Raw genomic sequence first — 117,540 nt, 5'->3', positions numbered from 1 at the left:
ACAAATAATGGGTTCACAATTGTTCTTCCTCAGATTCAACTAAGGGCTACAACATATATATCATCAAGAACAACTTATTCTCGGATTACAACAAGATTAAAGAAGAATTATTTGAGAAAACTCACAATACTGACAGCCCCGTTTTCTGTCAAAACGGCCAGCTTTCACACCACCAATCTTCGATCCAACCGTCCAGAATGAAGAGGAACGTGTCTAGAAGCTGCTGTCAAAATCTCAGCTCGATCCAACGGTGAACGAGCTGGAAATCGAAGAAAGAACGCAGGCTGCTCTGCTGCCTCTTCTTCTTTTCTTTCTCTCGGTTTTCTTCTCCTCTCTTCTCAAATTTTGCTACTGCCATCTACAGTAGCCGGACATTTAATTTTAAACCAAAGAGGCAGCCAGCTGCCTCCTTAATTAATGTGGTGGTCCCCCCATCACATGGTGCGGGACCACACAACAAATCTCCCCCTCACGCACCATGGGAGGAATTCGCCATACTGGCGATCAACATGTAAGCTTCAATTTAGGAAGCTCTGACAAGCCTGCCTCCCCTCTGCAAAACTCAAACTTCTCTCTCGGTAGAGGTTTGGTCATCATGTCTGACACGTTGTTATCGGTATGAATCTTCTCAACAACAAATGACTTCATCTCCATAGCATCTCGAATCCATTGATATCTAACCTCAATGTGCTTTGACCGAGAGTGAAAAGTAGGATGCTTACTGAGATGGATTGCACTTTGACTATCACAGTGCAACACAAAGTTCTCTTGAACTAGGCCAAGTTCATGTAGGAACTTCTTCATCCATAACAACTCTTTGCCCCCTTCAGTAAGAGCAATATATTCAGCCTCTGTAGTGGATAATGCAACACATTTTTGCAACCTTGATTGCCATGAGACAGCTCCCCCTGCAAACTTCATCAAGTATCCTGATGTGGACTTTCTAGAATCAACATCACCAGCCATATCTGCATCTGTGTATCCATCCAACACAGGTTTATTATTACCAAAACATAAGCTGAAACTAGAAGTACCTTTGAGATACCTGAGTATCCATTTCACTGCTGACCAGTGTTCTTTACCAGGATTTGAGAGGAACCGACTGACCACACCAACTGCATGAGCTATATCCGGCCTTGTGCAAACCATGGCATACATCAAGCTACCAACTGCGGATGCATAAGGAACCTTTTTCATCTCATCTCTTTCTTCATCACTTGAAGGACACTGCTTAGAACTTAGTTTAAAGTGGCTTGCAAGTGGAGAACAAACCGGTTTGGAGTTGCTCATGTTGAATCTCTCAAGTACCTTTTGGACATATCTCTCCTGAGATAGCCAAAGTTTCTCCTTCTTCCTGTCACGTGTGATCTTCATGCCAAGAATCTGTTTTGCCGGTCCTAAGTCTTTCATTGCAAAAGACTTGCTTAACTCTTCCTTCAAAATCTGAATCTTCTTAGCATCATGGCCAACAATCAACATATCATCCACATACAACAAGAGAATAATAAAGTTTCCATCTGGAAACCTTTTCATAAATACACAATGATCAGAAGTGGTCCTGTCATAACCATGATCCACCATGAAAGAATCAAACTTCTTATACCATTGTCTTGGAGCTTGCTTTAACCCATATAGACTCTTTTTCAACTTGCAAACTAACTGCTCTTTGCCTTTTGCTTCAAACCCTTCAGGTTGTTCCATGTATATTTCTTCATCTAAATCACCATGGAGAAAGGCAGTTTTCACATCAAGTTGCTCAACTTCAAGATTCAAACTAGCAGCTAAACCAAGCACAACTCGGATTGAAGACATCTTGACCACTGGTGAAAAGATTTCTTCAAAATCAATACCCTTCTTCTGACCGAAACCTTCACAACCAATCTTGCCTTGTACCTTGGTTGTGAGCAATGTTCATCAATTTTCAACCTGAACACCCATTTGTTCTTGAGTGCTCTCTTACCTTTAGGAAGCTTCACTAACTCAAAGGTATGGTTTTCATGCAAGGATTTTATCTCTTCTTGCATTGCTTGCAACCACTCACTTTTCTTCTCATGTGACATAGCTTCATCAAAGCATTCTGGCTCTCCCCCGTCAGTAACCAGCACATACTCATGAGGGGAGTATTTGGTGGAAGGTTGGCGAGGTCTGGTTGACCTCCTTAATTGTGGCTCATCTAGAGCTTCCTGCATAACCTGTTCAGGAATAACATCAATATCATCATTAGTTGATTCATGATCACCAACTAATGGCTCAACAAGAAAACCACCATTATCATCATTTTGCAAATCTCCCCCATGATTAGCAAGCATCAAAGGTAACTGTGGAGTAGGTCTTGGATTTGAATTAGATGGAATAAAAGTAGTAGACTCTGTTTTCTCCTTCAGTTCAAAGTCTTCAATGGTTTGATCTTCAAAGAAGATAACATCTCTGCTTCTCACAATTTTCTTCTCCTTTGGATCCCACAACCTATAGCCAAACTCATCATCTTCAGAGCCCAAGAAAATACACTGCTTTGTCTTGCTGTCAAGCTTAGACCTTTCATCCCTTGGAACATGTACAAATGCTCTGCATCCAAACACTCTCAAGTGTGCATAGGAAACATCCTTTCCTTTCCAAACTCTATCTGGAACATCAAACTCAAGAGGAACTGATGGAGAAAGGTTGATCATGGCAACTGCAGTTTTCATTGCCTCACCCCAAAAGGACTTAGGCAGCTTTGCATGAGAGAGCATACATCTAATTCTTTCAACAATGGTTCTGTTCATTCTCTCAGCCACTCCATTCTGCTGTGGAGTCTTAGGAACTGTCTTCTCCAACTTGATACCCTGTTCCCTGCAGTACTTCTCAAAAGGACCTCTGTATTCACCACCATTGTCTGCTCGAACACATTTCAGCTTTCTGCCAGTTTCTCTTTCAACTCTGGCATGGAAATCCTTGAAGACATCAAGCACCTGATCTTTGGATTTCAAACAAGTGGCCCAAATCTTCCTGGAGTGATCATCAATAAAACTAACAAAGTACAATGCACCTCCAAGAGACTTATCAATCATAGAGCAAACATCAGTATGAACTAAATCAAGAACATGTGACCTTCTATGTGAAGGTGATCTTTGAAATGCAACTCTATGTTGTTTACCAACTAAACAATGAGTACATGTGTTCAAGTTCATACCTTTCAATGGAAGGTAGTTCTTCTTGGCAAGGATGCCAAGGCCTTTCTCACTCAAATGTCCAAGCCGCTTATGCCATAGATCAGTAGAGCAATCTTCAATTGCATTCACCTCCCCTTTGATCACCTTGGCTTGTGACATGTAGAGACCCATCTTCTTCCCTTTAGCAACAATTAGGGAATTTCTGGAGAGCTTCCATTTACCATCTCCAAAGTAACTGTGATAGCCTTCTTCATCAAGAGTACCAGTAGAGATCAAATGTAGGCGCATATCAGGCACATGCCTAACATCTTTGAGTAGCAACTTGCACCCAGTATTGGTTTCCAACCAAATATCTCCAATGCCCACAACACTAGCCATCCCTTGATTTCCCATCCTAACTTGACCAAAGTCACCAGCTGTGTAGGATGTGTAAAAATCACGTCGGGGTGTAACATGGTAAGAAGCTGCTGAATCTGCAACCCAGGTGGTATCTTGACATGCAAGATTAACACAGCCATCATCACACACAATGGCAACATCACCATCAGATACAACTGCAGCTGTACCATTCTCTTCATTCTTGTCTTCATCTCTACCCTTTTTATCTCTTTTATACTTTCTGCAATCCTTTTGCATATGCCCAGGCTTGTCACAATAATAACACTTAAAACCCTTCCTTGACTGAGATCTTCCTCTTGGCTTCCATTTGCCTTTTCTATTGCTGGATTCTCCATCTTGCTTGCCGTGAGAGAACCTGCTTTGACTTCTCCCTCGACTTTCTGTAACAAGTGCATGAGACTCGGAAGTGCTTGTCCCTTTCCTCCTCTTCTCTTCATTGAGGATACAATCCTTCACTGTTTTCAAAGTGAGCTTTCCATTCGGAGTAGAATTGCTAAGTGACACCACTAAAGTCTCCCAACTATCCGGCAATGAACTCAATAGGATTAATGCTTGCATTTCATCGGCTAACTCAAGGTTCATCAATGACAGCTGATTCAAGAACCCTTGGAATACATTTATATGCACCGAAGCATCTTCACCATCTCTATACTTCAAATTCACAAGGTCTCTAATTACAAAAACCTTGTTTTGTGCACTCTCCTTGGCAAAGGTTTCTTCCAACATCTTCCAAACTGTATAGCAGTCATGTTCTTGAGAAATGTGATTAATGGACTTAGAAGATACCCATTTTCTAACATTAGCGGTAGCCTTTCTATTTAGTCCATTCCATTTTGCATCATCCATATCATCAGGCTTTATTCCTTTACATTCAATCGGCAAAGCCAAATCATTGCAATATAAGTGATCCTCCATCATTGTTTTCCATAGAAAATAATTTGAGGAAGTGAGCTTTATCATGCCCGAATTTTCCTTTTCCATTTTAACTGCACAAGAATTCAATCTACACAACCAAATGCTCTGATACCACTTTGTTGGGAAAACTAGGGACAACTAACCGGATCAATTCAGCGGAATACAATTCACAATTCACAAGTCCCAATCCTTTTTCCCTCTTTGTGCAGTAAAAACAGAATCAAACAATGAACAAATATAATGCAAATAATCACACAAATCAACACCAAGATTTTTACGTGGAAAACCCGATACGGGAAAAACCACGGGACCGGAGTCCACCTAAAAACTTCCACTATCACAAATAATGGGTTCACAATTGTTCTTCCTCAGATTCAACTAAGGGCTACAACATATATATCATCAAGAACAACTTATTCTCGGATTACAACAAGATTAAAGAAGAATTATTTGAGAAAACTCACAATACTGACAGCCCCGTTTTCTGTCAAAACGGCCAGCTTTCACACCACCAATCTTCGATCCAACCGTCCAGAATGAAGAGGAACGTGTCTAGAAGCTGCTGTCAAAATCTCAGCTCGATCCAACGGTGAACGAGCTGGAAATCGAAGAAAGAACGCAGGCTGCTCTGCTGCCTCTTCTTCTTTTCTTTCTCTCGGTTTTCTTCTCCTCTCTTCTCAAATTTTGCTACTGCCATCTACAGTAGCCGGACATTTAATTTTAAACCAAAGAGGCAGCCAGCTGCCTCCTTAATTAATGTGGTGGTCCCCCCATCACATGGTGCGGGACCACACAACAGAAACAAACTTGGAAAATCTTAGTTTTCTGAAGCTCATTAACCAGATGTCGTGGAAGCTGGTATGGATCATCATAACCATCTTTGACAACCAAGTAAATCTTCAAAAGAAAATTCAGCTGTCCTACAGATCATCAGAAACTCTTCTTGCTCGTTTTCATTGTCAACTATACAACTGATCTTGTACCTAAAAGAGCAAAATAGAAAAGCAATTTTACTTTCATCCTTTACATAAAATTGAATGCGCAAGAAGGTTCAAAGTGAATAGAAGGCAGGATTAAGAACAGCAAAGGAATTTAAATATTTTAGAGCAAAACAGCTAATCCCATATGTCAAAGTTGAGTCAGATTGTGGTCAGGAAGAGTTGCTCGCAAAAAGAAGTCTGGTTTCAGTATCTAGTATGCATAAGTCACTACATGGCAAGGTATAATTTATAAAAATGAAAGGCAGTCCATAGTATAAATAAGCTGGTAAGATATCGATGAAGGGACGTGAAATACAAAAAAGACATGGATGATGATGATGATGAATCAGGTAAATTTTCCCTGATTCTAAAACCTAGGAAGACAATTATGATTGGAAGGGGTGATGTTTCCAGAGCAGCTTGATCAAAACGCCTTGCGGCGTCGCCCCATAGAGTGATGCGGAGCTCCAGTTTGCTGTTCACATTAAGATGTGTAAATAATAGTAAGTGCTAGATATTGGAAAATATATTATGGCTATTAACTGGTAAATTCTTTATCGTATAAAAGATTCTTTTTTACCTTGCATTTTCGATGATGAACTCTCCTTTATCCTCTAACCTTCCATCTTGGAGCAATTTTTGTTCAGGAGGCAGAAAGAAAAGCTTTCAAAACTGCCACAAACATCTTTTCTAGAGAAAACAAAGATTGAAATACCAACAACTTTGAGACACCTTTTGGCAAGCTACTCAGCACATCTTTATACACTGTTTTTTCGCATATTCATTTCCAATCTGATCATTGTTATGTATAGCTGATCATGAACAACAGCAGGTTCAGGAAGATTCCTCAATAACACTATACGAGCTCCGACTTTCGAAGATAATTTGTGTTGGGGGGGTCCCATTAAGTTGAAGATTGCGGAGAAACTCAGGTGGATGCACAATATTAAGATTTTCAGCATCTCCTGATGGAGAGCAAATAGAATCAGAGCTGAAGTAAATGTGCTCTTTTGTTGGTAACAAATTGAGAACAAGCTCATTGACTTCAGCAACAGCATCATTTCCAGGACAGGTGACCCCATCCCATAAGCAGCAGTCTGTACCCTTTCTCCATACTCTGTCTAGGGATATTGACAACCCTCCAAAAAAGCATAACTATTAATGGAAAAGGATTGTTTGGATTGAAGCAGAGAAAGGCTTTGGTCATGAGCACACAAATGAGTAGAAGAGGAGTGATTTGAGGAGAATGATGATGAAATTGTTGTATGAAAATGCAAGAGAAACAAAATGGAACAGAGAAATTGAGTGAGGGATAATGAATATTACCTCATCTTCTCTTTTCAGGATTCAAAGTATATTTGGAATGTTGAACGAGATCTTTCGGTTGGGAGAGATGAGAAATCAAGATCATCACTAGTACTATTTATAGACAAACCAAACTTGATTGTGCTATTCAATTTCTGTAGTAAGCAAGAACCAATCTTGAGCACCAACGACTTAGTTGCCCTTTATCTTGACCCCAAAGTCTTTGCTTCTTGAATATAAAACAAATTGTGACAACTTAATTTTAGTGTTCAGACATGTTTTTCCGAAGAGTATTTAGCAATGAAATTTCTGCGAAGCTTGCTTTGCCCATCAACAAGGAAAACCAATCTTCATTTGGTCTGTCCTTTACCTTGACCTCCAAGTCTTCGAAACCTGGATATATTGTCCACCGAGCGGTGCTGAAAATGGAACTGAAGGTGGAATTATTCAATTGCAAATATTAGGGAGCGCGTAGCTTCTATTTTTTTGGTGTGTTTGACATGAAAAATCATTAAATTTAATGTTTTTTATGCTTTTTAAAAGTTTTAATGTAGTAATATCAAAAATAAAAAAATATATATATCATTTTAATATATTTTTAAATGAAAAATGTATTTGACAAGAATTATCACCAAAATTCTGAATCAGCCTAGTTAGTTGAGTGTTTCTTTTTTTTAATTTCACAAGTTGAACATTCATGAACAAACAAAAGTATTTTTAACCTGGAATGTGCAATCCCTCCACTAGATAACAAGAGAGACGCAATCTCAGAAGAAGAGGCAAGAACGAGCACCGTGAACTTTTAATACCTAATTCTCGCTATTATGGTATGCCACAGAGTTTTTTCATGTCCCACCATGGCCATACACCATAGTATTCAAATGTTAGTCTTAACCGAAAGAGAGGGAGAGTGGTCTCGAACAGGTTCTAAAATTACTACAACAAATCACAACTTCATGTTCAAGTGGCTTACTTTGAGATCTGGAGATCTTACACCTCACTCACCATAACTCCGATTCCGGTGATATTCTGCTCATTGGAGAGCTGGCATGTTATACTATACGTAGCATGGAAGTATTGACACTAAAAAAAAAAGAACATGAGAACTTAAGCCTCTAAAATGAGCCTATCGACCACTGTTCGAATTTTTCGTGTTCGTGTGGCCTACTTTGAGATCTGATATTTCACTCATCATATTCCCGGTTTTGATGATCCTGGGCTCTTTGAAAAGCTAACATGGTAGAATAAACATAGCAGCATAGGTGCGACACCAATTCAAAAGTACATGTATTAGATTGCAAACCCTAAAAATAAGTCAAACCACCATTGTTGCAGAAACCTCAAATGCGAAAATCTCAGGCTCTCAGCAGTGCAATTAATACCAATTTTTTCAGATTTATTCCATGTACCAAAGTTAATGTTAGGTGCAGATTTCATGTTTTTTGGTATTGTCTACGGAAGGTTGTAAATTATGAACATAAAACGAACTCAAACACAAATTATTATTTCTCAATACACACATTCTGTTCTAATCTGAAGTTGTGAACATAAGTTCCTCTATCATAGAGCATCAAATTAAAATTCCATGGCCTAATATGTCTTCTACAATGAGTTGCCATTAACGAGTTTATACCAAAAACTCATACAAACAACCATATAAACCAACCAAAAGCAATAACAAAAACCATTGTATGGAAATCAAAATCAATCAGGGAAAGCCCTAAGACTTTTATTATTACACGTGCTTATATAACCAGTGTAATCACACAAGAAAAACACACATTTTTAAGCAGAGAGGTTTCTATATTTTCTACAAAGAAGTTTTCCTATTTTCTTACAATTATTAGTTCTATGTCAATTTGTTTTATTACAAACTAACATTTTAATAATTTCTATGAATTCAAAATCCTGAAAAATTACATGAAACTTAAATTTTAAGTTTGTCCCATCAAGAGCAACCCAGTCTCAATCCGAGTTCAACAGATAGTTTGCACATTCATACACAATTCTATGCATTAAATTTAAATTCGTTACATCCTGTTAGATTTTTCCATTCGAAATTGTGAACATAAATCAACTCAGGAAAAGGTGACAAAAACAATTGGACACTTACATATACAACATGATATACATATACAGACCTCGTAACACCCAACCAACAACAGCAATCTACCACAACGTTGTCCCAACCTCTTGGTGTTTTTTTTTTTTTTCCTATTTTTTATCAGAAGCACAAAATCATGAAAAGTGGCCTACCTTTCCAATCATTCTTCAGAAGTAAAATCAGGCTCTGCTGGCTTCTGCAGCAGCATGGGTGGAACTCTATCTGGCACCCTTGCCTTGCGATTGCCACCGCGTCGTAGAGCACGCAAAATGTTAGCAGCAAATCTTGAGGCATATATTGTAGCACCTAAACTTGGTGAACTCTCGTTAGCTTTCGCTAATGCATCTTGCAATCTATTTTCCTCTTGCCGGAGAGACTCTTCGAGCTTCTTTTTACTATAGCGACGCCATGCAGCCTGTATAAAACAAGCAGCCCATGTTCTCCACTGCTGCGAGTAAAACCTGAAAGTGTGTCGGAGCTGCTTACTGTGAAGCCGCCGGAATTGAGAAGCAACAAATTTCAAGTCATCAGCCATTAGAGCGAAGGCTTCAACTTCTGTAATGGTTCTAACTGTTCTAGTTGAGATGGGCAGATTAGAAGAGGATTGGGGATCTAAAGCCCATGTGAGAAGTTCCTCTCCACAGAAGTCACCGGCCTTAAGGTACTCAGAGTTGAAGAAGCCAGTTCTTCCACCATTGGTGGTTATGGTTAATAGCTTGCCCCGCATAACAAAGAGCATTTCATCAACTGGGTCTCCCTCACGAACAATGTAGCTCTCCTCTGTGTATAGGACTGGCTTGAGACGGTCACACAATGCATCTAGTAATTGTTCGTCCATTTTTTCAAACATCGGCACCTGAGAAGCACGCACAGAAAATGAGAACAGAATAAACATCAAGTAATCACCCAACGATGCAAGGAAATTCAACTCAGTAATTTCTGGCAGCCTTTCTTCTTTGTGAGTCATGGGGTATGCATGCGTATGAAAATGACTAGTTAAGACATCCATTTTGAGGCATGAACTGAGTGGTCATTAAGAACTTGAACCACTTCATATAACACTTACGGGTTTTTTCCCCATTAGGAATCAACTAAAAAATAAACCTTTTTCCACGAAGGCAGGTTTAGCAGGATTGCCATGACACAACTACACAAGTCATCTCCAGTAACAGTACTAAACAGTCCTCAAGATTTACAATGAAAATGCAGGTTAACTAGCATCTCAAGAAAATGCTACTCAAAGATGTTAATTACAAAATGAACAAGTCAAGCTATCTATTATCCCTCCCCAGAAAAGAAGCAGTTTTTTGTTAATATAAAAAGTTCATTATATAGAGAAAAAGATTCCAGAGCGGCTAAAAGCAGTGTACTGCAACAGCTCAGTAAAAGCACAAAAGCTGGAAACAATATACATAATCTTCAAATGTAAGCATTTTTTTCTCTGAACAGAATACGTACTAACACGAGTGAATACACAGAAAGAGAAGGCACATGAAATAAATTGGAAAATTACACTATAGGCTACTGATCCAAAGAACATTTCCAATGAGAAGTGATTAAGCCAACATTTGCAGGTAGTAGAAAATAAGTAGGAAGGGAAAAATCGGTCTAATCAAGATCATATGCAACACCAATGGAAAACTACAAAAAAGAGGAAGAACTCACTCTCATGAGCAGAGCCAAGCAGAGGTGACGTTTAATGTCCCTTCTAAGGTCCTTGGGAAGATTATGAACAAGCATCTCTTCATCAACACCTCTAGTTTCTTGCCATCTGTATTGTTCATACCGTCTGATCCGTTCCCTTATACTATCAGGAAGCAAGCGATGGGACATCCACTGTTCTGCATCTCTTCTTTTGATTCTCATTTCCTCCAATCTTGTAGTTGTGGATTGCAAATAAGTCTGATTAAGAGTAGTTTCAGTTCATCAGCTCATAAAATATATAGAGGGCGTAAAATTAAAAGCTGTCTCAACCATTTCACTCACTAATATCACATGCTTGATTGGAAACTAAACTATTAATGAACTTTCAAGAACCCATGTTCCTTAAATAGTCCAAAAATCAAGATGGCACCCCTTTGATAATGAAAAAGCAAACCACCCAAGGAGCATGTCATTGGTGACAATGGTGCACAAGAATCCTACATACTATTCTTAAAGCAGCATGGCAGATACTTGTTCTTTTCTTCTTTTTTTTCAAAAGTAAGAATTAAAATTGAAAAAAAAAGGATGAGAAAGTAAAAAAAATAAATGCAACCACCTTCATATTATTAATGAGATTCCGCTTGCGATTAAGCTACCCTCCTAATAAACATCAAATTCAACCTATATCACAAGTCCTTTTAATTACTGATCAAAGAATGCTTGATCAGGTGTTTGTGGGCCTCGATTTTGAGATCATAGCATGTAAGCATACGATGTATGCTCCCAACAATTAAAAATTGAATGAAATCCTGCTTGATATTAGAAACCAGTTCAACTCTATCCTCTGCATATAATTGCATTACGAAGAGCTATCAAATAAAGAAAAGAACACCAACCTGCATATTTCCAATGAGAAATGAAAATAGTACCAAGCCGGAGATAGAAATGAAAACTGCAAAGCAGATTTCCCAAACGTAGGTACTTGTTTTAAGATTTTGACCAAGAGAACTGCAAAAGGCACACATGAGATATCAGAGAACCCTTTTAATACCATTAACAAAACAAAAAAAATCTGCTAAGTCATTGTGCATCAAGCATCAAGAAACAAATTACTATTTATTGTAATAGTGTAATTACAAATTTTCCCTTGGAAAAAAAAAACGTACTAAGCTTTAGGGGTAAAATTGTCTTTTTACCATGACACAATTGTCTTTAACATATTGTATGGGATTATATTTGTTATTTTCCTTTTTATGCACAGTAAAATTACTACTTTAGCCTTGGAATAAAAAAATTTAATGCTTTTGGCTCACGGGTGTTTGTCCTTTCATTTTTTTCGGGAATAGTACAATTACTTTGATGTCCTTGAAGACAAAAACAATACAACTCTCTCGAAAGAGTTTTTTGGTCATTTTACATTGATTTTGTTGTGGATTTGGAGGCCGTTCAGGGGTATTATTGTAATTGGCATATATTAAATATTATTTAAAAAAAACTTGTAGGTGCGTGTGAAGTTGTCTGGTCACCAAATGCCGCCTTCCGAAGCGGCATTTGGAAGATCTCGGTGCCCTCCACATGGTGGCTCGACGCATGTATCCGAAGCGCCGCTGGTTTAGCGCTGGAAACCTTTTCTTTTTTTTCCTTCTCTCCCTACCTCGAAATTTGCACCGCCCTTACAAAATTTTAGAGCAACCCCTTCAATTTCCTTTTCCTTTACATTTGGTTCATATCCTTTTTATTACAATTTTTTTATTTTATAATAAGCTATAAAATTACATTTTTTTTCAATTCCACCCCTACTATTTTTTAATCTGTGAATAATCTATCAAATTACAAAAGAATCTTAATGTCACCCACCTATTATTTTTTAATCTTTGAAATTTGATCTTCTTTCTTTTAATTGTTATTTATTTTGTTTGTGATCATTTTTTTTAATTGTGTTTTTCAAATTTCATCATCCTTGGGCTTTTTTCTATCAAATTTTATCTCCATTATTTTTGTTGCTTTTTTTTTCTTTTGTAAGTTTTTTTATTAATTTTTTTTCCAAGATGTCATCCTTTAAAATTAAATTTGTTGAGAGTTAAGCTTCATCAATAAAGCCAAGACCTATGCAGAACATAAACCACAATATTTCTATAAGAACATTCTAGGGTTTGCAACTACAAATTACCAGGTTAGTTATGATGTTTATTTTGATGATGATTATGATGTTAGTTATGGTAGCAACAATGAAAGTAATGATCCATAGGATGCCCTCATTGAAAAGCCCAAAGTAAAGTCAAGTTAGAAAAGAATATCATAGTAGCAATTCAACAAAAGGAATACATTGGTCTATGATATGGTGATCCCTTTTGACTGTGTGCTTGATAGAACCTCAAATCTAAGCTTTTGCAAAGATTATATGTTGGTTGTGTATGTTGACAATGAAAGGTTGTGCTGCCCAAGACAACAACGGGTGAGGAATAAATTACAAGGTCAAGTTTGTTGTGCTAGTGTTACCATATGTTAAAGGAAACAACTATTTAGTTTTGATATGTACTTGAAATGCCAAAGGAAAAAGGTTGGCAACTCTTGATTGGACACGAGATTGAGGCAATAATGATTTCAACTTGAGGACGAGTTTCTTCATGCCCGGATAGAATGATGCAAGAGCTTCATTCAGAATTTATTTTATTATATTTTTGACATTAGGATTACTTAATTAATCTAGGGTCATGCGATTAGAATGTGAGTTTTTAAAGTATTTCCTTTGTAGGCCATGTAGTTTTTCTCGGAGACTAAGACTAGGAATCATTTTCCTACAAGGATATGGAGCTTAAACAAATATAAATAAACTTCTAGGATTCTAAAACGTAGTTCTTTGTTATTCTATCAATCTATTCAGCTTCTAGAGGTTTCTTATGAACCCTAAATTCTATTATCTTGTTCCAACTTCAATTTTTATCCTAGTTTTAACCATTATTCTGCTGCAATTTCTGTTTTCTACTGCTTCCCTCTTCCCACACTACATCAAATGTGAGAACAAGTTAAATGACAACAGAAATGTCCCATGCCCCTGGCATAAATCCCACCATGTCCCCTCCACCAGGGATCACTTCAAGTGTAAGACAGCGACTAAGGGCACTGAATGATGTAGCACAAACACCACACACCCAATTGAATAAAGCAAGACATCTTCATGAAGAAAGCATATACATATACATACCTCAGGTTTTGCAGGCCCCACCAAAAACAGTAAAAGAACTTCTGTGGAAAATCCATGGACGACGAAACAACACCAGACTGAAGGGCATCAAGGAATATTCCAAAATTGAAGACTGTTTCATTTGGGGTTATTATCGGGCAATAATTATCCAGAAATGAGAGATTTCCAACACTACCAGCTGTGTCACAAAACAAAAGTTCACGGCTGCATCCAGCATGTTTCCCACAGGCTTGTCTCCAACAATTTGTTTCTCGTTCTATTGAAAACAAATACCAAAAGGCTCCAAGTACCTAAAATTTGAGCTAAACCAATTAGTACTCCAAAAATTATGCTCAGGCCAGAAGATTCACTTCCAATTACAACTAATTGTTCGGACTCAAAATAAATAAATTGGCATAATACAGCATGCGGAATTTAACCAAATTTTAGTAAGAAATCAATTCATGAAAGACAATGACGAAAGCTAAAAAACAATTATGAAATGTTACGACCACTTTCATTTTCGTCTTCTATTATCCATCAACCCAACTATCATTACTTGTTCAATAGAGTGAGTCAAGCACCAAATCCATGCCAATAAAAAGAGAAAAAAAAAGATGATATGAGCACAGGTCAAGATCATATAAAACATTAAAATGTATAAAACATGAATGCAGTTTGCATGTCAAATTAAAGGACAAGCTAATGAATTGTCCAAGTAAACAAATGGAAAAATTGCAGAGTTACTGAAATAATTGTATAATGAAAAGTGAATATCATTATATATAGCAGTACACATAGTTGATCATCCTTTTGATGCCACCTAAGTTTACAATGCATTCCCTTGAAACTTTTATTAGTATTGTAGTTGTTTGGTAATTAGAGTTTATTTAACAACTCATCTTCAGTTGATCTCAATAAAAACTACAGTATGGATAGTTTATGAAACAGAAAAAATACAAGTGGTGCATGCATGTAAATTTCTCTCATCTATTTTACAATAAAATGGATACCAGTTGAGTAAATCAAACTCACATGACTCGCAAGCATATACAGAAAAAGATTAAATGCAGCTCCAGCCCATGCAGTTTCTGTAAGGATGCCAGAAGTTGTAACTTCCTTATATAATGGATAAATTCGCATAAACCTTGGAACATACTGGAAGATGACAACAAATTTTAACAAGTTCTTTGTATTCAAGTTTCTTGAGCCGGCCATTTTTCGAATGATAATTAAAATCACCACCTGGACATTGAGCAGCAAGTTAGAAGCCCACAAATAACATCAAACTCTACAAATAGCAATGTCGACTAAGCCAACATTTTGACATGTAAAAGTTTCCCAAGTGCAATAATCTTGAAACTTTTGCTCTTCAAACAGCTTGCTTTCATAAAATGCCAAATTATGTGTTTAGTTTGGGGCAATAAAGCTATCCTCCTGGTTTCTGCCACATGGATAGTGCGCGTGTGTGTCTCACAGTACAACTAGCACGCGATTGATTAAAAGGATATACAAGAACTTCAATAATTGGATGTTGAATTTCCATAGATTTCCCCACAGATATATCATATAACAATCTCAAATAATCCCGATTCACAGTTCAGGGTCCAAAAATGATGTCATAAACAGGAAACAAGTTCTTCCAAAGTCACCTTAGGAAAAATGAGATTGAGGCCAAATGAAATATAGTCCTCTTTGTAAGTACCATCTGACAAGTATGCCACAAAGAGTGTATAGGCAGGGCAAAGAAGTTTATTTTACCTGCGGGAGTGGAAGAACTGCGAGAATGTCAATTAAGAAATATGATGACAGATATCTCTTAGCTATTGCCCAAGTATCCTCGACCAAAACACCTCTTCCAAATACCCGGGATGAGGGAGCAATGAATCCAGTGCGAAATTGAAAGATAATATGTAGTATATAAAAGATATCCGTGAAAGAACGCAAAACACTTGCTGTAATCTCCATCGTGCGGTCCAAAGAAAGACACTTCTTACCATCATCAATCACAGGGACATAGAAAAACAAAGGATCCAGTGAAACAGCAATCAAGCATGACAGTACGAATATCTTGTTCCACTTTTGAAGGAAATGCCCTTGTGGGTCAAGAATTTTCTTTCTCGAAGCAACCTCACTGTTGAATGAATATGATTTTAATGATTTTCTAATCTTGTTAAAGCTTGAAGAGCCAGATTCCAATCCTCTTTGAAACTTCTCAGAAACTGAGCTTATTGTGGTTCTAATTTTTCCTGGATACATAACATTACTTGCAGAATAATTCCCTTCAGTACTTTTCTCTGACTTCCAATCTTGAAACCTGAACAACACACCACCAACATAATGGGTTACCCTCACTCTAAACCATCTACTTAAATTGGAACATCCTATATGCAATCAGCAACCACAAGAAGCATAAATTGTGTCAATGAAATCATATAACATTTAAAGATCACACCTGGATGCAAACTATTAGATGTGAAATAACAATAGCGATGAAAGATGGTTGGGGAGAAAGGAAACAGGTAGTGACATGGGCAGTTAAAAGTTGCTAGTAACAAATTACAGAACAGTCCATTCCTATTATAAGATCTATGATAAGTGGCGATTTCAATGTTGGTGCCAATATAACAACAAAACTCGGTAAGCTAATATTAGGCCATAATTTCTACGAAGACATGTATGATGGAACAGTGATACAGAACTTCACTCTTAAAAGCAAGGAATTAGTACTCTTTCCAAGTAAACAAAATATTTCTCTTTTGCTTGCGTATGTAAGAAATGTACTTGTGAAATATTGCAATTGTTCCTTCAACTCCAGCATAAAAACGCTATAATACACTAAAGTTAACAAACATCTGTAGTGTAGAAAAGAACCAACCTCACAAACTTCTCTTGTGGATGATTCATGACTGTCTTATTTAAGTCGCAGTCCACAATGAAAAATTCAACCTTTGATCAATAAATTAAATCCAAGAAACTTCTTCACACACTGCACACTACAGTACTCAAATGCCAACCTCTGCAAGAAAGAACAATAGAGTAGTACAAAATTAAAAGAACTCGTATTAATGCAGTCCTGTTTCAACCCTGCTCCAGCAAATGCAACCCTACCTAGGTCATGAATATATTAACTAAAAAATGATAGAAACAATAACTCTAATGCCTAAACGAGTGTTAAGACACAAAATGGGTTATGTAACACTGGATAAAACAAATTCAGAAACATTATCCTCACAGATTTGCTGAATTTTTATAGACTCAAGGAAATGGTGTAGTTAATCAAAGACTTGAAAATTTAGAATTACATAAGGGTTACACCTTTAGAGATATTCCAAAAGACACACAAATGCAGATATGACACTGGCATCCTTCCAATAATAATATCTTGACAAGCAATAGACAGGTGCATACAATGAAGGTTTTTTTTTCTTTTGAGAAAGTTACGTTTCGGGAAAAAAGATTTTTCAGTATCAAACAGATACCTAACAGTGATCAGAATTTGTAGCAAAAAGAAAACATCAGCAGAAGGGGGGGGGGGAACTAAGATAAGCAGAACTAAAACACCCCAGAGGAAAATAAACTGAAACTCAACAAACAGAAGCAGATACATAGTACTTGTAAGAGAAAGACAGGATTTATAAAGAATAAAGGAAGGGGTCTTAAGAGAGAAAGGAAGAGACATACCAGTGAAGAGCATGAAATCAAAGTGATCGATGAAAAACAAAAACTGGGTTTTGTCAGCTATTATCAAAGGACGATAAAAAGACTTGCTTTTTCTGAAATCATTCATGTGATTGAGGAAAGGAGGAAGTTTCCTGGAAAATGTGTATAGGTCCCATCTTTGAAGCGTTTACTCTCTCTCTTATTGGTTTGGCTTATTATACTTTAGTTTAGATAGAGAAAAAAAAAAAAAAAAAAAGAGTCCAAAGCGAGTTGCTGTCAAAGGGGGTGGCTGTCTGAGGCAGGAGCCTAAGACAAGTGTATTTGGTACTGCGATGAAGGCTGTTTTTTTTTAAATAATTTTTATTAAAAATTTATTAAAAAAATTATTTATTTTATTTTTAGTATCAATATGATAAATATTTTTAAAAATAATAAAAAATATTAATTTAATATTTAATATATTTTTAAAACATATCTAATTACAAACGTAATTTCAAATAACTCTAAAATTCATTTAGACATTCTGCTAATCAATTCTAATGGTAACATGATTATATATAAAAATGATTTTATTAAAAAATATATTAAAAAATAAAAATATATAAATTTTTTATGGTTTTGATATGATGTTTTTTAATTTTTTTTTATTGTTTTAATATGTTAATATTAAAGAATTATTTTAAAGCATTATAAATAAAATGGCTTTTTGAACTTTTCTATTGTCTATATAATATTTGCTTATTATAATTTACATGAGCTATTAGCTTTTATTTTATTTCATTTATTCACAGGATTGGAATCGTTTCTTTATATAAACATTATTTTTTTAAAAGCCAGGTCAACCCTTCATAATAATGTGATAAAATTATTTTCTTAATTTAATAGGAGGTCTAACATTTTTCTCACGCACATAATATTAGTTTATTATATTCCTTCAGGCCATCAATTTTTCACTGGTCAACTTACTTGCCATCTTACCAGAAAATCCACACCATGATACTGCCAATTTTAAAGAGGTCGAAAAAATAAAAAATAAAATAGAAATTAAAAAATATCTCTTTACACAATTTTCAAGATACTCAACCTTCGTTATAATTTATTTTATTGGCTAAATGGTTTAAATTTCTTGTATATTTTATGAAAAAACATTATTTTTTTATAATTTTACATGCTAAACACAATTTACACTGATTACCACATGGTCAAGCTACCCTTTGTTTTTCTAATGTAAAGGTGTTTTTATTAAATAATTTTTTTATTTTATTTTTAAATTATTTTAATATGTTGATATTAAAAATAATTTTTTAAAAAAATATAAAATTATTTTAACATTTTTTAAATGAAAAATATTTTAAAAAATTAATAAACGGATGTGAATAGTATATTAATTTTGGACGGGATTTTTGAGACAATGTTGTCATCATCAACGCAGTACAGTGTTGAATGGAGTAAAAATCGATTTTCCACAATTAAAAGTGAATCCAACAATCCCATCAAAGTAAATTTTTAAAATCTATCCCAGCGAGTCATTGAAATGGTCAACTCAGGATCTAATGTAGCATCTGGAAAATGCAAGAGCATGGAACGGTCAAAGAAGAGGAACCGGAGGGATTTTGAATTCACGTGACCTGTGATGACCAGACCACAGCTGAGCTGGCACCATATTTGTTAGGAAAGAGCGCCTAATTGGACAGCGTACATTGTTATGTACGGTTTTGTTTTTTTTTTAACACAAGTCAAAACTACAGGCAGAGATTCGATTTCTTACAACCTTTTCCCTGAATGTCTGCCCGTCTAAAGGGCTGTTTGTATTTTATTTGGTTTGGTCATGTTTTTTTAAGGAATTTGAATTTTTTTTATTTTAAATTAATTATTTTTTTTATTTTTAAATTATTTTGATGAGTTAGTTTTAAAAATATTTTTTTAACTATAAGATATTTTTAAAAATATTAGCAAAAAAACATAATTTAAAAAAATAATAAAATAACATAATTTACACGTTTCTCGTTATTCAAAATTATGATATCTTAAAAAAGTTATTAGAAAGATACTTATGAGTCATACTCATATCGAAACTTTAATTATGGTATTAGTAATGACATAAAAAAATCTCGACGAGATAAATTTAACCACATCAAAAAATATCACTAATGATGAATCAAATGTGCAACACTTGTTACATAAAGAAAGCGGGAGGCTCACTTTCCTTTGACAATATATGTAGTCCACCCAGATCTTTATTGCTGAATATTTTTAATGTTATTAGATTTGTTTTGTTGGTATTTTTTCATGATAATGATGGTATCAAACTTAGAGCTTCAGTATGCTCTTGAAGTTTTTCTTTTCTTTTCTTGTTTTTTTTATTTTTATTTATAAATAAGAGAAATGAGATAAAAAAAACACATCAAAACTCCAATTAAAAAATAATAATATCAAGGATGTCATTATTCATAAATGATTTTATTTGCTGGGTTTTATGTGAATAATTTAATTATTCAATTAATATCTGGATGAATTTTTCGAATTCATATGGAAGGCGTAAATACGGATTTGTTGAAGAAACTCCAAGACTAAAATGATCTAACGCTCTGGAAAATATAACAACATAACAAAGGGTCAAAGGGACTCGCTTTCCCTTTGTGCCCTCCAGCCCGGCGCCTTGAAGTTGCCGGCTCAGCTGACTCTAGTGAGTCAGCTGAGTTCCCCCACCAGTTTCTCATCCATTTATGATTGGTCTTGAGGGCATCCTGAATTGAGGAGGGATGAGATGTGCTGCTTCATTTGTTGGATTTTTATGAGTAAAGAACTTCCAGGTCAGTGAAACGTTCTCGTTATTTAAATAAAAATTATGTAGGTTTATAGACCCAGTAATTTCACATTCTAATATTTTGTGTTTGATTTTGTGATTAGTGTTTAGAATATATATATATATATATATTGTATGAAAGAGATAGAAACCATCAATTGAAAAGAGAAAAGAAGAAATGTTTTGTTTCATTGATTTTTCAATTTAATTTGATTATTTTATTAAATTTAAAAAAATTTATTAACTCGGGATGTAAATTATATTTTTTAAAAACTTGATAAATAAGTGTAAATTCAACTAAAGGATGATATATCTATATATGTGGGTATTTTTTAAATAAAAAATAGTATTGTATATTATTATATATTTGCATTGTATAATATTTATGATTGATAAATGAAGGTTCATAGCTCATTAAATATTAGTAGTAGACTAGGAACGTCTATGATGAATGAAAATGTAAAATTTATATGACGAGAGAATCTCTGATCTTAGTCATGTAAATATAAAGTTGTAAAGTCGTGTGTCTTTTTATCAGTACACCGAAAACCTAAAATATTGGTCCACATCAGGCAACATTTTGTCCTTGATAATGTAAATTCTTACTATATAATTGTCCGGGTACTCAATTAATCATGTTAAAAGATATGTATTTCATTAACCTGTGCTGTGATTATATACATTGATATATTTAATTATTTATATATTCTAGTGCAATGATAGGCATAGCATATTAAGCAAATTTATTGAGAAAAGGGCAAATTTTGAAGAAAGAAAACCGAAGTGAAAAAAAAGAGCAGAAAATGGGTGACAATTTAAAAAATAAGGTGAAAAGTTTATTTGGGTGATCCTACTTTTTAAATTTTAATTTTTTGAACATTCAACTATGGAGTAAAATTTTATATTATTTATGTTTTTAGTTCCTGCAAAGAGAGTTGATGAATTTTATCTATATATATATAAAAAAGCTTGGTTCGTATCAATATTGGCTGTGAAAAAATGTTGATTTTGATATTGATAACGTCCAATCAATGATGAGAGTTTTAACCATGTTTTATTTGCCCTTTTCATCACACCAGATAGTAGATTTGAGATAGAAAATTATCTTTTTTTTAAGTTGATTTTGATTATTTTTTTTACCATCTTTTCGTTATTTGAGGCATAGATAAGCTTAGTAAGATGCATATGATGTTTTTCAAGTTTGTTTTACAAAAAAATATGTGGCCTAGCTTTTTGGTAGCCATTCAATTGCTTTGAACTTGGCCACTAGCGACTTATCACTTGCTTTTTTTTTTCTCAAAAAAAAACTAAAGGTGAGTGCTTGTGTATTTTTTAAGTTCATGCATGTTGGACCACCAAGAGAGTTAATGCATTTTTTTTATTATTATTGATGTGAGTGTTTGAGTTAGTTTGTATGTATCTAAACTAATTTTACGAGCCCTGAAGTTAATGACCATGTAAACTTCCAGTGACCATCATATTAGCAACCATAGGGTTCGAACTTGAGACCACAAGAAAAACAAACTCCTTGATATCAAGCTCTTACCCTTATGTCACTTACTAAATAGTTGAGTTAATGAATTTTTGCTACAACTAAAAAAAAAAACTTGGTTGACATTAATTTTAACCGTGAAAAAATATTGATTCGATATGAATAAGATCTTATGTTTTATTTGTCATTTTCATGGCACATGATAATAAATTAAGATTAAAAATTTTTATTTTCTTTAAAGTTAATTTGTTTTTTTTTCACGTTCTTTTTGTTATTTGAGGTATAGATGAGTTTAGTAAGATTTATACGATGTATTATATTAAAACAAGATGAAAATCAAGTTTGTCTTGCAAAAAATGTGCGGCCTGGGTTTTTGGCAACCCTTCAAAAGCTTGTAACTTGGCCAGCAGTGATAAGCATCACTTGCTAATTTTTTTCAAAAAAAAAAACCAAAGCCAACTGCTCGTGTTTGATTTAAATCTAGGTGTGTTAGGCCACCCAAGTCAAGCCCGTGCTCTTGATTTTTTATTTTTGTTTTTTTATATATTTTTTTAAATTTAGTCATTAATATTGTTTTTTATTAAAAACTTTTATTTGCTAATTTCTCTTCTTCGGTTTTAACTGTTTTAAGAAGTTTTTCAATATAATATGATTTTATTCTTGCTTACTTTACACGTAAGATGTCAACATTTTCTTTTTTGACTAGAGGAGGCATTCTCCTCTGTGGTCTTACTTAAGAAAAATTATCTGTCCGAGCTTTTTTTTCAAGTCTCGGCACGTTGGACCATCCAGGTCAAGACTGCGTCCTGTAGTTTTTTTTTTTTTTCTAGTCTCATTTTTTTAATATTATTTTCTTATTAAAAACTTTTAATGGCTATTTTTCTTCTTCAATTTTAACTATTTTTATGAAGTTTTTTAATGTAATAAGATTTGGTTCTTGCTTGGTTTATTAGTAAGATTTCAGCATTTTCTTTTTTGACATGAGGAGGCGTTCTTCTTCTTAAAAAACATTATTTGATTTTCTCTCACTTTTTTGGTATTCATATATATATTTTTTAACTATTATTTTATTAAATAAAACATTAATTTTAATAAATTAAGTTATCAAACAAAATCATGTACATAATTTATAATGTGAGATAAAATATCGTGATTTAAAATATTTTTTAATTTTTTCAGTTTAGTCTTTAATCATTGTTAAAAAAAATTATTTATTTATTAGTATAAATAATTTTTAATTTATTTAATTAAATACATGTATAAATCTTTTTATTTATAATTAATTATTTATATAAAAAACATGTTTCAAAAATCCGCGTTGAAAAAAAAATCTAATTCGCGAGAAACATGCATCAGATTGCTAGTTGTATCTATTGCATGTGATAGAGATCTTGCAAATTGGATTAAAAATCACAGAATTTCGCAAAAGTTAGGGGCATAATTAGAAAACTTTTTGAGTAGGCAATTAAAGTGTTCACGCCCTTCTTAAAAAGACAAAACACAGTGCTAACAACAAAAATATAATTAAAATAAAATTAAAGACACACCTGTGCAACTAACTTTTTATTTATTTATTAAGTTGAAAAGGATTGAAAAAAATGAAAAAAATTGCTACTAACCAAAAGAGAAAAAAAAATGTTTATTTGTCTTTATCACTGCACATACAGAGAAAAAATGTTTTTTTATATGATTACTGTTTAAAATATTTTTTATTTAGAAATATATTAAAATAATATATTTTTTATTTTTTAAAAATTATTTTTTATATCAATTCATTAAAATGATCTGAAAATATCAAAAAAATATTAATTTAAAGTAAAAAAAAATTAAAATTTTTTCAAAATAGTTTTGTTAAATTATAAAAAAAAATATTAATTTGGTTTGGCTTAAACGAGTTTTCAGTAATTTGGAGTTTACTTTTAAAGAATTTTTTCTATTTTTATTAAATTAATTGATTTAGATTGACACGATAATTTTCCAATGGATTCAACTTGACGGCAGTGCTTTACCTTACAGGAAACCATGGCGTGGAAATTTGTACGAGAGCACCAAGCGTTGACCATGGCATACGCATCAGACAAGGAATAGCAAAATGGAAGAGAAGGCTGTAGGAAAAAACATACACTACCTTCTAAGACCAAATTTGTATTTTAAGACAACAGCTAGGTGGTAATGATGGATACGGCTTGACTTTTTAAAGTATTTTTTTATTAATATTTTACTTGAAAATAGATGAATTTTTTAGTATATTTATAATTTTAATATGTTGGTATTAAAAATAAAAAATTTAAAAAATCATTTATTTTAATATATTTTAATAAAAAATACTTTTAAAAAATACAATGTACTACATTACTAAACAACTATGAAATTTATCAATCTAGAACAACATAAATCTAATGTAATCCACCCATTACACTAATTCTTTGATTATAATATTGTTTTCTATTAATATTTTAATTTAATTATTTGGTTGGTAGAGTCAAGTCTTCAATTTGATGAGTAAACTTTTAAATACGAGGTCAAATATATTTATTTTACATTAATGGTGTTATGAACACTTTAAAATCTTAAAATCCCACACGATTTTTTTTTCTCTTTTTTCTTTTCTACAAGGCAGCATATACCAGTAGCGATGCAATATACCATGTTTGTGTTTTAGGTTTTTAGATTTTAAAAAGAATTTATTAAAGTTTCATGAATTTACTAGGTTGATATATATATATATAGAGTGCATCTCTTATGATCATTTAAAAAAATATATCAATTAATATGTATAAATTAATTAAAAAATACCTTTTAGAATTGGATACAAAAAATGATTCTGACTCGTAAATACACTAAATATATTGTACAATACATTATTTCATCACATGATATGATTTATATTATTCTCTAACACACCCTCTCAAGTAAAAGTTCTTTGAGGTTGAAACTTGCACAAGTTCTCATTATCTTGTGCTTAATTTTTATCAAATAAATAGAGATAGTGAGATTCGAATTCGTGACCGCTTAGTCATTAAAGCTCTGATACCATGTTAAAAAATCATCTCAATTTAAAAATTTAAACTGTTAGGTGAGATATCAAAATAAAATTTATATTATTCTCTAACGTTACTAAACTCAAAAATTATTCAAAGCTAGCAATTACAGTGCTACAATGACCTAAATGCATGTAACTAAGAGATGAGATGTTATTTTTCCACATAAAATTGATATCCGATTATCCCTTTCTATTCCTTATCGAGAGAGGGGAAATCCCCTTTTTTGTAAGAAGTTTTACGCATCTTTTTTATTTTGAGATGGGCCATTTGTAACAAGTTACGTGGCAAGTAGAAGATTTGGTTAAAACTAAGCCCAGCAGATGAAATTAAATGGAAAAGGACCTGAATATTAGAATGAGCCCAATACAAGAAAACCATACCAAAGCCCAATTTTTAAATAAGTTCAGGTGATAGAACTATTTACCCTGAGATCCATGTCTGACCAAGTCTTAACAAAACTAGGGAGATGATTGGCCAGTATAAACCGGTAAAAATTTTAGGCCGACCTCCATCTGGTTAGCCTGCAAAAAACTTAGTCAAAGCACATTAATTTATTTTTAAATTAAGTTATTTTTAGTTAACCCACATGAACCACCATGACTTGAGAAGAGCTGTCCCGTGTAGATACCAGAGCTAGATTTTAAAACGAATGATCTTAAGGGGTGTTTGAAAAACAATTCACATTAATGATTATTTTTTAAAGTATTTTTTGTTTAAAAAAACATTAAAATAATAATGTTTTTTTTTAAAAAAATTATTTTTGACATCAGCATATTAAAATGACTTATAAACACTAAAAAAATTAATTTACAGTAAGAAAAGATAAAAACAATTAAAAAACACTTCTAAAACCTTAAAATAAACTGGTCTTAATTATTTCCAGTACAGAAATACACTAATCACAAGTCCATAAGATTGACAAAGAGAGTATAATGAATGAATGCTCCAGGGATGTGCACTACTTTATGATGGATTGCATTGAGTTGGTTTTGTATCAAGAAAACAAAATGAAATTCATCCATCACTCTTTTTAAATCGAATTAAATAAAATTGAAAAAAAGAAAAAGAAAAGAAGAGTGCATGAGACACCTTCATCATCATGGATTTTACCTGTACTGAGATTTATTTTCTTTGTGTTTTTCTTTGTTTGTTATTTTCTTTTTATTTTTTTAGTTGAAGATAGAATTTCTCTGTGTTATAATCGATGGTTAGACAATTAAAAGGGTAAAATTAGAAGAATAAGAGAGTCACATTTCGTAAATTATTATTAAAAAAAACCAGAGACACACTCTAATACTAATGTCTTCTTGTCATGAGATATTTTTCAAAATTCAAATATTAGATTTGGGTTATATTAGATAATTATTGGTTACTTGAATGAAGAAACTATTATATATATAATTTAAAAACATGGAGTGCAAACACTGCTCCTTTAATATTAGATTGATCTAGAATTGAGCTTTGTGATTTATTTTAGTTGGCCTGGTATAAGAGTTCTCATGGTATCGTAAAACAATTATATGCTCAGTTGATGCTTGATTTGACAAAATCAAATATAGTTTTGTTTGTTTTTTTCCGGATTGAATCCTTTTGACCATTTTAATGAGTTATTTGTGAAATTTGTGACAAAATAAAAAAAACAAAATTCAAAGAAAGAGGACAAAAAACAAATGCAAGAAAACCACATAACCAATCTAAAATTTATGCAAAAAGTCATTTTAGTTAAAATATTATTTTATTTATTTTTAGTCACTAGATTAAGAAAGAAGAGGGAATCTCATTGAAAAATAATGAAAGAAAGATAAAGTTATTGACTATCCCAACAACCAAAACAAACGATCTTGATGTTGATTATTTATATTTAATCTAATTTTTTTTTATCAAATTATGAGCCAATGACAAAAAGAATATTTTTTTTTTCAATTGAGTTTAAATTATTTATTTTCTAACAAAAAAAACAAGCTTATTTTTGTATAATTAAATAAAAAAGATTTAAAGAGCTTCCCATGACAAGATTAAATAGTTTATTATGAATCTTTATCTCTATTTCTCGCTCAATTTTTGGTTGAAATTAATAAATTTATTATTAATTATTGACATATATAACTCTTGATTTATTTTATTAAATGAATATATAAACTTTTTAGTTTGAAATTTCTCTTAATAGTAAAATATAACATTAATAACGCCTATATTTTTTTTTTTTTTGTTTTTCTCCACCCCCACGAGAAATCAAATTGGTGTTCGTGAGTATAAGCATTTTAAACTTTAACTTCAATATATATATATATATATATATATAGTTTCTATTATTCACTTGTTAACATCATTGAACAAGGATCAAACTATTTATTTATCAAGGGCTAGCTTCATAAATAATAAAAGTTATTATTATGCAACAAAATTATGAAAAACCAAAGATCATTTTTTGTTTGAAAATAATTTTGAATATAATAAAAATCAAACCGCACACCAAGCAAATTTTCATTCACATGCCAACATCTTTGAACTACGCCCGATAATGGTTTAGTTATTAAATTTATGGATTACAATATATGCACAAAATCAAATCATCATATATACATAATCAAAATATACCAAACTCACAATTCAATATATAATCCACAATCTACAGAAATCAAAGTTTACAATAACTAGCAACACATTAATACCATTCTAAACCCAAAAAAATTCATTTGGGGTTAAGATTGACCTTTACAAGTCGTTGAAGTTCGTTGAAAGTAGATCAGAGAGGTTATAATGAGGAGAAACAACGCTGGAAAAAAAAAATCAATGTGGACGGTGTTTGTCTCCACTGGAGATGGGAGATTGGAGGCTAAGAATATGACTGCTACAACTAGGCAAACTTGACTGGTACTTGGTTTTTGCTAGTTTATTTTGCAATAGTATCTCCTTTTCTCTGTGTGTGCCCTGTATTTATATTGCTAAGGATCCTATGAAAAAAAAAAAAAAAACTAAACTAGAGAAATAATATATATTGTTTTTTTTTTTTTACCACGGATTCTTAATTAATTAAATTTCCTCTTGTTAATGTGTATGATTTTTTTCAATAATTTTTCCATTTTGCTTGATCCTTCTATTTTTTTTCTTCTTTCCCTCTTTTGTATATTCTTCGCCTATCATTTTTAGTCCTTAATAATCTTTGTCCCATGTTCTCTTTTCTTTTCATTTCACTTCCTAAACTTTTTTTTTATTCTTTTTTCTTATACATATTAAAACTAAAACTAAAACTAAATACCAAAAACTAAACTATACATAGAATAATCAAGGTAAAAAATTGGGTTATAACATCAATTTTATATATTAAAAAAAGGTTGAATTTGAATATTATTAATATTTTTTATTTGATAGTAAAAATATTCTCAAACCAACATTTTACAATAAAAAACTAGTTAAGTGACCCCTGCTCTGCTGCGGGTCAAATATTTTTATTTCCTATAAAAAAATTGTATAGGCAGGTTTTCTCAACGAGTTTTTTTGTAGTTTAAAATATTTGAGTTCAAATCATTTTTTTTATGAATAAATGTAATCAAATAAATTAAGAACCATGTTTGCTAATAAATAAATAAAAAGTCATTAACGATACTTAAAAATAAAAATTAAAAAATCAAGAAATATGTATGGATCAAAATATTTAATCTTGAAAGATGAGGCATTTACTCAGTTATGTTTGCTATTTTTTTTATTAAAATAATTTTTTATTCAAGAAAAAAAATAATAGAAATAAAGACACAAATTAAATTAATTGAATAAAATAAAAGAGGAAAACCATAAAAAATCATTAATCTAAAAAAAGAATTAGAAAAAAAAACAAAGGCTAAGCCAGCCCACTTGAGCCCCTATCTTTTTTGGTTGTTGTCGACCCTAATTTTTGTTTTTTAAAAAATAGACGATGCATCGTCTGACCAAACAATGACTAGAAAATTAAGGCCCTAGTTGTTTTTACCAAAAAATCCATTTTCAATCTATTTTTGACCAAAAACACCTTATGAACAGTGATAAATTTATTCATGACCTCAAAAAACCCAAAAAACCATTTGAAAAACCAAAATCAACCCAAAATCAAAAATCAATCTGAGCTCATATATGTTTTTTTCATAAACTTTAAAGGTAAAAAAATACACCTAATATGAACCCCCTAATAAAATGGAACCATTTGACACAAATATTGTATGTTCTGGTGTTCTAAACCGGTGTCAATGACATGTCTCTCTCTCTACCACCAGAATTTGACTACTTCTCTCTTTCTCTTATCTCTCAATTAGATACTAAAAAATAACAAAAATAAAATTTCGTACCAAAATTGAATTTGAAAAATATTGAGGTACCAATATTGTATAATTTGTGTTATTTTTGAAGTTTGAGGACCAAAATGTATTTTTTTAAACTTATGGCACACCATCTATGTTTGATGCTTTTTCATTTTGATCCCTTTTCTTTTAATCTCACCATTTCATAAGAAATCAAAATCAATTAGTTTTTAATTAAAATTAAATTGTAAAAAAAAAATATTTGAGAATTAAATTAAAAAAATAAAATTTTTTACACAGTTCATCCATAATAATATGTAAGACGATAAACAATACACATCTATACACTAAAAAAACCCATTCCTTTTAGATTTATAGTTAGTAGTTAATATCCCCGTATTCAAGGAAATTGTGGAAAAAACTCATAAAAATCCTACAAATTCCTATCCTTTTCTCTAGCAACTTGAGAAATATATGTTTACTATTAGAGAATAAAGAGGAATTAAGATGATTTTATGTGTTTTGTTCTTCAATTTGTCGATAGAATCCTTATAAAATCATGATGTTTAGGGTAGAAAATCGAAGATATTTTAGTTTAGAGAGGTATTTGTTTTTTAGCTTTAAGTTCGAGGTTCTTCCAATTTGGCCGAAAAAGAAAGTTCAATGTGTTGTATGATTGGTGTCAAACTGTGATTGGCACCGTTCGATACCAAGGTAGATCTGTACACACCGAAAAAACAGCTAAATGAGTGGATGCATGAAGTGTGCCACGTTTCCTCTTCTCTTCGGTGCCAGACTCAAAACCAAACATCACCTCTGTCTCTCTCTGTATCTCTCTTGAATCTCTTTATATCCCTATAGAGTTGCTGTTTCTAGAGAGAGAAACAACATGATTCAGCATTCATCATTCAGTCAGTTGATTCTGAAAGACTATTCCTTTTTGCATCTCGGATTCGGATCCTCCATTTTTTGAACCACCCATATCATTCCGTGAATCCTTTCCATTTATAAATTAAAACTATCTTGATTTTCTATCAAAGATTGATAATTTCTTGACTGGTTTCCATTTTTCCTGTTTTAAAGCTCTTTTATTGTTCTTATTTGATTTCCCAGCTTAATGAGTAATTGAGTATAGTAATTTAAAGGTATGCTTTCTTTTTGTTGGGGCGAGGTGGCTGGTTTATGATTATTTTGGCTTAAAATGAATGAAAAGAGTCAGAATTCTGAATATTTTTCATCTGGGGTGTTTTAATTCTATGTGATAATCCTGTATCTCAAAGGGCCATGCTAAAATTATTGAATTTGTGTTAATTGGATTTTAATTTTAAGTTTTGAGGGTGTTTTTCGATAGTTTTGATATTGTTATTGGACTTGTGCAGGTGCTGTTGATCAGGTAGAGATCTGGCATTGAAGGTCATAGTTAGGTGTATTTAGATGTTATACAGCAGCTGCATAAGGAGAGTGATTGTACAAGCCGGAATATTTTGCAAAACGAGGTTGCAGTTAGGCAATGTTGGAAGGAGTTTGAATGCAAGCCGTGGTGTAAATTGTAAGTGGAATAGGCAGATTTTTACAATGAGTAGTGTAAGTATGATGGTTGATTCTGTTTCCACGGCGAAAAGGGGACCTACTGCTGATCTTTTGACGGGGGAAGATGATGATGGTGGATTTGTTTGTAGAGGGTGGAAAAGGTTGGTTCTTGTTTCTCTATATTTGCTGTTGTATCTATCTATGGTGAGAGTTCTAGGGACATAGGCCTGTTTACACTCGCTACTGCAATTATAAATAGGATTGATTGGCCAGCTGTTAACCTTTGGGTGGCTGAAGAAATGATATGCAATTGCTATAGTATTATGATACTTTGAGTTTCTTGTATGTGCTTATGCATTTCAATCTCTCTATTGCAGGACTTGTGTTCTTTTTCTTCCCATTAAAGTTTGAATTTTCACTGTATTTATTAGCTCCAATTTCTTATTATTGGAGGTCGCCTAGAGTAATCAGTTTCTCGCTTGCAAGGTTGAAATTGTCGTTGTGGTATAAGCTGTCTAATGTAATTCTACCCAGCCGCGTTTAATTTGGGTTATGTTTTTTGCAGTGAAGAAGGGGAATTGAGCTGTGGGTATTCAAGTTTTAGGGGAAAGAGGGTTACCATGGAGGATTTCTTTGATGTCAAAAACACCACGATTGATGGGCAAAGAGTCTGCATGTTTGGAATCTTTGATGGTTAGATCCTCTCATTATTCTTCCTTTTCCTGAAGTTGCCAATTTTTATTTTTTTGCTTGAATGGCTATTTTTGACCCAGTTAGAAGATGCCAATACCAAGTGAATGGAAGAGTACGCATGTTGCATTATAGTTTGGTTATCAACTATTGATGTACCTCCAGGTGTCCGACCATTATTTTCATGGAAACTATGATCTGCTCAAGGGATGTTTAAACACCTGGTGTCTATGAACATGACTGTTTCCTTTAGTAGCTTCCACCTAGGAAATTGCATAATCAGACAATTGGTCAAATTTTTGTAACCTAAGCTGCCGCATGGTTTCAGCTAAGGTAGGATCATTCAAGAGAAGAAATCTGTAGGCTACAACCCATGACTCTCTTTATCACGACCATCAGTCAGGTCCCTGTTGGTCATGCATCTCACATATTTATCAACAAACAGTTCTTCTTCTGTTTTTAGGGGAGGGGGGGAGGGGTGTCTTTGCAATTTTAACAGTTATATGATGTACTGTCACAGGTCATGGTGGTTCTCGTGCTGCTGAGTATTTGAAGGAGCATCTGTTTGAGAATCTATTGAAGCATCCACAATTTATCACGGACACCAAATTAGCTCTCAGTACATCCAAGTTCTCTTTGGCTCATTACTATGAATTGCATAATATCAGCTAGATTATAGTACTATCAAGTATTTTTTGTTTTGTTGGTGCCTAGTAGCATCTTCAAGCAGGGTCCCATGTAGTTGTCAGTTTCTTTTAAATGTCTGTATAGGACACAGCTGAGACCAATATAATGGTTCCGAGTCTGTCATTTGCTTTTTATGCAATATGCTTTAAATGGTGTGAAATAGGCTTGATATGGTTCTGTAAAATAACCATGCAGGTGAATCATATCAACAGACTGATGTAGACTTTTTGGACTCTGAAAAGGATACCTACCGTGATGATGGTTCTACTGCTTCAACAGCAGTGCTAGTTGGTGATCATCTTTATGTTGCCAATGTTGGAGACTCACGGACTGTGATTTCGAAGGGTGGAAAAGGTATTAGTCATGCTATGAATTGCATTTTTCATTCAGTTGTTGGCAAATATTTTCTAGACAAGAATTTTCATGAATTGCCTTGTTATTTTCGCTCTTATCATGTTACTTCAATGTTTTTTCTTATGTTCTCCTTTTCCATTGGACAGCGATCCCTCTATCTGAGGATCATAAGCCTAACAGAAGCGATGAGCGGAAGAGAATTGAAAGTGCTGGAGGTGTTGTAATGTGGGCGGGTAGATCTGTTTACTGGTTGTGATACATGTTTTCAAGCATTTTCACTTCGTTTGATCTGCATGTGGCAGTAATTGATCCAGTGGGTTCTCCATTCTGTGTAGACATTTTTGGAATAGTCCTCCCTTTTGGATGGTCAAGGAAAAGCTTTTGACATTTGAAAGGATGAAAGCTTTTGCAGTTGGGACATCGGGGACCATCTAATTTGTTTAAATTTTGGCATGAATTGTGATTTATGAGGGATGAGTCCAAATAATAGGTGCTTATATTCTATATGCAAACCTTTCTCTATGGTGCAACGCTATGCGCCGTCCCTAGCTTTGAGCCTAGTAACTGAAACGGTATCTGAGATGAAGATCCCTACCCAGACCCTGGTTTCCTGATTGGCTGCTTGACTTCTTGCTACTCATTCCGGTTTGACTTTAAATGCTTATTGTCTCTGGTTGGTGGAACCCACTGTAACTTAAAATGTCCCAACTATTGATCAATGCCCACTTTTATGATCCTTGGTCGGGAATTTTGCAGCCATTCCATTTGGGGGATAGGAAACTTCATTTATTTTCTTCTACAACTTGTGCGTTAAATTTTGATAAGTTCCAGACAATTCCTAAAAACTGAAATCATACTGCTTTGACTGTCTTGTCAGGCACTTGGAGAGTAGGTGGTGTATTGGCCATGTCCCGTGCTTTTGGTAACCGCATGTTGAAGCAATTTGTTGTAGCAGAACCTGAGATCCAGGTATTCTACAAAACATCCTCCCTTTTCCAGAATGTCGATCTTATATCGTTTTGATTTCCAGTAAAGGATTTTGATCATGTGATCAATTTTCTTTCTTTTGGTTTCAAGCATTTAATACAAGCAAGGAATAATTCAGGAAATCTTCATTTTGAGCAAGAGTAGCAAGATAATTGAAAATTTTGTTGATTTGTTTTACTTTCACCACAAGAATAATCCAGGAGAGGAAATTACCTTCCACAGTTGACTATATACATTTATAAAGTGTCTTAATGTAGGATACTATATCATAAATGCTGCGGTGTTTACAGCAGGAGAAAAGTAGGGCTTTCATTGTTTCGACTTTTGATCTTGGTGGTTTTTCTCAATCGCCTGAATTGAACTGTAATATCAACAGGAGGTGCTGGCTAATTAAGATTGTAGTTCCTCATTGTCTTATCAAAGAAGCGGGATTTGAATTGTTAATCTTCATTAAAATATGGAGGTTCAAGGATTAGGGAAAGCTTTTAATGTTGTATAATAGACCTAAAAATTAAGTAAGTATTCTGAGGGCCTCTTTCCCTTCAGTGCTGCTCTGTGTAATGTTTCTAACTGGTTGTTAATGGACTTCTGCTTATCTTGGTGTCTATAGGTATAGCATTCAGTCTATGATTTCTTCCACTTGCCTGGATCAAGCTGTATGTAATTTTTCCAATCGATACAAAAATTATTTAGCACTTGTTTCTATTTTTTTCCTCTTTCAGGAGCAGAAAATAGATGAGGAATTCGAATTGCTTGTGCTCGCAAGTGATGGACTATGGGATGTGGTACCCAATGAGGTAAATATGCTAACCCTCGCTCTCTCTCTGTCTGATACATGGAAGTGCATTTGCATGAATACATGTGTCTTTTCTCACTTTTGATGAGAGATTCCACTGGATTATGTGAGCGGACCACTCACATTTTTGCCCACTGCTTAGAATACGAGGTAAATTGGCTATCATAGAGATAATTGGTTACTATATACAATGCGTTGAATTAGCATCTGATTGGTGAGAGGGCATGCTGGCGGGATGCTGGCCTGAGGTTTCTTTTCCTTGTGTATAACCTCTAGACATTGAGCTGTTTTTGCTTACCTCCGCATGCATCATGTGTAGGATGCTGTTTCCATTGCCAGAACAGAAGAACCCGAGGCAGCTGCTAGAAAATTAACAGAGGCTGCTTTTACACGGGGCAGTGCGGACAACATAACATGCATTGTAGTGCAGTTCCACCACGACAAGACTGATCCATCCAAGACTGATCCATCCAATTTCCAGGAGGATTAGGCATTGCCACTTATTTTGCATGTATAGATTTATTGATGTTCTTGCTAATCTATTACTGATATCTATGCATGCATAGCTGAATGTGCATGTGAAGGACCCGATCTGTTTATTCAATTGTCTTTTAATTTCTCAATTTACCCACGTTGAGAACATGGACTTGTGTCCTGTTGTATTTCAAATTTGACCGAGCCGTTTTCATCTTCCAATAAAAAAAATTACCATAAACAAAAGTTGGTCTAATCAGGTTTAGACTAAAGCTGATTTAGCATCTTATTTGTGCGCGTAGGTAACCAATTGAAGCCTCGAATAGGAATAGAACTCAATCTAAGCATAGATTTGTCTGCTTTAAGAGACATGAACTACTACATGCAGCTGTGAGAGAGAGCAGGGGAAAACATAATTGAGCTAACCTGCTCTGGCCTTGATCAAATTCAGGCTTCAAAACCTGACGCAAAATCATCTCTGCATGCTATGCAACCGAAGTAATCTGTGGAAGGCTAGCATAGTCTGGCTAATGCAGTTTCCACTTCAATTGTTGTCAGTGCCATCTCTTTTTTTCGAGACATGTAAATTGATGAATGGATGGAAACCATACCTAACTTAGAGACTAGTAGAAGAAATATATATCCATAGATTTTATCTTCAGAGAGAAACATGAATAGCTTCAGAATGTAGCAGAATGTAGCGAGCCGAATTTTGTGCCTGCCAACTTACTGGAGCCAGGCCCTTGTTGCTCCATGAAATTTGGCCATTGTTGCTGTGTCCCTCATTGCTCGGTTGGAGGGGGCTGACAAATGAGAAAGTATGACTGTTCTGTGAACCAAAATGTGACTTCTGTGTTCCATCTTTTTATGCGACTGATGCATGATTTGGAATCATCGGCTTCATAAATGCTTGAAGAGGTAGTGTATCAGTTGCATGCATCGGCATCCTTCAACAAACAGAACAACAGTAAGCACACTAACAGTGTAAATTTTCTAATTCCTGTTGTACGAATTCATAATTTGCATGATCTTTAAGCTCTTCAGTTCAATGAAATATACGAGAACATTGTTATCTTAAATGAGCAATTCTTGCTGCAAATTTGTAAAATCACGCGCAGCATAGATCACTAACCTAACCATATGACCAAGAAAACAAAAAATAGAGGAGAAAGTTAATGTGATAAGGAAGACTCACACTCTCTCACAATTGATCATCTGTGCTGAGCAGAAACTGCTTGATGCAGGGTTTGCTTTGAGAGAGCTGGAAATAGGGCTTGTGGAATCAATCTGGAGATAGTAGATGGATGTGGAAGCCGTGGTGGATTATTACATCCCTGATGTAGGTTGTGAACTATGGTACCAAAACGAAACCAGTACTAAATCAAAATGTATTCATAACAAGATTAGAATGAAGTAAATATGCCATGGATTTTGGCCTCTCAGATTTTCAGAATATAACAAGTTCATGTCACTTTTTACGTCAATCAACTTACCGAAACCAGGTCCATGTTGCTCTGGTGGAAGGTTCGGGGAAAAAGAGTTTGGAATGTCTCCTACACGAAAAGCTGATACATTTTGATTGTCATATGCAACTGATGCAGGATTCAGAATCTCTGACCGTGTTAAGGAAGGTACCCTGTCAGGTGCATTGCCTTCATGTCACTTTTTACGTCAATCAACTTACCGAAACCAGGTCCATGTTGCTCTGGTGGAAGGTTCGGGGAAAAAGAGTTTGGAATGTCTCCTACATGAAAAGCTGATACATTTTGATTGTCATATGCAACTGATGCAGGATTCAGAATCTCTGACCGTGTTAAGGAAGGTACCCTGTCAGGTGCATTGCCTTCCACCACCATCCTTCAACAAACAGAAGAGCGGTAAGTATATGGCAGGTTAAACCCAAGTATTCTCAATTATTCCCGCTAAACCATCTGATAATTTGCATGATTTTTTATCAGTGCATTTGTCGATATTCATCCAAGTAAATACAGACTTATGCTCACATAAACGTGCACTAGACCAGGCCTATGGAACCTACTCAATTGCTTGCCCCTACTCAGGAACAGCACATCCCTGAACTCCTTCCATTTCAAATAGATTCAGTGCATGTAGCACACTGATTACTCACATGTATTCCACATCCCGAATCTGTTACACCTAGATTCATCAAGTTCCAGTCGGATATATGCTTTCCAAATTGATCTTACTCTATAATGTTACGCATACGTTGGTATAGTTTATATAGTAGCATTTAGAATACACTCAATGAGATATAGAAACCACTAGCGGGAAGTCGGCACTTTGCCACTGGTTGCTGCAAGCATATGAAGCATCCCGAAGCTGTTACACCTAGATTCATCAAGTTCCAGTTGGATAGCTGCCAGAAGGAATTTTCACCCTCTCTCATAATTCATCTGTGCCGGGCATAAACTGCCAGATGCAGGGTTTTCGTTGTGATAGCTGGAAATAAGGCTCCTGGAATCAGTCTAGAAGTGAGCAGTTGATGTATTTGGAATCTGTGGGGGCAAGACTATCGACTGTGATACAGAAAAAGAAACCATCACTAACACAAATGTTGTAATGACAAGTTAGACTAAGCACTTCTACTTCAGCGGCATGACTGAGAATTTAAGGCTTGCATAACGAAAACAAGGAGGAGGTCCTGCATAATGAATAACGACTTAAAAACAGTTAAGTGAAAATTAAGGAAATTGCTTTTGTTGTTGTGCTTGGATAGGTTTATTTGTTCTCAGAATGTCTCGAGTACTAGTTGAATGCATTCGAATATTTCCAGATACCGAACTTTGTCTAATAGTTCTGGTTTCAATTGATTCACGAAAAGAAAAATGTCAGAGCTGTTGGAAAAGGAACATAATTTGACAAGTCAAGAATTTGAAACCTAGCGGATAAAGGCAAGCAATGGATAAACATAGCACAGAACAGAACAGAAGGAAAGGTTATCCTTGGCAACATTTAATCTTCAATGATATTTTATGAGGTCTAAAACCTCTCCCTTGAATCCTAGTGTTTATGACTCCCATAAGATTGTCGAAAGTCACAGCATTTTTGTGTCATGATCCGGCAAGAACTTTTAAAGGAAGGTAGCCATAAGAGGAGATGCTCCAGCAATTGCATACAACATTTACATACTTGCAGGGAGCACCAGGTGTAGTTTTTTTAATAGGAAGATGAGGAGTCATAAATGAGCCTTAGTAGCAAAGTAGTTTGGGTTTAACCCCCACGGGCACGGGCACATTATGGTAGAATGTTGTGGAAAGAATTTACCTGGTATGGGCTGACTGCCTTCTTGAATGGGAGCCAATGAAGCATTATGAGATGCAATAGAATCCTGCAGAACACGCTGTGGTGGCACTGAACTAGAGCCCGCCATAAGAGCACCTTCTTTTGTTAGATCTTGTTGGTTTCTTGGTTTCACTGAACTAGAGCCTGCCACAATAGCACCTCCATGCGTACGATTTTGTTGGTTTCTCAGTGGCACAGAACTAGAGCCCACCTGTAGGATTTTGATGGTTTCTTGATGGCGCTGAACTAGAGCCCGCCATAGGAGCACCTCCATACGAGAGATTTTGGTGGTTTCTTGGGGGCTCACGAGATATCCTTGTTGGGAATCTTTCTTCTCCTGCTTCCTGTGGAAGTTCATTTTAATTGACAAGTAATTAACGAAGATAATTAGCAATGTTTTGGGCTACTGGCAATCAGTCTTTTATAGCTTCTGTGCACGCATCATATTTTTCTAATGAAATGTGGCTCAGTTATAGAAAAGGAGAAGCTAGGAGTTGGGGACACGTGGCAGATGGTGATGATTCAGGCTGTTAATACAGTTGTTAGTTAGTTAAGAAGAGTCAGTTAGACAGTTATTTTGGAGGGACAGCTGCTAGCCCATTTACAGGTTTTATTTCACTGTGAAATGCCTATTCCAACAGGATCTTTCCAATTAATTTCACTATCTGTTTGAACACCATTTAGAAATTTTGCAGATTTTAATTAAGTTGGTCTAAGCACATTTAATCAAGTTGATTTCTGTGTCTTATGTGTACCTGCACTTAATAAATTTTCTGAACAAGTAAATTATAATTGTGATTTGGAATGAAGCGCAACCTAACTCAAGGTGATCCAGTTCAATCTACATAGATTTTCCTGCTTCGGTATACAAAAACATACACGAAACATCTGTTCTGCTACAAGAAATAAAATGGGAAAAAATACAATGGCGGGCAGATATTTTACGCCAGCCTTAATCAACTTCAGGTTTCAAATTTACCTTGACGCGCTAGATGTTCCATACAGGCAAGATAATCAGTGGTTTTTTCTAGTCTGAGCTACATCTAGGCGATCCAACTCCCGACATGATTAATATTGCAAGGCCTTGCCTTAAGATTCTTCTTCTGATTGAGAGTCCAAGGAAGAAACGTTGAAGTAATCATCAACTGAAACAATAATGGAACACAGTACATAAAAAACTGGAGGCTGAAGAAAGTCTAAGAACATGACGGGAAAAGAATTAAGATTTACCATCGATTTTTGGCTTTGGAGGATCAAGTAAAGTACCGAAATCTGGATGGAAATTTGTCTCTGGAGTGTCAGGCAATATGCTATTACCAGGATTGAAATTTGAGTCGGGAAGATCAGGCAATATAGCAGAACCTGGATTGAAATTTGGCTCTGGAGGATCAAGAAATATACTAGAAGCTGGATTAAAATTTGGCTAAGGAAGGTAAGGAGATATACCAGAAACCAGATATTCTGTTCAAATTATGGAAGAACATGGATTGTGAACCTCAAAACAAAGAAAAAGGACATCTTCATGAGGTTATGTAGTGTAGGTTAATTCAGCTGTGAAGTTAATGTCTCTTCTTGAGTCATGTAACGATAAAATGGATGAAAACAATGAATTACTTGAAACTAGTTTAGTATCAAATGAATTTTAACCTACGAGAGTAAGAACCTCGAACAACTTCAGAATATAACGGGTTCAAACTTACCACTTGTATCTGTCAAGTAACCGAAGACAGGCCCAGGTTGCTCTGGAGAGTTCAGACAAGATAAGATCGGATCATGTTCTGCCTCTGTTTGATCATTGTCTGCAACTGATGCAGGATTCAGAATCTCCAAATTTATAAAGAGTGGGACACGTGCTATACCAGCTGCATTTCTGTCCATGGCCATCCTTCAACAAACAGACGAGCAGTAAGCATGCGACAACGTAAACCCTAGCATTTCCTATTATTCCTGATGTACCATTTGATAATTTGCTTATTTTTTTTTATCTCTGTGCATGTCAAGATTCAATCCCTTTATTTGAATAAAAGTTTATCATGATTTTATATATCTACATGTAGACTTATGCTAACATAAATATAATCACCAGTTCAGTAAATTTACAAGATCATCTCCATTATAAATTACTTAGCATATGACCAAGAAAAATTAATTGAAAAGGAGAGAAGAAAAATTAATTGAAAAGGAGAGAAGAAAAATCTAATACGAGGGGGAAGACTTACAATCTCTCAAAATTCATTTGTGCTGGATGGAAACTGTCAGATGCAGGGTTTTCATCATTTACAAGTTGTCTGCAGGAAACAGTGCTCAGGGAATCAATATAGGGATCACCAGATGGAATTGGAACCTCTAGCGGAATGGTGTCTCCCCAGGGTAGAATGTCAACTGCAGAAAGAAACTAAGCACTCTTACTTCTGGGGCATGACTGAGAAATTGAAATTTACAAGGAAATTGCATATGTTTTGTGCTTGTACGGAGTTTCATCTGTCCAGCACTTGGACTCCAACTTGTGCCTACAGAAATGACATTAGTAAACAATCAAAAGTTGAAACCATTGAGATTTATCCAGAGGCCAACTTTATGTTGTTAAATCTATTATATTTGGAACACAGTAGAATGTTTATGGCAAGAAACTTACCTGGAATGTGTTGAAAGTCTTCCTCAATAAAAGCCAAGGGATCATCTAGACATGCAAGGAAATTCTCAAGATCGTTTTGCTGCTCAAGTAATTGATTGGATGTAGAGCTTGGTTCTTCCAGAATCAACTTTGTGTAAAAATCCTTGAAAATTTCTGGCTTCTCTTCCTCCAGTTGATTCCATGCTATATCATGAAAAAAAATGTCAGAGCCATTAAATAAGGAACATACAAGAATTTGTGGATTCATATCGAACCTTGCTTCCACAAGTAATCAGCAGATAAAGAAACCATATAACAACAGAACAGGGGAGAAGGGGAAGGATTATCCTCAAGCAACATTTGATCTTAATGACATTGTATGAGGTCTAAAGCTCTCCCTTAAACCCAAGTGCTTATGGCTCCTGTAGCGTAGTCGAAGGTGATGACATTGCTGTGCCATGATCTGGCAAGAACCTTTGAGTGAAAGTGCCGAGAAGAGGAGAAGCTCCAAAAATTGTTTACAATATTACATACTAGGAAATTTCGATTGGCTCGTGGGAAGGAATGAGTGGTTTACCACTTTACCTAAGCTTGTAACAGCAGGGTCAATTCCATCTAGTTCGAATAGTGTCTTAACCACATCTTCTTTATTCATAAACAGGTGCAGGCAGCTTTCAATTTTATCTTGGACCTACGCAGCCAATTGTCACAAATAAAATGAATAACTCAGTACAAAACAGGTCAATTTCACTGGATAAATCAACAACATTTGTACTGACGCAGATGAAAATTACATGAAATGTCTTGCCTCTTTTGTGCTGCTGTTTCTTTCACTGGACACCGGACTAGAGCCCACCACTGGAGCCCCGGGTGTGATATTTTGTTCATTTCTTGGTGGCTCCTGAGATGCCGTTGCTGACAATCTTGCTGCTTCTGCTGAATCTTGCTTCTCCTGTGAAAGTTCATTTCATCTAGTAACCAAACTAAAAGGAAAAGGAACTAAGTGCATCAGAAGCAAAATATTTATACCATGACCAATACTCTACATTATCTTCAGATGACCAGCTCAGATTCTGACAAGGAAATCAGTACCTCCCCCATGCTCATCTCAATTCAATGCAAGCAATCACTTCTCCTATCTGGGCGTGGGATCTCTCTTGATGCTGCATGGTAAATGCATCATTATCTGAATGATTTCTGTACTATTATGTGTTAATGCTTGTTTGTTTCTTACTGCAGAAGTAACAGAAATTAAACAAAAAAACATGAAATTCACTTGGCCAAAAAAAAATTAATGGGATTTCTTTCTTGCCTTTTCTTAGCAACCAAACAGAGACAGTTTGACAAGAGGGCAAGAGAATGCTATGAATCAAAAAACAAAGAAGATTATCAGGAAAGAAAAGTAGCCATCCTCAAGGAGAAAACGGAAAGGACTAAACGTACAAAAAAAGGACAGAACAAAAACAAATTAAAAAAACCACTGAAAAGAAACAATATGGAATTCAAGTTTCTCTTTCTTCTTTCTTGCATTTTCTTGGCAACCAAACATCCCAATGTCCATTAAATGACAAAAATACCCAAAAGTTAAATGGACGTGAGGATTCCATGTGACACAAAAGGACAAGAAATTTCCTGAAATTGTAATCAGTTGAATGTTCTATTTTGCCTTTTTACTTCATAAAGAACCCAGGAGCCAAACAAAACACTGAAAATTGACAATTCAACATTCAAATTCCAAATTTTCTTTCTTTCATTTTCCAAGGAACCAAACACGGCCACTATCCCACAGATAACAAAAAGAATCAAATTTACGTCAACAGTCAAAGAAACTTGAGAACTCGCATCTTAATTTGAACTGCTCATGACGACTCACCTTCACCAGTACTTGCTTTCTTGCCACTCTTGTTTCTTGCTAACCAAGAAGACACAGAAAAGGGTGTTTATTAGCTAGTTTCTACCCTTCCTTCCAACTGCAGAAATGTTGGTCTTTATAGGCGACCAGTCCTTTTATAGGATTCAGACTGTAGCACCTGCATGCAAACCTCTACTTACGTCGGGTTTGAGGATGATAACTCTGTTAAGAGTCGTCTTAAGGGTGCTGAAAACGTAATGAACTGGCAGTCTTAAGAAGTTGAGAAGAAAGGACCTATTGCAATTCATAATCTAAAACAAACAGTACGTGATCCTAAGCATTTATAGACATTTTGTTTCTTATCAGCAAGAGCTAATCCTGAACTCTCTTTTTGGATGCCAGTTTTCTTTTTTGGCAACCCTTTAATGTCCATCAACCTCTTTGTATTTTTGGTTCTGGTGGTTTAGGTATTTTCTGATCAGCTTCAGATTACCAAGACCTTTTATAGACATCTTGGGTCCTGTCATTTATTCATCTGTTTCCGTTTTTCTTTTAAATTATCTTGCTAGTTTAGGACACCACTTCTAACTCTCTGGGAGGATCGACCTCCTTTCGAATGGGATACGGTACAGCTCAACATAAATTTCCTTTCCTCGTATTTGTGTGTGTGTGTGTGTGTGTGTGTATAACAAGAGTTTGCCTAAGAGATTTATATATAGCAAACAGAAAACGTCTTCTTTAATGCAAATTATTACAATTTTTTAAAGTTATTCCCATGTTTAGTAACAAAATACCATTTCCAATTTTTTCCATCTTGACAAACTTTTCAGGCTTATCTTTCAGCATCATCGTCATCAATAATAAGGGAAAAACACCAGTTAACCACAATCATGGTAGGTTCTGCAGACCAAATCAAAGTGAGCAGCCACAGTTTCAGTGCTTTATCATCAATGACCAAAATATTGAATTCCATCCAAGAGTGGGGGGTTTTAAGCTACGAATTACATGAGTAACTGAATGAAAATTATACATGACACATTGTGCAGAGCCTTTTGATCATTGGACTGACCAATACCAACTGAAGCGCATCAGAAAATGATGAGAAAAATATCCTCTATTATAGCTCAAACATCTGCATTTCCACTTATGGACGAGTTCCACATTGATAACATTCTTTTTTTTAGTTTAACGTGGGTGTTCGGGCCAACTTGCGCGCACCTCGACTAATCTCACGGGCCCTGAAGTTAACGACCATGTAAGTCTCCAGTGGCCATCATATGAGCAACCACAAGGCTTGAACCTGAGACCACAGAGGGAGCAAACCTCTTGATCCCAAGCTTTTACCACTGGGCCACCACCTAGATGGTTACGTTGACGTTCTTGATTCTATAAGTGGTGAGGTTCTTTCGTAGAACAAGAACATTTTCACACATAAAACTAATGCAGCATAATGATTACAGCTTTATTGAGGTTAACAAGATTACAGACCTACCTTGATCTAAACAATCGACACAGCAAGTAAATTGGAAGAAAGTACATAAAAATAAAACTCCTTTTCTGCTGTGTATTCACTAAGTGGGTACTTCTCCTCTTAGAATCTTCCAAGGACCAGAATAGAACTTTGGCTTCATAAGAGGCACTGCTTCACCAGGGTGGTCTTCCCAGTATTTCTCCTGTTTGATAGATGAAAACACAATTCTTCAATTACAACCCAACCTGGAAGCTTGAATCCCCAAATAGCTCACAGGAAAAAAATTGTTCAATGAATTTCAAAAGACCACAATTTCAATTGTTTGACTGTGGATAGTTGAAACAGTAAACATAAACATTTACTGGTTGCCCTCTCCTGTATTAATTAAAAAACTCTGTTTTTATCCAATGTGTAAAGAAACACGGACAGTGGCATAGGTAAAACCATATCAAAATCTAAGAGCCGAGCTTGAAGATACAACTAAAGTGTGGTTGGACAAGTTTCATTCTCTATTAGAGTCTACAATAATAAAAAGGCTTTGAAATCTGCAAATAAGAGGCCTGCGGCTACCTTGTCATTTGGGGTTCTACATTACAAAATGACCAGAGGCAACATATTAAATTCTTCAATTTACTGCAACAAACAGTTTCCTTGAGACATTATTTTCCTACTCCGAAGGCACCAGTCTATCTTAGTGCAATTAGAAGCCACAAAACCATTAGAAACCCCGTTCTTTTGTGAAATTAAAGTCTAGGGTTTACCCTATATACAACCCATTTTGCCATTCCATTTACGAGATTAGATGTATCATGGACAAAAAATAGAGTTTTACAGTTACTGTTCAGCAGCTAAACAAGAAAATTAAGCTCTTAATTCTCTACTTAATTTCCAAAACAAATCCCAACCACACACATCAATCCCTAACCCTAGCCCTAGTTTCAAGAAGAGGGAAAGTGGGAGAGTTGAGTTACCTTGTATAGTTGTTCAGTGAGGGCAGAGCCTATGACACCAGTGTAAAAGGCAGCAACATAAATGGTAACAAGAGGAGTGAAGGATTTTGGTCTCCTGTAGGGCTCTATCATATCCCAAAGAATCGTTCTTTCCCACTTTGTATACAAGTAATCTGCGTATTTCCTCCACAGATAGCTCGCCGCCATTTTCAATCTCCTTCTCTTCTTGCTCGCTGGCTCCCTCCTCTGCAAAACTCAGGGTAGGCTGCTACCGCTGCTGAGCTGCTCTCAAGTTTGAGGTGATGACTATAAGACTAATGGGCCAGGCCTTTTCTTGTTAAACTATTTAGGCCCATCTAGTGCTTGTCAAATGCATGCAAACAAGAGGAAGAGGAGGTATATTAAGGTTTTGTTTAATATGAATTTTGTTAATTGATTAATTTTTTTCTCAACTTTTGACTCATAAAAAATAATAAATATATTTGATTAAAAATATTTTTTAACTTTAATTAAAACTTTGTTAAAAAATTAAGTTTAAATTTTGATTTAATCATTAAGAGTTCAAATTTTTGAATTCTAATTTATACTACATTTATTCTTAAAAAAAGTTACTTTTGAGTAGTTCATTTGTTTAAACTAAAAATCAAAATCAAAAATCATTTTTCATAAATCATATCAAACTGGAAAGTTTGATCCAACTCAAACAAAAAGTGATCTGACTGAGACATTCTTTATTTTTTCTATATATATATATAAAAAAACTTGTAGCACTGAAATGCCTATTTAGAGTTTCTGCAATTTCTTAATTTCCAGTAGGATTTCTATCTGCATGTTGAGCAACCAAATCTGATTGAAAATATTGTATGATAAGAAAGATAATTGAATCAGACTGAATGGAATTCATAATAAGGAAGTCTAGATCCTGAACAAAGATTTGAGCCATGCTACAATAAAATAAAAGGGATATAATATATAGCAGGACGCCAGTTGATGCCTGCCTTGATCAACTTGAGGTTTCAAATTCACCCTGGTGCACTAGCTCTCTCCAGAAAGCCAAGACAGCTTGTGAAGTTTCTCTGGTTCGAACTACATCTAATTGGTCTGGCTAGGGTTAATATTGCAAGGCATTTGCCTTAAGATTCTTCTTATGATTGAGAGTGTGTAGCAGGAATGGTATCGGCAAAGAACTTGTCAACTGATGCAATGAAAAAAGAAATTCCATAAAAAACCTGGAGGCAGAATGAAAGTCTAAAAACACCAAAGAAAGAACTGGCAATTTACCATTGTCATTTTGCTCTGAAGGATCACGCAATCCAGTAGAAACCGAATATTCTGTTCAAAATATGAAAGAATAGCATGGATTATGCAAGCTTAAAGCAGATAAAAAGAGACAGTTTTATGAGATTATATAATGAAGGTTCATGCAGTTTTTGCTTAAACTGCTGGCATTGAGTTTCCTAGAGTCCTGCAGTGATTAGTTGGATGAAACAGTGAATTTCTTGAAACTAATTTAGAATGACATATATGCCACAGATTATAACCTAGCAGACCAGCATCGCAAAGAGTTTCAGAAGATAAATAATTTCATCTCACCTCCTATATCTGCCAAGTTATTGAAGCCAGCATTAGCAGGTTGAAGTAGAACCTGCCCCGGACTTCGCACATGAGATAACTCTGCAAAGTCAAAAGATGAAGGGTCCACGCTCTCTGGCATCTCTCTTGGAACGAAAGGATATTGATCAAAGGGTGCAACTGATACAGGACTTGGAATCTCCGACTTAATAAAAGGTTGAGTAGGTGCTATATCGGTTGTGTTATTGTCCATTGGCATCCTTCAACAAACAGCAGGGTAGAAAGATCACAGCAGCATAAACCAAGTGTTTCTATTATTCCTAATATATTGTTTGATAATTTGCATAATCTTTAAACCCTTCAATTAAATTAAAAAATTTAAGAAGACTTGTACATATCTATGCACACATTTATGTATGTCAACTTGGAAGATGCACCGGGTTCCAGTTGAATCAACAGTCGCAACATAATGCGTTAATGATGATGCAAATTTGTGTGCAAGAAGCATATTACAAATCAATGCAGATTTATAATGTCGAGAATATATAGCTATAATGATAGCATTTAGAGTGCATTGAATGAAAGATATAAGCAGAACACAAATATATCACTCATGAGACATCCACATAGTAATTTCCTACTATTATCTCCAGTATAATTGTATAAATTACTAGCCACTTGAACAATAAATGCTAAGAAAAGATAAGTCAAAGAAACTGGACTAGGGATGTCTCACCATCCCCCATAATTCAAACGAGTTGAGTGGAAATTCCCACTCTCAGGGTTTTCATAAACCAAATCATAGTTGGAAAAGGTTCCCATGGAATCATTCTGGGGATGAACAGTTGATGGAATTGGATGCTGCTGCAGAAGGGTATATCCATTATGTAGATTGTCAACTGTGCTACAGAAAAGGGATAAAAAGCTCTGATTCAAAAGAACAATCATGATAAGACTAATAATGTTTTACTTGCTGGAAATAAGTGGCATAATAAATAACAACTTCAGAACAATTCAAAAAACTTAGTGAAATTGTCTATTTTTGTACTTGGATTTTTGGTTTTTATTTTGAAGAAAGTTTTGGATTGAGTTTTACGTGCCTGATAAGTAATTCAAAGTTTCTTAAAACTCTTAAGCACTCCTCTAGTCACCTCTTTGTAATGTACATGACTAAAGAAATATCATAATTTCACTACCATGAGAACATTTCTTTCACTCAAAAGATGTCTGCAAAACTTTCCATGACAATCGACAACAATCCCCTTGCATACCAGTGAAGAAAAGGCAAAGAACAGAGATGCTACCTAGCAGGGGGTAAAGGCTAATTTCAGGGCATCAGAGGCCCAGCTCCAATCTTCCATTCAAGCTAATAAAATTATCTCTTACAAACACTGATAGCAGTAGGGAGAAATGTTGAGAGCACATTTATTCTATTGATATATTTGTTCAAATTCATTCAGAAGCCAATTGTCTTTTAACTTTATTATGCTCTCAACACAATACAATATCTATGGCAAGAGCTCACCTGGCATGTGCTGAACGCCTTCCTGCATGGGAGCCAAGGGATACTCTAGAGGTGCAGCGTAATTAAGCAGATGGTGGTGCTTCTCAAGTAATTCATTGAACACAGAAATTTGTTTCTTCAGAATTAACTTTATGCAATAGGCCTTAAAAAATTCTGCATTTTCTTGCTCCAATCTATTCCATACTAGAAAAAGAAAAGGATGTTCAAGCAATTTGATAGTTACTTAACTTAATATGAAAGCAATAATTTATGGTTCATATTAAAACCTTGATTCTAAACATATGAAGCAGATGAAGATAGCATGGAACAGAAGAACAGGGGGAAAGGGAAAGGTTATCATTAGCAACAATTGATCACAATGATATAATATCAGCCAGGCGCATCAAATGATAGAAGAACCATTGTTCTGACATCTCATTCTTTTTGTCTGTTATCAGGTTATGAACTTGCAAGGTTGTAGGAGGCAATGCATTTCTGTATGTAGAGGAGAAAATAAGAAGACTTGTAGGAGGAATGAGTGATTTACCTATTCTTGTAAAGTCAGGCTGAATTCTTGCTTGTTCAAAGAGTGTCTTAACCACTTCATCTTTATCCAAAAACAGCTGCAGACACCTTTCAATCAAATCTTGGACCTACACAGCCAATTATATCAAACAAAGTGAAAACATCTGATGCAGATGAACATTAAATGAAACCTCTTACAATTCTAATTTCTCTACAGAGAGCAGCTGTGTTGTTGTTGCTAGTAATAGGCACTGAACCGGTACCCGCCCCAGATGCGATATTTTGTTGGTTTCTTGGTGGCTCACGAGATGTGAGTGTTGAGAAACTTGCTTCTTCCGAATCCTGTGAAAGTTCATTTCAATTAGTGATCCAAACCAATAGGAAACAATAGGTTCAATAGCATTCAATCAGCTTGAGGTGGCAAAGCATTGCAAACAATTTGGGAGGTTTTCCGATAATTGAGAATTCGTGTTGCTTATTTAACATTAACTGTAGTTTGATTAGAACAACAATTTCGACAAAAGTAACAAATATTCACCATGACCAATAACTGCATGCTGTAATTGCATAAACAACCCAGATTCTTACTGGTAATTAACTAACAGTGTTCCGCAACTGGGATGATACTGTGGTAGCACTCCAGGCTGGTTTGCTACTAACCACAGCATTAATATCATATGACATAAGACTTCAACTAATTGACTGGTTCCTTTAAGAAAACAGACAAATAAATCATGAGGTGAGGAAGTCAATACCTCTTTCACCCTCATTTCAATTCAATAGCAGCAATCAACCTTTCCTTGTTTGAGGTTGGGATCTCCCTTGATGCTGTACATGAAATTATGGTCACCTGAATTTGATAATAAACAATAGAAATAACATACTATAAGGAAAAAATGATTCTTCTAATCCTACACAATTGTATGTTTTACACCCTTTTTGTTAACTTGGTAAATAACAGAATTTTAAAACAAGAACAAGAAAAAAAGATGATAAACCAAAAAACAAAATCAGTAATTTACACCACAATCACATCTAGTTGTTATTCTCGAACATAACTCTAACTGAAGTAGATGATAAACCAAAAAAAAAAAAAATATTTCTTTAACTTCTACAGAGTTTCACTTTTCCTGCCCTCTTATAGACCTCATAAGAAATAAACAAAAAAAATCAAATCACAGAAAATAAACAATTCAATCAAGTTGAGGATTCAAATTTTCTTACTTCCATTCTCTAAGCAAGCAAACACATCCAATCCAACAAAAACAGCAAAAAGATTCAAACTTTAAGTAACAAAAACTTAAATTCTACACAGCCATATTTTTCATTTCCTTTTGTTACTCACTTCATAAACAACCAAATGAAGAGCTCAATCAAAATCAACAATTCAATGAAGTTTAAGATTCCAAGTTTCTAAGCAACCAAACACACCCACCTCCCTAAAAACACCAAAAACAACTAAAAGCTTCAAACTTTAAAGCACCTCGGATTACAAAAACTTGAGAACTGCCAGGAAATCAAAGATGAGATCTTTGATCACAAATAACTGACCTTCACTAGTACTGGAAGGGGATTAGAGCGGAGTGTTGGCCACTGTATACAGGAGGAGTGAGAGTCTTTCAGTTCAAGCTTTCTACGTCACTCTACAGTGCGCAACTGAAAGTTGGTCACATAAACAAAGAAACTTTAATGGGCTTGAAGCCCAAAATATTATCGGTCCTTCATCATTTTAGATAGTTAAACTTTATTGTTTATACTTTGAAAGCAATATTTAAGATACATAAAACAATTATCATTTCCTCATATTTTAGTTTTTTTTTATTTCAAGTATTACAAATCTCTAATCACTAGATATTTATATAATCATTAATTTCAAGATCCATAAAATTAATTGATGTACACGCAAGATAGCTCGGACACCCACATTAATAATAAAATATATATATATATATAGTAAAATAGAGTAAATAAATAATAAATAAAGATATAAAAAAAATAAAATAAACGTATGAAAATAAATTGCATGAAAATTAGAGTTGGAGAAAAAATTTTGAATATTGAAATTTATGTCACGTGGCGGGACAAAAAATCACAATGAAAATATTTATCTATTCATAAAAAAAAGCTTAATGTGTATGTAAATTAAGAGAATGAGATTAGAATAAAAGTATAAAAAAAAAAGGAAGAAATTACACGCTTTGTACTAAAATATCAAACTTAGCCACACCATATTATTTTAAAAAAATTATCGTAGTTTTATTTTTTTTCAATAATTCGGTTTCAAATAAATAGGCATGTAGAACCTAAAAGTATTATGTTTTTTAAAAAACACATGCATGATTGACATTACTTTTTTTAATTAGGGAAAAGATTATTTATTATTAATCTTAGAACTCGCTTGGGTTAAATTCAACCTGTTTGTAACTGTTGTAACTTTTTTTTAAAATTGTTTTTCATCTAAAAATAATATTAAATTAATATTTATTTATATTTTTTATGGTTTTGTTATCAAATAATATATATATATATATATATGAAAAAACATGTATTTTTAATTGAAATACACTTTAAAAAAATATTATATATCATGTTACCAAACAAGCGTAAAAATAAAAGCAAGAATCTCAAATGATATATTTTTAATTTTTTAAAATTTATTTTTGATATTATCATAATCAAAACAATATAAAATTTAAAAAAAATTAAAAACACTTTTTCGGAAAAAAAAAAAACAAAATCAGCCTAATACTCGGCATTTATTCCAAAGCCAACCATGTTTATAAACAAGTAATTAAACTGTTATTTAAGCTTACATTGCAAATTAGCAATAAGGGTTGTATATTTTCGCTTTCATGCTTTAGCACAAGCACGCTTGCTTTCGATACACTTCATGGATTTGCACCATCATTTGAAGTCTTTGGTTTCAACACCAGAGTTTTCTTGAATCGTCTTGCACATGCAGATGCTAGCAATACAGACATGGACACCTACGGGCCGGACATGGTGGTTTTGTTTCGCAACCTGAATCCTTGAAACATTTTGGGGTTGTTACCGGCAAATCTCTTCCCGCGGCTTCAGCTGATCCTGGCAATGTTAACAATGTTCCACCTGTTCATATATATGTCAGCATTAGTTGCCATCAAGAGTTAAGCATATAGCAGTCACCGGCAGCAAAAAGAAAAGGAAGAAGATAATAGCAGTTTATTTTCAGGTTTAAGGGAGAGAGATAGAGACTAACAAAATGAGTTGATCAAGAGAATGGCCAAGAAAGCCAACTTGAACATGTCATCATTTCAGGAGTTGATCATTTAGAGAGTTTGTATCCTTCAGCATCAATGGCCATTCTCAGGAGTTGAGACCGCATTTGCAGTTGAGATCATGGATTGATATCATTTCACCTTTCTGTCAGAGACAGAGGGAGAGCTTTAAACTCGAAAGATGTGGTTTGATAAGCCTTGTAATCATAAATTAAGTGGTTCCATGACAGCTCCAGGCTTGATTCACAGCACAGAGGTGTTGCTGCTGGCGGATTCTGAGTTTCTTGGGGTGACTGGATATAATATACACTTAAATTGGATTTTCCTATGAAAAATACTTGTCAATAATTTTCAAGCTGATAGATCACACTCCCCAATTCCCGTCCCCTTCATGACAGATTCTCTTGCGACTTTGTATATTTTTTGCTATTGCTGATCACAATTTACCCATATCAGGGACGACTTCTTTGAGAAACACAAGTCTCTGAATAACTACTGCACCCTGCGCTAACTTGATTAGAATATCACTAGTTTATTCCCCGTGCTTTTGCTGCCGTGGCTTGGAATGTATAAAATATTTGAATCATCAAAAATATTTTGGTATTGTTATTAAGCTTATAATAGTTTAAATTTGAAAAATTTCAACCCAATTCTTTGTTTAGTACAATTTTAAATTAAATCTTATAAAAATTATTTCCATATGATTTTATTGACTAACTATATTCATTCTAGTCAATGAACAAGCACAACATTGATTTACAAGGAAGTAGGCTTACATTGAATTCAAGTAGTCAACAAAGTTACTTACAACATAAATTTCATAGCAGAATTGAACAGGACAGCAATAGTCCGTAAAATTTCACAGCAGAATAGAACAGGACAGCAATAGTCCGTAACCATACCCACTCTCAACTTTTATTAAATCACTCAGAGAACTTCACTTTTCTGTACACAGTTTTATAGTTAAAAGTTTCAGACTGTCTCCACTCTCCTGGTAGTGGCAACTAGCAAGCATTTTAGTGGTAACCGATAGGAGCAGGAGCTTCCTTCAGTTCGCGTCCTTGATAGTGTATGTCCTGCGAGTGATTCAAGAACAATAAATTAGAATTTGAAAAAGAAAAAGAAAAAAGAGCGGTGTTAGAAGCAGAAAATGAATGATTAATGCAGAGAGAACGAAAGGCCTCAGAGTTGAAAAATCATGACGAAGTTGAACAATTTCAATCGGATTCTCACCGATGCGAAGTGATTCACATCGCGGTGATGTGCTTCATCAGCTCTAACAGCCACAACAACATCGCGGAGGGTGGAGTTAGGAGGCAAGCGCCAGTAATCAATAGCAATGGCAGGAGCAGGAACATTCTTAATGTTGCCTTTGTCCAACTCCTTCAGGAACTCGGTGTAAGAGTGAATAGCTTCCTCCTCGAGATACCCCACCATGCGATGAGCGAATTTCGGGGAGATGAGGTAGCCAAGGAAGTAAGCATTGAAGAAAACACCTTGGACAGTAAACACTAGAGCACGCTCATACCACCTGGGATTTGACACCTCCATGAATGTCATGAGATGCATTCGCTCATTTTCAGCTTCTTCAAGTAATGCTTTGATCCATCCTCCACTGTGCTCAAATCGCCTCAAGGACCTGCAGTGCAGCAGCATGCCACCTACCATTCCTGGCACTGCTGCCACAGTCTCCAACATCATTGCGCGGCAGCCATACCTTCTCTGTTACATACAGAAATAAGACAAGTTTTTTCTTAATGCATCAATTTGTGTTCAAAATTTGCCTTGCACATCTAACAATCTATTTGGTAATTATTGTCAATGTAATCCATTGCTGCTCATTCAAAATCAGTAACACATGCACAGAATCCCTTCATCTTTCCCTTCGAGAAAGGCAAGAAATCAGTAGAAACATCTTTCCTAAACTCAGTTTTTGGTAAGTATTCATGAAAGAATATTTACCTTGATCATTTTTACCCTACCAATTTCATTTCATGGATACATACCAATCAATTGACAGGATATTCCTCTGTCAATTTGTAGCTGTCCTCTGTTACTGTAGTTCTGACAACAACAGAGGGGATAACCCTAGCATCCTGTATTGCCTCAAAAAACAACACAGAAATCAAAATTTAGGGTCCAACAGCAACATTTTAATGGATAATCATTCAATTTTTGTTCACCAAAAACAAAATCTTGCATACTCTGTCTATCCAAAGAAACATGAGCACAAGCTGCTATTTATGAAATCTAAAGAGTAAAAAAACCTCAATTGATTTGATCAAAATAACAAAAGAAAAGAAGGGTGAAATGAATCAACCATACCTGAAAGAACAAATCAGTGGGCCATCTGAGAGACTTGACAGTCCAATAAGCCATTCTGTCCAATAAAGTGACTGGGGCATGATGCTTCGTCAGATTAATTGATAAATCAGCAGAATATGTCTCCCATGGCTTCAATTTCAAATAACAAACGCACAAGATCAATCTTCAAATCCCAACAAGAAAAAGAAAAACACACATATTTCCACGAGATTTTTTATGCTATACACATCTTAACAAGAATAAGAAAATTCCAACGAAACAAAAAAAAAAAACTTTTTTTTATCACGAAAGCATGAAACTTTGATTCAAGAAACCAAAACCATACATGAAAAAGAAGAACCCATAAGCATTTATATATCAATGAAAACCAAAACAAAAGACAAAAAAGTTGAAAGCTTTAAAGAAAGTAGCAATCTTACTCTAAAAGAATTCCACTTCCACTCAGTTCCATCCTCTTTAGTAACCCTACTAGGAGGAACACCCCAGTAACTAACAGTACTCTCCTTCTTCTCCTCTTTATCACCACCACCACCCTCCGCGACCAGCTGAACATTCTGTTGCTGATCCTTCTCACTAAAACTCGCAGTACTCCCATGCCTCAAACCAAACACCGAACCCCGAACCAAAAATTCACCAACATTCCCACGCACAACATCCCCATGAAACCCCATCGCTTTAGCATGGACAGCCTCTTTGACTAACATCCCACGGGCGGTGGCTGTTGAGAAACAACGTGCAACCAACATCATGGAACTCGCCAACTTGGTGGCTCCTCCGCGACCTGCCATCATCAACATCTTGAAGATCAAGAATGGTAACAAGAAGGGAAGTATTCTTTTCTTGCAGGAATTCTTTTGTTAGAAAGTTTGGAGAGGAGGAAAGAGGGAGGCTTTTTGGTCGTTTTATTTTGTTGGGGTTTAAGAGATGTTTTCCCTCTCTATATATATGTGGGGTTTAAGAGATGTTTTTCCTCTATATTATTCATGCCTATGCCATGAAGCTTCTAACGACGTACAATATATATATATTATTCATGCTTATCTTTTAAGCTTCTAACAAAGTACAAGTGTGTGTATATTCCTAATTTTAATTAATTTTAGGGTTATGTTTAGGTTATTAATTAAAAAACGATTGTTTGGCTCTTATTATTCATGCCTTCATGTCTCATGAAGCTTCTACTAAAGTACATGTTTTTGGTACCATCTAGCAAGTGTGTCTATATATATATATATATAAAACAAAGTACAAGTTTTTGATACCATCTAGCAAGTACAAGTATGGCCAATTATTTAGGTTTTGCAGCTTGCCCTAAAATATCTGAACTGGCAAAATAAGAGCCAAACACTTCTTCTAATTTTATACTACAAACCTCCCTTTCAATCACCAATTGATTATTAATTAACAATCTGTATTCCGTTATGGGTTGTAATTTTTTTTAAAAAAAATTAGGTATGCAGACTAATTTAATATATTTTTTGACATAAAAAAATAAATGTAAATAAAAAAAATTATGCAAGGAACTAATCAAATAAAATCGATAATTATCTATATAATAAATAAACAAAAAAAAGTTATTAACAATAACTAAAAGAGAATCTGAAAAAATTAAGAGATGGATGTGGATCAAGATATTTGATTCCGCAAAATAAGATATTTACTTGTTTTTGTCTACTGATTTGTTTATTAAAATCAATAAAATAATAATAAAAACAAAAACATATATGAAACTAATTGAATAAAATAATAAAAAAATATTATGCATGGCAGAACATATTAGAAATATCATTTTTATAAAATAAAGCTCATTTGTATAAAAAACAATTCTTCAAAAAAATAAATACAAACAAGATATTTTTTTAAAAAAAAAAAACTCTATTAAAAAAAACATGCAAAACTTGTGACTTAAGTTATGAGACCGAGATATACCGATATGAAATAAATTGAAGATAACCACAAAATCAATTTTAAAAATAATAATTTAGGATGATAAAATCATTAAAAAAAATGAGAAAAAAAAAAGAATTCAAATCGCACTAACTTTTTAAACTCATGAGTCGTGTCATTAGATAAGAAGCACCACAAACAAAAAAAATTATGAAGTCCGATCCCTAATAAATCAAACATCAAATGATGAAACCGAGAAAAAAATTAATCACATAAAAAAATTATAATTAAAAGAATGAGGATGAAAATAAAAATAAAAAATAAATTATAGGGTATCAAGAAAATTTAAATTGGAGGTTGAAATTTAAAATAAAAAAATTTTAATAAAAAGAAAAATATTTTTTCAACTTAAAACTACCACAATACCATTCATGAGCTTGAAAATTAAAAAAAATATGTGAAATGATAAAATACCGCTAAATATATATACCTTATTTTTTGTCTTTTATAAGAGTAGAAACATATTTTAAATTAATTTATTTATATCAAGAAAATGAACCTCAATAATTCTACAGAAAAGGACACTTCAAATAATAACCGAAGAAATTGCAATATGGAGTACGAGTTAATTAAATAGGAATGCATAGTGATAAAGACATTTAGCATGAATAAGTGATAATTAAACCCTTCGAATACATAGTAATTCAAATTCAAGTACTGGGTGGTTAATTTAGCTTCTCTGTACGGCGTCGTCTAGAGAGAAGGGCATCCGATGGTCATGAAGTTTTCAGACTCGAAGGATTTTTTTTTTCCATGCAAATCGTGGCGCCGTAACGCCCTTGTATTTTTTATTTTTTCTTTGAGAACAAGTTTCGGAGATAGCGTAAGACTTTGCCATGCTGGAATATTCCTTTCCCATGAGCACGGGTCCGAGTTTTTCTCCGACTCCATAAATTTACTGATTTTTTATTTTAAAATTAACACAATATATTTAAAATATTGATGGAATAATATAATTTATAAAATAATATATTTTATACATATCATAATTTTTACATGTTGTGTTTTAAAACCATAACAAATATAAATTATAATATTTCATTTAAATTTTTTACAGCTACGGTGTTTCACTAAAATAACACATTTTATCAGATGACAGATCACTTGTCACCTGTCTTTCTAGAATTTGGCTATCACCATCACATAGATGTGTTTTTTTGGTTTTTAAATCTATTTTTGAGCTCATTTATATATAATAAAACTTAATAAACAGTCTAAAACCCTAAAAAAACCATTTTACTAACCTAATAAACAACTGACCTCTTGTTTTTTTTTATTATGTTCTAATAACCCTCTCTTCTCTTTTAAGCTTGAAATCAAACTGTGATGAAAATAAAGTTTTGTATCAAAATGTAAAAATCTTAGAAAATAAAGTTTAAAATTAAGAAAGAAATAAAAGAAATAAGTATTGGGACTAAAATGCTGAAAACACACCCCCAACTACAGTACATCCAAAAATAAAAAGTATGATAATTTGTTCCAGCATTAATTTTCATCCTCACAATTTTAATTATATTTAATCAATAAAATCTAGTTTAGTTTTGCCAAATCAAGCTTTGATTTAATCTCAAAATCTTTTCAAACATTGCGAGAAACTCATGCAAGGCTAACCAAGTCAAATCATTAACCCTTATCTTAAATTAACTAAATTTAAAATGATGAAATTAAAAGAAAAAAAATAAAGTAATTGAAAAAGAAAATCGGCAGTATTTTAAGACACAATGTACGTACATTGAAAATGTCACGGGCATTGTTTTTTTTAATATTTAATAATTTTATGTCTACATCGGTATGAACTATGAAAGTACAACTGAGTTGAGGTGCATGAAGTACAACTGAGTTGAGGTCCTGTTTTTTTTCTTGGTCCTAAGTGAGGGCTAGTTAGCTTGACAATTTTGAAACCTCTTTTGGTCCTAAGTGTACTATTTATTCTCTAGGTCAGCATACTATTAAACATTACCAAATAAATACATATAAAAGTAAAAACAAGAAACTCAAATAATATATTTTAATTTTTTAAAAATATTAGTATATTAAAACGATACAAAATTATAAAAAATAATTTAAAAATTAAATTTTTTAAAAAAAAACTTTCTTAAACACAAAAACAAAATCAGTCTAATACTCGCCATTTATTCCAAAGCCAACCATGTTTATAAATAAGTAATTAAACTTTTATTTAAGCTGACGTTGCAAATTAGCAATAAGGGTTGTATATTTTCGCTTTCATGCTTTAGCACAAGCACAAGCACAAGCACGCTTGCTTTCGATACACTTCATGGATCTGCACGCAACAAGAGTTTTCTTGAATCGTCTTGCACATGCACATACTAGCAATACAGATATAAATGACATTAAAAAAACAGAAAACTTGAAATTAAAAATCTTTTTAAGATTAAATTTGTTTTTTTATGCGATTTCAAGGTGAAAATATCTAAATAGAACTCCTTTCATTAAATAAAACTTGTTAACATTAAAATTAATCATTTTAATAGTTGTAATTGATGTCAATAATGATTTTTTCTTTCTAGTACCATAATTCGGTGATATCTCTCTCAAACCAGAAACCAGAAAATAACAAAAATAAACTTTTATATCAAAATATGAATTTGTAAAGTTTTAGGACTAAATTAAACTTTTTATAATATTGCCACAATTTCCACTTTGATTCTTCTTTGTTTAATCTTATCTTAAGTTAACAAATTTGATTGCAATTGCTTTTTAATTTGGCCAGAAAAGAATGTAATTGTGCAAAAAAATTGTTTGAGAACTAAAATATGTTACTTAGATAATTTTAGTACGGATTTCTATATTTTTAAAATTTAAGGTAAAAAAAAACATGTTTACAAAGATAATATTTATTGTTTTTTTATTTTTAAAATATTATTATAAAAAACTTTTAGATTTAAAATTGTTCAATTAAGTAAAAATAAAAATGGTTATTATTGTAACTTTAAAACCTAATCTAAATAAGACGAGAGTTCACACATGTTGATTTTTTTTTAAAGATTAAAACAACATCGTGTTGATAAAAAAAATTTAAAAAAAAACAAGAATTTTTTAGCCTGAGTTTTACCTTAGATTGCACAGATGAATCTAGGTTTTTAAAGGTTGCACCAATCATCACTCTATTTTTTCTTAATGACAAACCGATTTGAGGCCCCAAGTTGCAGGTAACCAGGTTTTTTCTTTAATCATATGCCAAGGCCATGGGAGCCCGTTCCTGGGCATAGATTGAAACCCTGAAAGATTCCTAGGAAATTAGGCTCAAGGGTCAACCAACAAACATGTGTGAGGATGACCGATGTCCTTCGCTTGATGGGTGAGGCCCAAGGATTGAAATTCTCTCATCAAGATGTTTCCAGGGATGGTTCAGAAGGAAAAGCATTTTGCGTGCTTAAATGCAAAGCCTATAATCAAGAAGAATGTTTTGGGTGCTTTAGATGATTTCTCATAAGCCAATAATCACCACCAACAACAGGTAATTGGTATCCATAATCATCTGAAGGGATCATATTTATTTGATTTGTCATCTGGGAATCACCAGTCCTTTATGACCAGTGCCATCACCAGTTGCTAGCGAACTCTTTGAGCTCCAAAACCAGGCAAACAATGAACAAGCACAAGATTGATTTACAAGGAAGTAGGCTTACATTAAATTCAACTAGTGTCAACAAAGTTACAACATAAATTTCATAGCAGAATAGAACAGGACAGCAATAGTCCGTAACCATACCACTCTCAAACTTTTATTAATTTTTAATCAAAGAACTTCACTTTTCTGTACATAGTTTTATAGTTAAAAGTTTCAGCCTGTCTCCTGGAAGCATTTTAGTGGTAACCGATAGGAGCAGGAGCTTCCTTCAGTTCGCGTCCTTGATAGTGTATGTCCTGCAAGTGATTCAAGAACAATAAATTAGAATTTGAAAAAGAAAAAAGAGCGGTGTTAGAAGCAGAAAATGAATGATTAATTTAATCTATGCAGAGCAGGAAAGGCCTCAGTTGAAAAATCATGATGAAGTTGGACAATTTCAATCGGATTCTCACCGATGCAAAGTGATTTACATCACGGTGATGTGCTTCATCAGCTCTAACAACCTCAACAACATCGCGGAGGGTGGAGTTAGGAGGCAAGCGCCAATAATCAATAGCGATGGCAGGAGCTGGAACATTCTTAATGTTGCCTTTGTCCAACTCCTTCAGGAACTCGGTGTAAGAATGAATAGCTTCCTCCTCGAGATACCCCACCATGCGATGAGCGAATTTCGGGGAGATGAGGTAGCCAAGGAAGTAAGCATTGAAGAAAACACCTTGGACAGTAATCACTAGAGCACGTTCATACCACCTGGGATTTGCCACCTCCATGAATGTCATGAGATGCATTCGCTCGTTTTCAGCCTCTTCAAGTAATGCTTTGATCCATCCTCCACTGTGCTCAAATCGCCTCAAGGACTTGCAGTGCAGCAGCATGCCTCCTACCATTCCTGGCACTGCTGCCACAGTCTCCAACATCATTGCGCGGCAGCCATACCTTCTCTGTTACATACAGAAAAAAGAACACATCAAAATTTGCCTTGCACATCTAACAATCTATTTGGTAATTATAGACATTTGATTCCTGGTATTTAAGAACTAATCATCACATTTATGACCCATTTGCGATGCTCATTCATTATCAGTAACAAACAGAATCCCTTTATCTTTCCCTTTGAGAAAGGCAAGAAATCCATAGAGCCACCTTTCTTAAACCCAGTTTTTGGTTTTTCCCTTGACAATTTCATTTCATGGATACATACCAATAGGATATTCCTCTATCAATTTGTAGTTGTCCTCTGTTACTGTAGTTCTGACAACAACAGAGGGGATAACCCTAGCATCCTGTATTGCCTCAAAAACCAACACAAAAATCAAAATTTAGGGTCCAACAGCAATATTTTCATGGATAATCGTACAATTTTTGTCAACAAAAAAACGTCTTCCATAATTTGTCAATCCAAAGAAACATGCGCAGTCACAATTTATGAAATCTAAAGATCAGAACACGAAAAAAAAAACAAACAATTGATTTGATGAAAATAACAGAAGGAAAGAAGGGTAAAATGAATCGACCATACCTGAAAGAACAAATCAGTGGGCCATCTGAGAGACTTGACAGTCCAATAAGCCATTTTGTCCAAAAAAGTGACTGGGGCATGATGCTTCGTCAGATTAATTGATAAATCAGCAGAATATGTCTCCCATGGCTTCAATTTCAAATAACAAACCATAAGCACAAGATCAATCTTCAAATCCCAAAAAGAAAAAGAAACACACACAGATTTCCACAAGACTTTTTATGCATATATATTTTGTCCAGTACTGATCCTTACCGCACAAAACTTAAGAAAGAGAGCATATCTTCAACCTGCTCTCAGACACCACCTTGACAGTAATCAAGAAAGTCCCAGAAAAAAAAAAAAAACTTTTTTTTATCATGAAAGCATGAAACTTGGATTTAAGAAACCAAAACCATACATAAAAAGGAACCCACGAGTCTTTATCAATGTAAGACCAAAACAAGAGACAAAAAAATGAAAGCTTTAAAGAAAGAAACAATCTTACTCTAAAACAATTCCACTTCCACTCAGTTCCATCTTCTTTAGTTACCCTACTAGGAGGAACACCCCAGTAACTAACAATCGCATTCTTCTCCTCTGCTTTATCACCACCCTCCGCAACCGGCTGGCTATGCTTCACCTCCTCCTGTTGTTGATCTTTCCCGCTATAACTCGCAGTACTCCCATGCCTCAACCCAAAAACCGAACCCCGAACCCAAAACTCACCAATATTCCTACGCACAACATCCCCATTAAACCCCACCGCTTTAGCTGGGACGGCCTCTTTGGCTACTATCCCACGGGCGGTGGCTGTTGAGAAAGAACGTGAAACTAACATCATGGAACTCACCAACTTGGAGGCTCCCTCGCGACTTGCCATCATCATCTGGATGATCAAGATCTAGTTCAAAATCAAAGATCAAGAATGATTACAATAAGGGAAGTTTCGTTTTCTTGGAGGTTTATTTTGTTAGAAAGTTTGGAGAGAAAGAAAGAGGAAGGAGTTTTTGGTCTTTTTGTTTGTTGGGGTTTAAGAGATGTTTTTCCTCGATTTATATATATTTAGCGTGTGGGGTTGATTTCCTAATTTTAGTTAATTGTAGGGTTATGTTTATAATAATTAGCTGGCGGTGGCGGTGGAGGTTGAAAGGGAAGGTGTAAAGTGCAAAATTAGGAGAAGTGGGTGGCTCTTATTTTGCCAATTTGAGATATTTTTTGGACCTAAATTTGTTCATGAGATACGCATGACCAAATTTACTAAAATTACATAATATTCGTGTAATTAAGTGCATCTTTAGTATTATTGTGTAAGATATTTTTAAAAATATTTTTTATTTTAAAATATATTAAAATAATTATTTTATATTTTTAACATCAATTTATCAAAATAATTGAAAAAAAAAATATTTATTCAATATTATTTTAGGACAAGCATCTTTTTAAAAAAACATCTAAATACATAAATTATTGTACTCTCTAAATTAAATGGATCAAACTCATTGAATCAATTATATATTATTCTAAAATTAAAAAAACAAAATTAAGCGTAATAATTCTATAAAAAAAAAACAACTCAAATAATTACCGAAAAAATTGCAATATTGAGTGAGAATTAATTAATTAATTAAAACATCATCAAAGACATTTAGCAAGAATTATCAATAATTAACCTTGTTTTCGAGGGAATGATTAAGTATGTATTTAGTAATATAATGCAATATATTTTTTAAAAATATTTTTCAATTAAATTATTTTTTATTTTTAATATAAACACATTAAAATTATTAAAAAAACCTTTAAAAATTCAATTTAGTATTTTTTAATATAAAAAAATAATTTAAAAAACAAATTAAACATAAAAAACACAGTCCCTCAACCTTTGAAATTGATTGAACAATGAAGTAAGTACAGGGTGGCTAATTTAGCATTGCTATACGGCGTCGTGTAGTGATAAGGGCATAATGATAATCGCAATGATCATGAAGTTTCCAGATTCGATTTTTTTAAAGGAGAAGTAACAGCGAGGCATTTATTATTATGAGCTGTATAATTTTATATTTTTGATTTGTTTGCTTGGAGACCAAGTTTGCGTGCTGGTCAAGAATCAAGACTTTGACTTGCTGGAAGACTCCTCTCCAAGAGAACGGGTCCAAGACCTTGCTATGCTTGGAATATTCCTTTCCGAGAAAACGGGTCCAAGTTTTTCTCCTTGTCCTGAAATTTCTTTACCTGTTTTGCCCTGCCACCTGTTTCCAAACATACGGGGGATCTCATGACACGTAAGAAAAGAAGTTATAGTTTTTACGCGCTGTTTGCTTTTATGTTTTAAAATATTTAAAAACTTTTTTTTTATTTTTTTTATTTAAATTAATATTTTTTAAATTATTTGAGTGCGCTGATTTCAAAAATAATTTTTAAAATAAAAAATATATATATTATTTTAATATATTTTTAAATAAAAAAATATTTTAAAAAACAACAATAACCACACTTCTAAACAAATTTTTAAACTTGATCACCTGATCAACCCAGCTTAAAATTTAAATAATATATTTTGATCGAGATATCAAGTTATTTAAAGAATAATTTTAATTATTTTATAAAACAAAACAATATTATTTTTTTAAATAAATTAAGTAATCAATAGATTATAATTAAATTTTAACCAGATTAACTGAGATTTTACCTTCTTTTTTTTCCTTCTTAAATCCGACTTCGTTCCGACGGTAAAACTATGCCTTAGGCACCGAACTCTCACTTATTTGCAAATTATTGCCATGTGAACTAAAAAAAAACGCGGGAAGATGGATGGTGTCAGATATTACAAATTTTTTATTTTGTTGTAATTTTAACTTTTTAAGTTACATTGCCATGTTTTTTATGTTTAGTTTTTTTTGAATTTACATAGTCTCGCATATAGAAATATTTAAAACGTATTTTAATGGTAAATTAAAGATGGATTTAAAAAACTAAAACTTTAGATGGTATTTAAAAATATTAAAAAAAACACTTTTATAACAATACTAAACATGACCTTAAAATGGTTCAAAGAAGACGGATAGTAATATTTTTTTAATAAAAAAAATACATATTGAATCATAAATCTATAACCATGGGGGTTTACACTTTAGGGAAAATGGATTTTGGATTTTAAAATATATTAAATCTGATTTAAGAACTAAATCAAAAAAGGATATTATTATTGAATCATTGAGTCACTAAAACAACAATATTTCTTTCTTTTCAGTCAAATTTGAAATAAGTTTGTCTAAATTAATTAAATCATTAAAAAATTAATCAAATTTAACTACATAATTGTTCTGAAATTAAGTTTAATAATCATGATTTTTATTATGATTAAGTTTACTGGGTTTTCAAATCCACACACATCCTGTCAAAAAAAAAAAACCCCATTAAACAAGCTCGAGGAGGGCCCAATGAATTTTGTTATTGTTATTTAAAAAAATAAAAAAGGCTGCAGCCCAAACCAAACTTCACTACAAGCAACTCGTTTGGGCTCCGACAAACCTTATTATATGGGCAAGAAAAGACATGAGATAAATGATGCCATCTTAAGCCTTTTTTTTGCCTTCCTCTTCCAAGCTTGGGCCTTTTGGTTTCACAATTAAAAATAATTAAGAGTAACAATTACAATTTATTTTATTTATTTATGTGAATAAACTTAGGCCAGATTTTCATGCTGGAATGGAGGTGCTGGGTTGTCTTTGGAGGATCTTCTAATATTAGAAATGGAAGCTATTCTGGAGAATTATATCAAATTTCCAGCAATGCTGTGTTTGATGGAAGTCGGTTTAGAACAATGAGAGCCAGGGAGGAAAAGGAAAGTGCGAAATGAATATCCTTACAGACTAGGATTTTTGTGGAAGATGCTGAAAAAGCTTTTCAAGACTAGGATTTTAGGTGTGGAATGATTATATGGCTGGGGAGATATAGTATGGAATTGACCAAAAGCTATGGATGCAATTTATGTAGGAAGGGCAAATGCTAGTCATGAAAGGGAGACCTGTAAGGATGACAGGAACTGTAGAGGATAAGATTGCAGAAAAAATGAATTGTGATCAAGGACAACAAAACTGGTTGCAACTTGGTCAGTTAATGGACTCTGTTGGATGATCAAATAGAGCTTCATGAATTAGAAGTTACTGAAGTGGTACCTGCAGAAGTGCAATCTGTGCTGACAGAATTTGAAGATATATTTGCAGAACCTTAAAGATTACCCCTTCAGAGAACCCATGATCACAAAACTGTGCTTAAAGAAGGGGAAGAGCCAGTTAATCTGAGGCCATATAGATATCCTCCAGCCCAAAAGGATATCATTGAACAATTGGTTCAAGAAATGTTGCAAGCTGGAATTGCACATAAAATTATTCTATGGTAAATTTTTTATCACTTGATGGATAGTGAAATAGGTGGCGTAGAATGTTGATCTCTTCAGCTGTGTTTGTTCCCTTCGAAGCCAGTCAAATTCTTCAGTTGCCGCTCAGCTTGAGAAAACCCTAGGTAAGCAGTCTGGCATGTGCACAGAAATGGCAACTTTTCGGTTAAAATATCGTCCTGTCACTTAGCGAGAAAAATCCATACAGCATCCATGGCAGCATCCACAGGTTTCACCAAAGTTAAGGAATTGAATCAGGTTGGCTCTTTTTATTCTCAAATGAATCTATTTAGTGTTTTCTGATGTGATTATTTGGGTTTAACTATAGAATGGCTGGTGTTGCTGGAGGCAGGGTTGTGTCCCTGCCCGCCGCTGTTCATTCGGAAAGTATTGTTTTCAGAAGGCACATATGAGCATGGTCAACAATGATATATACGTGAGCATGAGAAAGATGGAGACTCTGCTGGCATTTCTTCCAGCGAATCTAATGAAATGGCACCAGAACCGATGTCAGTCAACGTTTCAGACCCTGATTTTCAAAATTTTGACATTGGACTGAACAGAAAGTTCCTTTGAAATGACGAGGTCTGAGCTGCCTCTGATGGAAAAATGATGGGATGCCGCAGGATTATGCTCGAATTCACTTATTTATCTCTTTGCAGCCATTTAAAATGCATATAAGTTGTTGGTAAATTGTCGTACCATGTTATTTTTTAAAATATTTTTTATTTAAAAATATATTAAAATAATATATATTTTTATTATTTTTTAAAAATTATTTTTAATATTAGTATGTCAAAACAATTAAAAAACATTAAAAAAATTAATTTTAAATAATTTTTTTATAAAAAATTCATCAAACCTCCATTTGAAACGCCATAACAAACGTGACAACTAATTTGGTCCTCTAGACTGGTTAGGTGTCTGGTCTCCTAGAAACTTGAAGTGATTTGCAAAAATTAAGCAATTAGGTAAAAAAAATAATGGTGAATTGACATATCTTCAAAAAGATTTGGTGAACTAATATAGTTTGACTATTTCACGCTCTAGAAATATAACATTTACTAAATATTGCTATTTTTAAGTGTAACAAGATTGTTGTTGCGCTTCAGAATAGCGACATTTAATAAATGTCGTGCTTCTGAAACGCGACATGATCAATATATGCTATTTTTTGCTCAATCAATCTACTGGTTCTGGAAATAACTAGGAAAATCTCAAAATTGTCAAAACAGAGGAGCCTCAGCGATATTTTTTATATCTAAAGATTTGACAGTCTGTGTAGCTACGCAGTAGTTATTGTAGGGAAAACAACCTTCAAAAATTCCTGAAAAAAATTGAGCGCGATCCAACAGTCAGATCAAAAGTTATGACCTTTTTAAGTTGTTATACTGGTCTAGCGTGACCAGATCTCATTTTGGACTTAAACTTATCCTATTTGTCCATAAATATATCTGTTAGGCTATTCACGTAATCTATTTAGAGCAGATCCTCATTTAGTTTTGTTAGACTCACACATGACTGCTCAAAATCACTTGCTACTGTGTGAACAATAATTTTTTAAAATTTTAATTGGAGTGTATTTCTTAGTCAACAAGTTGGGAAAAAATATATATTTTAACTCATAAAACTTATTTGAAATTATATATATATATATATATATATATATATATTATAATTTTTGTTTGAAATTGTTAATATAACTGAATCCAACCAGTTTACCGATTGAGTTAGAAAATTATGAAATGTGACAATTTTGCATTTCAAAGTGCAATATGATATAATATTTCACCAAATATTTTTGAACCTATTTGAATTAATCATTTTTTTAATTTACTGTGCTATTGGTAATTAAAAAAAATCCTAGTGATTTCAGGACTGTCAGACATGAAATTAGCAAAAGTTCAATGTCTTTCTCGCACATAGTTACATGGACAAAAGGGTTGTCAGTTACCAGACCAGCTGCTATCCCTTTGGAACTTCTCCAGGTGATTGCAGAAGCCAGAGCGGCACAGATGATGGAGACTGGTGGAAAACCCGAGGAACAGTGCAGGGTTTTCCACAAATGAAAGTAGAGCCAAGGTGGATGACCCAGCGGATATCCCATCCGTATTTCCTCGGATGATTACAAAAGCCAGCAAGGCACAGATGGGGGATAGAAAGGCCAAGGAAGAAATGGCACAGAATTCTTCACCAATTCAGGTAGACCTCAGGTGGGAAATGCCTCAAAAGCTAGGAAAAGTGAAGAACAGGCCTGAGATTTTATTTTCTTACACATTGGGTGGACATATAAGTAGCCAAGTCAGCTAATGCTGTAGCTGATCATTAAATTTCTAACACCTATAGTTAAAAGATAGATGACTAAAACAACCTACCAAAAAGTTGCTTTACATAGCACGTTTCTTGCTCTCTAATAACAGAGTATTTAGGGGCCTCCGTTCCTATCTATTGCCTTTTCTCTTGAGATCTCTCCGTCTTTCAGGTTTCTAACTTTTTAATTCCATGGCTTCTCCCCTTCCCTTTTCTCTATTAATCTCTACCTTTCTCCCTAACTTCCCATAGCTTTATCACCCTTTTCTCTGTCATTTAGCTGTTCACTTTCCATTGAATTCTTTCAGGCCTTTTGTTTTCTACAAGGTTCCTTGAACCTAGAGAATTAGTCTTGTTTGGTCAGTTCCCATTTGATACAAGAGGTTATATACGAGGGTAGGGGTTGAATTCTTGGAGTTTATTAGCTTCTTAATCAGATAAAGAAAAAAATAGTTTTTGAAACAAAGGTCTTCCAGTAGAAAACAAGACGAGGGTTTTAGTGTTTCAAGATATGGAAAACATTTCTGGACTTGGCAAGGAAGATGATGATAAGATGGATTTGCCTCCTGGATTCCGGTTCCATCCGACTGACGAAGAGCTTATTTCTCACTACTTATACAAGAAGGTTCTTGACATCAACTTCTCTGCTAGAGCAATCGGAGATGTGGACTTGAACAAGTCTGAACCCTGGGAACTGCCATGTAAGTCTTTAAGCTAACTGATCAATTTCTTTCAATCTTTCTTCATAGAGATTATGGTAAGTTGGGATTTCTTTCTTATGGCCATGGTTTTGTTTGGATGAAGGGAAGGCGAAGATGGGAGAGAAAGAGTGGTACTTTTTCTGTGTTAGGGACAGAAAGTACCCAACAGGTCTCAGAACAAATAGGGCAACTGAAGCTGGTTACTGGAAAGCCACGGGGAAAGATAAGGAGATCTACAGAGGAAAATCCCTGGTTGGAATGAAAAAGACCCTTGTTTTCTACAAGGGCAGAGCCCCTAAAGGAGAGAAAACCAACTGGGTCATGCATGAATACAGATTAGAGGGTAAATTCTCTGCCCACAATCTCCCCAAAACTGCCAAGGTACACCCCTCTCCTCTGTTTGTTTCATCTGTTTTTGTTCATCATTCTGACTCTTTTTTTATTGTTTAGTTATTATGCTGATGGATTTTTGCTCTTGTATTGTAGAATGAATGGGTGATTTGCAGGGTGTTTCAAAAGAGCTCGGCTGGAAAGAAGACCTATATTTCAGGTCTAGTGAGACTAGGTTCTTTTGGTAATGAATTTAGCCCTTATGGTCTGCCACCATTGACGGATTCTTCACCCTCCAATGGCAAGATTAAGCCGGTGGCCGAGTCGGCCTACGTGCCCTGCTTCTCCAATCTCAGTGATGATCAAAGAAACCAACAAGACACAACTGATAGCTTCAACAATCATCTTTTTGCAGTTTCTTCGAACCCTTCAGAGGTTTTTCCTCGAATCCCACTTCTGAATTCATTCTACTCTCCCCAGGCTGTCGCAGCATCAGGAAATTTGCAATATCCAGGTTCTGTTTCAATTCAAGACCGCTCAGTTTTAAAAGCCTTGATTGAGAACCAAGGCTCAAACATGAAGCAGCAAAGTTCCAAGCTTGAAAGGGACATGGCCAGTGTCTCACAAGATAGCGCTGCAGATATGAACAATGAAATCTCTTCTGTCATATCAAATCTTGAAGCGGGAAAAAGGTCATTTGATGAACAAGAGGCACCACCTTGTACATTAGTCCAATCAATGGACCTTGATTGTTTCTGGAACTATTGAAAAACAGTACTAGAAGGTGAACCTCAAGTTGAAGAAGATCAAGAAAAAGAAGAGCATCAGTTACTGTTATTACTTATTTTGAAATTAAAATGTGGGTTTGTGCATAGATTTCTTGAATCAAATTGATAAATTGAAAGACAGTGAACAATGTTGTATGTATTGTAAGAAATTATCTTATGAATTATCTCCTCCTCCTCCTCGTCGTTGTCTATATCTGTTGGGTTGGCTGCTATCGTTATTGTCAAAATTGCTTTCGGATGCAGAATCTGTCACATATCATATTTAGTTGGTGGCTAACCGATCATATGTATAAACATATATATATGCTATTGGATTAATAAGTGCTTAGTGCTTCCATTATTGAGATTATGCTTACATCATTGAAGATTATAAATCACATTCTCCATAGTTTTATATTGTGTAATTTGGGATTTTAAATGTCAAATTGTGAGGACTCAGAAACTGCATATGTTATTGCTGTGGGGACTCAATTTTCTGTTCACAAACACAGGTATTTTCATGTCAATTTTTACATATCAAAATCAAACATGTTCTATCGATTCTTAGATATGTGGTTTGTGATCGTATAAGTAAGCGTATTTACGATAAATTTTCTTTTCATGGTCTTTCTTTCCTTGAATACAAATCCATTCCATCAGCCTTCAAGAACTCGTCAAGATTAGGTTGAATTTATTGCTGAGAAGAAGTTTGTCTTTATCGATGAAGATAACCCACATAAGAACACCAGATAACGCAACAGAATTTCTTTAATAATATTAATTAATAATCAATGTCTAAGGTAATAGAATTTTTACCACGATTCAAGGCTTGAATTGCAGCTTAACTCATGTTAATGAAAAGATTAAATTAACAGAGACAAATCCTAATCAATCGTTAACAGCTCTCCTCCTCCCTAATTTTCACAGTTCATGCATTTGATTAATGTACAAAATTGAGGGTGAGGACAAGGATTTTAGTTGTGGTTAGACGCAACTGATCTTGTAATAAAGAAACTCGATCACGATCCATTCACTCATTTCATGATGGTGCGTGCATGCACACACTGTTTTCAAGCTGTAACGCTCTTGAAACATGACGTACGAATATATCCTTCATGTCTTTTTATTTTATTTTATTAAATGTTTTGTGCCATGTGGGGTTTTAGGTTTTCGACACATGAACATAAATTTTTGACAACTCTCTTAACTAATTAGTTGAGTCCAACACGACATGATCCTCGACTAACTATGGAATTCAAGTGCTTTTGTCTTGCACAAGTTTTGTTGTGTCAGAAACAAGCTTTTTTTTTTAATATGCCATTTTATATATATATATATTCTTCAATTTAGAAAGAATTAACCTAGCATTTAATTTAGATGGGCTATGTTTTTTATATATTTTTTTATTTTAAGAGTATACAAATTTAATAGAAAACTAAAATGAGAGATTTATTTTTTTAATTACACATATTTTCATTTTTAGTGTATATTTATTTGTTTTTAAGATATTAATATTGTGATCGGATTAGCTGTTGCGTATGTGGTTTGTGGTGAGGTCTATCATTAAAAATAAAAGGAGCAATAGCATAAAGATAAAAATAATATATATATTTTTTAATTTTGAAGGATATAACTCAACTAGTCAAGTTCTAGGTTTGCTCTCTAGATGTCACCAGTTCGAGTCTTACAAATCTCAAGGCTATTAGAGGCTTACATGATCGTTAATTTTAGGACCCATGAAACTAGTCGAGGTACACGCAAGCTAACTCGAACATCCACATTAATAAAAAGATATTTTTAATGCTCGCGTGTTTTGTGCTGTTAAGAGTTGTATGCACAACAACCGCAAACCTGGAAGAATCTTAAGACAAAAGCATGAGACATATATTTTTAAAGGCTCTCATAATTATATTTATCATGTTTATATTACAGAACATATTGCTTGATTGAGTATGATTATTCAAAGAGGGATATTGTGCTATGAAGCCGTCTAAAACACTTTCTTATCCTTTTTTTATATTTTAAGAATCAAACCACATCAATACACCATCTTGACATGATAACAAACTCTCAAATATCTCTTTTTTGGAATTTATTAATTTACAAGGAATGAGCAGTACGTAGTTGATGGTATTCAAGAGTGATGATGATGATATGTTAACAAATTTATGAACACTTAATTTCACATAAAAAGTTTTTCGTTCATGGCATGCCACATTTATTATTATTATTATTATTAATATGGATGTCCGGGCAGCTTGCGCGTACCTCGACTAATCTCACAGGTCTTGAAGTTAACAATCATATAAACTTCCAGTGGTCACTATATTAGCAACTACATGACTCGAACCTGAGACTATAAGGAGAGAAAATCTCTTAGTCCCAAACTCTTACCACTGGACTATTTATTAAATGATTCATACCATATTCTTATATGGAAGAGGGAGTTGTTGTTAGACAAGTACCAATATTATTTATTTTCTACTTAATTTCATGTTTATATAATTATCTCCTAATTAGTTATGATTTTTATTTAAAAAATCAGTAGACTTTCATTCTAATATTCTACTTGTGAGAAATTCATTTTTATTCGTATCAAATGTTAAAATCCAGAGTATAATTACTCTCAAATTAAATCATTACCTATTAGATAAAATGCTACTTCATTTCGATTTGGTTCTACAAGTAAAACACCCACAATATATATATATATATATATATATATATATATATATATATATATATGAGCGCGCGTGCGCGCACACTCTTGTCTCTAACGCATAAAATCCTTAATAACAGATTTTAAAACAGTATTTTAAGGTGTGTACTCACTTTCTTTTAGTTAATATCCTATGTTTTATTTTAAAAAATCAATATTATTATCATTTATATCAAAATTAATAAAAATATATTTTTTTATCAAAAATAGCTTGAGATATTCAAAATAAAAAAATAAAGATTCAAGATTAAATTCAATTTGATTCAAAACCTCAAAATTCAGAATAATTTTTAGTGATTTTAATTTTCTTGTTTAATTTTTATGTTTTTGCAAAATAAAATATGAATCATGTGAGATGTGTCGGCTGCCACAAAATTATGAGGTCAAGTTCAGGGAGAAAGTTAGGCCTTTTTAACGGCCGACACGTAATCATTTGGCCCCACCTTCGATTCCGCGCTGATGAGACACGCGGCTCAGGTTTAGCTAGCGTCACCATCTCAACTTACATGGCCATGGACCAGTCACAGTGTGCCACATGGGCTGCGATAACGTGTGGAACCACTCCCAGCTGTAACCTTCATTTCGGCTTCAGGGCTCGTGATAATATGTATTAAAATAATATATATTTTTATTATTTTTTAAGAATTTATTTTTAATATTAATACATTAAAAAAATTTAAAAATTAATTTTAAAAAAATTAAAATTTTTCAAAATACAATTGCACTTTGCACCGGCTTCCAAACACTATTTACTTTGAAAAGCACCCTATAGCTTCAATAACGCACCTTTCATTCATCATATAGACATTTATACCCATTTCTCATAAAGTCAATGCTAATTTTGTCAAAGAAATATTCATAGATTTCGTCTGAAAAATCATACAATTTCTTCAATCAATTTACACATAAATTAAAATTAATTGTTTTTTAATATTTATAGTATATTTTTTTTTAAAAAAAAATCTTTTAAAATATTGATTTTAAAGTTTAAATTTAAAAATTTATTTAACTATACTTTTAAAAATATTTTATTTTTTTTAAAGAATAATAAACTAACTTAAAATTTCTTAACTCAAACTAAAGAAAAGGGTTAGTTGAATTTTTTTTTTCTTAGAAAAGTTTGCAAAATCGATTGAAAGAAACCAAAATCTTGAAAATAATGCATCTCAAGCTTGGATGAGGAAATTGGGAAAAAAAAAAAAGGGGGGGGGGGGGGGGGGGGGGGTGGGGGCGGGGCTGGGCTGGCGGCAGCTTAGCATGCCACTCCATGCGCGTGTTCCTACAATTTTTTTAGAAAGTTCATGTAGGTCAGCTCGTTAATTGATAATTTATTAAAATCAAAATTTAAAAAGGAACCAATGACTTAATCATAAATACTTAATAACACTTGTTGATTTGGATAACATATTTCCTGAATCTTCTTCTTCATTACACATGACATATAGATATATATTGAATCGTGATTTATAGCGAGTCAATAACAATTTTTTTAAAAATTTAAAACAAATATAAAGAATACAGAGTACCAGATCTAAGAGCCTCGAGTTTGATTGCCAAGTCAGACATAATAATCTTGGGCGTGGTTGTGGAGCCAGACCTAAATGCTATTGGGTCTGGCAAGCAAGACAATCATGTATAGCGGTCCTAATAGTCTTGGGTCTGACGGCCCAGTCAAACCCAAATGCTATTGGGTCTGGTTGCGGAGCCTAACCCAATCGCTATTAGGTCTTGTTGTGGAGTCAGAATCAATATTTTTGGGTCTGACGGGCAAGACAATTGGGTCTAGTGGACCCTATTACTCTACAGTAATGTTTTATTTTTTATTCTAATTTTTCTTGTGGATGTTAAATTATGGGTTGGATGTGATTCATGAATTGTTTAGAATATGAAATGGTGAAGTAAAGATGGGAGCCTTTTCAGGTTACATTATGTGGGCATGTTGCTTTTGGGCTGTTTTTGTTCTCAAATGAATTGATTAGTTGTTTTATGTGACACTTTGAGGTTATCTTTAGTTTGTTATTGTGAATTCTACTGCCTTTTGTTATGCTGGAGTTTGGGCTGTACAAAGGAGTTGATATGTATCTTAAGAAGGTAGGAATTTTGATTCTGATTGTATCTTGTTATGGATTTGGATCTGCAGGAATTTTGTGGGAATGTGTTTTAGTGATAATCTAGTTGCTTGAAAAGTTTAATTCAGCATTACTCTAGAATATTAAAAGGCTGAATCTTTGCAGAATTGATAGCAGAATTGCAGGTTTTTGTCCTGCATCGTTGATCCTTAATGGAAAACCATTTTTATATATTATGATCTGAACTTGAAAGAATCTGAAAACAACCGTCATTGAGACTTTTCTAGATATATTGCTTCTCTGAATCTGGAAATTGAGAAGAAGTAAGGTAAAAACTAAATTGGCAAATCTGACTTCCATTTGCAATGCACATTTGTTATTTAGCTGACGAGAAGAAAACTGGTTTTTGTTGAGAGATGGAAAAGGCTATTTTAACAACAAATGTTTCAGGAAACTACCTTTTATTTACATGAAATCTGAATTTATCTTCCCTCTTAAGTGCAGCATTATGTGCTTGGGAATGCATAAGATGGAACAGGAAGAAAAATAAGAATAAAAAGTGTTGCTTTTACATCTATATGCAAATACGTATACCTGGATCTCAAAGTTGTAATTTAACATGCGTAAGGCGTAGTTCTTGTTTGTGAGGCTTCATACAGAAAGCACTCCTGCATTATTAACTGTCTTTTCAATACTGAAGTAAAAATGTGGTCTGCATATTGATTATGTTGCCTTTCTGTGTCTGCTATGTTTTAGAATTGCGAGGAAGAAATTTGGAAACATGTCATCTTGGATATATCCACTCACCACTTGATATAGGCATTATGTTGCCTGATGGATCCATGTTTTGGTGACTTAAGGTGAAAAACGTTGGCTTTGCTATTCCTCTTGAGAGACATAAATATCCACCCCATTTCAGGATATTCCTGGAAAGACACGATCTTGTATCCCAAGCTTGAGGGTTTATTGAAAATGCTGAGAGTATTTGATGTGTATATTTCTGTGGAGAAGAGAATAAGTAGGGGAGAAGTTGATCGGTACTCTGTGCTCGGTGTGATCCCTGGAATAGCAATACCACTAGCTAGCTCTCGTGCTTCATCCTGATAAAAACAAGTCTCTGGGTGCCGATGGTGCATTTAAGCTGGTTTAAGAGGCCTGGGGTTTGTTACCCGATAAGGAGAAGAGAGTAGCATACAATCAGAAGCTCAATCTGTCAGGAAAGCAACAGAGAGTGTCAACTCAGACCGAGGTTCCCTCTGCCCAACAGAGGGCAAATGGCTTTCAATTCATAATCATAACAGTACCGTCACTTTGCATACAACGACTTGGAACAAGAATATGCAGTTGAGGCCTGCATCAGTCCCTTCACCTTCACTCGAAAACCGGATAAATTTTGGACTATCTGCAAGCAATGTATCATGCATTGTGAGTTTCTGAGGGTTTATCTGAATCACAAACTGTCATCAGCCTTCGTTGGCTGTTTTGAAAGATCCACCATCAAATGTTACAAAGTCATCCCAGGATGCAGGACATCATGCCGCCAATAGCAATCCTATTAATTCCCAAAGAACTGGTGGTCAAAGTTCAGAATCTGAGAGCTTTGAAGTCCGCATTTCAACTAACGGCCCAAACCTCCAGTGGAGTAATTTTACTAGAATGAGTCTTGCTGGATGTAAAAGTTGCGTCAATGTCAACCACTGGTCATGGTGAGAGTGTGGTTCAGAAGACACATGACCAAGTGAAGAGAAGGCAGGGGGATGCACGGGCAGCCACTGAACGGGAGAAGTGTCATGCTTCAGAAAGGATGGATAACTCTTCTCTTAGAGTAGACCACCTATGTAAAAGGAGGAGACATGAAGAAACTGGCATGTGCAATTACGGAGCTGATAGTTTGAATCGAACAGCTACTGGAAAAACAAAATACTGACAAATTCTGTCTTGATTAGCCTAATTAATATTTCCTTCCTCTTGCACAGTCAGCTGGTAAAACAAAATGCTGACCAATTTATTTTGTTTGATTGCTAACAGAAACTTCAGGTGGTTCAAGAATGAAGAGTGATTGCTGTGGTTGAGAAATCAGTGGCTGCTTTCAATGGTGAAAAGCCTATCTTAGCAGAACCTGGAGAGTAAAACTAATGATACATGCCATGACTCAATCTTAGTTACGTTCAAAACTATGACAATGCTGACCATGAATAGACAATGATTCTGTTGTATTTTGATCTTCCAACGCAGCATGTAATTGTCCAACATCAACAAAACCAGAGCTATAAGACGTGAAATTTTCCATACCCTTCTGTTTTTGTGCGGACAGCTTGCTTTTTGAACAGAAACTAGCTCAAGGATATCACTAGGTGACTGTAAAATTATAAAAAAGACAAAAAGAAAGCCTTCTGGGAGGCTTATTTCATGTGATTCTTACGTTCAAGCTTTATTGTTGTGGATAACAAGTGATTGATACTTTCAAGCCTAACACGTGGAAGGATCAAAACAAGTTAAAAGAATTTGTACAATCACATTAAATTCAGGCAATAACAGAGATTACGGTTACAATTAACCTTGGCCTATTGTCATTGAGATATCTCGGAGAGAATATATTTTTGCCAAACAAATCCTGGGAAAACTTTAACTTCAACGTTTAAGTTGAATACAAGAGATATACTAATAATGATCAATGATAATAAATACATATGGAGGGGGGAAAAGGTTAAAGTAGAAAAATAACAATCGAAGGTTAAAATTTCTGGATTAAAGTATAGTAATAATGAGAATGGCATAATTGGTTATGATAACCATCTCAGATAGCCTTAACAGGTGCTGCATAAAGCAAATTGCAGTTGTCAGAATGTTTAGATTTTTTCAAGGAAAAGGTTGATTTTCTGCAACATTTGCAATTAATTTTCTGAGCAATTCTCCATAAATATTTCACAAAATTTGCAGCTCAGTTTAACCCTGGAACCTAGTTAATCAGGCACATTGCTTTGCCAATGCAAACCCTATTCAAGAGTTAAGATTTAACCCTGGTTAAATAGTTCTCATTATAAAAAGTTGGATTTGCAAGCTAAAAAGCATTTTAAAATGACAAAACTATCCTTCAGGGTAAAATATCTTATATAAAGAATTTCTTGTAATTTTTTTGGTATACCTAATTCATCCTATTTTAGTCGTGTAACTAATAATTCACTAGTTATCACCTACTATATTAATTTGCATATTCATAATATCACCTCAAAATTAATATCTTGTATGGTTAATTAAAATGGAAAAAAGAAAATCTAACCATGCTTTCTCTGCAATGTGTCATTAACACTAAGATTTGCCATTAATAATCCATCATAGGGTAATATCACCACAATAATCCATCAAATTTAATCACTTTTGCAAACCCAATTATAGTTAAAAAATTTAACCTAGGTTAAAATCTAACCCACCACAATGCCAAGGTTAAATTTGAACCCCATTCAGGAGTTAAAATTTAACCATAGTCAACTTTGTTTTCACTATAAAAAAGTAGGATTTGGGTTAATAATAAAAAAAGGGCACACTCCTACTTAAATATTAACCAAACCCCCACTTGCCTTTTCATTTTCTTTGTTATTTCAGTTATGCTTACTTGGGCACTTTAGAGCTGAGAGAAAGAGAGAGCGAGAGAGAGAGAGAGAGCTCTTCAGAGTTCAGAGTTTCTAATGGGTTTTTGAAAAAAAAAATAAAAAATGAAAACCCATTATGCATTTTGATTGATACAATTTTTCTTCATTTGAAAAGACTCTCCTTTCTATAGGTAACTTCTCATTTTTTAAGTTTTTTTGGGCCATATGATAAAGTTTTGTTTTTTATTCTGTTTTTTTGCGAGATTAGCAATCTGGGTACTGCTTTCAAGACTTTAGAATCTAGGGTTTCAGTTTGAAGTTAATTTGCTAATAATTCAAATGAGTGTAATTTGACCGTTAGTTGTTGCTTTAAAAACCCTATCACTGTAGATCCATGAATAACTTGTTGTTTGATCGATTGTAGTGTTTTTGGCTTATTTATTTTACTGTTTGCTAATGGGGTTTTGTTATGTTTTGTTTTTGTGGATGTTTAATTTGAGTTGGATGTGATTCTTGAATTGTTTAGAACATGAAATGGTGAAGGAAAGACGGGACCTTTTTTAGTTTACATTTTGCGGGCTTGTTGTCTGTTGGCTTTTTTGTTCTCAAATGAATGCGTGTGTGTGATAATTTGAGGCTATCTTAGTTTGTTATTGTAAATGCTACTACTTTAGAGTTTGGACTGTTGAAATGAGTTGATAAGGTATCTTAAGAAGGTAGGAATTCTGAATCTGATTGTATCTTGTTATGGATTTGGATCCATAGGAATTTTGTGGGAATGTTGCACGTTGCTTATGTTAGCATTCTTGTGATAATCAAGTTGTTGAAAAGTTTTAATTTAGTATTAATCTAGAGTATTAAAAGCTGAATCTATTACACAGAATTGGTTCTTTATGTCCTGTTGCAAATTGTGGTTGAGGTAATGGTAGCTCCGCGAAGGTGGGGATGTGTTATTTTAAGAATAACGAACAGGAGATTCTGATTATCTTTGGAACTATTTGGTGTTGAATTTCAAATGTTATGGTAATGTTCTCGCCATTGTTCGAGAATTTAACACGTTAAGGAAAGATCAGGATTCGAAAGAAACAAGTGTGCAACTTTTATAGGTGATAAAACATTATATTTATGTATATACCATGTTTGATCATTTTCTACCTATTTCTTTTCCTTGTGTTAATGGTACCTTTTGAAGCTAACTTTTACTTCATTTGCCTCTCCTCTAAATGTATGATTTCAAATCATACTATGAAAGCTAAAGATAAGCTTTGCACTCGAGGTAAATTGAAAGTTTCAATTTTTGTCCAGTATCATCGATCCTTAATGGGAAAAAATATTTTACACATTCTGATCTGAACTTTAAAGAATCTTAAAACAACCATCCATGAGACTTCTCTAGATATATGGTTTCTCTGAATCTACAAATTGAGAAGAACAAAGGGAAAAACTAAATTGGAAAAACTGACTTCCATCTGCAAAGTGCATTTCTTATTTAGTCATCGAGATGAAAAATGGTTCTTGTTGAGAGATGGAAAAAACTATTTTAACAACAAATGATTTGAGAAACTACTTATATTTATTCGAAAGCTGAATTTATTTTCCCTGGAAGTCCAACATTATATGCTTAAGATGGAAAAGGAAGAAATTAAGAATAAAAAATACTCCTTTTCCATCTATATATAGATATGCCTACATGGATTTCAAATTTATTATTTAACACGAATAAGGCGTAGTAGCTCTTGTGTGAGGCTTGATACAGAAAGCACTCATGCATTATTAACTAGCCTTTTTTTACTCAAGTAAAAATGTGTTCTGCATGTTGATTATGTTGCCTTTCCATGTCTATGTTTTACATTTGTAAAGGAAGAAAATTGGAAAAGTGGCATTGCCTTGGTGTGTGGCACAGTTACCTAGTGCTGGTTAAGTCTGCATGATGTAGGAATTGTGCACAATAGAATACATAAATCGTGTGTTAACTGCCCCAACATGTCCTCTTATGCATTGATGTTTAGGAGTGTCAAACAATAATAATTCTTTGACATTAGTTTTTAACCCATAAAATGAATAGTGTTTGTACCTTATTTATTTGTTGGATATTACATAAGCTTTTTTTAGAAAATCGTGTTCTCTCCTTTCCCTGATATCACCATTCACTATGAATATATATGGTAGGGTTTGAAAGTGCCAAGTATTTCTACTTGTAATTATAAGGGGGGGATGACCTATGCATACCTGATTGAGATTATATGTAAAGGTTGGACGAGTCACAGGGCCTTCTTGGTTAGATAACATGACTAGGGGGAAGACCTATTTGTTGGGAGGGAAAAATGGAAGAGTTTCGGCAGAAGCTAGTAGTGGACACATTGCATGCAAGCACCTGTACAAGTTCAAATGTAATCCTTATGGATCCCTGTTTTGGTGTCTTTAAGGTGAAAAACATGATCTCTCCCATTCCTCTTTAGAAACTCATAAATATGCACACTCCATTTTAGGATATTCCTGGAAAGACACAGTACCGGTATTCATGTGTCTAGAACTTGGGAGCTTTTTTGTCCAATATCTTGTACTTTATTCTCATTACAATATCCGTGTTTGTGTTTGTCTGTCATCATAATTGTATAATAGATACTTTATAAAATTCAAGTAGCATGATTATATCCTGTAAGTTGGTGAACCCTGCCTTTCTATGAAAACCTATGGTGACCCTTACATATGCGCACGCATGTGTGCTTTTGTACATGCACATGTATGATTTTCATTTATAACTGACAGTAAAGAAAAGCGTGCAATGCAGGCAGGTGGCATTTGCCTATATTTTAGTTGTCTGAATTATTTGATGTCTATTGTGGTGCCCTATCCTTTTTCTTTCCTGCCCTTTAATATATTCCATTGAATGTTTCCCACCTTTTTGCATATTCTTAAAATGGAATCAAACCCTTTTGTATATTGTAGATGATGCCCGATAGGATTTTGTGGGCTTGAAGCATGAGATTCATTGTTAGGCACAAGGACACACAAGAAGTTACTGCTAGGGTTTATGTGTTTCTTTTGATAGGAAAAAGATCACTTAACTTTTCCAATATGAAGTGAATCATGCTCATCTTTGTTTATAGATCAAATATCCCAATATGAATTAATTCATGTGCATCTATGTTTATAGGTCAAATATTCCAATATGAAGTGATTCACATGCCTCTATGTTTCATAGGTATTAGGGAATTATATTACACGATGAGTGGTCCATGAGCACTTCTTATTTTATCAAATTATTGTATGTCATGCTGCAAGTTTTGCTGACATTTGTTGCTCAAATTAGAAGACTGAGATTTATTATTCTGTCAAATATTGAAAACTTCTCCTTGTTAATGTAAATAAATGTGATACATTCTAGAGTAAAATAAAGAATTATGTGATTTCTATAAGAGTTATTTTTCTGGAGATTTATTTTTCAGGAAGGAATAAGAAATTCAAGTACTGTTGGTTGCGATTTGTATGAATATCGTGTTTGTTTTGTAATTATATGGCTACAATAACTGACATTAGATCTCTTCGACATTTATTTTAGTTTAACTTTTTTCTGCATTGAACAGGTGTCAGAGAATTGACAGTGCCATTTGTCTTGAAAAATGAACAACCTGGAGCCGTGGAACATATGACTTGTGGATGAAATCTTAGAAACATTCATATAACCACAAGACAAGGGCTATATTCTAGGACATCGAGATATTATGGAGTGCAACAAAGATGAAGCAGTCAGGGCAAAGGAAATTGCTGAGAAGAAGTTTATGGGGAGGGATTATGCTGGGGCAAAGAAGTTTGCTTTAAAGGCTCAAAATTTGTACCCCGAGCTCGATGGTTTATCCCAAATGCTGACTACTTTTGACGTTCATATTTCTGCAGAGAACAGAACTAGTAATGGAGAAGTTGATTGGTACGGCGTGCTTGGTGCGAACCCCTGGGCTGACGATGAGACAGTCAGAAAACATTACCACAAGCTAGCGCTCATGCTTCATCCTGATAGAAACAAGTCTCTGGGTGCAGATGATGCATTTAAGCTGGTTTCAGAGGCCTGGGGCTTGTTATCTGATAAGGAAAAGAGACGAGCATACAATCAGAAACTGAGTCCTGCAGAATGGCAGGGGAGAGTATCAACCCAGACTAAGGCTCCCTCTGCCCAACATAGGGAAAATGGCTTTCATAATCACAACAGTACTGTAACTTCGCATACAAGGACTCAGAACAAGAATATGCAGTCGAGGCCCACATCAGTCCCTTCTCCGTCATCTAAAAAACCTGATACGTTTTGGACTATCTGCAGTCGATGTATGATGCATTATGAGTATCTGAGGGTTTATCTGAATCACAACCTGCTATGTCCCAACTGTCATCAGCCTTTTTTGGCTGTTGAGAAGGATCCACCTTCAAACGTTATGAAGTCATCCCAGAATCCAAGACATCATGCTGGAAATAGTAATGCATTTAATTCTCAAAAAAATGGTGGTCAAAATTCAGGATCTGAGGGGTTTGGAGTACACAATTCAACTAATGGTCCAAATCTCCAATGGTGTAATTTTGGAGGCAAAATTGCATCAACATCAACCGCTGGTCATGCTAAGAGTGTGGTTCAGAAAACACATGACCAATTGAAGAGAGAGCAGGAGGATGCACAGGCAGCCACTGAATGGGAGAAGCGTTATGCTTCCAAAAGGGTGGGTAATTCTGCTCTTAGAGCAGACCAACTCTTTAAAAGGAGGAGATGTGATGAAACTGGCATGAACAATCACGGAGCTGATGTTTTGAATCAAGCAGTCATTGGAAATGGAGGAGCAGGAATCAGAAATTCATCTGAACCAAGAAGGGGCCAATTTGAAGCACAAAGGGTTCATGGTTTTTCAGATATTCATACCAAGTCCATCACTGGACGAGAGTTGTCCCTTCTCGAGCTTCGAAACATTTTGATGAAGAAGGGACTCTTGGAGGTCCGTGGAAAACTTAAAGAATGGAGCTCAAATCAGGTGAAACTGAAAGAAAGTAAAAAACCGGAAAGCTTGGTGAACAATGATGCAAATAAACATAAGAGTGGTGACTCTGCTGGCACTTCTTCCAATGGATCTACTAAACAGGCACCAGCACCTTTGTCAATCAATGTTCCAGATCCTGATTTTCATAATTTTGACTTGGATCGAACAGAAAGTTCCTTTGGTGATGACCAGGTCTGGGCTGCCTATGATGAAAACGATGGGATGCCCCGATATTATGCTCGAATTCACTCAGTGATCTCTTTGAAGCCTTTTAAGATGAAGATCAGTTGGCTTAACTCACGAAGCAACAGTGAATTTGGCCTTCTAGACTGGGTGGGGTCTGGTTTTTTAAAAACTTGTGGTGATTTCCGGACTGGCAGACATGAAATCAGCAAAACCTTAAACTCTTTCTCACATAGGGTTACATGGTCAAAAGGCGCACGTGGAGTTGTTCGCATCCTTCCAAGAAAGGGAGATGTCTGGGCTCTATACAGAAACTGGTCTCCAGACTGGAATGAGGACACCCCAGATGAAGTGGTGCGAGAATATGAGATGGTAGAAGTACTTGATGACTACGATGAAGAACAGGGCATATCTGTTGTTCCTCTTATTAAGGTTGCTGGTTTCAAGGCAGTTTTTTGTAGACATGTAGGTCCAAATGATATTAGGAGGATTCCTAAAGAAGAGATGTTCCGCTTCTCTCATCAGGTCCCTAATCATGTGCTTACAGGCGAAGAAGCTCATAGCGCTCCGGAGGGTTGTCGGGAATTGGACCCAGCTGCTATCCCTTCGGAATTTCTCCAGGTTGTTACCGAAGCCAGTGAAGCAGAATTGGTGGCAACTGGTAGAGAAGCTGACAAACAAACAATGCAAAGTTTGTCACAAACAGAGGTAAGCCGAATGGTTGATGATGCCTCAATTACTAGGGAGATGATAAGAAGTGAAGATCATGCCAGAGATGATCCAACAGCCATCTCTTCAGAACTTCCTCCGGTGATTATGGAAGTCAACAAAGCACAAATGGCCTAGGAAGAAATGGCTTGGATTTCTCCACAAATGCAGGCAGTCCTCATGGTGAGGATGCTTCAAAAGGTAAGAGAATTGGGATGATAGAAACTGAACGTTTTCTGAGTTGATACATGAAGGTCGGTACATAGGCCAGCCAAAGCAACTAATACTGTAGCTTATCCTGCAAAAGTTAATAAGTTTGCTAGTGGAAACAGCTCAACACACACCAATATAGGCAAGTTTCTTTTGTTTTGTAAAGCTGATCCGAACTGTAGATGCTTCTTTTTGCCATAACTGGAGATGCTGTAATTGGATCGGAAAATGATCCCGAGTTTTTTGTTTTGTTTTACTGTTATGGCTGTATAATTTTCTGATGCTTGAACTATAAAGAAGCTCATCCTTGACCAGAGTCAAGTTTTACCAGCATCAATTTCTGTTGTTGAATTGCTTTGCATAATGCTTGAAATTTTTTCGTGTACTTTAGACTCCTATTGTTTAATCCATGCTTAGGCTTCCAAGCAAAATTTTCATTTTCACTTGTTTTGTTGATTGAATGATAATGGTTAGCTCTTCATTTCCTACACACACACACACACACAGTTTGAGCTGTTTGTTTATCAGAGGAAAGCTGCTTCTCTGATGAAACAGCAGTCTTGCTTATAAATGGTTTTTCATGACGTGTATAGTTAACCACAGAATTTGAACACTGTTTTTCCTTCCCTTCCCAATGCATTGTCTCCTGGTTTTCAGTCTACCAAAATAAGAAAAGAACAGTTGTATGGAATGTTTTCCATGTTGATGATCTTGCTTTACAATGCCAATATTGGGTTAACTTCTCCTAAACCAACTGGCATGATCTGCTAACAATCTGCTGTTAGCAAAACCCCAACTGATGCAATTGGTGCATTTGATTTCTGTACGTGCATTACCTGCGTTCTGAAGTTAACGTATGTCTAGCGTGTTTATACATGAACGATTACACAGCACGAGTTTCTGGCCGCCAAAGGTCTACGTCGATCCAGGACGGGGATTGGTGTTGACTTGAGTCATGGTTAACCCCAGATCAATCCATGGCTAAGTTATCTTGTTAGGCTGAACCAGGTCTTACAGATAGTTTACAGTGTATAAGCTAGCTTTGACTGAAGTTACCATTTATATTTGGCGTAATTGTTCGATGTAGTTTTGAACCCCAAGCTTAGTCATGGTTTGTGCAATTTAGAGCTTAAAATCACAGGCTGACCTGTTCATTCAATAAACAGGAGGTTTTCTTTTTAAGCATTATCTTACATCTTTTACCCCATTAATTTTTCTTTTTAGAAATCTGAGTATGGGGACGGGATTCTTTTTTCCTTTCTTTTTTATGCAATATCATTGAGATTTTAACAGCTAGTTAATTTTCATTTATATATATATATATTCCGAGGATGGCATTTAAGAACATACTAGCCTGTCCACTGCTATCGGTCACTTTCCATAAAGAATTCCCAGTAATTAATCAGTCAGAATTTCTTGGTTTTGGAGTTCTAAATCAACCGCAAATCACTACCTAAAAGATACTATTTATGTACTTAAACGTTATTGCCAACTCAACATTTCAAATTTATATACTTAATTAATTTGTGTTTGGTAATATAATTGAAAGTATGGTTATAAAATTGCTTCTTTTTGTGTTCTTAATTACACTTTGCAGTCATTCTTGATAGAAATATTAAATGAATAAATCTAAAACATATTAGATTTGAAATCCCTTTTCAGAAAAGCAAAATCTCTTGAAAACCTCATCTAAAAATAGGTCGTGTTCTTGAATGGCTAAACCAGTCAATTTGACCACTGTAAAGGATAGTATCTCAAAATCGAATGTTAACAAGTGGCATTGCATCTCCTGTTCGTCGGAGACTTCCTATATATTTATATATGTGGTACTAAATAATTGGATGGAATCCTCACTAAAGTCATTATGAACATGATTAATATTCCCAGTGGATGCTAATTACCGCTTGTCTTCGTTGAAGACACCATGCAAGGAAGAGTTGTCAAGCTGCTAATCAAGGACAGAGAATCTTAGGGCTGTATCAATAATATTAAACACATTTGTTAATTAATCAACAGTACGAAGACACATGCAACTCAATAAATGGCGGAAAAGAGAAGTTTCACGGGCAACAACTCCTAATATATAGGTTAATTTCAGGGAATTTCAAAGACCTAGAGAGGGTGCCATTAATTATATTATATCACCTTCAACCTTCAACTTTAACTTCAATGACGCTGCCATTACCACAACCACTCCTTTCTTGTAGTTTCCTTGTCATATATGCTTTGTTTTATTGTTTCTCTAGAGGGAAACTTGTGGTGGTGGCGATGGTATCTCCCCATGCTTTGTTTAGTGGAGACATGTTTTTGCTCCCCCAAGGGAGACTAGTATTAAGTTAATGATGTTGTTTTGGTCCTATTTGCCTAGAGTTTCAAGGTTTTAGGTATGCTATAATTGAGAGGTCTCATATTCAAATCCTGGAATCTCTTTTTATACGCAAGAAATTAATTGTCATTTAATGCAAATTTAATGGACTCAATAATTTAGTTCTTCTCAGAATTGACTTGAAGCTGTTAATATTTTTTATAAAAATACATGAAATGTGTTTCGATTCAAGATTTAAACTCTCGTGTTTTTTAAATTTAAAATAAATGGGCACACATATAATTTAATTTAATCCATATTAAAAGGGGACAACATTAACGTAATTCATTTTTATTTTACTAGATCTAGATTCATATGAACATCATATAATCATATGAACATGAGAGAATCAAAATCCACCATGGTTTTAGTTGCTTCTTCATGAGTAAGAAACAGTTTAAATGCCAAAACTTGTAACCATGTACTCTTAATTATATCATATCTCAATAGTTTTCTTTCTATATTTTGGGCTATATATGGCCTATGAGTAAGGAGCAATTTAAATGCCAAATCTTGTAACTATATAATAGAATAAAATGCATTTAGATTTATCTTACATGCTATGGCCTACGAGTATCAGAGAAGATTTGTAGTGTCTCTTCAGATTTGGAGTATATTCACACGTTTTGTCTTCACTCATTCACCCTTTTCTCTTACTTATATTCGATTTTATCTTCATTTTTTTTTTTAAATCTCATTTTAAATTAGGGTAACCATGCAAACCGTCCTTTCTTCTTGGGAATTTTTAATTGGTGGACTTAATAATGGAGACAATCATTTTTTTCTTGCAATAATTCTATCACAAACACAAGGAAAAAGAATGGATCTATTCCTAACCTGGATTAAAAGAAGATGGTGATCGAGCAACTTTTGGTAAATGCATTTAGTTTGAATGCAAATGATTTGTTTTAAATCTAGTCACATTACCAGAAAATTATTAAACGTTGACGGAATATTACATTGGCATCTATGCTTGACGTCCATCAACATTTTAATTTCTGACAGAATTGTTGACGAGTTCATGTTGTCGGTTAGCTTATTGTCAAGCATCGTTAATCCATTGACCAGCTTATGAATATCAATTATGACATCACCAACGAAATTCCCTACGAAGTTTGATTTAATTGCCGAGTCTGAAAACTCCACAATATTTTGTAATTCTCCAACGAAATTAGTTCGGATATCGTTGATGGCATCACCAATGAAATATTAATTTCTATTGGTGATTCTGTATGTATTTCATTAATTTTTTTTCTTTTCATGTTTACTTATTAATTATAATCTCAATTGCATCTTTTAAAACCAAAAATCACAACAAATAATAAATTAAACAACAAGATTTTATAATAATTTAATAGTTAATATCAATATTCTATACAAATATCTTAATTATATTACAAAAACTCATAACAAGATGGAGGGGGAGGGGGAGGGGAAAATCTTGAACAAGGAGGCAGAGGATAATATGTCATAATGTATGCATTATTTTCTCCTAATTCTTCCTATTTTGTTCTTTTATATTGGCCTTCATAACAGACAATCATTCCTCAACTTGTTCTCGGACTATCTCTTAAATGGTCAGTGATGGCTGGCTAGGGCTGAATTGTAATGCGTGTACAGTTAAAACACTATAGCACATCCTCATATCTTGGGTTGTAGTCATAAAAATATCATAAACCCGATTCCTATCGAGTTCATCAATTACTCCAGTCTTCAACCATAATTGAGGATCGTGTCTTCTTTGTGTATCACAACCATGTTGGCGTTATATATTTTCTATAAGAAAAGGTTAAAATCTAAAATTCATATTTATCCAAAAACATTAGTAATCTTATTATAAATATCCAAAAACACTTGCAACAAACACTTTGGCTATGCTATCAATAAATCGTTGCACATCTTTCTCTCTATCCTCCTTTCTTGTATATGTTTTCATATATAACTCTATCTGAGTTGGTTCGCGCACAAGTTGTTAAGCCTGTAAAATAAATTACTTTAAAAAAAATCTCACAAATAAACACTAAATTAACATTTGAAGAAAAATAATTATAAATTTAGAATGAGGTCTTACTAAGCTCTTTGCATGGTTTACAAAAGAAAGTGATTCTCCGGTGTGCTTACTCATAAAATCATGAGTTTGTTTATTTCTGTTCGATAACCCGGATCGTGATCACCTCTTGAAATCATCTAACATCATAAATTCTTGAAATTTTTTCCAACTACTCTCCATGATGTGGATCGATCTATAATGTTTACATAACACAACATCATCAAACTTGGCTTTTCTCTTTGCATATTTATATGTGTCATATCATAAATTAGGCAACCTGATTTAGAACTTTTTTTTTTCTTAGGTTTTCTTGTTTATGTTAGTTTTTTGAATTATTTAAGGAGTTGTAAGCTTTTATAGAGGCAGATTACTTGAAGAGAAATATTTAATAATAAAATTATAAATTATAGTTTTGTGTGACAACCCTATTCGACTTTAATTATATCTTTTTAAAGTATTGTCTTTTTATTTGTGTTTTCACCATCGTTGATTGGTGTTAAAATAAAACATTAAATAATCACCATCGTTGATTGGTATTCAACTTCAATTATTTTTTGTCAGAAATCTCTTATGGTGTTCAAGAGCACATTCATCGAAATTAAATATTTTTTCCATGACCTACCGACCTACCTATTTTAATTAAAATATTAATACTGCTGAAGTCAATTCCATAATTGCAATCGCACGAAATTAATATTTCTCCAAATAAAAATAAATATAAGAAAGAGATACATTTAGAGTCCTATTTTGGTCAACGAAAAGTTTAAAGAAACATCACAAAAAATCAAAAGCAATTAGAAGGGATTAATAATATAAAAGGAAGTTTTAATGCAATAGGTCTCTTCCACGTCCATCAAGCAAACTTCCAAAATCCCTAAGCCCTCTTCCCTCCTTACCTATTTAAACAAACCCCTCTTCCCTGACCTCTCCACCATCTTCTTTCTTCAACATTTCTCCTCCTTGCTCTCTGCTCTCTACCTACATACCTTACAAGCTAAAGTTTTCTCCATTGCCGGCCATAACTGTCTTCTCTTGTCGTCAAGCTTTTCCTTGACTCGGGACAGAAAAACAATCAGGAGATCACAAGAACAAGGTGTGTGTGTGGCCTTTCACCTCTCTATAATTTTATTTATTTGCAATGCTAATTAATTAGTTTTTTTTTCTTAATTTTCTTGATCGGTATTGAACATGTATGTATGCGCATGCTTGTCTTTTATTTAATGTGAGTGGAATTTCGGTTTCTAATGCAAAAACCCTTTTCGTTTATGTTGTTTTCACATTCATGGCTGTGATTTATTTTTATTTTTTCCAAATTTCCGGCCATCAATGACCAAGATCTTCTCCTCATGAGTGCTAAAAAGTAGCCCCTTTTTATTTTTAAAATTAGGTGAGATCTTAAAAATGAATGATCCTGGAAATCCCACTTAAAAGCTTACAGGGATCACTAATTTATTTAAACAGTTTTTTTCTAATTTTAAATATTAATTTTTTTCTTCAAGAGACACTGAACCGGTGGAAATAAAAACAAAAAACAGTTGGGTGTTCGTTTTTTACACTCTTTTTTTTGTAAACGAATGGCATTTGGTCCGTACACGTGTCTCTCAACGGCCCCATAAATGGACTAGGGAAGAAGGCCCTTTTGACCGTCAGACCGAAGTACAGTGCAAGAGCTGGTAACTTTCAACTACTGCTCTTGATCAGACCTACAACTATATAACACGTGTCACTATGATGCTTTGATGTGACCCATACAGGGTTGAGATTGGAAGTCAGACCGACCTTTCTTCAGTTAAGTTCTGGTAGTTTTGGGGAATATTGTAGAGCTGTAGGACCCTCCCTTATAGAGAAAGGATTAGTACCTAAAAAACGGTTAAAAGCATGTTGTGATGGTGATTAGTTGTATGGTGACAATACACTTTTTTGTTTTCGCTTTCCTTGAACAAACCCTTTTAGGGTTAGGTTGTAATTGGCTTGTGCAAATTTTAGGGTTTTGTTTGGATTTGATGGTCAATAATCTAGGGATCATAGGAGATAGTGATTTCGCCAGGTGTAAAAAAAAAAAAAATTAGGTATTATTTGGTAACGCGGACAACTTGTAACTAGCCACATAATCAAATGGACTCTTAATCATAAATAACATAGATGATTAATTAGTTAGGTAATGCATACACCACTAGGAGGAAAAAAATATATAATAACTAGGTCCAATTATTTCTGGTCTCACTGCAACTGATAGAAATAAAGATTTTAAAATAAAAAAAAAAATGCGTGGAAGCAAGAGGAAAGTGGGTTTTATTTTAATCAAACAAACCTTTAATCTCGCTTTGATTTGATCTAAATTAGTATTGAAAAAATGACTGTTGCTGTTGGTCCGTGATCACTTAACCAGCTGAAAGTCATTAATGAATTGATTAGCCCATGAAAGTGTCATTAGCGAAGATCTTCATTCATCATGCATTGCCTTTCCACGTAATTACCTTAATTATAATATTGCTTAAGAGCATGATACTTTATTTTTTTTAATTTCTGCTTATATATATATTAAATCGAACTGTATTTTCCATTTCCAGGTATTTTCTCTTCTATAAGACATTGCCACTTGGTCTGTGTCTTTTTTAATGTTGTCTGTCTTGTTCTTTAGGGATTAGGTCTTGCTCTCACTTGAGTACTTTTCAAAGCCGTGTCTCTTGTTCAATAAAGAACCATTTCTCCTGCTTACACGTGGGTTTGGCCTTTCTTTGTTAACTCGATTTTGCTTCTCAAACCTCTTCTTGTTTTCTTTCTATGAACGTACTTTCGGTTACAACAAGTCAATGGCCATAATTGTTAACAAATATGAACATCATAGGATAAATGTTTTATGTAAATTTTATTTTTAATATAACATGTCAAAACAATCTAAAAATATTAAAAATTTTAAAAAATAATTGGACCGTAGTACCAAATAAAAATTTTAATCATGCAAAACAAAACAAAAAATAAATCCTCTGCGCTGTTTTTTTTCTTTTTTCCCCTAGTAAGGCTTCCTTTTTGCTTTCTTGATGAAGGGACATAAGAATCTGGTTTTTTGAGTCGGTATGTGGGTGTCTAAAGGGGTTTCTCAATTCGATTAGGTGACAAAGGGGGTTTCTTTTGTTTCTTGCCAACATGGTGAACTTAGGATTTGTATGCCTAGCCTATGATATTACAAACTTTTTTCTTGTTTTTTCTTTTTATGGAGTTGATGTCTTTTCCTTGATTTGGCTGCTTTTTCTGGATAAAATCAACAAAGTTATTGCATGTCTCTATCCAATGGCAGGTGAAACTTGTCCCACATGGAATTCACTTTACCATGATGAGGAAAATATTTATCTTGGAAGTAAACTTCTTTTTAGAACTATTTTTTTTTTATCAGTGTGGAAATTAAAAAAGGAATAAAAATTGCTTTGAAGTGTTCACAACTACATGCGTTTCTATTTTCTAGTGTGAAAGTATTGTATTCTAAAGAATATTTTAGAGACAAGTCGAGGAATCATGAGGCTGACAATTTGAAGTGAAGATAGATTCCAATTTAACTCAAGGTTAAAAATTTAGCGGTAAAAAATTTACATTAATTTTATGTTCAATGAAATCCTAAATATCTCAGAAAGATTTAGAAAAGCTTATGTATTAGTACTATAGGATATTGAATGGTCGGTTCACTGAGCTTAGTTATATATTAAATCAATGTTTTTTTTTACCTTGAAACACGGTTTGCAATGTAGCAAACCGCGTAATAAGAACTCTTTTACTTGGGGGTTTTTTGGGTTTATATTTTATAATTTTATGGAGTCTAATATGTTACATTATCACTTTCACGTAATGAAATAACAAGAGAAAGCTGTATCTATACAATATACAATCTGAAGTGTCCTTCAGGAGTCAAATTCAAGAATTCGATACACCTGCACTGTCTAGGAATCATCTCCTGTATACGTAATTGAATCCATATAATATAAAGACTGTGTTTGTATTAGGTCATGTTTTGGGATTTGTCCAGCTGCCCTCTTCTGCTTTTATGATAAAGAAATCATTCGGTACCGTTAATTAAGTTTTAAAAGGGTTCTCTATGAAGGGTCGACAAGAGTAATTCTGGTAACCAACATAAGTAGTTCATATGAATTATCAACTAATTAATTCTGAGCATGTCTATGCATGGGAGCTAGCTATCTCTTGGTTTGGTTTGTGAGGCCTGGATGTTTACATGTTAAAAAGGATGCATGTCAGAAGAACGTTTTGAGCGACACTCCAAAACCCACTCCTCATCAGTCATTCTCATCTTGGTATCTTGGTATGCTTTGACAATGATATAAATTAATATATGATTCAAAATATAATATATAGAGGTAACTGCATGGATGGGTCAATGTCATTGTTAATACCCTTTTGCCCATTTAAAAAAAAAGATTAATCACTTTGTTTATTTTGTTTCTTTTTTGCTGTTGTTTATTAATTAGAAGTTTCAATGATTTTTTCTCTTTATATTGGTTTTTGATCTAATTGTGGGTACTCGAATGTTTGATATGTTGGTTTCATTGCAGGTTCTTTAGATATTAGCCTGCTGAAGAACTCGAAGGCGCTAACTGAGACAGCATATAAGTTGATTTTTCCGGAAAACAGATATGTTTAAGAGAAATTTTGCAAAGCTTAACCAGGCCATGGGATTTCAAAGATCTTCCAACAGGCAAAAGGTGCAGCCTGGTGTTAGTGATCTCTCTTCAAATGAGAGAGCACCAAATTCGTGTCATCCTGTAATCAATGGATCAGCTGTTTCTGATGATGCAAATTACAGTTCATGGATGGTGAGTTCAATTTCACCAGTATTTTCCATTGCATTAAAGTCAAACTTGCTTCTAATCTCCAGCAAGCATCTGACCACAATACATACCAAACTATTAGGTGGACCATCCTTCTGCATTGACCTCATTTGATCAGATGATGAAAGATGCAAGGGGGAAGAAGATCGTCGTGTTTTTAGACTACGACGGAACTCTCTCGCCGATTGTAAATGATCCTGATCGTGCTTTCATGTCTGATGAGGTAATCACTAATGCTTATGCATGTAAATGAGGAGAAACTTTTCCGAAACATGATCACACACAACGTTTTCCTCTCTCGTATCTGAGTTAAATCCACAAGTATAAGAGACAGAAGCATCATGCTGGATGTATTAATCAATGGATGTAATAATGCGAGCTATACAATTGTTGTTAAAGCAAGAAACTCATAAATCATTAAACCCTCAATGTGCAGATGCGTGCAGCAGTTCGTGAAGTTGCAAAATACTTTCCAACAGCTATAATCAGTGGTAGAAGCAGAGATAAGGTAACTACATAGGAAGAGTTTTTCGCTTGCTTTTAGCAACCTTTCTATATATTAGATTTTTGGGGCAATTTATGAGGCAAAGTTTGATAATGCCCATGGTGTCTTCTCTGCAGGTGAAAGGATTTGTTCAGTTGAATAACATATATTATGCTGGAAGCCATGGGATGGACATTATGGCACCACCTAGGCCTGTTAGGTCTAGTGATGGGAAATATCATACTGTATCCCTTGACAGAAAGGTAAATATGATCAGTCCATTTTTCCTGTTTTTTGGTCTGGACACACGTTCTTTGCTAAGAACCATGAGAATGAGTTAACGAAGAAGACAGGGAGAAATGCTCAATCGTAATAGAACGGTTTTCGAAAAGAAGAATGGACATTCTCTTAATTCCCTCATAACTGATCACATGCTTTGTTCACTTTGGTAGGGCAATGAAGCTGTCTTTCAACCTGCTCAGAAATTCTTACCTTCAATTCAAAAGGTAGGTCGGCTTCTTTATTTTTGAACATCCATTTTAGTCTTAGCAGACACCAATTCCACCTCATGGTCATATAGTGACAAATTCTGTGTGTTTGTAACAGATTCTGAAAGAACTGGAAGAGGCAATTATGAAAATACAAGGTGCCAGGGTAGAAAACAACAGATTTTGTGTCTCTGTACATTTTCGACAAGTTCGAGATGAGGTAAAAATAAAGCCCTAAGCCCAAATCTTTTAGTTCTGTTTCATTCCAGCATCATCATAACCACAGCTATCTATATAAAGCATGACATTATGAGTTAATTTGTATGGGAAGAAAGGATTTTGAAATACAAGGATTATTTTCGTTTCGAATCCAGGATTATGGGATCTTAGAGGAGAAGGTGAAGTCTATTCTGAAACACTATCCAGACTTTCGTTTGGGTTGGGGTAAGAAGGTATGCACAAGTGTCTTTGACATTCTATCAATCTCTAAAAGTCTATAACTGATTAACATGATTGTCCTCTAATGTTTCTGTGAAATCTACATGAAGGTTATGGAAATACGACCATCAATAGAATGGGACAAAGGCAACGCCCTAGAATATTTGCTCGATACTCTAGGGTTAGGCAACTGCACCGATGTTCTCCCGGTTTATATCGGAGATGACCGGACAGATGAAGATGCTTTCAAGGTACTGTTCAAGGAAACGGTTTCTTTAGTTCAGAATTCCTGCTACAAGATTAAGTTGCTGAATCAGTCTCCCTATGTTTACACTCTTGCAGGTGATTCAAAAGAGAGGCCAAGGGTATCCAATCGTGGTAGCGTCCAGTCCGAAGGATACGAAAGCTTCCTACTCCCTCCATGACCCGTCGGAAGTCTTGACTTTCTTGCTGCGTCTAGCAAGGTGGAGGAAGGCCTCTAGTTCGAGCAGGTCACTGTCTCAGATCTGGGGCGTGGGTAGCTAAAAGTCGAGACAAGTCTTGTGCGGAGAGGAATTTTGGATGGAAATAGAGATGTGTTTATACATGCAGGGAGGAAAGCCAGGAGCCATTTTATTTGTTGTTTTGTATAGCAGTATCATATGCTCACGGCTTGTAAATTAGCCAATATAAATAAAGAAAATGTTTGTGAATGACTGCATCTTGACTCACCCAGATTGTATCAAAACCCAGTAGTTTACTTCACCACATTAATGTCGAAAAAAATCTTTTAACTGTTTTAAAATTTCTGGCCAAAACCCACTAATGATTTTTATTATTTGAAAGACTTGTCAAAAAATATTTTCTTGAAAACTATTCAGGCCTGAAACTTTACACAAACAAGACTGGGTGGACTATGCTCAAAAAAATAAATGAGAGGAGAAATTACCGTTTCAAGATTAGAATCTGAATCTCATACAACTCAACATGCCCAACGTTGACAATTAAACACCAATGGCTTCCAATAGTTGGCTGGGCATATTGGTTTGAACCCTTCTCCAAGAAATCTACCACTTAAAAAGATCCAACTTCGATATTTTCCTGTCTAATCATTTTTTTAACACTGTTTCATGTAAAAACCTAATGGGTGTTGAAACCCACGGTTTGTATTGAAGAAACTAAAGCACAACCTGTACTTCTCATCTATTCCTCCGAGTCTCGTCTCTCAGGAACCATTAGGGGGCCACTCGGAACAATAATCCTCTTGACCTTCCCACCTTTTCAATTTGCCATCTACCACAGTGTGCCCTCCCTCCTTCCTCGCATTTCTTCATCACGTCTTTCAGATCTTCATGAAAATGGGTATAGCTGGTATCTATCCTTTCTGTAAAGTATGTGCAGCAGGCATGCTGGTATAAGACATTGTAAACCAGCGACCAAAAGGTCAACCTTCCCCTGAGAGGGGCAAACTGAGGGGCAGGGTGAAGTCAGGCTTACCCGTGTAGTTCCTCTTCATCCCACCCACATCGTCTGCCCGGTTCAGATATGCAAGAGGAAAATCTGGTTTCTGTGAATGAATCATTCTTTGGCATGCTGATCTAGCCACGTAATCAAACCCTCCTGAGAAGATAAGTACATCAACCATATCAGACGCTACTCTGGTGAAATATGCATCAGCAATTAACGAGTGTAAATCAAAAAATTCAAGGTACAAATGAAAATGGCAATTCAACAAGTAGCTTGGCAAGAATGCTATCCAGCTGAATAGTTCCCCAAACATGCTTAACCATAAATTTTATAATCTCCAAAATAAGTTTGTCCTTGTGTCAACCAGTAATCATGAGCAGCATCCTATCGAGCACATTTCCACCCAAGCTACTTGAAATAACTAGTATGTATGGCCTCAGTAGGGGCAATCCACTTTTCAAGACACAACTTCATAAAACAACTCGGAAGCTCTTTCTAGAAACCTCTTAAGACTTTATAGCATGCACATTGAATGGGCCATCTATGACAAGAGGAAGAGAAAATACCTGTGAACCCGGGGTGAGGATGGCTGATCTGGAGAAGAAAGATCAGAATCTCTTCGGATATCTTGTTGCTCATTAATGTCTCTTGATGAATCTTCACGGAGATGCGGTGATGCCTTACCAGCTGTGAAACGAGCTGGTCCTACAAATTCTAGATGCTGATCAGGAGAATTGTAGCCCGCGTTTTGGTCATACGGATAAAGCATAACTACAGATGCAGAAACTCCACTAGTAGTCACAACTGGTACTGGTGGATACATGCCATATGCCGCATTGGTAGAGCCACGGTCCGTGGAGTTCGAGAACCTAAATGAATTGCGGGGATGGTATCGTGGAAGAGGATCTTGCTTTGAGTTCCATGACCTGTCAGAACGGCGATTATTTGCAGCACTCCTATCCATCCTAAAGGATGACTTCTCCCCTTGGTTCTGACTTTGACCACGACCACCAGATCGTGGTCTTGGGTTGTTATTCCAGTTTCCTTCCCTTTCATCATGGTGGTCCTTCCGGTCATAGTTGTAATTTCCCCCATGATTTCTAGTATTGGAAGATTGTCGATCCCTGAAAGATAATTTCTGAAGACAGAAAATAAAATTTTACAATAAACCACAATCCCCTCCAAACATGCAAGACAACACCCCACAACTGAAAATAGAAATCAATGCTGATAGGACATGAAAAATAAAAAGGAAAGGTCGATCAACATCAAACCAAAACATGAAGAGAGTCACAAATTCAATTAAAACCAGTATCGAGATACAAATTACAAGAGGTCTTATCAGTTCAGAGGCAGCATAATATGGCTCAAAGCAAGTCATTTATCAAAATATTACAGCTTCACTGAGCCGCTTCTACAGAGTTATATACAACTATATTGCCCTTCTCGTACTTCTAAGAGGGCATATCTAATACTTATTTTGCATCACCCGGAACAGCATGCAATGTATGTATGAGCTAAGATGACCTTGGATAGTCTACAAGAGTATGACATTTTTCTTTCTAGTGACCCAAGTATCAACTGAAATCATTGACAAATCAAGAACGAACTAATCACCCTTAGCCAAGAATTCAAGAAATCCCAACTCCTATCCTCCAGAAAGCCCTCTTTTCAGAACCTCAAGAGTTAATCTGTTGATAGAAAGAGATCACCACGGCATTACAGCACACATGTTTACATTTCTACCCAGGACCTATTTTCCTCCCTCTTCCATCAGATCATAAGGATACCCTCCTAAACAGAGACAATCCTTGGTTTAAAAGAATGAGGTAATGCTTAAATTTGAACATTATCTATTGGAAAGAAAAAAACCTTTCGCCTCCATTAAATGGCATCCATTATAAGCCACATAAGAAAAATATCTTTAGCAATTGAAACTTGCTGCAAAATGAAGAAAATACAACTAAGCGAATATACTAGTAGCACATACAATGGAATCAAACTTTCATGAGATATAATAGAACAATAACCATGGCAACAATTCTTGCTGATATCCTGGTCCTCAAGTTACATAGAGAAATGAAAGATGTCAGGCATAGTTCTTTACCAATAGAATTTATCGGGGGAAAGAGGTCAATTTACCGGATTGGGCAGGTAAGTTCCAGTTCCAGTACGGTATCTAGGAAGATCATCTGCATAATGTTGATAAAAGCCCGCCTGCCTACTAGATCCTGGCTGGACAGGAGAGACGGGGATAAGATGAGGACCATTCATATGTTGAGTGAAGAGATTCATGTTTGCAGGTCTTCCAGGACCATCCCACGGGAAATGTCCCTGGAAGTACATCGGTGGTACCACAACAGGATATGGACAGGGCAAGGAATCTTTATTTGGAGCATTTTGGCAAAGCCGCCCATACTGTAGATTCTTCCAGTGGCTCGCAAAATCACTATTCAAAATGTCAGATCTGCTCTGTTCAGAATGCACTAAGGAAGAAGCATTGTTCACAGATGTAAAAGTATTTAAATTCTCTGACTGGTCAACATTCTCAGATGAATCTAAAATTTGATTCGAGTGATTATTTTGAGAATTATTGAATTCTTCGTCCCTATCGAATTTTCTGGTGGATACAATTGAGGTTCCTGCTTCAGTTGGAAGGTTGTAAGATGGATACGTAGTTAGAAAAGGCACCGGTGGTCCTGCACGATAAAATGCAACAGGTAGTGCTCCATGGTTAATGTTAGTTCTCTGATGCGATTCGGGACCCACAAACATTGGAGCAACTGGAAGCATTGAATTTGATCTACTCATTGATGATGGATCATAACTAGGTATTTGATGAGTCCAAACATGTGAAGAAGCACCAACACCAGAAACCACGCTTTCTGACAGTTCAGTGCCTGAGGTTGACAGCCTAATCAACTCTCTGTCATCATCATCTGGCTGAGAAGATATGTGATTAGCTGATTCATCTCCATGCTGCCTTTCATTCTTATCCATCCCATGAGCAATAGGTTGATCTGTAGAAGGAAAAGATTTCTTTCCCTGCTGACCCTTCATTGACTTATGAGTCCTCAAAAGTGACCCATCACCATTATCTTCAGATTTGCTTCCTGAGGAGGATGCTTGTGAAACGGGTACAATTCTTAAACTGGCCAATGAATAAGCATCGGACTCCCTGCGTATTTGATATTCAGCACCCTCACTGTAATTTTCCCTAATCAGATCTCTGTCTTCTGTAATTAACTCATGATCCCTTGGTGAGAAACTGCCGGAGCTACTTACATGGGTTGAATGGACATGGCTAGACTCAACAGAAGCAAAAGGTTGCCTATGCTCCTGCAATCGAGATTGGGAGCTTCTGTTCTTCTGTTGATTTCTTACAGAATCTGCAACTGGCTTAGACCAAAAACCATGATCGCTCACGTCTTGCCTAAACTCTGTAGATGCCAATTTAGCATCAACCTTTTCAATCATCACTTCTTGATCCAAGGTCATTCCCATGCTTGGAAAATAGTGGGAAAATGGATATGGAATAAAACTTGGATGATAATGCATGTTCGGCACCCAAGGGGACTCAAAAGGAGGAGCATTTATGGGAACTGTACCAGTCATTTGTTTTTGAGCATATCCAAGATTAGCAGGTGGTATTGCAAAAGGCGGTTGACCAGAAGCTAAATTCACAGGCATCTGACCCTGTTCGTTGACACTATAACCACTGAAAGATGCCATGTTAACACGATCTTGCTCTTCCTGATGCAACTGCATTGTTTCAGAAAGAGAAAGGTGGTCATCCGTGGTTCCTTCACCAGAATCACCAAAATAGCTATTTGAAGCACTAGTAGAATCAACAGTAGCATCAATGCTATGCCTTGAAGATGGTGAATTTTCAGTTGAAAATCTTGCACCATGGTTCTCCAAAACCTCAGGAACCAAATTTCTCCTCCTACTATTGTGTGACCTCATAGAAGCAGCCTGGCCATTTACTGTCTCTGATGCCTTGTTACGCCTCCCTCGAGAAGGGACTTCACTGGATGTAACAATTAGTTCAGGACTGGATTGAGTCCTTGCGAACTGATATCGAGCATGCCCTTCATTCCCCAAGTACTCTGTTCTGGAACTTGTTGTCTTTTCATTATGTGCATTCTCATTCAAACTATTGGATCTTAAATTTTGATTATTATGATCCGAGTCTGTGGAATTAGTCAAGTTGGCCTGCATCCTCTGGCCTAGATTTCCAGATATAGCTGATATATCACCAGGTGTGGACGTTAGTTTTAAAATGTGGTTACCATGCTTGGAGGAAACACCATCAGATACATGAGCAGCATGAATCACCCCAACCTTAGATTGATGACCAGAAGGATCCTCTTTTGTCTTTTTGCTGCTTGAGTAATTTCTAAAAGTCTCAGAACCATCAATTATATTTGACTTGATTGGCCGTTGAACAATGTGATCGGGACTTGGAGCATCAGGGCGATGACCTTTACAATGCCTATCCCATGTGTTCATGAAAAACTGGTTGAATTCAGCAAGCAGATTCTCTTTTGGACAGTCAAGTAATCTGGCCAGACGTTGAGCTCCAAAAGCAAAAGCACTACGAATCCTATAGAAGTTACCTAGCAAAACAATGAGGAATTAAGCAATTAGACAGCACTATAAATGAAAAAAGGAACATAAATAAAAGATGCGATCCCTATCTGATATTTCCAAGATCACATTTAACAAGAGAAGCATGTGAGAACCACTGAAACTGCCTCAGTCCTTGAAACATAGGAACAAACCAACATAAATCATTGCTGAAAGACCATTAAGAAAGTACTCCTGCTGACAAACAGCAGGCATGTTTTTATTCAAACCAACTCAACCAGGCCTCAGTTCTGAGACTTCATGATATCAAAAGCATAGTGTGTTTATGTGAGTGTCTGACTGCAGGGATATCGAATACGCACATACATTCATGCATGTATGCATAAGTGCAAACAACTTGCTAACTCAACATTAATGTGAAAGTTATTCCAGCTTTAGTTTGGAGCAATACCCTTACTGACACTACGGCCAAGATTGTTATTTGTACGCAAAGGATCAATGACATTAAAATATTTGGAAACAAAGGATTGCTCCTGATTTTCCTGCTGGCTAGGAAAGACAGCATACACCGAGCTGCACACTTCTAGAAACAATTGGCTGAGGAGTATCTGTCCACCATCTTCGCGTGGAGAGAGAGCTGTAACATTTCAGAAAGTGAATTCAGAAACAGCCATTGCAATACAACTAGCAGAAACATCACTAAAAGCACTGGTTCTTAAAATATCATTCACAGGATCCACACTTACCAGTCACATTAGGAAGTGAACTAATTGGAACTGGGCCCCAGAGACTAATGCAAAAGTGTTCCCAATCGAATTTACTGAAAAACTCCAGAAAGCGATAGAGTACCTGCAGATACAATGAAAAGATTTTCAGGTTAAAAAGCCAAATGCATTGGCAAAATGCAAATTTAAGAGAAACAGCAACTTCACCTCAAGTGGCCCAGCAAATCTATTATTGAACACATGGAATATGTACAAAACCAATGTCTCTAGAGCATAAGTTGAAATAAGGCCATGGTGAGCACCCAAAATACGGCTCTCATAATAACACCAAGCTTTAATCAATATAATGCTGCGCTTGAATAGATGGTTTTGGCTTATCAGTTGGTCAACCTTGAAAGTGAGAGTTGTCATTAGTGAAAGCCGAAAGAGACAAAGAGAGAGATGCACTCGGAAAATCACAAAAATAAATTTGGAATCTCTGTCCCGGAGTTAAATATTTCACCTCCTCGAGGAAGCAAAGGGTACACAAACCACCAAGCTGGTTAAAGGATATGTCTACTACAATATTTTCCACAAGACACTTTATGATCTTCACCTGCAAGATGATGGAAGCTACAATCATGAATATTTGGAAAGTGCTAACTCGTACTTCAAGAGTGGAAGGGAAGACTACATCAGCAGTATTGTAATAAAACAACCAAAGAGTAAGTTATATATGAGTAGGACACAAGCAAAAGAACATCAGAGTTAATTAATCTAAATTAAAAGGAATGAAGCATGCAACACAAGTTACCCACACAAACACAGTTGAATAAGCCAGAGTTTAGTGGAGCCACATGAGTAAATCAAGAGTAGAAAATGTCCAACAACAAGAACAGGAAAAACAAAATGAGCACTAGAAAATTGTCCTTTTTGTCCTCTTTATTTTCCCTCACTACATGGTTGATGTTCTTCTCAATCATCACTGCAACTTCATTTCTTGATTTCCATATGGCAGAGAAGAAGTATGACATTCTGCAGAACAGCCCAGAAGACTAGGTATCCTAAGCCCTCTAAAGCAGCAATTAACCAGTTTCAGACTCACAACATGATTATTTCAGTCCAAACCATTTTTCAGGTGGTAACACGGCAGTAAATGTAAATCAAGTAAAATAGAGAGAAACATCTCTATGAGGAAAGAAGCATCAAGGATATACTGAAAGAACATACCTCTGCTTGGATATACTGAACCTCTTTTACATGAAATTCAGCATTCTCACTCTTCTCCTCGTGCTGTAAAATATCCTTCACCTCATCAGCCCAGGTTTTCTTCAAATCCTGGCTCTCAGTAAACACTGTTATATCGATATCTCCATCAGGTAGATAGGTCTTGAGGGGCACAGACCCAAAGGTGAACACCTATGATTATAAAATGGAATGAAGCAGGAAAACCATTTCAATTTAATGCAGATAACACATGCAAAGTTTATAGAAGACCCAGTGTTAAAACAAAGTTAACCAGTCAACTTCTTCAGCATTTAGTGACTTACCAACTAGCACGAGCTATTGTGCACTACCTTATTAGCCTATATATATATTGGTTGTAACCCCCACTTTTAAAGGATGTTCTTACAGTGAATGGAATTCAGATTTCAACCTTCAAGGTTAGGCGTGCACTGCCAAAGAAATCCTAGGAGTGATTTCTCGGTTCATTTTTCCTTTAACTTACTTGATCGTTAGTTCCTTATTTGCTTCGTTTTCTAAAGCACAACCTTAAGCTAAACACATCCCAATCCCTCCCATAGCCTATTTCTCTATGTCCTAACCCACCAAATCTGTTATAACTTTCAAACCATAGTATTTAGGTGCTGTAATAAAGATTCTGCATCACAATTTCAGTCATTAGAACTAATTGGAAGAAAAAATTTTGACACGATATTCTCTAGATGTCTGGCATCATTAAGCAAACTCGACACATATCCGCCACAGGCTACATGTGGAAATTTCAAAATAAAGTTGCAAGGGGTTCGGTAGTAATGGAGATATCTTGCACAGAAAATTATTAGATGTCCTTTTTCTCATCTTTGTTTTCCCTCACTATGTGGTCGATGTTCTTTTCAATCATCCCTGCAACTTCATTTCTTGATTTCCGTATGACAGAGAAGAAAGTATGACATTCAGCAGAACAGCCTGGAAGACTGGGTAACCTAAGCCCTCTAAAGCAACAATTAATCAGTTTCAAACTCACATAAGTTAGTTATCCAGTTTTCCCTGCCCTGGTACAAGTTTTACATCGATAAAACATCAAAGTAAGTGGCATGACTCTCACGGTCTCACCTGGTAATTCATAGTCATGATCACTCGGTTTTTACAAAATGACTAAAACTATGACAACCTCCATCCTAAAAACACTAAACCAATCTAAAAGCCAACATTTAACAGCATTCAATAAAATTAAGATGTAACTAAAGATAAATGAATAAGGAAAATTATCCAAACCTGACAGGGGAAGCATTTCATTATAAGGCGCTGAACATAGCCTAAAACAGCAGTTCGGCGCTCCTCAGATGGTTGATTGGGCTGAATACAAGCAATAAGTTCTGCAGTTCTCTCCTCAGCAATTGCCCATCTCTCTAGCTCAAGTGCTCGAGTGACAGAGTTGGCTTCATTAGGCAAGAGACCATTAGGGGAAAAGACACTAGGCAGGACCGAGTCCTCTAGACCACCCATGCAATACTTACCCTTTGCAATCCCAATCTGTATGAATTACCTTCCCCTTTAGGCATCATTTAAGAGAAGGAATATCTATAAGCATATCTCAAAATATTAGGAAAAGAGCGGAAGTAAATTAATTCTATTTTATTGAAATGATCACCGCCACAACACATCAGCCTTATAATCAGTAGGAGATAAGATTCCAGAACACTTACTATCCGTTCCTACAGGTATAAATATCAGGACAGAGCACACAAACACACATGTAGGATGGGGACTATTAACAAGTTAAGACCCAACACATATAACCATGAAAGGAAAATTATACAGGCCAACATATTGTACGCATGTATACATATGTACACGCAATTAACAACCTTCAGTTGGCAATAAACCCAGAGGAAGAAAGTTTAAAAAAAAAATTGCCAAAGGTAAACATAAGGAGTCCACCTTTTGGATTTTGGCAGGTAAGTAAAGTACTAAGATAAAAATTACTAGCCCAAAATCAAAATTCTTTGCCAAGTTTGACAAACGATCAATTCTTGACAGATTCAAGATAACATCAATTCACTTATTGATATTAAGAATAACACCAGGCCCAGCTCCTGTGTAAAACAAACAATGCAACTTGAATTATACATTCTAACATTCCTTTTCTTAACATTGCCATTTATTGGGTTTGAACCTAAAATCCTCTGTCATCCAAAGGACATCCGGCTATACATACATACACACTACTAACTTCAATGTAACCACCAAAGAACCTAGACATAAGCAATGCAAGATTATTGAAAAACAATGTATACGGCTCATATTTCACAACAAAGTCACCAAATTAGAACCGGAATGCATTAACTCAGGCATACAATTCTCTTTAAAGCATGATAAAAATGTTTCCATATGTACATCTAAACCTCGAATGCAGCATCAAGAACACAACAACCACATACAAATCCAAAGATCTCATTACCAAATTTGTTCACATTGGCACACGTGCACACGCACATTTATACTCTTTTTGGCTATCAACCAGAATGCAGGTAAATCACCACTAACAACCACTACAAAATGCAACTGTTAGGCTCACCAAACAAACACTGCTAAAGAAAATCAAGAAAGAAAGACGAAGGAAACAGAAAACCACAATTCCTCCTCTTTAGCTTAACAAACAGAAACCCTAACCTGAATTTCACACAATAAAATCAAGCAAAATAACAGATAAGAGCTCAAAATTAATAAGAAAAAAACACTTCGCCGATTAAAAAAAGCAAGAAGTGGAAGTAAAGAAAGCTAACAATAAGTGAAATTCGAAGAAAAACTCACTCGATCATGCAAATTTAACCAAGTAAGAAAATAACCGTATTCTGCGATTCCACGGCTGCTGCAATGGAAATGTATAGAGAGAAATGACGAGAGATAGGGGGGAGAGAGGGGGTTAGGGTTTTAGCGAGCGAGCGGGGTAGAGAGAAATCCTGATTTGGGATATTTTACAGTAGGAGGAGGACAGAGTAGAGTTAGAGGAATAATTTACTTTCTATTTGTTGATTATTATAAATCGGAAGGCAGAGGAAATTTTACTTTCTATTTGTTGATTATTATAAATCGGAAGGCAGAGGAAATATAATGGTGTGCGACTGTGCGTGCGTTTTTGTTGCTGCTCTGGTGGTTGTTGGCTTGAGTGTGCTTCATCGCATGGTTGTAGGACATAGCCGGGGATTTGCATCGATTATAAAAATATAAACTCGGGTCTTTAGTTTATCAAACAATTCTAAAAACAAAAGGTTTTTTTTAATAAAATGAGTTTGTTTTCGCAAGCTTTTTGTATGAAAGAAAATTGAAGGTGGCCTTATAACACATCGAGATTAATTTAACTAAAAATTTATAATTTAACTACAAAAAAATCAAAAATATATCTTTTTAAATATTAAAATAACAATATAACTCGAATTTATTCAGATTAATTAAGATTAATTTGTCAAATCCTCAACGTAAATCATGAAACCTTGATAACATTATAAAAAATAAATTTAAAAAAAATTAAGTTTAATTTTTCTAATTTTATTTTTTTTATTATTTAAAAAATATTCTAAAATTGTGTATAAACTATACACACACATTAACAAAACACAAATTTATTTTCCCACAGCCCCCCTGCTACTCTTTTCATTGCATCCCTTCGAATTTGCTAAAGCCCACGAGCCTTTGTGGCCTCCCAAATCACACGAGCCTAGAGGTGTGATTGGTTGGGCAGCTGGTGCTTACCTACCTAGCTACCTCCTCAGATATTTTCCTTTTTCGTTTTACGGCTACAATGCCTTCGTCAATTGTGTAAACAATTAGGAATGGAGAACACTATTATTGTATTTTAAAATAATTAAAATATTATTTTTAATGTTTTTAAATAATTATTTTTACTGTTAAAATATTAAAACGATATAAAATTATAAAAAAAAAATTAAAGCAATTTTTTGAAAAGTATTTTTACATCAAAAAAACAAACCATACTTAATTTTCACTAGTATTTCTTAATGGATTGATTTTATTCCAACATGATGAAGCAAAAGACATGAAAGTCACCATAAGTTAAGAAAAATGGTATTTTATCTTTTTATTATTATTAACGTGCTTGGGTCAGTTTGCGCGAATCTCAACCATAGTTTTTAAACCCGACCCGGTGGTCAACCCAGTATAATGATCGGGTCACGGGTTAAATGGTTGACCCGGGTTAACCAAAAAAAAAAAGAATTTCACTAACTTTAAATATGCGGCTACTATCTCTCCGATAAAACTCCAAAAGCTGCCTATTAATGGTAGCTTTTTCCCCAACACCTACCTTCTCTGCAATCCACAAAACCACACCACTAAAAAACCATCATTTTTCTCTCTCTTATTCTTTGTCCCCAAGATCCCTAAATAGTAATCACAACAAACCCACTATTTCATTTTCTTTTAAATCTTCCCCACTTTTCACCCTCAAAATCCTTCATTTGCTAACGTGCACCGATTTTCATCATGAAAGCCCTTAATCTACATCCACACAAATCAAAACCAGATCATAATTATCACCACAAGATCTGACTCCCCCTCCAAACAACCCCTCAACAAACTCCCCCTGCTCTGCCAACGCATCCATCCACCAACTCACAGCGTCTGCCACCACCACCTAGCATGCATCTCTTTTCCCATTACATGCCGAGAAGATTTTAAGATTTGAAGAGGAAGCAAATGCAAAAATGGTTTTCAGATTTTAAACTCTTTTGCTTTTTTTTTTGCAACTAATGTGGCTTTACAGATTGAAGAGTTTAGGTTTTTTGTCTTCATGTTACAAATGGGTTCATGGTAAAAGGCTAAAACGATGACATTTTACTTGTATGTATATATATATATAAGCAGTTAAGTCTCATCTAGGTTTACCGGGATCTTACGGGTTCCAGGTCAACCCTCCAGGTCGACCAGGTTTTGCTGGGCCAAATCTCTGGCTGGTTTTTTCTTAAACTCAGCTCGGTTCCAGTACTGGGTCCCGGGTTAACCCATCGGGCCGGGCCTGGTTTTAAAACTATGACCTCAACTAATCCCAGAAGCCCTGAAGTTAACGATCATGTAAGCTTCCAGTGGTCTTGAGATTTGTGAAACTCGAACCAGTGACCTCTAGAAAGCAGACTTAGAATCTGACCAATTAAACTACATCTCTCAGAGTTGACATTTTATCTTTGAATCAAGGCCTAAACATTGTATGGTTACATATTTTATCATAAGAGAAGTCATATGAAATGAGTGTATGAGAAGTTTTAAGATAATTAATGGATTTCTTGCAAATTTATTACGGAGACCAAGCTTGCTAGAAGCTCTTGTTTAGGTTTTGAGCTTGGGAGATTATAGCGTTTTGGATGGTATAGGGCATTTATTATTTTTCCATTGGACTTTAAGGTCATTACTGCATTGTTTTGGTTATAAATCATCGTCTCCCTTTTAAACATACGCTAAATGATCAAAATTATTTTAAACTTTAAATTAAATTGAGCTTAGCTTTAGAATTATTATTATTTTGAATTATTTTTCAACAAAAAAAGTTTTTCATTAATTTTGATAGTGAGCAGTCTAGAAACATCACATGTGTTGTGAGAACACATAATTAAAAATTATTTAAAAAAAATAACTAAGAGATGGAACTTGGAAAGAAAAACTTAAAACAAAAAAATGCTAGGTAGAAAACAATAATTCAGTGATTAATTTATGAAATGTTTGGAACAATTCACTTACGAATTGCAATTGGTAATGAGTGTTTGAAAATATAATAACGATTAGTTTTTAAAGTATTTTTTGTTCAAAAATAAATTAAAATAATTTTTTATTTATTTTTTAAAATTATTTTTTATATTAACATATCAAAATAATTTGAAAATAAAAAAATAAAAATTTTAATTTTTTTTAAATATTTTTAAAATATAAAAACAAATAGTATTGTTTTAAAGCATGATTGCTGCACTCTCAAATCCATTCACTGCATGTCCATTGCAGCCCACATTACCTGGGCTCAGGAGCACTGATCATTTTCATTTTCTATCTTTCAGGCATTTCAAAAGGATTGCGAACTGTTTTTCTCTCCTTTTGATTTATTCTCATTTTCCTTTTTTTATTGAAAGAATTAGATATTGATAACCAATCTAGGGTTTGATGACGATGCATTCCATTATATATATATATATATATATATTAATTAAATAGATGTGTGGAGTGTGAAATTATTTTTTTATTTAAAAATGTATTAAAATAATATTTATTTTATTTTTTAAAAAAATAATTTTAATATTAGTATATTAAAATAATCTAAATAATAATAATAATAATAATTTTTTAAAAAAATATAATTTCAACTATATTTTTAAACAAGCCCTAAATAATAACACGATATATATATAGACCTAATCACTGCCGATTAACTATCTCTTAATCAGGGTTTTGTATAAAATGCGGTGACTCGTAATGGCACTACATCGCATTTTAATTTTTAATTTCAAGTGGTGGATCTACACCAATTCGCACCATGATAAAGATTTTCCAAGGATTATTAAATTAATGACAATATAGTATGAATAATAAGCACATCAATTAATTAAGTGGATGCTGCCTTTTGATGGGTTTATTATTAGATTAATGGTTCTATCAAGCTGCTAATGACACCTATAAAATTCGGGCTAGGATAATTGGTTGAGCAATTAATTCATTAATTCATGAAATATATAAATCTTTTTTAATATACATTTGGTGCATTCCCAAGCATGAAAGAGCTCATTTGTCTATCTGTAAACAAATAATAGAGGACAATAATAGGCTTTAAATTAATTACGAATGCTACAGAATGTGTGGATCTCCACTCAATTAATTTAATTATTTTAGGTAAATACTCCCATAATTGCTGTCCTTGTTTAAATTAAAATATATTTTATCATCTATTGCATGCATAGTTTAAGTTCTCTCTTACACCAGTGTGATTTGTGGGTGCCCATTTCCTTTGGTGACTTGAATTCATGTTAAAAGAAACAAACAAAAAAAACTTGGTGATGAGTTACTTTATTGACATGTGCTTGAGCCTCGAGGAGAACCATTTTATTTTTTTTACATTAATTATTTCGAGGTAAAACAATTAAGAAGAAAGTCATTAAATTGATCATTAATTAAACAAAGAAACCAGTTGTTCGATTGGTTAATACAATTAATACAGTGAACTTGAATAAATTTCATTGTTAATGTTACTGATATTAAAATAAAATAAAAAACTAATGGAGTGGTGATTTCACTGTTCACCTAAATATATTGTACCGTGAACAAAAATAATGAATTTATCATCTTACCCTAAAAAAAATATTAGCTAATAGTTGGGGGTATGATCTTCTTTGCAGTTTGATCATTTTAATATTTTGAAATTAATCAAAATAAGACAGAAATTTTACTCTCTTTTTTTAACAAAAAAGATTACTTTTTTTTTTAGCAATAAAAAACAAAAACAATTGAAAGAGCTTTATGTTTTAGAAAAACAAAAATTTATTTATTTTATATCTTTGTCTCTTCAGCCAAACATATTTTTACCCATCCTTTATATATTCTTTTTATTATGGGATACTAATTAAATGCAATCTTAAATAGTGTTTGGATACCTTTTTGGACAAGAGAGACGAAGACAATAAATACATGTTTCCATGTACTTCTTATTTTGCATGTATAAAAATATATTTTAAAGATTTATTTATTTTATATTTTATTATTGTTTCTTCAACCAAATGCATTTTTATCTCTTTTGTATTTGGTTTTTTTCCCTCAAAACACTAACCACACACAACCTTAAACATGTCAATTGAGTTTAATAATTTAATAAACTCCTCACTATATTGAACATATCTAATGAATTTAAATATGTTTAACCTCTTAAGCTTCTCTACTACTCTTAAAATTTATTTTAAGGTAAAATTGAAGTGATATGAATAGTTGAATTATCTCAAAATTATGCTCTCTATTTTATGATAGCTTCAAGAAGCTAAAAAACACATCTTAGACCATACGTATTACAAAAACTTAAAATACATGGGAAAATACTATACATATATCTTGATTTATTGTGGATCTTAGTAGTGTATTGACGATTTTATCCTTAATAAAAAAAATCAATTAAACTAGCCTTGGAGGGTAAAATAATATTTTCACTCTATGCTTGTTAAGGGACATATCAGTCTTTTCCAATTTGTGTGTAGTTTCATGAAGGTTTTTTTGTAATAATTATTTAGTCTCGGGAGCAATGTGGCAATTTGATAAGTAAAAAAAAGCTGTGTTGCAAGCGTCAATGTGTCAGCCGCTCTGTTGTCTTCAGGCGGTGCGTATGGCTGACTTTGAAGATGAGAAATTCATTTCATTGTGTCATTGGATTCCTCGTGACATCCTCCTCCTCAAGAAACAACACGTGTTGATTGTTTGGAAAATTATTGCCGACAACATTTTTATTTTCTCTCTGTCTTTCTTTCATTGAAACTCATGTTAGCCATTTAAAATTTCAAGGTTGTTCCCTTAATTGCACATATTTGAGTGTCGATCCTTATTCTTTTAATTTTTAATTTTTTTTCCTTAGCTTTTTTGTCAGGTTTTTTTTTCCAGTTTAACCATTCAATTAAATTTATTATTTTTTGTTTCTTCAATTATGGTCCTGATTTTTTTATTTCTTATTTTTTTTTCTAACCCTTTGGTAAACTTTCAATTGTTTTCAATTTCACCATTAGATAAAAAAATTAATTTGTTATTTTTTTATTTAGTCTTTATTCTTTTGATGGTTTCTTTTTTTAATTATTCCATGAGTTTAATTTTTCTTTTTAATTTAACCCCTCAATCTAAAATTATCAATCCTCTTATTTGTTTTTTTTTTTCAAATTTGATCATCATTTTTTTAATTGCTATTTTCATTTATTGGATCCTTTTATGTAATTTGTTTTTACATTTCATTCTTTGATATTTGATTTATTGATAATTGGGCTTCATATTTTTTTTCTAAGTTTGGTGTTTCTGATCAAATGGCTCGGGTCACGAGATTTTTAAGCTAACACGGGTTGGCATCGTTTTGTTTTACTTATTTTCTCTTTCGATATCATTACTCAACATTTATTTTCTTTTACAAAATAGGCTTCGTGGTTTTCTTTATATCAGGTTATTCTAATTTTATGATCTGGCCGATGGATTTGAAGGTTAACCTGGATGAACTCACGCCTTTTTTAGCTTTTAATTACTCTTTTTTAGATCCTTTTGTGTGATTGATTTTTTTTTAATTTTATCATTCAATAGTTGGTTTGTTGAGAATTAAGCTTCGTGATTTTTTCATATCTGGTGTTTCTAGTCAAACAACCCAGGTCACGAGTTTTATAAGTTGATGATGGTTTTTTCTAAAATTTGAGTTTTGTGATTTTCTTTATTTTTCTTTTTACCAGGTTATTCAATCTCATAACCTGACCTGTGAGTTAAACGGGTTGATCCAGGTGGGCTCGAGCCTTTTTTGTGTCTTATAATTGTTAATTTTTTTCATCCTTTCGTATGATTTATTTTTCAATTTTATATTTCAATATTTGATTAGTTGAAAATTAAGCTTCAAAGGTTTTTCAAATTTGACATTTCTGGTCAAATAAATCGGATCACAAGCTTAACAAGTTAACACGAGTTGACATCATTTTTTTTTTTTGCTTATTTCTTTTGTTAGAAATTTAACTTTTTAATTTAGTCCGAGTCTAAGATTCCCTAGTTTATGATTTTAAAAGATTAAATTATGGTTGTATTTTTAGCTGAATTTATTAAACCTGGTTAATCCAATATATCATTATCTTAATTTTTTTTAAAAAAAATCTCATCCATCATTTAATATTTAAAAAGGTTTATTTCATTATACATCAAATTTTTTACTTTCTAATATCTTAATATTTTTAAAAAGACTGAAAAAAATAAATCAGCCTGCGGCTTGGCACGGCAAAATAGCTAATCTTCCCACTAGGTTGCAACATAGCCACACGCAGGCTGTTAGGCTACAAAACGTAGAGTGACCGATAAGACCTATGGTTAATCCAATGGCTACCACGTACCTTCCTGCTTAAGAAACCAATTACAGGACTCCTTTGCTCAACAATAATGGAGGAGGGTTCAACAAGATGCATACGGTTCCTCCAGGCATGACACGTGTCTTAAAGTAGTCAATTTCCATTAACTGTGCTCGTTAATGGATTCCATGAACGTGGCTGAAAAGGGTAGCCCATCGAATTTAAAGCCTGAAAAGGGCCAGAATCTATGAATGTGGCTGCATGCATGCACGCACAGGTAGGTTTTCTTATAATTTCTTCGCGAAGCAGAATCCAGCAATATGTCTGGTCTATATATAGCTGAAGAAGATAAAGAGAATCCCCAGCACACTTTTACTTTCTATTAATGGGTATCAAATCATCGAGCATCTCATCTGCACGTTTAATCTTGTTTCAGAGCCAATGACAAATATTGCAATAACTTTCTTCTCTCTCAAAAGATCTTGGCATCCCTGCGCTTTAACTTGGGGCAGAAGCTATATATCAATTGGCTTGTACGAAGAAGTTACGTACATGGACAAATATATGACCACTTTAGAGTATAAATTAGGTCATCCTTCTTCCAAACCCTAGTTTACATTTAACTTTGACAATAATCCCTGCTAATATTGAAGCTATGGCTGGAAATTATGACTCCTAACCACCTCTATGGTGGACGTACATCACAAAAAGTCATGCGTTAAGCAAACCAATGACGAATTTTGCATTGAAAATGTTCCCTCTTGATAGTTGATTGATTTTTGACCCATCATCATGACTAGCTGGGAAATCTTTCTGCATGGTTTGACGAGCTGTTAGAGATTATCGTAACAGTTATTTTTATAATATTTTTATTTAAAATAATATTGTTTTAATATTAATGTATTAAAAATTTTAAAAAATAAATAAAAATCGATGATTAATAAATATACGGTGGGGGGAGGCAACTAAATTTAGTTGAAACGTAAAATCAATTTATTTATGAACCGGCCTTGGAAACTATATCACTTCCATGAAAGAAGAAAGGAAATGGGAATTAAAGTACTAAATCTGTACAGAAGTCCTTTTTATTCTTTCATTTCTGCCGACAAAATTAGGTTAATGACAGAGACAAATAATTTATGAACCAGCCGACCTAGGGTTAGCAAGTAAATAATACTGCTGCTCAAAACAAAAGGCTAATGATCAGTATTATTGCATTCTATGACATACCCTCATACGTTTCCTATATGTTTTTTATAGCAAAAATATATTTTTGTCTTTTCTGTTATCCAAAACGCAACATCGCGTCCATTGTTTCTCAAAAAGAGAAGTCAGATATATGCAGCCACTCCCCCCATTGATAATTTCATTTTATAATGAAGCTTAATAGTCACGTACGTAGCAAAATCAGATTTAATCTGTTTGTCTTTTGACCTTGAAAGCTTACCTAGATTAACAAAAAAAAAAAAAAAGAGGAGGAGGTTTTATTATATCATTCCTCTCAACATACTATTTACTTGAATTTTTTTTTCTTTAAATTTTTTATTTATTTTTATATTTTTTCCTATAATTTTAATTTAATCATTCGATATTAAGTTTATTAAAAATTAAACTTCATAATTTATTTAATTTATTTTTTATAAGATTATTCAGTCTCATACCCCGTTCACAAGTTTCATATATAGGTTGACTCGAGTTTTTTTTCTCATATTTTTAATTGATTTTGTTTTTTCGATTTCAACTTTTAACATTGGGTTAATTGAAAATTGGATTTTATTATTTATTTCGGTTTGCTTTCTATGAAGTTATTCACATCTCATGACTCGGGTTATGAGTTTGACATGTTAACTCAAGTTGGATCGAATATTTTTTGTGTTTTTTTTAAATCAATTTATCAATTTCAATTACACCCTTCAATATTAGGTTTATTGATGATTAATCTTCATAATTTCTTTCAATCTATTTTTTATGAGGTTACATCGGTCTCATGACCCAGCTGCGGGTTTGACAAGTTAACTCAGTTGACTCGAGTCCCCCCCTTTTCTAATTGACTTTTTTATCTCAATTTTATCCTTCAATATTGTGTTGATTGAGAATTAAGCTTTGTGATTTGTTTCGGCTATCATCTTCTCATGACTCGGGTCATGGATTTAATGGATTAACCTAGGTTGACTCGAGCTGGTTTTTTGTTCATTTTTTAATTGATTTTTTTTTGCAATTTCATTTTTAAACACTAGATTGACCGGGAATTGAGCTTCATAATTTATTTTAATTTTTTATTGGGTTAACCCGGTCTTATGACCTGGGGCGTGAATTTGTCATATTAACTTGGGTGGACTCGTGTCATCTCTTTTTGTTATTTTTTTAATTTTTTTTTTCAATTTCATCCTTCAACATTGGTTTATTAGAAATTAGGCATAATAATTTATTTTAATTTGCTTTCTACATGGTTATTATAGTCTTATGATCAGGCATGTGGATTGATAGGTTAACCCTAATTGACCCGAATTGATCCATTATGTTTTTATCTCAATATTTATATATAAAAAACATCATCTTGAATATTTATTGAGCCAAATCATGTTTTTATCAGTTTCTTGGGCTGTCGTTGAACCTATCAAATTGACCGGGTCATATTAAACCGGTTCTTATATGATTTTTTTCTACGAGAAAAAAATATTAACAAAATCTAAATACTTTTTTATGTTAAAATTTTTTAAATCTAATCCACAACATAAAGCAAGATAATAATCCAGTGACTTCTCCCAGAAATGGAGATTGATAGTTGTCCTAAAGACAAAAACAGAAACTAAAGTTTGGTAGACTTTGCAACGGTAGCAGGAGGGGGTACTGTAGCTGTCTGCTCAACGGGTGTCTTTCGGTTCACAATTAATAGGTGCATTTGCAACTTGGAAAGAGTGCTTTGGGGCACAAAGGGTTGTACTGTAGTTTGATTTTTGTCCCATCTTTACAGCCTTAAATTCCTGTTTTGTAACCCTTTCCGGTTTATATCCTACATGAGATTTTCAAAAAAATAGATTTTTTTAAAAAAATTATATAGTTTTTTATATCAAAACTAATTTTTTAAAAATAAAAAATCATTTATTTTAATTATTACAAGTAAAAAATATTTTAAAAAATAATTACTATCCTTTTACTTTTATTTGTTTTGTCCTATATCATCTAGTCATGTATTCTCTAGACACATCTTTAGGTTATTAATTAACTACTGATTTTGCAAATTTAAATGAAAATATGAATGAAAAGTTGTAAAAATAAATGGGAATCTTTGATTGAGAGTTTTTGAAATCTAAGAATAAAAATTAACCCAAAAAATTATTTAATGATAAAATAAAAACTACATACACACACACACGCTGTACAAAATTATATAAATTACAATCCCTTAAAAGTCAATGTACAAAAACCTTCTTCTTCTTTTTGTCCAAAGATAGGTAGACCCTCCTCTCAACACGCTCAATTTAAAAAGCAAGACCTTTTGAAGATATTCTGCTGTTTGTCAACAGAAACTCATTCTTTTGATGACAGAGATCATCAGGAGAATCCAATACCCACAATTTATATATATATATATATATATATATATATATATATATAGTTTTCATAGCTAGCTTGGCCTCCAATACATCAAATTTAGACATGTCTTCTTGCCTTTAATATGCTTGATGAGGCATTGTTTGAGTGATATGCTTTAATTAACTCCAACCCTAATTGTTACATGTCAAGTGGTCAGGTTTTGAAGTTATTAGTTCAAATTTTACAAACCTGTGGCCATTAAAAATTTACATGGTTGTTAATTTCAGAGCCTATAAAGTTAATCGAATTGCATGTAAGTTGATCCGAACATCCATATTAATCCAAAAAAAATAAAAAAAAGATATGCTTTAACTTTAATGGATAATATTATTCCCCATAGGAGACATGCTCGAGTTCGATGACGCTTATGGGCTCAATTGTTCACTTTCTTTGTTAAACTTGGTAATTGGAAAAGGCAAAAGCATGTGCCTAAAGTCTAGATATACTATTTTTTTTTTTTTTAATCTAGACAGGGTGTGTGTTGATCGGGCATAATGATTTTATTTTTGCCAAAATCAATGTTCAATATGGCGTAATGTTTACAATTACATATTTACATTTGCCAACCAACATTTCAAATTTGAGAATATTGAGAAAATATTTGCTTAAAATATAAATAATATAATCTAAAGTTTTCTAGTTTTTTATACGCTTGATGATTTTAAAATGTGAAAGTCAAAATTAATAGAGAAAAACCAAAAAATAAAATAACATTTGGATTTTTATTTTTCTGGATAAAACCATGTTTTATGATTTTTTTAAAAAAATTGGTTGAAATTATTTTTTTAGTGTATATATATAAAATAAGAGTTACCAAAATCAAAGTAGTTTACATCCGTTTTAGTAACAAGTAATAAAGTCACCAAAATGTTATCGTGACAAGCACCCAGATCTTACGATTGAGTAAAAACTACCTTACCTGACACGTGCCTATGACCGCTCCCTCGCTATATGCACGCACTATGTAGTAGCACGCCCTGATGGTTTGAAAATGTCAACTTGTCAAGCTGCGACAAAAAACGAAAACGTATCTTCACAAATCTCTCTTATAGAGCGCGTGCATTAACTTTTCTTTTAAAAAAGAAAAACCAAAAAAGCTTCTTCTATTATTTTTTATGATATCGATGAATATTTTCAAATCAATATATGAGTCAATCTAAAATTATTTTTAGAATGATCCTGTGGCTACATGTTTTATATAGATTTAGTCGTATTAATAAAAAAATTCACTTTTTAAATAATGGTTATAAATTTTATAAATTTCTTCAATAATTTTCTATCTATTTTAGAAGGTTAAAATTTTAACCATTTTTTTATATAAAAATCAAGATTCTTCTACAACTTTTATTATAATTATCGATAATTTCAGTTTAGAG

The 117,540-nt window shown here is 34.2% G+C and overlaps 11 protein-coding genes across 43 annotated transcripts; 4 read left to right on the top strand and 7 right to left on the bottom strand.

Moving 5' to 3' along the window:
- Nucleotides 1–8,738: 8,738 nt before the first annotated feature.
- On the bottom strand, nucleotides 8,739–17,544 carry LOC7489824 (cyclic nucleotide-gated ion channel 1). Of its 3 annotated transcripts, none has more exons than XM_002317724.4 (8): nucleotides 17,368–17,543; nucleotides 16,562–16,702; nucleotides 15,445–16,000; nucleotides 14,719–14,928; nucleotides 13,705–13,994; nucleotides 11,396–11,507; nucleotides 10,521–10,757; nucleotides 8,739–9,711 (listed from the first exon to the last, which is right to left on the bottom strand). In XM_002317724.4, the coding sequence occupies exons 2-8, from the start codon at nucleotides 16,588–16,590 to the stop codon at nucleotides 9,016–9,018; spliced, it is 2,130 nt and encodes a 709-aa protein (XP_002317760.1). In that variant the 5' UTR covers nucleotides 16,591–16,702; nucleotides 17,368–17,543; the 3' UTR covers nucleotides 8,739–9,015. The 3 variants fall into 3 exon arrangements, with proteins under 3 accessions (XP_002317760.1, XP_024438186.1, XP_024438187.1); XM_024582418.2 differs by lacking the exon at nucleotides 17,368–17,543 and adding an exon at nucleotides 17,166–17,308; XM_024582419.2 differs by lacking the exon at nucleotides 14,719–14,928 and having other exon boundaries at nucleotides 17,368–17,544.
- An 11,929-nt stretch (nucleotides 17,545–29,473) lies between these two features.
- LOC7493185 (probable protein phosphatase 2C 76) lies at nucleotides 29,474–34,723 on the top strand. Of its 2 annotated transcripts, none has more exons than XM_024581854.2 (9): nucleotides 29,474–29,870; nucleotides 30,339–30,650; nucleotides 31,055–31,182; nucleotides 31,700–31,798; nucleotides 32,062–32,220; nucleotides 32,367–32,453; nucleotides 33,098–33,189; nucleotides 33,930–34,004; nucleotides 34,323–34,723. In XM_024581854.2, exons 2-9 carry the CDS (start codon nucleotides 30,394–30,396, stop codon nucleotides 34,491–34,493), a joined length of 1,068 nt encoding a protein of 355 aa, XP_024437622.1. In that variant the 5' UTR covers nucleotides 29,474–29,870; nucleotides 30,339–30,393; the 3' UTR covers nucleotides 34,494–34,723. The 2 variants fall into 2 exon arrangements, with proteins under 2 accessions (XP_024437622.1, XP_002318384.2); XM_002318348.4 differs by having other exon boundaries at nucleotides 29,474–30,104.
- A 53-nt stretch (nucleotides 34,724–34,776) lies between these two features.
- On the bottom strand, nucleotides 34,777–41,695 carry LOC7493183 (uncharacterized). Of its 9 annotated transcripts, none has more exons than XM_024581861.2 (13): nucleotides 41,424–41,695; nucleotides 41,203–41,346; nucleotides 40,980–41,085; nucleotides 40,416–40,598; nucleotides 40,252–40,290; nucleotides 40,000–40,162; nucleotides 39,481–39,665; nucleotides 39,227–39,241; nucleotides 39,011–39,142; nucleotides 38,760–38,925; nucleotides 35,971–38,124; nucleotides 35,673–35,828; nucleotides 34,777–35,424 (listed from the first exon to the last, which is right to left on the bottom strand). In XM_024581861.2, exons 1-10 carry the CDS (start codon nucleotides 41,424–41,426, stop codon nucleotides 38,870–38,872), a joined length of 1,026 nt encoding a protein of 341 aa, XP_024437629.2. In that variant the 5' UTR covers nucleotides 41,427–41,695; the 3' UTR covers nucleotides 34,777–35,424; nucleotides 35,673–35,828; nucleotides 35,971–38,124; nucleotides 38,760–38,869. The 9 variants fall into 9 exon arrangements, with proteins under 9 accessions (XP_024437629.2, XP_024437626.2, XP_024437630.2 ...); XM_024581858.2 differs by lacking the exon at nucleotides 39,227–39,241 and having other exon boundaries at nucleotides 35,971–37,014; nucleotides 37,763–38,124; nucleotides 39,011–39,160; nucleotides 41,424–41,694; XM_024581862.2 differs by lacking the exon at nucleotides 39,227–39,241 and having other exon boundaries at nucleotides 39,011–39,160; nucleotides 39,481–39,650.
- A 1,989-nt stretch (nucleotides 41,696–43,684) lies between these two features.
- Nucleotides 43,685–44,958, bottom strand: LOC7493182 (uncharacterized protein At4g29660). The gene is made up of 2 exons (XM_024581875.2): nucleotides 44,689–44,958; nucleotides 43,685–43,919 (listed from the first exon to the last, which is right to left on the bottom strand). The coding sequence occupies exons 1-2, from the start codon at nucleotides 44,872–44,874 to the stop codon at nucleotides 43,818–43,820; spliced, it is 288 nt and encodes a 95-aa protein (XP_024437643.1). The 5' UTR covers nucleotides 44,875–44,958; the 3' UTR covers nucleotides 43,685–43,817.
- Nucleotides 44,959–45,514: 556 nt separating this feature from the next.
- LOC7493181 (uncharacterized) lies at nucleotides 45,515–52,022 on the bottom strand. Of its 10 annotated transcripts, none has more exons than XM_024581872.2 (11): nucleotides 51,507–52,020; nucleotides 51,082–51,352; nucleotides 49,820–49,924; nucleotides 49,024–49,096; nucleotides 48,467–48,610; nucleotides 48,291–48,366; nucleotides 47,765–47,947; nucleotides 46,976–47,138; nucleotides 46,261–46,499; nucleotides 45,949–45,999; nucleotides 45,515–45,862 (listed from the first exon to the last, which is right to left on the bottom strand). In XM_024581872.2, exons 4-11 carry the CDS (start codon nucleotides 49,036–49,038, stop codon nucleotides 45,813–45,815), a joined length of 921 nt encoding a protein of 306 aa, XP_024437640.1. In that variant the 5' UTR covers nucleotides 49,039–49,096; nucleotides 49,820–49,924; nucleotides 51,082–51,352; nucleotides 51,507–52,020; the 3' UTR covers nucleotides 45,515–45,812. The 10 variants fall into 10 exon arrangements, with proteins under 10 accessions (XP_024437640.1, XP_024437637.1, XP_024437636.1 ...); XM_024581869.2 differs by having other exon boundaries at nucleotides 48,291–48,396; nucleotides 49,752–49,924; nucleotides 51,507–52,019; XM_024581868.2 differs by having other exon boundaries at nucleotides 48,291–48,396; nucleotides 49,024–49,118; nucleotides 51,507–52,019.
- Nucleotides 52,023–52,280: 258 nt separating this feature from the next.
- LOC7493180 (ubiquinol oxidase 2, mitochondrial) lies at nucleotides 52,281–54,832 on the bottom strand. Of its 2 annotated transcripts, XM_002317719.4 has the most exons (4): nucleotides 54,270–54,830; nucleotides 53,851–53,979; nucleotides 52,759–53,247; nucleotides 52,281–52,601 (listed from the first exon to the last, which is right to left on the bottom strand). In XM_002317719.4, the coding sequence occupies exons 1-4, from the start codon at nucleotides 54,645–54,647 to the stop codon at nucleotides 52,542–52,544; spliced, it is 1,056 nt and encodes a 351-aa protein (XP_002317755.4). In that variant the 5' UTR covers nucleotides 54,648–54,830; the 3' UTR covers nucleotides 52,281–52,541. The 2 variants fall into 2 exon arrangements, with proteins under 2 accessions (XP_002317755.4, XP_024437624.2); XM_024581856.2 differs by lacking the exon at nucleotides 53,851–53,979 and having other exon boundaries at nucleotides 54,270–54,832.
- Nucleotides 54,833–59,426: 4,594 nt separating this feature from the next.
- Nucleotides 59,427–61,999, bottom strand: LOC7489823 (ubiquinol oxidase 2, mitochondrial). Its single transcript, XM_002317718.4, has 4 exons — nucleotides 61,396–61,999; nucleotides 60,909–61,037; nucleotides 59,842–60,330; nucleotides 59,427–59,685 (listed from the first exon to the last, which is right to left on the bottom strand). The coding sequence occupies exons 1-4, from the start codon at nucleotides 61,774–61,776 to the stop codon at nucleotides 59,626–59,628; spliced, it is 1,059 nt and encodes a 352-aa protein (XP_002317754.2). The 5' UTR covers nucleotides 61,777–61,999; the 3' UTR covers nucleotides 59,427–59,625.
- Nucleotides 62,000–67,640: 5,641 nt separating this feature from the next.
- Nucleotides 67,641–69,606, top strand: LOC7489822 (NAC domain-containing protein 100). The gene is made up of 3 exons (XM_002318347.4): nucleotides 67,641–68,297; nucleotides 68,401–68,678; nucleotides 68,784–69,606. The coding sequence occupies exons 1-3, from the start codon at nucleotides 68,108–68,110 to the stop codon at nucleotides 69,393–69,395; spliced, it is 1,080 nt and encodes a 359-aa protein (XP_002318383.3). The 5' UTR covers nucleotides 67,641–68,107; the 3' UTR covers nucleotides 69,396–69,606.
- Nucleotides 69,607–77,760: 8,154 nt separating this feature from the next.
- LOC7489821 (uncharacterized) lies at nucleotides 77,761–84,228 on the top strand. Of its 2 annotated transcripts, XM_024582617.2 has the most exons (3): nucleotides 77,761–77,963; nucleotides 80,024–80,198; nucleotides 81,360–84,228. In XM_024582617.2, the coding sequence occupies exon 3, from the start codon at nucleotides 81,498–81,500 to the stop codon at nucleotides 83,817–83,819; it is 2,322 nt and encodes a 773-aa protein (XP_024438385.2). In that variant the 5' UTR covers nucleotides 77,761–77,963; nucleotides 80,024–80,198; nucleotides 81,360–81,497; the 3' UTR covers nucleotides 83,820–84,228. The 2 variants fall into 2 exon arrangements, with proteins under 2 accessions (XP_024438385.2, XP_024438384.2); XM_024582616.2 differs by lacking the exon at nucleotides 80,024–80,198.
- Nucleotides 84,229–89,184: 4,956 nt separating this feature from the next.
- LOC7493179 (probable trehalose-phosphate phosphatase 4) lies at nucleotides 89,185–95,335 on the top strand. 4 transcript variants are annotated; one of them, XM_024582861.2, is made up of 10 exons: nucleotides 89,187–89,399; nucleotides 92,866–93,126; nucleotides 93,224–93,364; nucleotides 93,578–93,649; nucleotides 93,763–93,888; nucleotides 94,078–94,131; nucleotides 94,232–94,333; nucleotides 94,488–94,565; nucleotides 94,662–94,802; nucleotides 94,894–95,335. In XM_024582861.2, the coding sequence occupies exons 2-10, from the start codon at nucleotides 92,947–92,949 to the stop codon at nucleotides 95,074–95,076; spliced, it is 1,077 nt and encodes a 358-aa protein (XP_024438629.2). In that variant the 5' UTR covers nucleotides 89,187–89,399; nucleotides 92,866–92,946; the 3' UTR covers nucleotides 95,077–95,335. The 4 variants fall into 4 exon arrangements, with proteins under 4 accessions (XP_024438630.2, XP_024438629.2, XP_052301729.1 ...); XM_052445769.1 differs by lacking the exon at nucleotides 89,187–89,399 and adding an exon at nucleotides 89,624–90,094; XM_052445770.1 differs by lacking the exon at nucleotides 89,187–89,399 and adding an exon at nucleotides 92,484–92,607.
- A 128-nt stretch (nucleotides 95,336–95,463) lies between these two features.
- On the bottom strand, nucleotides 95,464–105,693 carry LOC7489820 (uncharacterized). Of its 8 annotated transcripts, none has more exons than XR_008056893.1 (11): nucleotides 105,330–105,692; nucleotides 103,791–104,067; nucleotides 102,522–102,710; nucleotides 101,815–101,907; nucleotides 101,520–101,702; nucleotides 101,334–101,436; nucleotides 101,039–101,224; nucleotides 98,140–100,616; nucleotides 96,564–97,135; nucleotides 96,028–96,150; nucleotides 95,464–95,939 (listed from the first exon to the last, which is right to left on the bottom strand). XR_008056893.1 is itself a non-coding variant. In XM_024582860.2 (11 exons), exons 2-11 carry the CDS (start codon nucleotides 104,019–104,021, stop codon nucleotides 96,141–96,143), a joined length of 3,885 nt encoding a protein of 1,294 aa, XP_024438628.1. In that variant the 5' UTR covers nucleotides 104,022–104,067; nucleotides 105,330–105,693; the 3' UTR covers nucleotides 95,464–96,140. The 8 variants fall into 8 exon arrangements, 6 of the variants coding, with proteins under 6 accessions (XP_024438628.1, XP_024438623.1, XP_024438622.1 ...); XR_002977162.2 differs by having other exon boundaries at nucleotides 95,464–95,914; XM_024582860.2 differs by having other exon boundaries at nucleotides 95,464–96,150; nucleotides 98,140–98,469; nucleotides 98,629–100,616; nucleotides 105,330–105,693.
- Nucleotides 105,694–117,540: the final 11,847 nt, after the last annotated feature.

The sequence above is a fragment of the Populus trichocarpa genome, chromosome 12, assembly GCF_000002775.5.
Source record: "Populus trichocarpa isolate Nisqually-1 chromosome 12, P.trichocarpa_v4.1, whole genome shotgun sequence".
Lineage (NCBI taxonomy): Eukaryota > Viridiplantae > Streptophyta > Magnoliopsida > Malpighiales > Salicaceae > Populus > Populus trichocarpa.
Note: the sequence above shows the minus strand (reverse complement) of the source record. Positions and strands in the feature narration are given on the sequence as shown.

Coding starts and splice junctions, on each gene's coding strand:
- LOC7493179 (XM_024582861.2), top strand. CDS start 92,947: ATGTTTAAGAGAAATTTTGCAAAGCTTAACCAGGCCATGGGATTTCAA. Junction 93,127..93,223: donor CAAATTACAGTTCATGGATG/GTGAGTTCAATT, acceptor CCAAACTATTAG/GTGGACCATCCTTCTGCATT. Junction 94,566..94,661: donor GTTTGGGTTGGGGTAAGAAG/GTATGCACAAGT, acceptor ATCTACATGAAG/GTTATGGAAATACGACCATC.
- LOC7489824 (XM_002317724.4), bottom strand. CDS start 16,590: ATGAATCATCCACAAGAGAAGTTTGTGAG. Junction 16,001..16,561: donor CCACAAGAGAAGTTTGTGAG/GTTGGTTCTTTT, acceptor TGTGTTGTTCAG/GTTTCAAGATTGGAAGTCAG. Junction 9,712..10,520: donor GCTTGGCTCTGCTCATGAGA/GTGAGTTCTTCC, acceptor CGTGCTTCTCAG/GTGCCGATGTTTGAAAAAAT.
- LOC7493182 (XM_024581875.2), bottom strand. CDS start 44,874: ATGGCGGCGAGCTATCTGTGGAGGAAATACGCAGATTACTTGTATACA. Junction 43,920..44,688: donor TCACTGAACAACTATACAAG/GTAACTCAACTC, acceptor TCTATCAAACAG/GAGAAATACTGGGAAGACCA.
- LOC7489822 (XM_002318347.4), top strand. CDS start 68,108: ATGGAAAACATTTCTGGACTTGGCAAGGAAGATGATGATAAGATGGAT. Junction 68,298..68,400: donor TGAACCCTGGGAACTGCCAT/GTAAGTCTTTAA, acceptor GTTTGGATGAAG/GGAAGGCGAAGATGGGAGAG. Junction 68,679..68,783: donor ATCTCCCCAAAACTGCCAAG/GTACACCCCTCT, acceptor CTTGTATTGTAG/AATGAATGGGTGATTTGCAG.
- LOC7489820 (XM_024582855.2), bottom strand. CDS start 104,021: ATGGGTGGTCTAGAGGACTCGGTCCTGCCTAGTGTCTTTTCCCCTAAT. Junction 102,711..103,790: donor TGAAATGCTTCCCCTGTCAG/GTTTGGATAATT, acceptor TTATAATCATAG/GTGTTCACCTTTGGGTCTGT. Junction 101,225..101,333: donor TTCACTTCCTAATGTGACTG/GTAAGTGTGGAT, acceptor GAAATGTTACAG/CTCTCTCTCCACGCGAAGAT.
- LOC7489823 (XM_002317718.4), bottom strand. CDS start 61,776: ATGATGATGGCAAGTCGCGAGGGAGCCTCCAAGTTGGTGAGTTCCATG. Junction 61,038..61,395: donor GGAAGTGGAATTGTTTTAGA/GTAAGATTGTTT, acceptor TTGAAATTGAAG/CCATGGGAGACATATTCTGC. Junction 59,686..59,841: donor ATGTAAATCACTTTGCATCG/GTGAGAATCCGA, acceptor AATCACTTGCAG/GACATACACTATCAAGGACG.
- LOC7493183 (XM_024581857.2), bottom strand. Junction 41,086..41,202: donor GAAACAGCAGCACAAAAGAG/GCAAGACATTTC, acceptor TTGGCTGCGTAG/GTCCAAGATAAAATTGAAAG. Junction 39,161..39,480: donor TTACTTGACAGATACAAGTG/GTAAGTTTGAAC, acceptor TTGATCCTCCAG/AGCCAAATTTCAATCCAGGT.
- LOC7493181 (XM_024581869.2), bottom strand. Junction 47,948..48,290: donor GCCTGACTTTACAAGAATAG/GTAAATCACTCA, acceptor TTCTTTTTCTAG/TATGGAATAGATTGGAGCAA. Junction 46,000..46,260: donor TAACTTGGCAGATATAGGAG/GTGAGATGAAAT, acceptor TATTTTGAACAG/AATATTCGGTTTCTACTGGA.
- LOC7493180 (XM_002317719.4), bottom strand. CDS start 54,647: ATGTTGATGATGGCAGGTCGCGGAGGAGCCACCAAGTTGGCGAGTTCC. Junction 53,980..54,269: donor GGAAGTGGAATTCTTTTAGA/GTAAGATTGCTA, acceptor TTGAAATTGAAG/CCATGGGAGACATATTCTGC. Junction 53,248..53,850: donor CCACTGATTTGTTCTTTCAG/GTATGGTTGATT, acceptor TGTATGTAACAG/AGAAGGTATGGCTGCCGCGC.
- LOC7489821 (XM_024582616.2), top strand. CDS start 81,498: ATGGAGTGCAACAAAGATGAAGCAGTCAGGGCAAAGGAAATTGCTGAG.
- LOC7493185 (XM_024581854.2), top strand. CDS start 30,394: ATGTTATACAGCAGCTGCATAAGGAGAGTGATTGTACAAGCCGGAATA. Junction 30,651..31,054: donor GTTTGTAGAGGGTGGAAAAG/GTTGGTTCTTGT, acceptor TGTTTTTTGCAG/TGAAGAAGGGGAATTGAGCT. Junction 31,183..31,699: donor CATGTTTGGAATCTTTGATG/GTTAGATCCTCT, acceptor GTACTGTCACAG/GTCATGGTGGTTCTCGTGCT.